The sequence below is a fragment of the Solanum dulcamara genome, chromosome 5 (assembly GCF_947179165.1).
Source record: "Solanum dulcamara chromosome 5, daSolDulc1.2, whole genome shotgun sequence".
NCBI classification, from domain to species: Eukaryota; Viridiplantae; Streptophyta; class Magnoliopsida; order Solanales; family Solanaceae; genus Solanum; species Solanum dulcamara.
Window position 1 is genome coordinate 4550414 of NC_077241.1, and position 144179 is coordinate 4694592.

The window sequence follows — 144179 nt, forward strand, 5'->3', positions numbered from 1 at the left end:
TCAAAAAAGAAATCAATATGTATAAAGTAATAGCGGAAAAATCAACCATAGCACTTAACAGGTGGCAACCAACAAGATCAAGATCAAGTGACAACAAAATGAACAATTACATAACCCGTCAACAATATCAAGATCATACATGAGGACTTAGGCCTCCACATCACGCTCTTTTGGGAAATAAGTTTTTGGAAATTGGGTAGTATTAAGTTATTTTAATTTGTTTTCCTTTAATAATATTGTGCCGGAACGTGACACTTGATCCAAATATATCGTACCGGAACTTGACACCCGCTCCAAATATACCGTGTCGTCTCGTGACACTCAATCCAAATATACAATGTCGGCTCGTGACACCCGATTCAAATATAATTAATTTATCATTCTTTATTATTACATTCCACTTCATTAACAATATTTCATCTAGCATTCTTTATTCAAGGCACCATTTTTTATAGGCAAGTTCAAGATTATGGATTTCACAATCTTGGGATTTCAGACCAATCACAACAACTTATTAATCATCCAAACCACAATAATTAAATGTATAGTAAACTTCACACGTTACTCAATGACTATCAATCGCTATTAAGAGTCTATCTATGATATAGAATAAACCATAATCTACCTCAATCGAAGCCAAGCAAGCTAATCCACCAATGTCTTCCCTTTTTTCGATGTCTCAGAACGTTTTCAATCTATCAAATATATAATATTCATAAATACACGAGTCTATAGACACTCATATTGATATGTATTTAGCCTAGACTCAATAACTCATTCAAATCTATAATCAAATTCCTAAATTTTGATAACAACTAATATCTCAAGTCTCGTATTCCTAAATCTTAAGTAAGGGTTAAGTCTCAATTTCCTTCAAATGTCATAAATTTAATGTTATTCATATAATACAATAGACCTAATATTTAATTATCAATCTCAATAGATCAAAACATGAATTATAATGTGATAATTATAAAAATAAATTAATACGAAAATAAGAAGTGAACAAACTACAGAACCATTCACAAACCAATTTTCCTATCTCTAATGATTAGCTCATAATTAAATCATTATTACTTATTAAAATCTTGAACCATAAAAATCAAATTTGCCAATAATTCTACCATTTAGCCTACCAAGTTTGCAGCAGTATCCATTCTTTTCTACGCCAAAATAAGCTTCTCCAAAAATTAAGCTTTACCAATGCCATATAATGATTACCCATCACCATCCAATCTATCCAATCATTAATAATTATTAATTTATTCAACCTAGTGACACCGAAACTAGCACATTAATTGATCCCTGATAAATTACTATCACATTAACAATCCTCACAATATCACTATATTACTAGTTAAATGTACCAACTAAATCACTAACCTGAGATTTCCACTTCAAAGTTAAAGGATGATGTCTTGCATGTCCGACAGTTCCTCGTTCTTCTTTCGAGGGTTTGAACCGCAGTTATTTGTGGTATCACCAAAAATTATATCAATCCTAATAATTTATTGTAATAAATAAAGTGATATAGGGTATTAAGTAATTTATAAATTTAGTCCACCAATTAAATTAATTATCTAAAATCACCTCTCAACTAACTAACCATAGTTACTGAATAGTCCAAAATATACATTAAAAATTTACGGAATGAGTCTTTTATGAAATAAAAAAAAAAACCTAATACTCAAAATGACCTAATGGATCATTACATCTAAGTAGTAATATTCATTGTTCGTTTTTTTGTCTAAATCAAAACTAAACAAATTATATCGGTTTTGTTAAACTTTGACCAAATCAAATAGAGTGGTTTTAATTGTTTTGATTTTTGCAGTTTTTTTCTTTTCCCATGAAATTCAAGTTCATCTAATGCAATTTACTAGAGTTAAAATCATAATTTTTAATCTTAAATATCGAACCAAATCAAATAAAAAAATAGATCGTTCTTTTAGGCCAATTTTGTCCGGTACGATTTCTGTTGTGTACCCCTAGTTATGAGTATCCCTTTATTTTAATTTGTTTGTTTATAAATATTATTTAACCAGCTTTTCACAACCATAGTTTTATTTTTCCTTGTGAATCTGACAATCATTTTTGGGATAGAAAAATATAAAGTAATTTTCAGTACATAAGTACACTTTTTTAGATGTGTATTCTTAAAATTGAGATATTTACAAGACTAATTTAAATCATGTTAAGGTGTCTAAATGTATATTTTAAAAGTTGGAGTGTTTAATTATCAATTGAGACTAAGTTAAGATGAATATTAATTATCGATTGAGGCTAAATTAAGGTGATATTTATGTATTCTAACAATTAATAATGAGGCATATAGCACCCTACAAGTGTGATTTAATGATCAATGAAGTGAGTTGAAAACCATGTGGTCTCGAATTTATATCCCACCAGAGACAAAAAAAACCACGGAGTCGTTTGGGGTGAGATATAAGGTATAATAATAACGAGATAAAATGCAGAATTATTTTATCTTGCATTTGGTTGGAGATATTAGATAATCTTTGAATTATTTATCCCACAATTTATACCTTAGTAATGAGATAAGTTATCCCATATACATGGTGAAATAACTTATCCTGAGATAACTTATCCTGAAATAAGTAATCTCGAAATAACTTCTTTCCAACCAAACTATCGATAAGTGAATTCTTCCGATTTGTCTTAGTCTTGATGAATAAAATTTACCCAGTACATGTTGCTGAGGGAAGTGGCAAGTATCTCATGCAATTAATCAAAGTGCGTGCAAACTAATCCACACACCATGATCATAAAAAAAAAAAAATAATAATAATAATGAGGCGAACAATCTGAATGTTTTACAATACACCATTAAATTTGATTAAATTACAAACAATTCACTCTTCTACAAAGCTCAAAAGTCAAATCCTTTTTATCCACAACTAATATAGCTCAATGAGAACATGAACTATGTATCATCAAGCCTACATATCTATCTAGCTGTGACTTTCTACAATTTGGAACTTTCCTATTTCTATGTAAGCCAAACTCTTAATTTCCCAAAATATTTTTGAATCAAACCTAATTCTTCTGCTATAAACCAGCAAACAGAATAAACAAAGAATCATCTCAAGGATGATTTTCACCGATGAGTTTGTTCAGAAGTGTTGTCAACAGAGCATCCCTCTTTTCAGCTCGGCTCTCCTCTCTCGTTCTCCTTTGCTCCTCCCTCTCCCTCCAAGACTGTTCAATCATCATCCTATCCCTTTCGAGCTTCTCCATTGACAACCGCCATTCCTGCTCGAATACTTCTCTTTCACGAGCACGCTTCTCCGTTGTCTCCCTCCATTGCATCTCAATCCTCAGCTGCTGCTGGAAGAATTCTTTAAGCATTTCTTGAATATTATCAACAGCTCTACCAGTGCTGTTGCTCCCTAAGCTGGCTTGTCTGGAAGATTTTTCTGCATTGCTTGTTCTTGGTCGCTTTTCTTTTTCGATTTTCTTTTTGGGAGCAACATCGCTTCTGGCTAATTTTACTTCATCACTCTCATAGGCATAACCTTCTTCATCTTCTGAAATTTCCTCTGAAGATCGATCTCTACTTGTTCTCCGAGGCCTCTTCCTTGCCTGTTGGGAACCAGCCTCAGATTCAAGCTGTACTCGTTGTACGTCCTTTGTATTTGATGAAAAGAGTGCATGCAGCTCATCAAAATATGGAAATTGTCCGCCATTATCTAGATCAGATGTTTCCTTACCCTGTAAAAGTTGACAGACTCCATCAAAACAAAATCGACAGAATTCTAAAGAAGAACTGACATAATGAAGGGCTTAATAATGGCTGTGAAGGAGTTATATGTTTCGACTTGTACTAATAGGACCAATTTACATACATGACCAAGAGTCGGGTTTTCTGTGTGAGTTACCAAAACCATGGCATTCTAGATGTGATAAAGACACCCAGTGTGGGAGTACCTTTCAGCCAAAACGGAATAAGATGACACTGGATCTTACCAATAACCTGACTTAGAAGAAAGCAGCTAAAAAGAGGACTTCGATATTCATGAAGGCTGCAACTTAAATAAAACCAACTTAATAGTTTATACATTAGCTTTTATCCTGGCTCTTCTCTTCCTTGAGCCTCTTACAGCACAGTAGTAAGCATCCAAATAGATGGAATATAGTCAAATTGTATCACTGCCCATTGTTAACTTAACTTGATTCAATCCATTTGCCTGCTGAAGTATGCGTCGCAGGCAGGCCAACTGTGGCTAAGATGTCATAAGAAGGCCATGTAGCAGATACTATTTTTCGATATGCTAACTGTTCTAAAATCCTAACCTAGTAATACTGGTGTTGTTGTGGTAATTCTAGACGTAAACTAGAGGTATTTGCCCCAACTTATCTTTTGTATAATATTTTGCCAACTTATATTTCCAATTCTGAGAAACATATCTTTTAGCCTGCACCGCAAATTAAGCCAAGACATGTACATCTCTCTACCCAGGCAGGGTAATTGTGTTATATAGACAATACTACATCAGAGTTCTCCTCAGGATGCATTTCATTTCTTGTAAAATTAGGTTACAAGAATGAGGTTCTAGTGGAAGTACAAACTATGACTTCCATATCATAATATACACCCCCTTTCCTCACTCCCAAAACCAGCCAGAAAACTAGAAATTTTGCTAAGGGTATTCAAAATTTGAAGTATACAAAGAAAGAATATTGTCGATGGGTGCACCAACATTTTTTATCAAACAACATAATATTTAGCTAAATCATACAAATACTTGTAATAGAACCAGCAATTCTATAAATCAAAACTAACATAAAGAAGTCAATAAAAAGAAATTTGACTAGCAAATTCAAATATGTCATTAAAATAGTAATCTACAAGGTCTCATATGTTTTTATAATAAATAATAAACATTTTTCTTTCTACATAAGGTAATAAGGAACGAAGGACGAAGCTACTGTGGCTAAAGGGTGGTTAGTTAAATATCCAATTGCTTTTATGCAAATATATTAAATCTTGAATAACCTTGACACAATTGAGAGAGGCAACCCAATAACAAAGGATGTTCAAAATGATTTGAAGTCAAATTGACCAACCTTGTAATTTTGCTACGTTAACTACTTTAGAAAAAACATATCAAAATGACATCATTTGGCCAATTTGATTTTTTTTAAAATTAAATATAAGGCAATAAGCAAATCCCTAAGAGTCAAAAAAATTTAAAAATACCGATCAATCGGAAATACCATCACAGCCTTCTCAAAGTCATGAAATTGATTCAATTGCTTTAAAGGTTGGTCAAGATAAATGTACTTCAATTTTGGAATATCATCCAAACCATCGTGATGAAATAACGAAGGCCTACATTCAAAATGGTCCTAGCTAACCTCAAAATCATCGTTGATTGGTTGGAGCATAGTGTAAGTACGGATACAACATATTGTTTGCCTTGTTATTAACTTAACGGCGAAAATATTCATCAAGGTAGAGGTGATGTATTTTCATGTAGAGTTTTTAAGAATTAGCGTAGAAAAGATAGGTTTGAAAAACATTTTGATGGGCAAATATCATTAATCAAGCAAAAAGGACTTATGAAGATCTAATGAATAAGAATAGTCGATATATGTTGCACTTTTGACACATAATCTAATTAAATTAAGCATGAATAGTGGTTTCACTTAAATACGTTAATTGATGTGGTAAGACTTATTCTAAATAAAAGGATTGGACTTTCGTGGTCACGGTGAAAGTGAATCGTCATTGAACAAGGATAAGTTTTTCATAGTATAGATGTTATAAGATCAAAAACTATTGTGTTGAAAATGCTCCAAAAAATAATAAGATGACTTCTCCATAAATTCAAAAAGAAATTTTGACCTCAAATAAGACAGAAACAATTAAGGCTACAATAGAGTATTCTAAATGGTGATTACTATGTTGAGCTGCTCTATTAGTTGATGAATCTTCAGATGTGTTGTGCAAAGAGCAAAAGGTTATTGTTTTACAACATGTTGATAAAAGGGGATTTATGATAAGAGGGATTTATGGAAATTGTTCATTTTCAAGATACTATTTTAGTTTCTAAAGAAAATAATTTTTGATGTACTTGTTAATCATTCTTTAAGTATTTCCTTATGTACGTGCACAATGTTATGATGGTGCAAGCAATATGCAAGGTGATACCAGGAGTCTTAAATTGTTGATTAGACAAGCAAGTAGATCAGCTCATTCTATTCATTGTTATCTTCATCAACTTCAAACAACTTTTGTTGCAATTTCTAAAAGAATGTGCTCCATTGGGAGAACGTGTATTATTGGTTTCTAATATTTTGAGATGTGTTGGAAGATTCTTTTAAACATGTGGATAAACTTTGAAAATCTCAAAAAGGAAAACTCCAAGAGGCATTGATATAGGTGAGCTAGAAACGGATAGAGAATTGAATCAAGAACTTGGTCTTGTTAGAGCCAATGATACCATTGAGGATATTATTACAAGTCATTCAAAAACATTATTCTTAACTTTGGTTGTTTTGTCAATGTATTTATACTCTAGTTGAAGATACAAATACTTCATATGAAAGAGCTAAGACAAACAACAGTTTATCTTTTGTAGTTTTCAATTTGTTGCTTCTGAGACATCTCGATACTTTAGCACCTTTATATAAAAAACTTAGATCTACAACAAAAATATTAAGTACATTAACAATAAATCCCACAGGAAAAACGTTTTCAAACGACTTGTAGTGAGATCCCTAATGAGTATAACCGACTTTAACAAGACCGAATTCTTGATTCCAACACCTATGATGTCTAGCTAACTTACATTTAATGTCTTTTGGTTTTTGTTTTTTTTTGAGATTCTCGAAATTCATCCACACAATTTAAAGAAACCCAACACATCCAAAGTATCAATAAGTTGCTCCACTTGAACACACTTCTTAGAATCCACAACAAGAGTTAGTTGGTTGATGAGCAAACAATGAATAGAATAGGTCGATCTACTATGTTATCTAATCAATATTCTAAGATCACAGATATCACTTGTCATATTGTTAGCGCCATCACTAACAATATCCACGTACATAAGAAAAACTTACATAATGATAAGCAAGTACATTAACAATTGCTTTATTTAGACATAAAATACTAGTATCATGGACATGAACAACTCTATCTCAAATCCCTTTTTATTTGCATATCATAAAACTATAGTCATTTGCTCTTTGCAACACACATCGAAAGATTTATCAACTAATAGATTTAATTCTTTTAATCTCATATACGAACATAATTTCTTTTTGAAAATCTATAGAAGTTATTTTATTGTTTTTTGAAGCACTTTTCAATATATAAAATTCAACCTTGTCATTTCTAGCCCCATACCATGAAAGAATTTCAATAAAATTACCCTTGTTCAATGACAAACCTTTGGTTCAAGAGAAGTCTTATCACATCAACCGAAACATTTAAGCGAAGTCAGTATTCATGATTAACTTGATCAAATTATATGTCAATTGCAACATGAATCAACTATTGTAGTTGCACTTGCATTAGATTTTCACAAATTCTTTTTGCTTGGTATTGAAGTTATTTGACACACCAATATGTTTTTTAAGTTGTCCTTCTATGTTAATTCTTGAACCTTCCACTCGAAAATATATCACCTCCACCTTGATAGATGTTGCTTTTAAATAAATATCAAAACAAATAATATGTTCTATACTTAAAATATACTTCAACTATTAACAATAATCATCAAACCATTTAGGAATAAAACGTTTTAATTCAAAAGCCAAATTGAGGGAAGTCATAATTTCGAGGTTGGTAAGGACCATTTTGTATGTATATCGTTCTTATTTCATTATGGTGATTTGGATGATAATAAATTATTCGAGTTCTTTCAATTGGATCAACATTTAGAGCATTTAAATCAATTTCTTGATAACAATTGAGACATTTCTGATTGGTGAACATTTTCTTCTCGGTAAGGTGAATTTTGAGATACCGAATTTGCTTTTTGTATTTTATGGGAATATTTATCCATTGTAACTTCAAAATGAATTGAAAAGTATTGTAATAAGAAGAATAGTCACACAACACAAAAATCATAACCCAAACAAAAGGTAAAAGCAAGCACAGATGTCCAAAGCTTATTGAAATTTCATAACCCTAACAAAAGGTAAAAGCAAGCACAGATGTCCAAAGCTTATTGAAATTTCATAACCCTAACAAAAGGTAAAAGCAAGCACAGATGTCCAAAGCTTATTGAAATTTCATCTCAAAATCATAATCCAAATGGTAATAGGCACCACAAATCAGTTTTATTGGAATCAAATAAAAGATGAAAAAAAAAAGAGAAAGAAGAAAATTGAACCTGCTTCAGCATAGACAAAAGGGTCTTTAGACTTGAGAGAGGTTTGCTTCTTCCAGTTTCTACGCATTTGCGACGAGAGGGTTTTTAAAAATGACTTTTACGAATGTGTTAATACCCAATTTTTATATTTTTAAGGAAAGGCAAACAAACCAAACGATGTTGCTTTGTTTTGTTTTGTTTCTTTCAAAGTAGGTCAATGCAGCAAAATAACTGTTGTAGGACACAAAGATCAATCCTGCGACTTTCAAGTCATTTTAAATACCCTCTCATCGTTGGGCTACCTCTCTCAATTGGTCCAAGGCCCAAGGGTGTTCAAGTTTTAATATATATGTATAAAAGTAGTAATACTGGACCTACATAAACTATAATCTTCCAATGAAGAATGTCCAACTGACCACCCTTCGACAACTATAACTTTGCTCTTGTCCCAATCCCGCCTTTTTCTCTCTTTTAATAAGAAGAAGAATGAAAACTTTCTTTCCTTCTCTCCCCCCCCCCTTCTTTTTTTTTTTTGGGGGGGGGGGGGGGGATTAAGAAGCATATTGATCTTTCGTGTACTTCTAATACGCGAATACATATTGCAACTCCACCAAACAAATCATTCGTACTATTTCTAGAGTTGTTTCCTCCAAGTTGTAGGAAATGTCTGGAAAACGCATTTGTCAAGTTAATTGAATCGAAGGACAAGAAAGAACAATGATTTTTTGAAGGTGTAGTGTTTGACTTTCTTCTTCAAAGGAGGATCAAACTGTATAATCCTACAGCAGCAATGAAGGATTAAATCAAAGGAGTAGACGTAAACATATCACTATTAGATCCCAGGCAACCAACCTTTCTTTTTACTAGATAAAATTAAGTTTATCCTATTGGATCTCATGCAATATAGCTTGCCCTAAGAAGGACAGAGTAAGATGTTGATATTTCCCTTGTTTGGTTAGAAAGTACAAGGGAAGAAAATACTATCCCTCAACATTAGCATTCTCAATGCCTGCAAAGTTGGAAAGGAAGGAGCAAGTGAATGTTTTTTTCCCTATCCTTCCAGCTTTATGGAACAACTTGAAGGGTAGGGTAAATATTTCTCACAGGAGAAGCAAATCAATGAGTTCTCTCCCCCTCTTTGAACAAAAGTGGTGTCAAATCTGACTTTTGCAAAATGAAAAGAAGGACAAGATACAGTTACCTCCTTTCTGACCATTTAAAATAATAATTTAACAGAAGATCACTCAATCTTCACAACCAATTCAGAAAAGAATGAGATTTTTTGAACAGGGAAAAAAATCTCCTTCTGTCATTCTTTGCTGCCACCCCCACCCCCAAAACACATACTTCATAAGTAGCATGAAAATATAGCTGTTAGAAAAGTATCAGATAGATGTGAAGTAGACTGTTAAAGGATCTAAACCAAAACGACAACTAATTCAACAACAAGGCAAAATCACCGGAGAACGATAGGCAAAGCATAACCAGAAAATCCAGTTTTTATTTCTTATTTCCTTTTTTTTTGAGGGGGGGGAGGCAGGTAAAGAACAGAAAAGCGATTTTTTATGCATAATTTTCAAAATGAAAAAATAATATTTTTTTGACAACAAAATATGGAAAACCAAAAGCACGCACAAGTAAAAGAGAAGAAGAACAAAAAGCTTGTTCACACTAAGAAAAGTTTAAACATCAAATTTCTGGTAGTACCTTTCAGTGAGCGATAATGTCACTAGAAGACTCATATGCAGACCCACACACGTAAAAACAACTAAGATATGTGCTTGGACTGAGTTTCTTCTGGATCTCCATAATCTACTTATAGTTTCCCTTGCCATTATCTTTGTGCTTACTTCACTAAATTAGGTATTATTATAATTCCTCTCTTTTTTCCAAAGTTCATTCACCATTGCCCCTTCTCTTCTCCCAAAGGAGCAGTCTTGACACACATGAATCTAAACCTCATTGGAAATTACAAAGTCAATAGATGGTCTTGGACACACAAAAATGCAAGAATAATACATTCATCAACTTCCTTATCCTTTGGCTATTCCAAATGACATGCTAGAAAATCCACAATATGTGAACATAATGATAAGACTTCTTTATTGGGTAAAATATCTCTCAGGTGGTATATCCTACCAAGGAAAGGTAACAATCGACCAAAAATGAACAAATAAACTAAGAAATTCTGACTCCATTTGCAATTATAGATACCCTCTCTGTTCCAATTTGTCAGCCGCAACTACTATTTTGAGGAATCACACAGTTTTCTCTTCAACTAGAACTTTGTAATAACACTTTTTAGATATTTTTAACTATAAAAGAATTAATTTTTGGTACTTTTGACATAATCCATTACAATTTCTATAGGCTCTTACCACTGTATCCTTGATTACTAAGGAGACAGGAAACTAAGTCTGGTGGATGAATGTGACCATTAGACCAGACCCATGATCTTTTGGGTCATGGCGCCGTAGATGATCGTTCTCAGCTCCTATCATAGTTCCTGGGATGGTCTAATGGCTGTCTGACAGACTCTTCAAAAAATAATGCCTTTTTACTATTTTGGCAAGGCATTAATTCTAACTTTTATAACTTTGCATGTGACATGTTTATGTGACATGTTTAAGAGTACAAGATTACAGGACATATTGCTACACTCTACCTACCGTTAATTTAACACGACTAGGTTCAAAATTCTTCATTACTTTCTTAAACTCCTTCCGTGTCAAGTCAAAATCAGACAAACCAATCAAATTACTTTCTTAAACTCGGGGTCTGAGTCAAAATCAGATAAACAAATGAAAACGGATCGAATAACTTCCTAAATTTATTAGGCATTGAGAGAATATAATACCTTGTAACGATTAATCAAAGTCTTCCATTTGCTTTTACATTGTTCAGCACTTCTCCTGTATCCTCTCTCATTTATCCTAGCAGCTACAATCTCCCATAGATTCTTCAAATTTCTCCGCTTCGCCGAAGAAAATTCCATCTCAAGCTCACCTCTAATAGCTATGAAATCCCTAGTCTCCTGATTACTCCACGGCGGAACACGCTCGTCCCGCTTAGGAAACTCATCATCTCCGCCCAAACAGCTGCCGGATGAACCACCGGCGGCGGAGATTGAACCACCGGGAAGGAGGTGGAGGGGGTGCTGCGGAAGCATCAAACGATGGGTAAATGAACCGAGGTTTTCATTGTTTCCACCAAACATTTGAGTTTTTTTTTTCTTTGCTAAGATTTTTGGAGTGGAAAAAGGTAAAGGGGTTTGGTTTATTTAAGTGGAAAAAAAGGGGTTTTCTTATTAAAGTCATATTTTTTGACATTTTTTTTTTCCTTAATAGACAAGTAAAGTATAATGTACCAACCAACGGGATATTTAAGTTTTATTTGTTTGCATTTAAGATAATTATACTTATTGTTCTTACGTGTTGTAGTGTGATGAATATTCTATCGACATATGTAATATTTGTTAATGTCCTGCTTGTGGGAGTGTTAATAAGATCGATAAAATTAGTAGAAATTTCTTATAGGGTGATACAAATGAGCAAAAAGAAAAAAACTTTGGCAATTCAAATACTAATTGTAAGAGTAGAAGAAAAGATGATTTAGGGATTATAAAATATTGAATGAAAACCAACCTTGTGATCCTTGCAAAATATGAATTCAAATTTGTAGTCAAATGAACTTTAGTGCCATCAGGATTTATATTTTTGGATCGTGATAAAGTAGGGACAACATTTTCCTAAATTTTCTCTCAACCTCATTACCCTCACTCCTACCACCACCACCTAATCCATCCATACGCCCCTGCCCCCTAGCCCTTCAATGCTACCACATCGTAATGCGACTCACCCCACCCTCAACTAACTCGAAGTTCAACTTAGGATTGGTCGGTTCGATAACCACTCCGACTCCGACCTTGAACCCTAAGTCAACCCTCATCCCCAAATTGACTCGGGGTCTAACCTCGAATTGACACAGCATCAAAAATTCAACCTCAAATTTAATCTTGATCCAGACTAAACCAAGTAATTGGATGGCGTCAGATCTCGGAGTAAGGATTGGATCTTGAGATAAGTTTGGTCTTAGGATAGGGGTCTAGTCTCAAGATCGGATTTCTAGATCAGGTCGAGTCTCTCAATCAAGTTGGGATCAGAGTTGGATCTCAAGATTGATGGTCAAGGATTTATAATTTTTTTGAGCAATTTGTTATCTTTCCTAATCTAGCAAAAAAGAAAGATTGTGGAAGCAAAATTAGGATCAAATTAGAACATGGACCACTAATGCATCAAAACTTTTGTCATTGGACCCAATAAACACACACAAAAAAGGAAAAATTACTTAATTGAGTGCTTTTTAAAAATTAATTACTGATTTTAGCGATATTTTTTATTTATTACAATTTATAGCAATACATAGCAATATTATGATAAATCTACACTTGTATTAAAAGTGAATTATGCATACAATATAAATGTATTATAAGTGTTTTAAAATATATATTATGTTTGTGTAGTAAGAAACTGACATAATGTATTATAAGTCTATTAAAGTATGTGATAAATGTATTATCCATCTATAAAACTTGTATTATATATGTTTTATAAATAGTTCTCTGCAATATGTATTAAAACTATATTATAAATATATTATAAGTATTCAGTAAAAAAAATTATTATTATAAATGATAAATATTTTTTTAATATCGTATATTTATGGAAGTTTCTCAAAAAAAAAAACATAGGAATATAACTACACACATAAAGCCCATAAATATCCTAAACTATCCATTCTCTACCATCATCCTCAAATTCTAGGGTTTCTCTTCTTCCTTCCTTCCTCTCTCTCTCTATTCCTTCAACCCCAAACCAAATCAAACACGAAAACTGCCTATATCAACACATATGCAACCTCCAAATCTATTCCAAATTCATCGAGGATTCATATAATAGCCCGTTTTTTCTATTCAAAAAACAGCTATTATATTTTGTTGTTTTGTGGTTTCTTGAATTGATAATGATAATCTCTGTATTCCTTCGTTTCACTTCATCTTGTGTGTTCAATAAGCTTACAAATCTTCGTGTTTTTGGTCCTGGATTGAACCCTTTTGGTCCTTACAACTTGGCTAATCATTCCTCTCGCTAAAGCCCTAAATTTTTTTCTTGATTGTTTTCCCCTTGATCATGTAAAATTGAAGGTTGTTCAAGAAGATTATCAGTTGTTTTGGGTCTTGTCTATTGAAGACTTTTCTGGGTTTTTATCGTAGTCGGAAGACAGATCAATCTTGTTGTTGGTCAAAAAAGTTGGTTTTTTCTTGTGGTTTAGGTCTAATTATGTAAAGGGTCTTGTTTTGTGACTGATATACAAGTAGTGTCTCTGGACTTGATGTTGGTTAGTTTTTTCGAAATTTCTCTTAGGAGGATTGGTGAAAGAAGATTCAACAAGAAAGAATAGAATTGGATTGGGTATTTGTTTCAGTTTGTTGCGATAAGGATTGGATTTTGGAGTTTGGTTTGATAAGAAAGTGGAAAAAAGAAAAATGGAGGAGGATCAGATTGGTTCAACTCGGCGGTCAAGGAGAATGCGTATGACTGCAGGTGATATGGATGATCGTGGTTGGACTCCACTTCACATTGTTGCTCGGAAAGGTGACCTGAAACAGGTATTTTTTAAAATTCATTTCATATGTACTTACTGCTATTTAATAGTTACATATGTCTATTGATTATGATTTGCTATTGGCAATTGATTATAATTAGTATGTAGATATTTTGCCAAATAGACATTATATGAAATTTGGTTGATATTAACAGGAACAGAAGGATTTGTGTATTTTCATTGTGTTCGTCCTATTTAGTTTAGATAGTTGCACTCTTAACTAGAAATAACAAAGCATTCTTATTGTATGGTTAGGGAAGACCTAGTAGTGTTCTGGCAATGTATTGTCAGGGGAACGCAATGGAAAAGAAAAATGAATACAAATTCTAACCTACCAAAGTCATATCTATGTATGTTTATATGGATGCGGGATGAAGTAAATGTTATCATGAATGGAGCGAACGAAGAATTAATCCCAAAAAGATAAGGGAGGGAAGTCAGTTTATTAATCTAACCTCCTGTTAAGTATATGAACCCATCTTAGGCAGCACTGGATTTCTATTATGCTAAACCTGATTCTCAACACCAAATATTAATAGGAGCATTTCTAAGGACAGGTAAGAAAGCTACTGCTTTTACTTTACTAAAAAAAAAAGAAGAAAAACACTGATTTACTGCACAACTTTAGATTAGTGAAGTTAACTGGCATAGCGCTATACTATGTTTTCTTTCCGGAGGAAACTTGGTTGCACAGTTTCATTAGGTTGTCCAGTTTTTTTTTTCCCAATATTCCTTTTGACAAGTTTCCTATGCTATATAAGCTTTGTTTGCACTGTGTTGTTACAGAATTCATCTGTCTACTATGGAGAGATACATACCTTTGAATGCATTCTCTCCTCCTCAATCCTTGTATTGGTCTAGACTTCACATTTATTCTGATTGTATTTATTCTTTTCATTGGGACCAGGTCAGAAGGCTTCTTAATGAAGGCATGGATGCAAATATGATGGCAGGGGGCCCTAAATCATTTGGCATGACCCCACTCCATCTTGCTGCTAAGGGAGGTCACTTGAGAGTTATGGATGAATTGCTTGAGAGAGGTGCTGATATTGATGCTCGAGCCAAGGGTGCCTGTGCATGTAAGTGCATGAATTATTCTTAATAATAATATAGCATAAGGCTACGCTCTTCCTTCGTTTCATAGTCCTTAGTGCTATCTTTATATTGTTTTCTTTGTTTCAGGGACTCCTCTCCATCATGCTGCTAAAGAGAGAAAGAAAAAAGCAATCAAATTCTTGATTAGAAATGGTGCATTTCTGCCAGATGACATCTCTGACACCAGGTTCAATCCACCACTCCATTATTGTCCTGGTCTTGAATGGGCTTATGAGGAGATGAAGCTGCTTCAGCTAGAGAGTTCATCATTTGGCGAGGCCTCCTACAGCTCAGAAAACTGAGGTGGAATTGAATGTTCCAAGTGCTGGTGTGTAGAGTTCAGGACGGACTCCTCTCAATGTAGTCTACTAGATATTAAGTATTGTGCTCGATCAACTCTAGTGTGGCATTTGGATTGTGAGCTTTGGATTTTATGTTTTATATCTTTGTGGTTTGCGTGTTTGGTGTTTTACCAAGTAGTTGTACTGTGACTCGTGTCACTAAACAATCTCTCTGCGGTCACCATCTTTTGTACTGTGTGACATGTCGTCCAGAAAACATTTCATATGTTTAACTATATATGATTGTGGGTCTTGTGAATAATAAATAATTTTGCCTTGGAGCTGTTGTTATAGTTTAAAGTGATCTGCAGTTTATCTTCCGCTTCACTGAATGGATGCTGAGAACTAGTTTTTCTTGAAAAATGACTTGCATATGCTTTTACCCCTTCTTTGGAAAGAGCATTGAACTGCATATGCATTCATCCTTTTAGAAATGATCTTGTAGATGTTTTTTTTACTGGACTAATAAGTCTATGGTCCTTCATGCTCGTAGCTCCCTCCTGTTCAGGGATGATGACAATGAACGGAACATTCATACAATTTTTCAAATCCATCTCTATCTTGGACAATGGATGAAGTATTCATACTTTAATTGAGCCGATGTTCTATTGAAAATAGTCTCTCTGTCTATTTCAGGTAGGGATAAGGTCTGTGTACACATCACTTGATCTAGATCCTACTTTGATCTAGATCCTACTTGTGAAATTACACTTGTATACTTGTATATTGTTGATGCAATCACTTTTGAAACACCTTTTTGCGAATTGGGGACATACAAATCAAGCAGTTAAAGTTCACACTAACACCAAGCCTTATAATGGGACGAACAAAGACTTGACTAAAAAAATGAAGGCGACATAGTTTAGTTTATTCCACAAACTAACCCATTAGGAGTATCATCACGGATGAACGTACGACAGATCTCTGTCTTTGAATAAGTATTGCGGTTAAGTCACTTAGCAAGATGGATAGTCATAAAATTGAAATAAGAAATGTCAAGGGATTCTTGAATGCTTCTATCCAAAGGAAAAAGAAATTGTTTCTGAGCCGATAAATAAAAGAACAAGTGTAAAGCACTACAAAAGCCAGTGATGCAAAACCTTAGCTACTCAGGATGAAGCTAGAAATAAATGATAGTATTTAATAACTAATATGCTATGATAGGTTAAATTACAAAATTCGTTACACAGAGTTTTCTTGTCTTACCTAGAGCAATCAAAAACAACAAGGCATAAGTGGAACCTAAAACTAGGTAAAAGGACTTGTCATCCCAACTTAAGTATTCAAACTGAATCACAAATAGTTCAAAAAAAAAGTTATCTATTGGTCTACATTCATGTAGTGGTTTACACCCTTTCTAACTCCATGATGTGTTTATCTAGTTGGTCCTTTAAGTTCTTTCTCCATCCTTGGATCAATCTCTCTTGTTTAGCTATGAGCTCAGTTTTTGTTTCCAACTCTTCTTCCATCTTCTCTATCTCCAATATGTAAGAAAGTAAGTAAAAATCATTAGCAATGGTACAAAGGGGAGGGCTAGAAATTATATCAATCGGACACTTTCCCTTGTAATTGAAAAATAGTCACACTCCCGAAGTTTCAAATTCCACAAGTGAATCTCCAGGATAATGTCTTAGTGTTTCACTTGTAGATGTTGAAACTCCTGGACAATGTCTACTTTTCTATACACAGTGGGCGTTAATTCTAACAATGGAAGAGTTTCCCAACAAATTACCTTCCGAAGCATCTCTGGCCTTGTGAGAAGATCTTCACGTTGCAACCCAATCAAATTAAGTTGAAGCTTTTTTGCAGCTTCCATGAAATCTCTGGCATGTCTCTCAACATCGACTATGGAACAAAAAAGGAATTTGAATCTCGACAGAATCAAAGTAAATGAAATCATAACCTAATAACCCAACACGTACACTGTAAATTTTTAACAAACACAAACGAAAAAGGAAAAGATACAAACTGTGAAGCATAAAAATTTATCTCAATGTTGCCATTTCCAATAACATCACACGGAAAACGTAGTGCTATGAAAACTCAGCTGCTTTCTGCTAATCAGTGGTTGGGTACTCGTACTATCTAGATACAGAAAGGAATCTTGAATCAGAAAAGAGATTGCACTTCATCAATGTAGAGAAGCCTGGATGATTTCCATCAAAAAAATACACCCTACACTGGCGTTTTGACCAAAATGTGCAATATTTGGTACATTGAAGAGACAGAAACAATTGATGACTAGTTGTAGTCATCTAGTCATCGAACAAAAGAGAATGATTGATGACTAGTTGTAGTCATCTACCCAAACAACAACAGTAACTACGCTTCAATCTAAAACATTGTATTTGTATGTTATCTACTCATCCAAGGAAAAAGAATGACTTATTACTAGTTGTAGATTAGATAGGTTTGAACAAATATAGTACAAATTTTCGACGAAATGGGTTCAATACCCTTATTATTTCCAAACCTGACCAGATTCATATTGCACTCAAGGGTGTGGCCTAGCGTTAAATGATGCTGGAAATGAAAATGGAACACCATACTTCAAATCTTACCGAAGGAATTTTTTTAAAAAAAAAATAGATGATTGTGGACAAAATTACTCAATATCTGCACAAAATAGATGAAGTAGAGTTTCAAAAATAACACTGATAGAGGAGATTCTAAAGAAAAACATAAGTTTTGAACACATAGGATGTAAGTATAATATTTCCGTAGTATTGATTTCTTCTGATTTATCACTATGCTTATCCTTCAGAGACTCATCTGACAATGCTAGACACAACATTTGCACCTATTCAAGCAAATTGGTAAGAGTTGCACCAAAGGCAGATCCAGGATTTAAAATTTGTGAGTTCCTACAGTCACCTCAGGTTAATACTAAAATAATAATTGGGTTCACAGTCAAATATTTATTAGATTTAGAGTGTCTGGACAAAAGCTACTGGGGTCACGTTAACTTGTAACTGAGCTTCTAGATACATAGAGCTATAAGCCTGAAACTACTCACTCTGATGATATGGATGAGCTGAACGGTCTATTGCCTGGAGTTCACGTGCCGGCAAACAGGGAAGTAAAGCAGCTTCTAATGCAATCACATAGGCAGTCATGTCATCCCTTGAAGCAGGAGAATTTATCTGTGCTTCAGTATTTTGCTGTTGATCAACCGAATGTCTGTCAGCCATGTATCTCAAACAAATGCAGAATTGCAACACTTGAAAGGCCAATTGGAGAGGCTAAGGCCCTTAAGAACAAAAAATGAGTAAATGAATCAACATGCTAGCAAACTAAGTAAGAAAAAACAAATACGAAGGAAGCAGGGCGGATCCACAGTTACAATACCCGCGCATCTGAACACAATATTTTCGACATAACATAAATTTATGTTTAAAATCCACTAGAACTCTAACAAATGTATGAGCCCACAACTTTAAAGCATAAAATGGGTTCAAAGCTAAGAACTTTAAAAGATTAAACGCATAAAGTTCAAATCCTAGATTGGCCTCTAGTATATTTAAATAAGAAGTAAAAGTAAGGGCAAAAACAGCTTCAATGACCACCCACCATCCCCCCCCCCCCCCCACACAAAACCCCCAAACAAAAGAAAAGGAGCTTCCACTTATTGATATTTACTATCTCATTTTCTTGCTCAAGATCATGTGTTCTTTCCACAAAAGAAGAATTATATTATATCATCAAAGGGTGACTTCCCTGATTAAACAGTAACAAAGGACTATATGCTTCAAAACTAAGAAAGACGTCAGATAGTAAAGATTCTTCGGCTGAATATGTCTCAAGCTCAAAGACTTTTTTTTCATTTTTATAACCGAGAAATCCTCGAGCACCAGGGACACATGGTTCGAAACTCGATGGATAATGGATCCATCCTTTATCCTTATCCATTTAAATACCAAGCTTTTGTCTGTGGCTCTGCGCATGGTTTGATTTCATGACGTGCGCCTAACCCACACATCACAAGTTGCACACTCTTACACTAGACCAAAATCCTGGGGGCAACCTCACAGATTTGCTTGCCTAACTTAAAATAGAAGAGGGTGTTTCACTTTCAACCAGTCTACTAAACTTTCATGGTCAATGGATCTTCCATCAGCAAGTAAAGACACTATTAGTAAGGATGCAATCATATAGCATCCTGCAGGAGAACTGATTTAGATGTCTGTAAATTCATGTACGTTCTAAAGATAATACCAAGTTACCTTTAAAGATACACTGTCAGCAAACTTCGGACACACAAAGTCACAAAACATTAGTATTTGCTTTCATGCATTTGAAATGGGGTTGTCAGAAATTGTACACAGATATAATATTGAGGAGACACTCATTCCCATAGAAGCACTTACGCGATATACATATTTGATAAATGAGAGATACAAAAAAACAATAAAAACCAGTGAAACTGGAAAATAACAGCAGGTGAAACAAACAGGAAAAATACAGGCAATTTATCAGAGATGTGTCTCGAACATTACAGGTGCATGCCACAGGACATGCAATCATATTCTTTTGGTAGAAATTCAATTAAACATAAAATGTGTGCACATGAACAGTTGGTGTTTGTAGAGGGCTTAAGGGCGTAGCCCATGCACGAAGTGTTCCTGGCTAGTGCAGAGTGCGCATATTATCATAAACAGATGTTTCCTAGCATTTTTCCAAAGCGGTTGTGGGAGTTAGTAAAAATATGAATTTGGCATATGTTCGCGAACCATTTGGGGAAGAATGGTGTATGCCAGAAAGAACAAAAAAATTGCTTCTTTGCTGGTACAAGAAAGATCTAAACAGAGACCCGAAACACTTTGGAATACTATCCTTTCAACTATGTAATTTGGAAGGAAAGAAACCAATGGCTTTTTGAAGGAAGAAATGAAAGGTTGTGGAACATCAAATACAAATGAATCTTTACAAAGCACACTGGTGTAAGATGACAAATGTATATTGAAGTTGATACTCTGATAGAAGTCCTCAACTCCTTGCATCCTTGCCTTTTGTATGACACCCCTCAATGTACCTACTAGGTGCAGTTTTAATAATACACACCTTACCTTATCCCCCCAAAAAGAAGTTATTAGTAAAAGCATGAATTGTTTATACCAATTTGACTTGTTTCATGCCTTTTGATGATTGAGAAATGAGCCAAATTTTACAGAATCAAAACTATGTAGCTGTATGAATGGTCATTCAAGAAACAGAATCAGCAGTGGCAGCTAGAAGTAACAGAAACCAAGCCATTCATCATGCAACTTCTTATCTGGATATAAAGAGTAAGTTGACAACTAGATATTCAAGAGAATAACCAAGGAAACTAGGAAATAAAGTAGGTGAAAACAACAAAATTAACATAGGAAATTATCTGAAGCATCTCAAACTATGAGGATTCATAGAGCCATCTTCAGCAAGCTAATATTGAGGCATCGTAGTTCTTGTTGTGTCTCAAATTTTCAGGTGCATACCACTTAAGGTCCCTCCATCCTTATCTAGAGATCTCAAGTTCAAGCCTAGGGACTACGTTTGCCTTTTGATAGAGAGCATCTTACCCCAAATTGGGATTTCCCGGTGCTAATCCAGAATAGACGACCCCAAAACGAATATCATACAGTGGAAAAGAACTATCAGGTGGATACCGTAGGAAATCCATTTTGGTATAAATACAATAAAAATCAAACAGATGCACACAAACAGTAGGAGTTCATGAAAACAAAAGCTGGTTTTATCAATCTGATTTATTTGGTAGCTTTCATTCAGAGACAAAATGCATCAAATCTACTCTGATCAAACCTAGAATCATCTGCTAGAAGTACTACAACAACAGCAACAACAAAAAACTCAGTATAATCCCACAAGTAGGGTCTGAGGAGGGTAGAATGTACGCAAACCTTACTCCTACCTCGTAGAGAAGAATAGACCCTCCGCTTAAAATAAAGCATATCCAAGCAGTTAGGAAAACAAAATGCAGAAATGAGAGCAATAGAAACAACGTAATAACGTGAAATGAAAAGCAATACACAACATACAAAGTAAAAAACAATTTTGACAACAAAATACTGTGATAATCGAAGCATACACATGCACCAAGCACAGGTGATAACCGAAATCAAAGAACAAGAAACTATGTGGATGGTGCTAATACCACATCTTCTAGTAGTAATCAGGGCACATATATCATTTCTTTGTAGTTATTAACAAGATCCCATTTTATTCTTGATCCTCTTAACCTAAAGATGATCATTTCTAGGTCTTTTCCTCTTCTTAGTTTCTGTTGGGGGTTAGACAAAGGGAAAATGGGGAAGAGAATTACAACATGCGGAATCTAACCCTCACCATCACCAATAAGGTGAAAGTTTCAGATAACCAACCAATTGAGCTACTAAAGATTACCCCGTTTCTAAGTTTTAAAACTGCCATCACTAGGAAATGAAAGTTCAACACCCAAAACCCCGTATTCACTTTTTTCTTTAAATTTACTCTAAAAATTTTATTTTTTATAAAGTAACGCCATTTAAATTACATTTCATCTTTTTTAAAAAACAGTACATTCAAATTCTAAATATTTACCGCAAAAGATATATGGTCAAACACAAATCCAAATCCAACTCCAACTTTAAAAATTTCAAACAAAATGTTTGCTTTTTTTGCTTTCATGGTCAAACCCCACTTAGCAATCAAAGACACAAAAATATGCAATTTCAATCGATAGTCTCTTTGCACAAATAAATTCCTTTATGCATAAAAAACAAATGGAAAAAATCAGAACTAAAGATTACATCTTTGAAAAAATAAAGTATATATGTAGTTACCTTTGAGCTATGGCGTGCAATTTTGCAGGACTGGAATCAGCAAAAGTGAAGAGAGGAATTTGAACTGTGGTTTATATATTTGATGGGTCGGACCCAAAATTACCCCTTTATGTGCCCAAAATTGAAAGCCCTTTTGAAGTAATCATAAGCAACATCATTCCCCTTGTCTTGTTTGAAATGCAAAAGAAATATAAGGGAACAAGTCATTTTAGTCCCCTTTGTCTGAGAGTAAGCGACTACATTTGTCCCTAGTTGAGGTGGGAATAAGATCAAGATATAAGCCTCATTGGATTAGGACATATATAAAAAAAACTATTTTATGCTTTCACTTAAACTTTATTTTATCTAAATTACTATTGTTACATGCTTTATTTTTAAGACACTGGTTTTCTGGGCTTTATTTTTATATGCATCTTTATCATTTGGATTTTCCTAGTCTATTTTTCACTTAAGTTGCTATATTAATATATATTATTATACATGAATATTATATTAATGCATATTATTATTTTCTTATGTTTTCGTTATTCTTGATTTTGTTATACATGTTATTATGTTTGGTTCACAATATACATTTTTCAAAGGCTAATGAAATACACTTATTTTCTAATCGAAATATTTGCCTGTCATCAGATTCAGATGTTGAACTAGGTAGGTATTAGAGATGTAGGATTTGGACACCCTAAAATTTCTGAAGTGCCTTTTAACAAATTATTTACTCTATTACTTGAAATTGAAACATGCATCTTGGATCACATATTATATTGGCCAATCTTCAGTTATCTTAGGGTGTCACTATATACAATGTCTTGTTTTTGATTTGTGGGGTCATTTTCTTGTTGTGGTTGCCAGTTTTATGTCTTGCCTTTTCTTTCTGTTTTATTTCTTTTGGGTGAAACTATGTTTAAAACGTGGTTTTGTTGTGTAATGTCAGATAATGAACCTTATTTTTCTAACTATTAAATACTTCTTTTAGTATCTTCTTGTCTGATAGCTTAAGAAAAAATGGTACCCGGATGTCTGATGTCAAATGTTGAAGCTTACTTTTCTTATTAATAAAATCTTTTTTTAGTGTATCATCAGCCATCAGGCTTTGCCCTATTTTTTGAACTTGTTGAATGGTAGTCACAAGAAGAGTATTAAGAAGGAAGCTTGCTAGACAATTTCAAACATCACAGCTGGCAACCGGGAGCAAATTCAGGTAGTGCTGGGCATGTATTCTGATTTCATGGCAAGTTTGTATTAATATTGCTCCCCTATTGTCAACCTCCCTCCGTCTTCCCAAGAAAAAGTAAAGAATGAAAAAGAACTGCTAAAAAAAGAATTCACCTTTCTCATGACTCTTTTTTCTCAAGGATGTTTATTTATTGTTTTCACTTGTGTTTCATTGTTATGTTAATCTTTCTATGCTGCAGTCTATGGTTGAGGCTGGTATTATAGGTCTCCTTGTTAATTTGCTACAAAATGCGGGGTTTGAAATAAAAAAGGAGGCTGCATGGGCAATCTCAATGCCACATCTGGTGGTTCGCATGAGCAAATCAAGTAAGATTTTGATATTCTGGTTGGTGTGCACCATGATCTGTCGGCATACTCTGAGATATATGTTGTGTTTGTCATTACCTGCAGGTACCTCGTTAGTTAAGGTTGTATCAAACCATTGTGTGATCTCCTAATTTGTCCTGACCCAAGGATTGTCACAGTTTGTCTTGAAGGGCTTGAAAATATTTTGAAGGTTGGGGAAGCTGAGAAGAATTTGAGCCGAACATCAGATATAAATCTTTATGCTCAGTTGATTGATGATGCTGAAGGTTTAGAAAAAATTGAGAATCTTCAAAGCCATGACAATCAAGAGATTTATGAAAAGATAGTTAAGATTCTTGAGGCGTACTGGTTGGAAGAAGATGACGAGACGATGCCACCTGGTGATGCACCCCAACGGGGTTTTCAGTTTGGAGGTGGCGAGGTCTCTGTGCCCTCCGGGGGATTCATCTTCAACTAAAGGTCTGCATCTTTTTTGTTCTCCTCATGTTTCTACAAATTTTTTTGCCCAAGTGGTTTCTTTGGGCATGAATTGATGTATCTTAGCTGGCTTATCAAATTTTAATTGCAGATTCACTTGGTGATGCAGTATGTGTAATGGAAAGCTAGCTTCATTAGTCCCAATTTGAGAGTTGTAAAAGTTGCAAGATTGACTTTTTGGGGATGGTGGGAAGTAATGCCAGTGAGAATAGTACTTCGTCTTTTTCACTTGTTGCAGTTAGCCTGAATTGTGAATTTGCTCAAGAGATTTTTAGTTCTATTTTATTCCTGTCTGTTTTCCCCCTTTGCTTTAGCTGGTTGTAGTTTGTTATTGTTTCACTTTTATCTTCTGCTGGGAATTTTGACGTTCCTAAAAACCTCTTTTGTGTGCGGCTTAAAATGAAGACTAAAGCAATTCACCTTTTCTTGGTGCTGAAATATTGATGTCTTGAATCTTTAACAATTTTTCCTTGTCACTTGGGATTGATGATAAAAGTTTGTTGTATTTGAGTATAATTTACCGACGATCCTGTTTTATAATAATTCTGGGATCATGTTCCCCATTAAATATTATTGTATTTACTCTAGGTAGTTGCTTTCCTCTTGATGTTCCTTTTTCACATAATCTAACTTGACTGCGTAACGTTTTTCAGGCGCGATGGGTTTTCTTTTTAATCGATATTGTTATTTGATATGAATAATAGTCTCCACAGCGATATGAAAAGCTCCCTTTGACAGATTGGAGACGTTCGTTCCTATGTAGAATATCTCAGTTCATCTAGAGCTCTCTGATAATGATAGATTCATCTTTTAATCTGGATATAGTATGTGTTGCAATTCGGCTATTTCTATTACCAAAATTTTAGCCAAATTTTCGATGGCCAAAACTTCTTCTCCCATCCCACTTCACCATTAATGGCTTTCTAATCATCCTCATGAATTATATATCAAAAACTCAAAACATCAAAAGGATTTCATATTTAAAATTTGGGATTGTTTAGAGGTGATTTTGAGTTGATCGAGATTGAATAGTCAATATATACTTCATGTATAGTTAAGCTATATATTTAATTTTTTTTAGTTTATCATGATGTATAGTCAATGTATAGCTCATATATAGGTACATAATGTATCATGAATTTACGGCACTATCGACGCCCAAAACAATGAATTATCCCGAGTTTTGAGCATATTTATATAGATATGATGTGTTTTTGTGCAAATATGCAGAGAAATAAAGGCAAGGAACTTGGAGAGAAAAATATGAAGAAATAAAGTTGAGGGGTAGTCCACGAGACCCTTACGGACCGTTTAAGTCTGTATGGTTTGCAGACTTTCCCGTGAAAAGAGTATTGAGAAGTTTAAGAAAAAGGCCAAGGCTGACACGAAATCTTATACGGTTCATAAAAGGAAGCGTAGGAAACATGAAGGGATCTATACGAGACCCTTCACGGGTCATGAAGATCTATACGACGCGTAAAGGTTCCCGTGGAGAGGAAAGGCCAAAACTAGCTGTGAAGCTAAGTCAGAAGTTACAGGCACCTAAACGGGTCGTGAACCTCAGGATCAGCCGTGAAAGTTAAGAGTGTACCAGTGCCGACATAAGTTTTCCTATTTTGTTTAGGATTCATTTTATGTCTATAAATATTCCATGTTAGGGTTTAATTTTTTACTCACTCTGAACTCTGAATTTGAGCTATGTAAATGATGTTTTTAGGGTTTGTGATGCGATCAATATTATTACTCTCTTCTTAATTCGTTGTTCTTGCATTATTTCAGGATTGATTGCCTACTTATCGTAAGTATTTGTTACATAAATTACACAAATTCGGGATATTGTTCTTGCGATCATGAGCGACTAAACTCCACAGCTAAGATTGTGGAAACCATGACGGTATAATAATGTAGGCCAAGTATGAGGGTTTCTCGATCAATGTATTAGCATGCATTGTTGTTATCCTCATTTTGATTATTTTTATCAAGTCCACGCATTAGAACTCGCCTGAATTCAATACTTGCTCGGGATAGGGGTAGTGATTAGGAAAAGACAACTACAACATAAATTCGTCCAAGGACTTGAGCCCAGGAGGGGATAATCTTCTAAGGTCAAAAGCAAGGGCTAGTTAGTCATACACTTTGAGACTAAAAGGCGAAGAGTGAAATTCATCTAATAGATCCAAAAGACGTTTAGGTATCATTAACTTGCTAGATTTTGCATGTTACACATTGAGAAAGGATTACTGATACGATATGCCTACTAAGTTAAATGTCATGGGAAACACAGTCCTACCTACTTTCACATATTATTTACAACTCTAAGTCTGTTTTACTGAACTATTGCGAACATGATTACTAATTACTAAATTAAATCAAAATCCCCAGTTTACTTTATGCACTTTTACTCTCAGAAAATATTAACTACAACTGAACATAAGTGGTAGTAGACTTATTTCTTCTGTATTCCATGTGGGATTGATCCTAACTTAGTTGGATTCTATATTTGACAGTGACTGCTTAATACTTCTTAATTGAGGTGTAAATTTGGGTGTACCAAATTTTGATGTCGTTGCCGGAGAATACGACTTTGAAATATTCTATTAGTAGTTATTTCAGTTTGTAGTTCTATTTCCTATTTTATTTTATTTTTTTGAAGGGTACAGGTTAGTGCATGCCAAATACCCGAAGTAAGGGTAATCACTGATCCCTTACGATCTCGAGCTTCAAAGGTCGATTCGCAAAATGAATGCTCAAGAGAAGAATCACTGAGGCTGAAAGAACTTGCTGAGGCTCAGGCCAGGGCTAACAATGGTAATAATGAAAATTTGGGAGATGAATAGGAATACATAGAAGATGGGTTAGATCCTCAACATTTGCAGCGAGCGTCGAGGGGTAGAGGGCAACTGCCCATTGATTTTGCTTTGGATGATGATGATAGAAATATGGATGGAGTCAGAACCATCGGGGTTACAATTCTTCCACTGTTACCACCAGTCGTTAAGTTCACCATAACGACTACCATTCTTCAGCTTCTGAACTTGAAAGGATTGTTTAAACGAGTAGCTGGAGATGATCCAAATCATCATCTAGTGAACTTTGTAGCTACATGCAAGTCTTTTGAGATATTCGAGGTCAACCAAATAATAATTCGACTAAGATTGTTCCCATTATCTCTGTCTAGGGAGGCAAAGTGGTTGAAAGAGCTACCACACAATTCCATCACCACTTGGAGGGAGCTGAGAGAAGCATTTTTGGAAAGGTTCTTCTCGCCCTCATAGAAATTGCAATTGAATGATGAGATTAACGGCTATAAGCAGTTATCGACTGAAGCATTGCATGATTCTTGGTTGAAATTTATCCAAAAGCTGAGGCAGTTCCCAAACCACAAGTTAACAGAGGATCACCAGATGGAGATGTAATACCTCAAAAGTTGGAAAGTCAAACAAAAGAGGAATCTTAGAAAAATCTACTGGTATAGAACTTGATGGACCCTTGTACGGACCGTACAAGTTTATACGGTCTGTAGAAGGCTATCATGAAGTGGTCTGGAAAAAGGAAAATGGAAAGTGACTTTATACGAACTATCATTTGATTCGTACAAGGTCCTACACACCATAGACCCATCCATAGGAAAGGCCACTGGAAGACTTCAGAAGGAGAGGGTATGTGGACCCTCATACGGACCGTGAAAGAAACCACGACCCGTATAGGGTCCCATGGAAGTGACTAGGAAAATGGAAAGGGAAAGGCAAGTCCATGAGCAGGACCACAACCCGTGATCCTCAAGATGGTTCGTAACGACACCCGTAGAAATCAATGGCTCTCTAGGTCTACAAGCCATTTTCACGGATCGTGAAGGGTTACATGGTCCGTGGGAGCGTCCGTAGAAGGGGTCATCCGATATAATTTTAAGGGCAATATGGACTTTTTCCCACTCTATTATAATCAAGCTTGGATGTTTTGGGGGTTATTTCCTATACAAATAACTACCCACAACCCTCATTAACTTCTCATTCTCTCAACTACAATCCCAACCAAAATCTTCTCTCTAAAGAATTCTCTCCAAGGTTTACTTAAAGTTCAAGCTAGGGTTTCCAGTATCAAGGTAGTTCAAACTCCATTTTCGCTAGGGATTTGATTTTCATGTATGTGGGAATTCACTAATGGATTCCTTTCATCTATTGGGCCCCAAAGGAACTTAATTTTCCTAATTCAATTTCACCCAATTTTAAAGGGTTTCAAGTCACTTCTTCATGGGTCTTCCTTACATTGATTCAATTGATATTGTTTCACGTGATTATGCATGAATTCAAATTACTACATGATTTTAAATTGAATTGTTGAAAGGTGTCACGACCCAAACTAGGGCCTAGATGTGATACAACGATTAAGATTCCCGAAGAAACCCCAACCAAGCCTCTTAGCATATTATAAGTATACATAAGGTAACAAATAAGCGGAAACTCATAAAAGTCCAAGAAGACATAGCATCAGTGAATCAAGACAACATAGAGTCAGTAAACATATGTCCACCATGCCTCTACATGGCTACATATGCGAGGACTAGGAAATGTTTCTAGCTCACCCTCAAATAAAGTAATGACATGACATAGAATAATCCTTAAAAATCATCATAGTCTAAAAATGACAATAAGATGAAAGAATGACTCGATTTGCCCTCGAAGCATGAGGACTCACCACAAAATCTTCAAATAGATCAACAACTAGCCACAAGAATAGGATGGAGCATCCATCCCTATATTATGATATAATGTAGGCAATGAAGTATGTGTTAGTACGTTTGAATGTACTAAGTATGTAAGTAATGCAGTGCATAATTAAATCATGTTATGCAAATGACTATTTTAGGTAGCATGATAATAGAAGTAGTGAAATCATAAGTAGGCATAAGAAGGATTAATGCTCAATAATCCATAAGAGTATCATATAAAAGTAAAGGATAGGAGTAGTCTTGTAAAACATCATAAGGACCATACGTATGTGGGAGATAACCGTATCAGACAATAAGACCATGCAAGCTATTACATGGAATCCGATGATCTCCACATCGAGAAGGAGAAGGCTACTTGCCAAGGTAGACTTCGTATAACATGAACATGTGCTATATGTGGATCCACTAACTAGGCCATATTGGCAAACTTATGGTGGCAACATAGTTTAAGGAACTAGAGGTTGCTACTAAGGCATAGGTCAATCCCCCACCTCAAAGTCCTCTCGGTGCTAAGTCAACATTCCATGGAATATATATCATATCATAAATCATACTTGTCATAAATCATAAACTTTCCATAATCATACTTCATAAAACTTGTTCATAAGAATAACTCAATATCATTTGATTCATGTAACGTGGGTGTAGGCCTTCCATCATTACAAATCATTTTCATAGAAACATCATTAGGGTCTTAAGTCACCCTCTTTCATAAACTTGCTTGAATACTTGAAATTCATAATCATGACTTATACTTGAAACTAAGGTAGAAACATGAATACATGAATAATTGAATTGGAAATCATGAAATTGGATTGAAAACATGCATGATCATATACTTTATATCAAACCATACATAATTCATGAAAATAACATCAATTAGAAGTATAATTGAAAATACCCATAATCCATACCATGAAATCTAAAGATCAATGTAGGAAAATTTATAGAGAAACTTCTCAATTCCATGGAATAATCATCAAGTTATATTAAAATAGATTAATAATCATAATTAGAATCATAATTCATGTAATTAAAATAGAGATCATGAACCCATAAGAATACATACTTGAATTTATCAAAAAATGAGAAATTAGTTGGGCTCCATGGTTGAAAGTACCCTAGGATGAAACACCCATGTACCTTGAATGAGAAGACCAAAGAAATTTGAAGAAACTTGGACTTTTGATGGAGAGCTTGAGAGAATTCCTTGAAGATCTTCTATGGAGTTTTAGAGAGCTTTTGTAGAGAGAGAATTATTTGAATAGGTGAATTGTGGTAAAATGAATGAAATTAGGGGTTTAGGTTAGTTTATAGGGTTGAATTACGTCCTAAAAACATCCAGGTTCATTAACTAATAGTTAGGGAAATGTCCAAAGTGTCCCACTTAAAGACTAAATTCGAACGGAAAAACATACCCAGGTCCACGACGCGAACTTGTTTCCTGATAGGCCAATTTTTAGCGAATGAGAATTTGGCCAGATTTTGACTTAGGGATAAATTGCACGGTGGTGGAGCAGGTCCGTGATGCAGACATATCGCCACCCTACTAAAAGTGCAATTTCTTGGAAAAATTTATCTCAAAATATGTGTCCTAAAAATCTATCGAGGCTATTTTTGCAATGCTTAACCTTATTATTCCATATTCCAACTTTCAAACGCTTGGGATATTACAAAAGGCTATGACATGAGTATGTTGTACCATTTGAGATCTTCACAGTTATCTTGTTTAGTACACAATAGTCGATGCACAGTCTCAATTATCAAATAAAATATGGTTGTCAATACTATTAATAGGTTGTTCATTAATAATGTTGCCCACATTGAGAATAAAAAGGAGTTAGTTTGTGATGTTAATAGACTAGATCGTTTAGGTATTCGCTTGGTTGATTCCAAGGGTGGTGGTGTTATGGTGTATAATGGTTCTGAATTATCCCTTGTGTTAGATGTGAAGGCAAATCAAGATAATGATCCGACTTTGGTTGAGTTGAAGAAAGTGGTTGCCGAAAAATCCATTAAGGCTTTCTCCCAAGGGGGAGATGGTGTGCTTAGATATCAAGGTTGATTATGTGTTCCAATGTTAATAGCTTGAGGGAAATAATTTTGGCCAAAACTAATAGTTTGTGATATTCTATTCATCCAGGATCCATAATGATGTATCGAGATTTGAGAGAAGTGTATTAGTAGAAAGACACGAAGAAGGATATTGTAGAGTTTGTGGCTAAATATCCAATTATCAACAAGTAAAGGTTGAGCATCGAAAATTGGGAGGTTTAGCTGAAGACATTGATATTTCTACTTGGAAGTGGGAAGGTTTGAATATGAACTTTTTTACAGGTTCGCCTCGTTCTCAAAGGCAACATGATTCGATTTTTATTATGGTTGATCGGTTGACCAAGTATATGCATTTTGTTCCCATAAATACTTCGTATTCAGTTAAGGATTATGCTAAAATTTACATTCGAGAGTTGGTTAAGCTTTATAGTGACTCTTCACCTATCATTTCATACCGAGGTACTTGATTTGCATCTCAGTTTTGGAGGTCATTCCAAAGTGGTCTTGATATCCAAGTTAAGCTTAATACAACTTTTCACCTTACGACCAAAGGTCGAGCCGAACGGACTGTTCTGACTTTGGAGGATGTGTTGAGGGCTTGTGTAATTGACTTCAAAGGGAATTTGGATGATCACTTGCGATTGATTGAGTTTGCCTATAACAACATTTATCATCCGAGTATCCAAATGACTCCATTTGAGGCTTTATATGGTAGAAGGTGTAGATCTCCAATTGGATGGTTTAAGGTTGGTGAGGTTACTTTTATAGGACCCAATTTGGTTTTTCAAGCTATGAAAAAAGTTAGACTCATTAGAGAAAGGTTAAAGACTGCCCAAAGCCGACAAAAGTCCTATTCGGATGTGAGGAGAAAAGAGCTTGAATTTGAGGTTGATGATTGGGTTTACTTGAAAATCTCACTTATGAAGGGTGTGATGTGTTATGGTAAGAAAGGGAAGCTTAGTCCCTATTATGTAGGCCCATATCATATTTTGAGGCCTTTTGGCAAGGGAGCAAAGCATATAAGTTGAATTTGCCTTCGGAGTTGGCATCGGTGCATCCAGAGTTTCATATTTCATTATTGAAGAAGTGCATTGGTGATTCTACCTCCATTTTACCATTAGATAGCGTTGGTGTGAAATAGAATCTATCTTATGAAGAGATTTCGATTGAGATTTTAGATCATCAAGTATGAAAGTTGAGAAACAAAAAAGTTGCATCCGTGAAGGTTCTTTAGAGGAACTAACTAGTTGAGGGTGCTACATGGGAGGCCAAAGACGATATGATGTCTCGTTATCCTCATCTTTTTCTTTCTTTTCCAACTTGAGGTAGTAATTCCCTTCATGTTTACTCCTTTGAATTCATGCGTTTCAGTCAGTCTCATGTTTTAGTATGCATGCATATTCATGAAATGAGTTTTAAAGTCATGTTTTAGCTTGTGGATGATTACTCATTGGTTTTATGCATTATTATTTGTCATTGCATTCATTATGTGTTTTTAGATCTCTTTCCCTACTCTATTTATGCTAATTGAGTCCTATTCGAGGACGAATGTTTCAAAGGGGGGAGATATTATAATACCCTAAAAGTTAAAAAGTCAAACAAAAGAGAAATCTTAGAAAAAGCTGCTACTGCAGACTTGACGGAGCCTTGTATGAACCGTGCAAGCTTATACAGTCCATAAAAGGCTTTCGTGAAGTGGTCTGGAAAAGGTAAAATGGAAAGTGACTTTATACAGATAGTTAGGGGTGGGCATAAAATACTGGAAACCGAATTACCGAACCGAACCGACGATTTCAGTATTTCGGTATTCGGTACTTCGGTTCGGTATTCGGTATCGAAATTTAATATTTCGGTATTTCAGTTTCAGTTTCGGTATTTATAATTTTCCCGTTTGGTATTCGGTATTTACCGAATACCGAAATTATTTCTGTTGGGCCTCCTAAAAGATGACTTTTAAACATAAAGGGCTATAGGCCCATTCCTATAATTTAACTTGAAGTCCAGCCCAGTCCTTAATAGCCCAATTAAGTATGTTTTTCATTCACTACATCCAGCCCAATTGAACAAGGGTTCCTAACTTCCTATGCTTCTCTACAACAATAGAAATGGCAGAAACTGCTGCATCTCTTTTCTCCTGGAGCCTCTGAAGTGAAGCATGCTCTTTAGCAATAACAGTTGCTTGACGCTTCTCCAACATCTCTGTAGATTGAACAATTTTTGTCTCAAACTCCTTCTCTTGGTCTTCCAATTCAGTGAAACGCCTCTTCAAGGACTTCTGAAGCCCATGAAAGTGTTCTTCAAGTTGCTTCCATTGCAAGTTGAGAGTAACAACACGATGACTTTCCAACTCAGCCCTTCAGTTTCACCTTCACCGCTTCACGCCGCCATCCGCTTCACTTGAAGGTAAGTTCTCTTTGCTTCTTCTCTTCCTCTTCCTCTTCCAGTCTTCCTTCACATTCTGTCTCTATTTTCCCCCCAAATAATATGCGTACCCTAAATTCCATTTCAAATAGATTATGAATTTTTTGTCCTTTTTTGAGTTTAGTTGAAAAAAGTGGACAAATATATCTATACACCACGATTTCTGACTTGTGTGTTCTGAAATCTGAACCCATATACGAATTGCTTCTCACTCAGCAAAATACCACACTGACTTGTGTGTTCTGAACCAAGACTCACATATTTGTTGTATTGATATTTTCTGAACCAAGACTCACATATTTGTTGTATTGACATTTTCTGAACCAAGACTCACACAAGACACAACACTTGCCTCCTAACTGTAAGTCATCCCATCCCTCCTTCTAATAACTACTCTTAATTTTTGTATATGGGAATGTGAATTTTTTATTTTATTTTTATGATTCTGCATATTTTTTGTGTGTTTTGAATGATTGTTAATTTATGTCTTAAGATTGAGAAGGTTTCATTTTCTATATACTATAAGTGAAGTTTGTGATTTGAAATGAATTGGAAAAAGTAGTAACCAGCTCACTGTATCAACTCTTAGTAACTCAGTTTGGTTCTCGTTGGTAAGTAATTTGTTGATTCATTTTTTTGTGTAATTTCAGGATTTCTAACCAGTTTAATTTGTTAAATTTGAACTTCTAATTCAGTTAGAACTTAAAAATCATGGGCTTTTTGCTTTTGGGCGTAGTTGAAGTGAGAAAAAGTATGTGGTTCTAGACTTCTAGTTACTTGATAGATTGTTTAAGTATAGGGAAATTTTGGACTGTGTTCTGACTTCTGATAGCATTTGTTGATAGAAACTTGACTTTTAAAAGAGTTTTCTTTCTGCATTTTTCATGTTCTGTGTTCACAAGGAGAAGAAGCTAAGTGGTGTAATTATAAGTTAATGGAAAAATCATATAGCAACATTCTTGGTTCTCTATTTTTCAGTTTGTTACTTTAATGTATTGAATACTGCATTTTCCAGTGTATGTATTGTGCTATGATAGATTTCGAGTAAAAGAAAGAAAGAAAAGACTAGGAAGAATGAGATTGAATCTACATTACCTGTTCAAAGTATCCTTCTTTGTTGCTTTGTTTCTTACTTCCTTTCTTTCAAATGAAAATGATTGTTAATTTATGTCTTATAACATTTGTAATCTCTTTTATGTTTAGATGGAAGACGAAACAAGTCGAACAACCAATGTCATTGGAAGCGCATCTTTGGCTCTTTAACGAGTCTCTTGATTCAACACCGGAAGTTGAACAACATCCAGTGACGGTGTTGGCAATTCCAATTTCTAGTGTGGCATCGGAATGTGCCTTTAGCATCGGGGGCCGTATTCTTGATCCATTTAGGAGTTCTTTGACTCCGAAATTGGTGCAAGCTATTATTTGTCTTCAAGATTGGCGTCGAAATGAGCCTTATCCCATAAATGTTGAAGAAGATTTTAATGATCTTATGAAACTTGAACTTGGTATGTTTTTCAGTTTTGGTATTTTATTTTTATATTTTTTTACTTTGTTTAATTGTTGACACATTTTAAATTCTTTTTAGCTATGGATGATATTGACTGCATTGTTCAAGCTGAAAAATAGTAAAAGCAGATTTTGGACTCTATTTCCTCTGCTGCTACTGTTTCTGACTTCTGAGGCTCAGGTTTGATTCTAAATTGTAATGTGTTATAAGATTAATTCTAAATTGTAATGTGTTGCAGCTTATGTTGTTTGTTGTTGTTGTTGTGTGTTGCAGCTGAAGCATTTTGTTGTTGTTATTGCATGTTGTATGCTGTTGCAGGTGTTATTGTTGTGTTGCTCCTGCCAATTTTGTGCTGCTGCAAGTATTGCCATATTGTTGTTGCAGGTTGTTGCTGTTTTGGTGGCTGTTGTAGGAAGCTGCTGCAGGTGGTGGTGGTGTTGTGTGTAGTGTGCTGTTGCTGCAGCAGGTGTAGTGTTGCATCTTATGTTTGTTGTTGTTGTGTGTTGCAGCTGAAGCACTTTGTTGCTGTTGTTACCTTTTAGTTTTAGGTTTTATTTTAAGATGGTTTGTAGCTACTTATTTGTAAAAAAAAGTGCTTGCATTTGTGTTGATCTTATAAGATGTAGAAATTTGGGTATTACCGAATACCGTACTGAACTGAATTTTTATTTACCGATTACCGAATTACCGAACCGAAGTTTGAAAGTTCGGTATTTGGTATATACTTTGAATTACCGATTACCGAATTATCGAATCTAAATTTTGAAAATACCGAACCGAATACCGAAGGCCCAGCCCTATAGATAGTTATATGGTCCGTACAAGGTCCTACGGACTGTAGAATCATCCATGTCACGCCCAACCCTAGGGTCTAGATGTGACACGGTGAATGAGACACCCGGAGGTACCTCACCCAAGCCTCTTAGCATTCATTAAGCATTTTATTGATAATGATAAGCAAATCAAGCGGAAACATAAAGGATATAAGGGCTAAGGGACTTCATGTTAATAAGAGTCAAAGCAACATAACATCTTTTACTATGTCCAACAATACCTTCTACTTTAATACTTGGCGGAGGCTAAGACATATCCGTCGCTCACCCTCAAGATTGAGTCAAAACTACTAAACTTAATTTAAATCTCTAAACATAACTTAAGCTAGATAAGATAGGAGTGTCATTTTTGGAACTCACCAAAGTGGTAGCCTTCAACGCTCAATTTAGCCACGGGGAAGAGAGTGTGGAGCGTCAATGGTCCCTACGTGGTGATATCATGTAGGCAAAAGTATGCATTAGTACTTTGAATGTACTAAGTATGTAGGCATGCAACATGATAAAAACATTAAGACATTCATAAGGTAAAATACATGAGTGAATGCATGCATGAGTAATCAAGTAGATAGCATTTAAATCATACATATGTGGAAAGATGACTAGAACCAACTTTTTAAGACCATGCGAGCTATTACATGGAATCCAACATAACCCCCTACATTGGCACGGGGAGACTACTTGCCGGGTAGAACTCCGTTCAGATTACATTCATTTATTTAACATTTGATGGCTACAAAGGCCTAGCCTATAAGGGCTCTTATGGTGGCACATAGTTAATGCAACATCAGATTTTACTTAAGGACCACTTCGGTCGAGTCCCCATCTACATGCTACATTCAGTGCTAAGTTAAATCCCACGGAATAGTATAATACTTCAAATAGTCATATCATATAGCTTGAGAATTCAAACATCACATTCAGTAAATAGCTTATTAAAACCTTTGGTTTATAATATCATTATGGATGTCATGCCCTATTTACCATCCTACTAATAAACCTTGATTTATAAAAAAATTAGGTCTACAATCAGTGATGGTATTTCGGGTACCATGCTAATCGGACCTGCCCTTTGGGAAAAAAGTGTTCAAAAGCATTGACAGCATATAGAGATGTCATACATGTCATATCATAACATTAAACATTTCATTTGATTCAATGTGAGGATTTTCCTTTCACGTTGAAACCTTACTTTGGCTAAGAAGCCCTTTCATCAATCAATCATTTCATAAAGACTCCTCTTCATACGTATTTACTTCATAATATTCATTGGAGTCAAACTTTATTTCAACTTTACTTCATCATAAGAAACTAGGTGGGTTCATTTCGTAAAAACCATTCAATGCCTTTAAAGAATTCTTGCATGCATGAGAGTAATGGAAATGCATAAAATACACATTCTTAAAGCAACCCACCATATATGTCTTAAAATTCTTTTCAAGCCTTCATGTAGGCACTTTAATAACATCATAACTTCATGAAATTAAGCGTCAATATCCATCAATATATGTAAAAAACTTCAAATATATCATAATCTATGCATTAAAAGTCATCATGTAAAAGCCCATAAGATTTCATCATTTCGAATTGAAATACTAGATTGAGAAAACATTTGGGCTCCATGGGTGGAAGGACCCATGGATGAAAACCCATATACCTTGCTTGAATTCACTAGAAATTGAAGAAGAACCTTGAAGAAGTTGGAAACCCTAGCTTGAATTTGGAGAGAAATCTTAAGGGAACTTGTGAGTTCTTGCCTTGAAAGTTTTTGAGAGAATAAAATGAATAGAAGGGGAGGGGGGTCTTGAAGAGAAGAGTGTTTTCAGAATTTGAACTTGGCCATAAAAGTGTCTAGGTTCATTGAACCAAACTTTTGAAAAGACGCAATTGCCCTTACAAACAAAGATCAAAAGACTCTTCAAAGACTGAAAAGTCATCCATAAAAATCTCTACAAACTCTTCCACCATATCATGAAATATTGCAATCATTCACCTCTGAAAAGTGGCAGAAGCATTACAAAGACCAAATGGTATATGCTTAAATACATATGTCCTATACGAGCATGTGAATGTTGTCTTTTCCTGGTCTTCCAATGCAATGGGTATCTGGTTGTAACCCGAATACCCATCTAAGAAACAATAGTACTCTTGGCCTGCTAACCTGTGAAGCATTTGGTCAATAAAAGGTACAGGTTAGTGATCCTTCCTTGTGGCATCATTTAACTTTCTGTAGTCCATGCATATACGCCAATCAGTTACTATTCTTTTGGGGATTAACTGATTCTTCTCATTAGTCACTACAGTCATTCCCCCTTTCTTTGGTACACACTGAACTGGGCTTACCCGCTTACCATCAGAGATTGGGTATATTATTCCTGCATCTATCCACTTAATTATTTCTTTCTTTACCACCTCTTTCATGATAGGATTTAACCGCCGTTGTGCTTGCCCATTAGCTTTATGTCCTTCTTCCATGAAAATCCTATACATGCACAAAGCAGGGCTGATACCATGAAGATCAGCCATTTGCCATCCAATTGACTTCTTGTTCCTTTTTAATACCTCAAGTGTTACTGTGACCTGCTTCTTAAACAAAGCAGATGAAAGAATTACGAGTAAGGTATTATTCACTCCGAGAAAAGCATACCTGAGATGTGCTGGCAATTGCTTCAACTCCAAGGTAGGAGCTTCTTCTAGAGACGGCTTGGGTGAAGGACCCAATTCTCTGTTTAAAGGTTCCACACTCTTTTTCCACATGCTGATATTTGGAAGATCAAGCATACTAGCTAACTCTTTAGCTTTTATGTCCTCTTCAATATCTTGACCCATCACGACTCTTTCCAAAGGATCTTTTGCTATAGTGCATTGATCTAAGACTTTCTCATCGATGATAGTTATAACAGACAACTCTTCATAGACTGCAGGTAACTTTAGTGCCTGATATACATCGAACACCTCCACTTTGTCATGTGCTCTTATAGTCAATGTACCTGCAGCTACGTCAATAAGTGCACCACCTGTTGCCAAGAACAGATGCCCTAAGATAAAAGGAACATCTGGGTCAGGCTCAAAATCTAATACAACAAAATTAACAGGAAAGAGGAGGGATCCCACTTGAACTAACAAATCCTAAAAAATACGATCAGGTCTAGCTACAGAACGATCAACTAACTATAACAAAATGATGGTTGCTTTAAGTTCTCCCAAACCTAATTTCTTAAGCATAGATCTAGGCATCAAGTTTATACTAGCACCTAGATCACAGAGACCTCTTGCAGTACTATACTTACCAATAGTTACCTTTACCGTGAAACTACCTGGATCTTTTTGTTTAGTTGGAAGCTTAACTTTGTTCAAGATTCTTGAGCTACACTCTTTAGTGAGTGCCACTATTTCAAATTCAGCTAACTTGCTTTTGTTGGCCACAATATCTTTGACAAACTTGACATATTTTGGAATGCCCTGCAACACATCAATCAAAGGTAAGTTAATTTGTACCTATTTAAGCATGTTTATGAATTTTTCAAAATATTCCTACTATTTCTTCTTTTTAAATTTTTGTGGGAATGGGGGAGGTGGTTTTATTTTCTGGTCTTGCTATGTTTTTGGTCAGCTAGATTCACTAGCTTCACTCTCCACAGCTTTACCTTTTCCTTCACTACCTTTGCTTTGTGGCGCTAGCTCAACTAATTCTCGTCCACTTCGTGTGCTCATAGTATTTACTTGCTTGGGGTTGGGATCAGTGTTACCTGGTAAACCAGATTTGCAGGCGTGAATTATGAGCACTTGCTAGCTGTCCTACCTGTTTCTCTAAATTTTTAGTAGTGATTAGGTATTGACGAATGTCTGCAACTAGCTTAGCTTGTTCATTCATGAGTTTTTTAAGCATGTCTTCCACACTCATGTTTCCTGCACTGCTTGATTGTTGGTTACTCTGGTCTTGCTGGTTATAGTGCTGACCTCCTCCTTATGGTCTATATGGACTATGGCCAAGATCATTGTACTGCTGCCTACTTCCTTGTGGTCTGAATTGTGTCTACCCTTGATGTTGGTTTTACTGATTTCCAACCCATGAGAAGTTAGGGTGGTTTCTCCAATTTGGATTGTAAGCATTTCCATAGTTCTGATTATCTCCACCCTTAGGTGCATTACCCACGAAATTCACTAACTCAGGATTAGCTCCTTAGTATTCTGCCACATGTTCACTACTGCCACACACCTCGCACCAAATGTGTTGTTGCTTGACCATATTCACCGAAGCTTGTTGCTGTCCTTTTACTAGAGTGTTGAAATACATTGTCATCATATTTTATATTGTTGCAATCTGTGCAGTCAATATTGTCACTGCATCAACTTCCAACATGCCTGCTCATTTTTGAACCATAGATCTAGAGTTTCCTCTGTTCCACTCAGAATTTCCCTAAGATATGCGATTAATCAATATATAGAGTTCATCATATGTTTTCTCTAGTGCCTGTCCACCTACTGTAGAGTCAAGAAGAATTTTGGTGTTGGGTTCCAACCCATCTATAAAGGTGTGGACCAATACCTCATTAGATTAATGATGGTAAGGACAACTAATGAGTAAAGATTTAAACCTGTCCCAAGATTGGTACAAATTTTCTCCAAATTTTTGTTTAAAGCTTAAAATTTCTGCCCTCAACTTAGCTGTCTTCCCTGAAGGGAAGAACCTAATAAGAAACTTGCGAGCCAAATCATTCCATGAAGTGATTGAATTTAGTGGTTCCGACTTAAACCACCTCTTAACTTTCCCCAATAAAGAAAAGGGAAACAATGTTAACCTCACATAGTCAGGAGATACCCCATTAGGCGTATAAGTGTCGCTAATCTCCAAGAAGTTCTGGATATGGACTTAGGGATCTTCATGAGGCAAACCTGTAAATTGACCATTAGAGTGCAACAATTGCACCATGTTCTGTTTCAGTTCACATCCTCCTCCAGCTGACAGTTTTTGAATGCTGGAGGTGACATTTTCTATGAGTGGGACATCTACATCACGTACTGTCCTGGCTGCCATCTCCACAGGGACCTCTACAGGCACTTCGTTAGTATCACCAAGATATACTTGTGGTATGGAATATAGAGCAGTTGCTCTCCTTCTTTGCTGATATAAAAATCATTTAAGCTCAGCTAGCAGCTCTATAATGTTCCCACTTTTGTCTAGTGTGCCTTTGTGAGTTCTCTTACCGGAAATAACAGCTAAGATCAAGTTGTTAACAAAAACAAAAATAATAACGAAATTCACAAAGAAAATTATTGCCAAATTAAATAATTTTTCCGGCAACTGCGCCAAATATTTGTTGGGTCCAAACATACACACAAGTATACGCGGTCTCAAAAGTAATAGAGTGACCCCTTTTAAGAGCCGGATATCGAACCCACAGGAAAATTTAATTAGGCGTTAGTTAGCTTTTCAATGAATCAAATTATTCATGTGTGTTTTCAAAGAGTTGATTTCATTTATATCTACAAAATATTTATACCAAAAACAATATGAAAATCTGATTTAACGCTATTAGAGAAATTTTATCAATTTAAAGTAGAGTCCCAGAGTTGTAGCACTCATAGATTTCCAGTCTAACCTCCTTTACTTTAGTATCCAATGGTTTTTTCGATTATTGATTTACAGGGTTGATTTTACAATTATGATATTCTGACCTCTAATTGCCTATTCTTGTTGACAGCTTAGCTAAATCATTGAGCGGGTATAAGCATGAACCAACAAAAATGCATTAATCATATCATCCTGTTTAGCAACCAAACATGGTGTATAAATATGCATTACGATCATTCTATACACGAATTAGTCTAGACAATTCTAGGATAAACATGCTCCTTATATTCTAGTGATCTATTCCTTTTCCGTCTTCCAAGTTCCAAGTGGACAACAAATTTGTTCTAATGGTGATCAAGCATTAAGACAATCAAAACAAGAATATAAGAGTAATCACATACAAAAACTCATTTTCAACCAAAGAAATAAGATTTAAACTTGCATCTTGTGGCTACAACCCAAGAACAAGGGGATTTAGCCACTCATTGTTTGTAACATAATTACATAAATCATTACTAACATAAAAACTTGAATTACAATGAAAGAAAAGAAGAAAATATCACCAAAAGTAGTTCTTCCTTAGTCTTCTTCAATCCTTTCCCGACAATCTGATCTACTTTTTAATAAAATATGTAAAGTTGCTATTTATAGAACTAAAAACACGGAATTAAAGTAGGCTCACTGAAGTCCGCGATGAGGACTTGGTGGATTTCAGTGCAATTTTTTAATTTATGTGTTGGAAGAAATTAGTTCTATCCAGAACTAGGTCCGCGATGTGTACCTGGCACGCACCACACTGTTGAGTCGAATAAATTCTAAGTTTTGGAATTTAATCACTGAAGCTCAAGTTCGCGATGCGGACATACTTTTTATAGTGCATTTTCTTCACATTTTTTCCCCAACTTCTCCTTTGATTTCCACTTTTAATCTTATCAAGCTTTGAATGTCCATTCTTTCTCAATTAGTCCTGAAAGTGTCTAATCATGTTGGTTGGTTCCAACAATACACAAATATACAAAAACATGAATTAAACTCTAGGAATTTGCTCTCAACTTGATTAATGAATCATAGTTTTTATTTTCTATTGAACACATAAATGTACCCAAGATCAGTCATCATCGCATAAAATACATATCTTTATCACAAATCATACTTGTCATAAATCGTAGTTCATACTTGTATTAAAACATAAACTTATCATGTCAAAAAGCAATCAAACTGCCAATTCAATTCATAAAACTTGTTCATAGGATAATTCATTATCATGTGATTCATGTAATGTGTGAGTAGGTCTTCCATCATTATGAATCTTATATCATAAGAGTATCATTAGAATCTTAATACGCCTTTTTTCATAAATCTTGCTTGATGTAAGACCTCAAAAGTTGGAAAGTTGGGACCAAGAAGAAATTCTAAATTTTTGGACTGACCTCATGTTTATGAGTCACTCTACAACTCGTAGAGCTTTCTACAACTCGTAAGAGTGAGTCGTAGAGTGAGCCTCAGAGCCTGTTTAGGACCACGCTTACGAGTAGTCCTACGACTCAACAGGATGAGTTGTCATCCTATCGATGAGTTGTAAGGATAACTCATTGCAAAACTTCAGAGGCTCGAATATGCAAGTTCTGAGAACCTGTAGGACGAAAGGTGATTACAAGTCGTAGACTTGAAAACAAGTCGTAGATACGACTCGTACAAAAACTTCAGACTCAAATTTAGGAGTTTTCTTCTAACCTGCAGAACGAGTCATGTTGATGACTCTCACAACTCCTACAACTCGTACAGTCAATCCGTAGGAATCAAATTCAGGTTTTAATAAAGGGTAATTCCGCATTTTCTCAAAGTTCGGTTCAATGAACCTAGATATTTTTATGGCCAAATTCAAAGTCTATATATATTGAACTCTTCAAAATTCCCTCAATACAAAATTATTCTTCAAATTCCCCTAAGGCAAGACTAATCAAATTCTCTCAAGATGTCCTTCAAATTCCAAGCTAGGGGTTCAATTTCACCAAGGTTCTTTTTCAATTCAAGGTATGTAGAGATTGATCCATGGGTGGAGTCCCAAGGTTTTCATTCAAAATCTCATGAATTTCAATTAGGTTTGTAACCCTAATTTTGATGAATTGCATTGTGTTGTTTCAATTATGTTTTTAACCATTATAGATAATCATTATAAGTATATTCCTATATGGATTACTTGATTTTAAGTTGAATTATGATTTTCCATGCATAAAGATATTTTCAATGATGATATCATGAAGTATGATTATGAATTCAATGATTTCAAAGTATTATCATAGTTTTTCATTCAAATTGACTATGTACATGAGTTTTACTCTAAATTCAAGTATGAATTATAATTATGAATTACAATTATGTTCAAGATATGAATTTCATGCAAGTTATGAAGAAAGGTGACTTATGGCCCTATGTGGTGACCTAGGAACCTCATGATATGAATTATATAAGTATGAATTGTAATGTAGAAGGACAATACTCACATTGCAATTATGTTATGAAATGATCTACTCTATGAATTATGAAGTTTATGAACAAACTTGGTATATGCTAAGTATGGTTGCTATGTTATGCATTTCATGGGATTTGCCTTAACAACGAGCGAACTTTGAGGTAGGGGCTCTACCAAAAGCCTTAGTAGCCGCCTCAAGTCCCTTAAACTACGTGCCACTGTAGGTTGCCTTCATGGCTTAACTTGTGGATCCACACATAGCGTATGTACATGACTCGTATAGTAGGGTAGAGTCTACCTTGACAAGAAGATTCCCCTTTCTTCCATTGTATGGGGAGACATCAGGATTCCATGTCACAGCTCGCATGGTCTTATTGTCAGTTATGGCTCTATCCCACATATGTTTGTTCTCTTATGATATTCCATGATTTCAAATGTGCTTTTAAAATTCTTTGATCACTATGGTTTTCTCATGGCTTTACTTAAACCTTTTATCATGTAAGTGATTTAATCATTGTATCCTATAATTTACATTGCATGTAATGCCCTCATACTTAGTACATTAAAAAATACTAACGCATATTGTTGCCCACATCATCTCATAATATAGGGTTTGAGGATCACATTCTTTCACGTGGCTATTTGAGCTTTCTTATCGACGGAGCTGTGGTGAGTCCTCATCTATCGAGAGCTAGTTATGAGTTGTTGTTTCTTAGTTCAAAGGAATTTGTTATTTTTGATTGAAGAAATGATAAATTCTGAAGAATTTATACAATTAAATAATTTCGAAGAAGTTGAATCTGACGATACAATCTTCATATTAACAGATACTGATTATTACTTCTCTTCAGAAGAAGACAACCAAGATGAATAATGAAATAGAAACAGTTCAAGATATAATAGAAAAAACGATAGAACAAACTGGAAAATATAAACAAGATATACTTATAGATAAAAGAAAATTAAAACAAATACAAAAAGAAAAATTTTCTTTAACTAATTATTCAAGATTTAATGTAAATATACTCGAAAGATTCGAATTAAGAAAAAGACAACATCATTTATTCTATGAATTAAATATCCAAGAAAGAGCTTTAGAAGTTTTCGTTACTTCAAATAAAGTAATGATACCGTTATTATCCAAAAAAGATATTCACGATAAATTACGAAAAATAAAAACTGAAGTAAGAAATACTCTAGGATAGATACATATAGAAGCAATACAGATAATAATAAAATCCACATTTAGAGAAGAATTAGATACCCCGATAGATTTAGACATTATAGATAACAGAATGATAAACCGAAAAGAATTAGGGATATTACGAGGAAATTTACAATAAGAAAAAATTAAATTTAACATACATTCAAGAATTTCATACCATCTCCTCGATAAAGACTTTGATAAAACACTAAGCTTAATACAAGATTTTAAAAGAAAAGATTTCTTTCATAAATACAATAGACCCTATTCGATAACTTATGTGATTTCATATGCTATTTCAAATACCCATCATTCAGATTGTTTTGCTATAAAAAATATAATAGATTATCCCCAATTATTTGAGGAAGTCAGTCAGATACAAATGCCTAGTATATCACAAATACAAAAAGTAGAAGATACACCATTAGATTTAGATTTACAACTCAAACATTTATACAATCAACAAAATTCAACATCTCGATTGTCTTTTTACGAAACTCGAGTTATAAACCCTATTGAGTTAATAAGAAAAACGCAATCAGAAAGATTTATACGATCCATCTTAGAAGCAAAAAATAATGAAATAAAAAATTATAAGATAAAAGAAGAATATTTTAATGGCATAAGATTCGTTCCCATTGACATCTTACTAGATACAGGAGCTAGTGGAAATTACATTAGCCTTAAGCTATGTAATCAACTCCAACAATAAAAATTAAAAGATAAACACCTCTATAATGATTTTAATGGAAAAAGACATGAAATCACAAACATGATAGAAACTATTTTAAAATTCGAAGATGAAATTATACCGATAAGATTATTAGTTGAACTAGAACAAAATAATGATTCTTTAGAAATCTTATTAGAAACTACTTTCCTAAATAGTGTAAAATCATATGATATAATAGATCAAGGTATTAAGATTATTTATAATGATAAGATAATATTTATATCAAAATGACAAGCCAGTATAGTATATATATACCTATTGGAATAACATATAAAGATTATAAAGCAGAATATTTTGCTGCTTATATAGATAATGGATCGGGAAGATGTTATTGTAGACCAGAAATATTTCCCAAAGAATATCATCAAGAATTATCTATTGCCAAAGGAAAAGATATATCAAATAATATTGTAGCAATGTCTCGAGGCATTGCTCAACCGATTATATTATTATGATATTTTTAATAAAATGTCCTCCATTTTATTTTTATAATACCGGACAAGATGTCCTACTAGCAAATAACTTCCTAGAAATGTTTCCTAGAGTATTATACGATAGAGTTCTATTCCACATACGGTTTAACACTCCTTGTCAACACACGATAGTTGTAAAATGTTTCAAAACCGCTTATTCCAAAAGATTACCTATTCACTTCAAACCTTGCACAGCCCAGTGTGGTGATATAGGATACCAAAAAAACAATTTTTCCAAAAAGCACTCCCTTGCTACAATATGATATTGATTGGACAACCCTGAGTGGGATAACCCACAGGTAATAAACCAACACTACCCTTTGCTAGAATATCAGATAACCTTCAATAAATTAGAAGACAACATAGATATGATTAAACAAAAATTAGAACAATGTTTCTCTGAAAATTAGAAGACAACAATGTTTCTTTGAAAATTTCGAGAAACTTTAGAGAAGTAAGATAAATTGAATTAACTGCTCCAAAATCATACTAATATCTAATTTCTTGTGGTGAAGAATCTTGTAAATAATTGATTCGGGGATATATTCCCATAAAATCAATATATCTATTAGGGGTAATTTTGAGAGAAAAAATAAATCTCTCATAATCTGCTCTTGGTCTCCTGTTGGAGTGATTAACTTATCTAATTTTTCTTTCATAGATCCCAGGGTGATTTCCTTGTGAGGTATTTGGGGTCTGAAAGATAGTTTTTCATATTTATCTTGTATCTCCGTGGTTGATGAAGTGATATCATCTTTTTGAGCTTTTGTTAAACTATCAATAATATCGTATGAATCATTGCATTGTCTAATTTTGAACGTTATTTGGGCACATATGCTGATTAATTTATCAGCAATCTGTTGTTCACAATCGAAATTAGCAATTTCGATAATATTTGACACTGATATTTGAATATCTTTAAATCCTTTATCAATATCTTGAAGATGATCCTTAATTCTTTCCATCTCTGATGAGAAAATCTGTTGCAATATTTTTGTTAGTTCGAATAATTTCAATATCAAAAGAATATTCGTACAATAACATTTGTCATCTAATAAATCGTTTATATTCCGATTTAGACGGAAGATTATTATGAACAAAAGCTTTTTTCTGAGTATTATCTGTTCTGAGAGTAAATCGTTTAAGTAGTAAAAAGTAATAAAACTTTTGACAACTCTTTACTACTATTAATAATTCTTTTTCATTAATATGATATCTTGTTTGTTTATCTGAAAAGGTTCTGGAACAATATCTACATAAACTTTCTCCAATCTCGTTTTTATTCGAATCATAGTCTATCTTTTTTAATACGTCACTCCAACAGTGTTCAGAGGCATCAGTTTCTAAGATTAAATCATCACTATCTTTTGGTAACTGTAGTTTTGGTAGATTTTTGCAAATTGGTTTTAAATCTTTTACTTTTTTCATTAAAACTTCATTAAACTCAAAACTTTTATCTTTCTTTAATAATTCTTGAAATGGCTTTCTTAATTTAGCCAAATTCTGAATATAATCTGAAGCATAGTTAATAATTTCTAAAAAGCTTTGTACTTGCTTTTTATCAACTAATTTATCTGGAAAAACATAATAAGGACTTTCACATCCAATCATTATTGACATTTTTGGATTATCACAGCAAATGTTTATTTTCTTTCTTAAACCTTTAGTTGCTTTGGCTAATATGGCGTCTACACTTCTCATGTTAAGTTTATCTTTTAAATGAGTTATTCTTTTTCCTAAAGTATCTGTTGTTCCGGTATTATAAGTATCTATTAATTTCTTGCCAAGGGTCTGGTATCTTAGTAAAATACATTGGTAAATATATTTTTGTATTTTTTACTCTATTATAAACATAGTAATAATAATCTTAAAAAACACAAATATATTTATCTATTTCACATATCACATAATTGTAATCATAATAAAGCAATTTCATATTTTTTAATCGTTGCTGGATCTTTTAAGAAATTACCTTCTCCGGCAAATTCTAATCTTATAGCTTCTGTAGCTCTTGTAATTAGATTAGCAATATTATCATCGGTACTAAAAATATCATTTTTTGTGACTTCGTTTAAGTTTTGCCAAAATCTTAATACACTATTTAATAGACTACGTTCTATAAAATGTTTGGTTGTATCATAATCCATTTTGTTTACCGTAACTGCTATTCTTAAAGAGGTTTTCCATTTATCTATAGCTTCTTCAATGTTATTAATACAATCTAAATATAAATATATTCCGAATGGATTTGTCGCTTCACTTTTCATTGATCCTATAGGAGTATGACTATCTTTTGTTCTTAATGCGGCGTTTACACCTGCATAAGTCCTAGTGGATTTATTAAAACTTGTTTGACTAGTTTCAGCCTTAATAGGAAGTTCTGTGATATTAGGATTAAAATCTATATCTTCTGGTTTGTTAACATCCAATTTTTAGATTTATCATGTCACCTTCGTCTTTTAACTTGGTGCCTTTTATATTTATTATGAGATCATTTATTTTAGAATTTTCTGAATCTGAGCTTACCATTTTAAATTATTTTCTCCGTATCCTTCGGATATTTTTATGTTCGCAATATGTGACCCTATAGTTCCTATGGTTTTAACTACATGTTCTTCATTGATTTTTATTTCCTTTTGGATTAACATATCTTTTAAATTCTGAATTTCTTTAATTATTAGGTTTCCTAAATAAATTATCATTCTTTGTATTTCGTACAGATCTTGTTCTATCTTTAAAGGGTCTTCTTCATTGAGTAATTTATAATGAGATTTATTATCCATTTTATCCTAAACTAGCTATCTACTGTTTGAAATAATAATTTTTGAGCAATTTTATATTATATCTTCATTATTAGCAAGTATTTTTTTTGTATTCTTTTTATCTGTTCAGGCATGGTAGAATCTAGTCTTTTTAAATATCTCTTATAAGCTTCATCTTTTATCTTACCAATTTTTAAATTTCTTTGAGAGGTCCAATATAAACGATTATCTACTCTTATTTTTGAAAAAGATGGTAATCGTTTCACTAAGTCTTAGAAACCGCTTCCTTAATACAATTAGCTGTCTTATTCCATATGTTGGTCACATCTCCACTACTACTTCAAGCCTCCATACTAATCAACTTCTCTCCCATTTTTCGAGAAAGGGCAGGGGTCAAATCTGCCCATTTGATCCTCAGTCGGTCATATAAGGTCTTCCTCGTATGCCTCTTAATCTCTAAGAGCCCTTTTGGATGGGCTTTAAGTTGGTCAAAACCAATTTAAAGCCCCTTTTTAGCTTTTGGACGTGTTTGCCTAATGCTAACTTTAAGCCATCAAGTTCTTAAAGTCAGTCAAAAATAAAAAGTTAGGATTCCTAACTTTTTTTTCTAAGTGCTTAAAGTCATTTTCTTTGACCATAGAAATTACTTTTATATTCCTTATATTTTAACTAAATTCCCAAACTACCATTTTTATTCTTTTAATCCTAAAATTCACATTATTTTCTTCATTTAAGCACTTTTATCCAAACACTGAACTTCTTATTTATAAAAATAACTTTCAGCACTTCAAAGTTCTAAAAATACTTCATACATGAAAATTACTTTTTTTAAATCTATCCAAACGGGCTCTAAGTCTATCACTAATAACTTGTGTTGGATTAGTAAAATTCTCACTCGAAATGACTCATATAATTCTTACAAAGATGTTTATCACCTTTTCTGCGAAATAAGCAATCTATGTGAATCTTAGCTATCTTGCTATGCTATGAAAGGTAAGTAGGTAAACCAGTCAAAGGAAGGAGGAAAAAAAAAAGAATGTTTTAGTGCGAAATAATCAAGGCTGTCAAAGACGAATGAACCATTATCGATATAGTAAACCGGCTTCAGACGAGGTTTCTCTCTTCTGTGATCTGCTGTATTTTTCCAAATATCTCTCTCAGATTTTCCACTAGCAAAACTTGTGGATTAATAGTGATTTCACATCATTGTTTTCTGATCCTTCGGAATTCGCTAATTGGGGTTTTGTAGTTTATTCATATATATATATATTTTGTAATTGACGAGCGATAGGGTTTTCTGCAGAGAGTAAGGTGGTCCGGTTTGAATTCAAGATTGGAATTTTGTTCTTTGTTCTGTATGTCTTGAATTGGAAGCACATAGCTGTAATTTTTGGTAATTGTCATGAAAGTTTGGGTTTTGATCGCTGCGGGTTTGATAAAGTAAAACAAACTTTGAAGTTATTGACTTGAAGGCTGGGTGCCAATCAGTCTTGGCAGAGACCGTCATCGGCTGGGCCGGCCGGTGGTTCGGGAATATGGTTTCTCCTGCGCCATAGTCCACCACAGCCTTACTCTCTCCAATACCTCCCTCAAATGGATTTTGTCAGCCGCCACGCGTCTGACCACCATAACCAGCAAACACCTTCTGAATCCACATCCTCCTATTCTGCTCCACCCTCTCATGGCGGCTCTGAAGAGCCCGAGTACTTGGCCCGTTACATGGTTGTTAAACACTCATGGCGAGGTCGATACAAAAGGATTTTTTGCATATCAAATTTCACTTTGATTACGCTGGATCCAGCAACATTATCAGTGACTAACTCCTACGATGTTGGGAGTGATTATGATGGTGCCGCCCCTATTATTGGGAGGGGTGACAATTCAAATGAGTTTACCATAAGTGTGAGGACTGATGGTCGTGGGAAGTTCAAGGCTATGAAGTTTTCTTCCAAGTATAGAGCCAGCATTTTGACAGAGTTGCATAGAATAAGGTGGAATAAGCTTGAAGTGGTGGGAGAGTTCCCTGTTTTGCATCTAAAGAGGAGGACTTCAGAGTGGGTTCCTTTTGTAAGTGTTTTTCCTCGTGTGATTTTAATAGCTAGTAGTCTTATGGTATTAGCTGTAGATAATTCTTTCTATGATAGATGCTTTGACCTGAGCCTGTTCCCTTAATTTTTTCATGACCTTCAGGTGACTTATGTGAAACAATACTCGTTCTATTGGTGCTTGGTAAAACTATTTTTATCTTATAGTGAGAATTCATACAGGGAACAATCAGATTAGTTAAAACAAAGTGTTCCCTATCAGAATGTACTTACCCGGAAAAAAGGTAGTGGAATGTTGTTGAAACACCAATTTTGCCTTGATAGAGGAACAATGAGATTGGTTAAGTGAGGAAATGATGATGCAATGCTTCTGTAGGATCTTTCACTACCCCCTATATCTTAAGTGGTCATTTCTTGTTAGCTATTGGCTTTTTAAGTTGTTTTTGACCTTTCCATTCAGTGTATCTTTTGTAATATTTGGCTGCAAGTGTATATTATTAAGGTGGGAAGTCCTGTGGAGTACATGTGGACAGCTTATGTGCTTCAGGGTAACTTGACTAGTTCTAGTATATTTCTTAAAAATTATGCAACAAATAATTGATTTTACTGTTTTTGCAACAATATCTGATGAAATGATGTTCTAGTATTTCTTAAAAATTATGCAACAAATAATTGATTTTACTGTTTTGTGACAATATCTGATGAAATGATGTCTCTCTAATAGTGCTTATATGTTGGACTGAACCAGGAAGGTAGACTGAGGTGCTTGGATTTAGTTGAGAACACTGGCTTGAAATGATTATGATGCATAGTTGAGCTTAAGAAATTGTAAACCTGTCTTAATAGAGGCTTATTTCAATCCACTAGCATCTATCAACCTGGGCAATTATTACTAGCAACCAAGGGTACAGCCTAATGATCAATGAAGTGGGTTGAGAATCATGAGATCTCAATTCTATTCCCAGCAGAGGCAAAAAACACTAGGTGATTTCTCCCCAAATGTTCAAGCCTTAGTGGACAGAGTTACCCGGTTAGGTACTTTTGGATTAGTTGTGATGCTCACATGCCGGATTAGACACCATGGTTATTCAAAAAAAAGTATTACTTCTACTATAAGGGGGATTTGAGTGGGTAACTTATGATGAGATGGGCTAAGTTTGGGTGCAACCAAAATATCCTAGGATGCAAGCACCAATTTACTTTCGTGTATAAAGAAGATATCTTGCTTCAAGCTTACAGATCAAGCCACTTTCTATAATTGATTGTAGTCTTCGAAAATTTGCTCTTTGCGTCTCTTTTCCTTCTCTTTTTTTTTCGTTTCTTTTGGTTGTTGCAAGATCCACCGATTATTGGAACACTTATTGTTCAGTATATGAAACATCTTCTAGTGACGTTATATTATGTCCCATTTCCTTTAATATTGTTTCAAGTCAAAATGGCGATTGGAGTTTCATTAGCCCATCTGCAACATTTTAATTATTTTTTGTTATAGACAATAGTTAATTATTATTACAATTGAATACTGTTCAGATCTTTGCCCTGCTATTGTCTCTAGATTTTCACGTCTGAAATGGTATAAAAAATATGGTTGTAGAGAGCTTTAACTCAATTAAGTTTCAAATATGTGTAGTTGTCTATTCTGGCATTGTTCCGTCACTGTTCCGGCAGATCTCACTCTACTTTTCTCTTCTTCTTCCTCTCTCTTTCTTTCTCTTTTTCTTTCTTCTTTATTTTTCGATTTTTCCACTCGGCAATTCAGATCTGTTCCAGCCACAACTCCGACTAGATCTAGAAGGCATAGATCTGTCTGGAGAGGATCAGATCTGACTGAAAAGGCTCCCTCGGCGACTTTTCGGCAAAGCTTTTGGTCTCCCCTTGCATTTTCTGGCGGCTACAAGCAAATTCCGGCAATGTCCAACTTTTCTGGCGACGTTAAGGATTCCGGTGAGAATCTTTGTCACATTCTCTCTGGGCCAGATCTGGGTATGTTGTTGTTGTTGCCATCCCAGTTGGTGACACATCCTAAGCAGTTATTTTGGATTTACTTGAGGTCTCAGTCTCTCAGGTGTCTGGTACCTGAATGTGTAACACACTTATATCTTCTAATGAGTAGGGGGAGTTAGTCCTCTGCTTATAACCATTGTTGGCTGTATGTTATAATGTTCTTTAATTGAATTACAAAATGCTTTGAAGTTGTACTTGAGGAAATTATTTAGTGAATTGCCTAGAATTTCAAAGGCTTATCCATTGACGAAGTGTAAAAGATAATCTTTAATTTCCTTTTTGTTTTGATGTTTCAAGAATTGGCTCATCTCCAAAAAATCCATGTTTTTTGAGGCATTAGTGGCAGAATATATGCTATTAGCTTTCTCTTTCACCATGTTCTAAGGAATTAGTGGCAGATGGTTATGTGCTTTCGTTTTCAACAGTATTTTGAGTCCTGCTCTCTGCTCTCTGCTGCTAATAGCCTAATCTTGATATATAAACCTACAGAGAGGATTAAAAAAAGAGAGGATTAGGGTTTTTCGACTGTTGCTGCTTAATTCTCTCTATGCTTTGGGAGTATTGATTTTGATGATTGCTTTCCTACTGTCTATTGCTTTCTCTGTGTCAACTTGATGAGTTAAGTAATGCGTACACTAATATTGGAATCTTTGTATGATGGCGACTGCACTGGTTGTATTTCTCTTCGTTCTCCTCTTTTCCTTCCAAACCCCTGCCCCGGTACAGAAAGTAAACAATGATAATTTTCCTTTTCCTCTTCTGGGGTGCAGAAGTTGAAAATTACTTATATAGGAGTTGAGCTTATTGAATTAAAATCTGGAGAACTTCGTTGGTGCTTGGACTTCAGAGATATGGACTCTCCTGCAATTATCCTACTATCTGACCCTTATGGCAAGAAAAATACAGATCACGGAGGTTTTGTTCTTTGCTCTCTCTATGGAAGAAAATCTAAAGCTTTCCAAGCTACTTCGGGAACTACAATTGCTGCCATCATATCAAATTTGGTAATAAAGATGTCCTTGCATTGCTCTCAAACTAATTAACTTTTGGTTCTGGATCAGGATGATTCTCATCCAATGAAACTTTACTTTCTGAAGCGTGAGTCATTTTCATGCTCTACTCAATACTTTTATGATGTTTAATTTGCTAAATATTTTGATCAGACTAAAACCGCGACATCCATGGTGGGTGTGGGATTAACTGTTGACAGTTCTCATGCTCTGGCTGTATCTGAGTACATAAATAGGAGAGGTATCTCTCGAGAGAATAACTATATATTTACTCTCACTTTCTTGTGAAATCCTTGGTACTCACAGAATGTCATCCTATTTGTTTGACTACATCAATGTCAAATTCAGCTAAGGAGGCTGTTGGGGCAGATGAAACTCCTTGTGGAGCTTGGTTAGTAACAAGATTGCGCTCTGCTGCTCGGGGAACTCTGAATACTCCAGGATTAAGTTTGTCTATTGGCCCAAAAGGGGGCCTTGGAGAACATGGTGATGTGGTATCTCGTCAACTCATTCTCACAAAGGTCTCACTTGTGGAAAGACGACCCGAGAACTATGAAGTAAGCTGGATATTCTTTTGTTTTTTTTTCCAGGAATTTTATGTTTGAGACTCTTCTTCTTTTCTCATACAAATCTTTATTCTTAATCCCCTCAGCTCGTCCCCTCCTAGCAAAAGAAAAAGATTTTATCTATCATTTAAAAAGTTTGTACCTTTCGTGGTCCAGTAGCATACTTAGAGAAGGAGAGACAACTGGCATATCAATCAACTGCTATCAATTCCGTACTTGGTTTTAGCTATATCAATCCACTGTGCCTATTTTTCTTTGTTTATATCCATTTTATTTGAGTACTAAATAATGTCTTTTAAGGTAAGATTTGGAGTTTTCTAAAGTTAGAGGTTCTTCTCTAAATGTAAACTTATCCAAACACAGGACATACAAGTTACTTAGTAGAATAAAAGACTGCTGAAAAACCAAATATAAGTATTAATCATAGTTAGTTGGTGTCATCTGTGAGATTACACTGGTATGTTGTTGTTGTTGCTATCATTGTACTATGTTTTAAACTAAATTTGCATTAATTTTAAGCGAAGTGTTTTAGAGACAACTTTCATCCATCTGATTTAAGTTTTCATTGTCCCCTTTTTTCATCTTCAATATTACATTGATGCACCTATGAATCGGTGTATTTGGACTATGTAGGGCTTTGCTAAACCAGATTTGTATTTGTGTCACGATTCAATTTAGCGAAGTGTGATAACCAAATAATTAAAACAATGTTTACATTGCCAATTAAAGTTAATAGGAGTGTATCAGGGAAAATAGATAATGAAAATCATTATCTGATACAAGTGCGGAAGTCTATTAATCATTATCTGTGGTTTAAATTATGATGGCATGGCAAAGGAGGATAGGGGCAAGTTTCACAAAGCTCTTTCCGAATGAAAGTAAAAATCATCAGTTGGAACGTGCGGGGGCTTAATGAAGAAGCTAAGTTCAGGGAGATCTTTAATGGGTAAATGGAAAGCAGACATTATTTGCCTGCATGAGGCAAAAATAGTAGATTGGTCGTCACAAATAATTCAACAGATGTGGGGCAATAGATGGGCTGGCTGGACTGAGCTCAAAGCAAGTGGTAATGGGTGGGATAATAATACTTTGGGATAAAGGCTGTGGAATTGCATCGATATACTTCAAGGTTCATACACTTTCTCGTGTATGCTAGAAAGTTCTCAAGAAGAATTCTGATGGTGTTTCACAGGTGTTTATTGCCCTCATTCTAATCCAGAAAGGGAGAAACTATGGCTTGAACTTGCAGTTATTAGAGGTATCTGGAACAAGCAGTGGGTCATTGGTGGTGATTTCGATGTATGCAAATTTGAAAGTCAAAGAATAACTACATCCGAAGATCAAAGGACATGAAAAGCTTCTAAGATTCCATTCAAGATCTAAACTTAATTGACCTCCCTTGGTAACACAAGCATGGTATCAACATCTACGATTTGGGTCAAAATCGTTTCCTCTTCGAGTTCCCCAACAAAACAGCTGCAGACCATATTGTAAGAGGGAAGTGGTTTTGGAAATCCCACAAATTCAACATGCAGTGGTGGTGGCCGACATCTACCTCTTTCCACGATAGGATGGACTAGTTCTGGATCAGAGTAGTAGGCTTGCCCCTTCAACTTTGGGCCCAGAAAGTTTCCCGTGAGATCGTAAACTTATGTGGTGGCTGGATCAGAACTGAAGAAGAAACACAACTGCAAAACCACCTTAAATAGGCTAGGATGAAGGTGAGAGAGACGACGACTCAGTTCCGAAGTCAATCGAACTGGTCCATAAAGGGTTAACAGAGTTCCAATCTGGGTTGAGATGCCGGCAAGGGTGGTCGCTGATGAGCGAAGCAAAGTACTGACAAAGACCCAGCTATCTGATGAAGGAGCTGGTGGACTATAAGATGAAAGCCTTTTAGGCTTTATAGAGGTGTCAGGGCACGTGGGCTCTACCTACGATCCTGGCATTTTGAATTGGCCAGCTGTCTCAGCATGTAATAAGGCACACGTGGCTAAGGATCCACTTTCCACCATGGTAAAAAAGAACAGAAATGCAGTGAAAAAGAAAATTTTGGGCTCGGATCTGCTGGCCCAATCGTCTCAATTGGGCTAATAAATGAGCCCTCCTCTCATTTAATTGACCTAATCTCAGCTGAACTTGAAGCTAATATTTCCAAGTCCATCATAGTGCTGAACTATGGAGAAGGAAAAGAAGTAGAACACGAACGGGAGGAAATCGAAGAACATACGGTAGAAAAGAGTAAAGAAGAGGAAGTAAGAGTAACTGAAATCCCTTAAACCCTAGAAGAGAGTGGCATGCAAGATGTTGCTATTTTGAAAAGTGAAGAACATCTCCGGTTTGACGACAATCGCAGATGTAGTACCTTTAAATCAACATAGCCCAAGGAGGGGAAGATCCAGATTTCGATATCCCTATATGGATTCATCTGAACATCATCAAATTCGCCAAAGAATTTGGTATAGATATCAAGGGGTGCAAAGAGGAAGCGACAATGCTATTCATGAAGATAGAAAGCAGCATGACACAAAAAAATATGAATGAGGAAGAGAAGAACAGGAAAATGACTTCGACAGTAAAGGGATCCAGAGAATTGAAGAGCCTCGAGTGTGGAAGTAATTTCAGAAGCAATAGCACAAGAAGCTGGGGGGTTACAATATTAATTGTGATCAATGACAGTCTGAATACTATCATGGAACGTGAGAGGCTTGAATCAGGCAAGCAAGATGTGTATCATTAAAAAATTAATTCATGGATGGAAAGCTGATGTTTATTTTTTTCAAGAGACAAATTCAAGGAGATATCAAGAATTTGGTTAAAGAATTGTGGGATAACGGAGACCCTTCAGGGTGGTCCAGTGGTTTGGGCTTGGAACTTCCATGTTGGAGGTCTCAAGTTCGAAACCCCTTGCCAGCGAAGGCAAGGTGTTTGCCTTCTGGGTTGAGCTCGTCTCACCGGGCTTGCCTAGTGCGGGTTACCTCTACCCCATACACGTAGTATATCAAAAGCAGGTTTAATTTGGGAAAATTTCCTCATTGAGGTGAACTTACTTTGATCCAAGCGAATATAGCTTTTCCATGCCAGGAATCCTCCAAATGGCTCAACTATATTCAAAATAATATTTTTTTGACATAGTAGTCAAAATAATACTTAATGGCATCGAACAATGTCATTGGGCTCAATTCCATAATTTAATATGTTGTCTAAGTCGAAGTCAACTAAAAGTTAACCAAAAGTTAACCCCGAGCCCACATGGTCAAACCCCAAAACAAAATTCATATTTGGGTTACCCATAGCCCTACGAGTTCAAATCTATCCTTAGATTTTCATTTTGAGTTTATTTAAGTGTGCAAAATTAATCAAATTAGTGATTCTAGGGTTTATTCCGTGAATACCCAATTTCACCCATCAAATTCCCGGTTTATATGTTAAATCTTAAGGAGAATCCATGATTTAAACTCAAAGTTATGTTTAAACTTGCCCCAAACTTGTAGATGAAGTCCTTGCTTAAACCTCTCAAAATCGAGCTCCCCAAGTCTCAAAATGGTGAAGAATGAAATGGAATCACGCAACTCAGCCTCTTATATCAAATAGGAAATTTAGCAGTGCTGGACGCCATTGTCTGCTGCACTTTGAAAGTGCCTTCAGCGTTGCTGGCCGCAGTTGAGAAGTACTACAGCACCGCTTGCCGAAATAAGGACTGCTACAGTGATTCCTACTACATCCACCTTTGTACCAATGGTGCCAAAACCCACCCAAGCCTCTCGGGCCCATCCCAACCATGCCAACAATTCCCAAATCATAATACCAACCTATCAAAAGTCTTAAAACACAAAGCGAGGGGTAATTACTCAATCAAGTTGTTACAGTTTGCTACTTGCACCTGTTGTTGGATGTGATTATTCTAATCTGGTTCAATCTTATGTGTTAATATATTCGTTTTGTTTATCCGTATTTGCCACATTCATCTTCTGAATATGCCCCACATTAACTGCATATAGCATCTTGGGTTTTACGGTCGTTCCATAGGCCTTCAGTTTTGTTAGTTATGTTCCTAGCATAACCATTCCGTGTTGTTCCGTCAAGTCATCCATTTTAGTTTAATTATATGTGCTGCATCTTTCATCTATCACACTATTATACCGAAGATTGAGTCTGGATATATGAAGTGCTTGCATTTATTGCAACGATCTTGTTTAATCTCATTTTACCTTCTCATCTTGTGGGGAAACTTGATGTGCATATATTCTGTTTACTTCTCCTTTCGACCTCTGCTCTCTAGATTTAGTTGATTCCCATGCTATTCTCGCCTGTTAAAATAAATCATTTTTTTGCAAATAGCATGCACTATGAAAACCTCGTCCTATTATTGGCTAGCTCATTAGATCATTCGTAAAATAGGGTATACATAGGACATAGAAGATTAAGAATATATCTGTGGTTCAATCTTTACCAATTTCAAAAAAAATATGTATATGTGGTTAACTCATTCTGTATATTTGTTAAAATTTTAAGATATAATTTCTGTTCCCTCTAATCATCTGGCTGAAAAGCAAAAAAAAACATAATTATTTTTCGAAGTTACTATGTAATGAACAGTACTACGCTAAGTACAGTAGACAGTATTGGAAGGCAATTCCTACTTGCATTTTCTGGAACATATGGCAGGAGAGAAACAATAGAGGTCTTAATGATAGGAAAGACATTATCTTACATGTCAAATCTAGATGTTTGAAGTGCCCTTATTTATGGTGTAGAACTAGCATTTAATCTGTATCTTGACTCTCTTGTTTGATCTCCTGTACTCCTTTAACCTTTACATGAAAATTTCTTCCTCTCTTGTATTTTTTGGTACTCATTAATAAAACCATTACCATAGAAATTTTTAAAGTTATTATGGTATGAACAGTACTCCCATAAGTATAGTAGACAGTATTGGAAGGCAATTCCTACTTGCATTTTCTGGAACATATGGCAGAAGAGAAACAACAGAGGTCCTATTGATAGTAGAGGCACTATCTTACATGTCAAATCTAGATGTTTGAAGAGCCTTTATTTATGTGAGCCAAGGGTCTTTCGGAGACAACCTCTCTACCTCCATGAGGTGTGGTAAGGTCTGCGTACATTCTACCCTCCCCAGACCCCACTTGTGGGATTTCACTGGGTATGTTGTTGTTGAAGAGCCTTTATTTATGGCATAGAGCAAGCATTCTTATTGGATCTTGACTCTATGTTTTATGTCCCGTACTCCTTTAACCTTTAGATGGAAATTTCTTCCTCTCTTGTACACTTTTTACTTTCCCATCATAAGATTTTTTTTTTTTAAAGTTCAACTTTAGCAGTACATATACACATTAAGTGATCTCATAATATCCACTGCCGAATTATTTATAATTTTGTGGGTTGTCTAAGAGGTGTGTGTTGTCCATGGAAATGATGACCTAAAGTACTGAGCAATATGGGCAATAGCTTTCTAGCTATTACTGCAGACTTGCCACTTAGTTACAGTTACCTTGTTCCCCAACCTAGCGCTAGGTAGATGGGACAAATCTATGTCTTGCTTGTTCTCCTACTTTACGAATCTGTTATGATGCTTTTTTCGTTTGATTTTATAGAAAAGTTATTAATACTGTCTAACAAATGCTTGCAGGCAGTTGTTGTGCGTCCTCTATCTGCCGTTGGTGCCCTTGTTCGATTTGCTGAGGAGCCCCAAATGTTTGCTATTGAATTTAATGATGGATGCCCAATTCATGTGTGTCTTTGTGGCTCTGCCAGATGTCAATTTTGTTTATTCACTTGTGTTGATTAGATTTTTAGCCTTATGTCCCTTTTTTCTTCAGGTATATGCTAGCACGTCTCGTGATAACTTACTTGCAGCAGTTCGTGATGTTTTGCAAACAGAAGTAAGACATCATTTGTTTGCACTTAATGAAGTTCTTAATCTTAATAATTCAGACCTTAGTCATTAAGTTTGTTTGTTTTCAAGATTTGAATTTTAATTATTCAGATCTTAATCATTAAGTTTATTTGTTTGTCTTGTTTTACAACTACTTAATGAGTCTAAATAAGTCTGAATGATTAAGATTTATAACAAAGTCTTAATATCATTAAGATGTCTATTTAATAATTTGTACAAAGATGACAGGTCATCGCTACTCCATCTACTTTTACCCACCTCCCATAACCACCATTTCAGCCATAACTACAACCACCATCAATCACCACCACCTGCCATCCGCAACCACCAACCTTAACCCAACCACAACCACAACCACTACTGCAATCACCAAAATCAACTGTCATCACCATTAGCCATCATTTGCAGTCATTAGTCATCACCACCAACCATTATTATATCTACGACTCACTACCGATAATTATCACCATTAGTCAACATTATATATCGCTAATAGCCAGAATTATTCACCACTATCAGTAGCTATCAATATGATCTCACTACTATTATCAACCATCATCACCAATAACCACGGTTAATCACTACCACTATACCATAAGATACTACCCGCAACCACCATCATCAGTCAAACCATCCCAAATCGACACACACATTATCACTGGGTTGTTGTTGTTGTTATTGTTGTATTTTATTGATATAATAGTAGATCAATTTAGTATTTATTTAAATTTTATATTTATTATTATTTAAACAATGACAAATTTTATACATTTAAATGTTGAGAAAACTAACCATCTTAACAATTAGTATTCAAATCTTAATGCAACATCTTCATTATCAGGTTTGTATTCAGATTTAGATCTCATTTTCTGAATCTTAATAGACATCTTAATATATTCAGATGTGCATTCAAATTCATACGTCTTAATCTTAATGAAAACAAATGAGGCCTAAGTGGACATGCTCTTCTTGGACATGAATAGTTTTTTAGCCTTTCCAAGGGGTTGGATTGAATGAATTCTCACACGTTTAGACATCATTGAATACATGGATTTTCTTAAGTCATATCGTCTTACACATCTTGTTTATATAGAGGTTTGTTTTGTGTAGCGCCAGTGTCCTGTCCCGGTGCTCCCAAGGCTAACAATGCCTGGTCATCGAATTGATCCACCATGTGGCAGATTCCATTTTAAATTTTCTGCTTCACAACAACCTGTTGCTGACTTGGAAACTGCAACTTTGCATTTAAAACACTTGGCAGCAGCCGCCAAAGATGCTGTGGCCGAGGGAGGATCTATTCCTGGATCAAGAGCAAAACTATGGCGCCGGATACGAGAATTTAATGCATGTATTCCATATGGTGGAGTACCTTCTGGCATTGAAGTACCTGAGGTGACACTAATGGCTTTGATTACAATGCTTCCAGCTGCTCCCAATCTCCCACCAGAGTCACCATCACTGCCTCCACCCTCTCCTAAAGCCGCTGCTACAGTGATGGGTTTCATTGCTTGTTTGCGTAGGCTGCTTTCATCAAGAAGTGCTGCTTCTCATGTGATGTCTTTTCCTGCTGCTGTTGGTCGTATAATGGGTCTACTTAGAAATGGGTCTGAAGGGGTAGCTGGTGAAACTGCAGGCCTTGTGGCAGTACTTATTGGTGGTGGTCCAGGGGAAACTAACATGCATACAGATTCAAAAGGGGAATGGCATGCAACAATAATGCATACCAAGTCTGTGCTGTTTTCTCAACAAAGTAATCTTATAATTCTGGTAAATCGGTTAAGGCCTGTATCAGTGTCACCACTATTGTCAATGTCTATTGTTGAGGTTCTTGAGGCAATGGTCTGTGAACCACATGGAGAAACAACCCAGTATACAGTGTTTGTGGAGTTACTACGTCTAGTAGCTGGCTTGCGCCGCCAGCTGTTTGCATTGTTTGGACATCCTGCCGAAAGTGTGCGAGAAACAGTAGCTGTCATTATGCGAACAATTGCTGAAGAAGATGCAGTTGCAGCAGAGTCAATGCGTGACGCTGCTTTGCGAGATGGTGCACTACTGCGGCATTTGTTGCATGCACTCTATCTTCCTGCTGGTGAGAGACGTGAAGTTAGCAGGCAACTTGTGGCTCTTTGGGCCGACTCTTATCAACCTGCTCTTGATCTGTTATCTAGAGTTCTGCCTCCAGGACTTGTTGCTTATTTGAACACTAGATCCAATGGGGTTCCAGTTGAAGGTGTATCTGAGCAGGAAAAATCATTGCTTAGTAGGAGACGCAGACGGTTACTTCAGCAAAGGAGGATTCATCCTGGGAAAGGGATCACATCTCAAGGGCAATCTATGCCTTCTGCTACTAACTATGAATTTAGTGAGCAATCTGCTGTAAGTTCTGTCCCTTTCAGAACTTCTGATGGTTATCAAAGAGCTACTGTTGATTCAATCTCTGGACAGGTGCCAGCCATGCACTCTTCTGCGGGCAATGCAGGTGAATGTTTCAAAGGTGAGCTGTCTGCTGCTGCTGCTCAAACTGATCAGTCGTCAACCATTCCTGCTCCTGACGGTCCTTCAACAAGTACACATTACTTGGTTGAATCAAACGTTGCAAATGCTGTGGATTCTGATGTTACTGCAATTTCCCAGGATACAGGCCTTCCAGCTCCTGCACAGGTAGTGGTCGAAGATGCACCTGTGGGGTGTGGAAGGTTGTTACTGAATTGGCCAGAATTCTGGCGAGCTTTCAGTCTTGACCATAACCGCGCTGACTTAATTTGGAATGAGCGGACCAGGCAGGAATTGCGAGAGTCATTACAGGCTGAGGTTCATAATCTAGATGTTGAAAAAGAACGCTCTGAAGATATTGCTCCTGGAGGTGCAAATATAGACTCAATAACCGACCAAGATAGTGCGCCTCAAATATCGTGGAACTACAGAGAGTTTTCTGTTAGATATCCTAGCTTATCAAAAGAAGTTTGTGTAGGTCAATACTATTTGCGTTTACTTCTTGAAAGTGGTACAAGTGGGAGGGCACAAGATTTTCCTCTGCGTGACCCTGTTGCTTTTTTCAGAGCACTGTATCACCGGTTTCTATGTGATGCTGACACTGGGCTTACTGTGGATGGTGCTATTCCTGATGAATTGGGTGCTTCTGATGATTGGTGTGATATGGGAAGATTAGATGGATTTGGAGGAGGGGGAGGCTCCTCCGTCAGGGAGCTCTGTGCACGGGCCATGGCAATTGTTTATGAACAACACTACAACACAGTTGGCTCATTTGAAGGGACAGCACACATTACAGTTCTCTTGGACCGGACTGATGATAGAGCTTTACGGCACCGTCTTCTTCTTCTTCTAAAGGTGCATCTCATTTATTTTATTATTGTATTTCTATTTAATGATCGTCTTTAAATAACACCACATGTCCAGAAAAAGGAAAAGATCATTGGTTCATCTAAGTTTAAGGTGTACAAAAAACAGCAAATGCTGTTTGTTGATCTTTAACTAACACCACCTGTCCACGGAAAAGAAATAAGTTGCTTCTTCCAAGTATAAGGAGTAAAAAGGAAAAAAGAAAACTAGGTTTGTTGGTCTAATTATGGGTTCTAGTGACAAAAGATTTAAAGAATCTTCAAGATCCATTTTAATGGGAGAACTTTTGTTGGATACCTTAATTCACTCGAATGATGAAGATTTACGTTCTTGTTACATGATTTAGTGTCTTTTTTCGGAAAATTTGGTCAAGTTGAAAAAATGACTATTGAAGTTGAAGTTGAAAAAGAGTATTTGGAAGCTGAAATTGTGTCTGGACATGAATTTCACTTGAAAAAGAAGCTGAGGTTTTGTAAGTGGAAACCATTATTCATTTGAAACACTCCTCAAACAAGTTATATAGTTTCAAATTCTCTATTTCAAGTTGGAGTTTTAAATAATGGTCAAAATTGTAAAAAAAATTGTTTATGGTTCTTTCAATTCCGCATCCGGGGAAACACGGCGATCATTATAAATCACGAATCCGTTGCAACCGATCCTGCATACCAATCATCCGCTGCTTTCAAATATTATATTTATATACACACACACATGCGCGCGCGCGCACCAAATATGCCTACGTGATATCTCTCGTTGGTGCATGATGCGTGCATTTGCTTCCTATCTATCTCAGTTAGGAGTCTTTCATCTGCTGTTCCTCTTATGCTTTGGCATTTGCCAATTCCCATGACTTTTTCTGCTTTTTATTTGAAAATAGACATGTTGGTTTTGGAACCATTCCTTGTCACTTTGATGTTCTAGTAACTGTCCTGCTAAAGTATGGCTTATATCTCAGAATGAGAAGCTTGCTTGTAAGAAGGCCCATTAGATGCGTTATGATGGCATCCTAAATTTCAGTTTTGGTTCTAATCTCTATTCGTTGATATCTCAATTCTCAGGTTTAAGATCTTTAGTGTCTGGAAACAAGTTCATTCTATTTTCTGCTTTGTTTTGGTGCTTTCTCATATTGGTGGTTGCCAATAGTTGTGTTCTGCATTGTCGATAAGATGAGGTGCAAGTAATGAATACTATTGTTGTTTTGATGAATGAAACCCTGAAATCTAGTCTGGCAACGAATTGTTTTCCTTGAACATGTTACTTCAGAGGTGGTGCTCTAAAATTGCTGCTATGCCTCCTTTACTTGACCATTTTCTTGCTTTGATGAGTAAAAGATGGCTTATCATTTTAGCTTTTAGGGGTTGTTTGGTTTCATTGTAAGAGAAAATAATCTCTATATATTACTCATCATTAGTCCGGTGCTTGGTTACCTTTTTTGTTTCTCATGTGAATGATACTTGCAAAAAATGATACTTGCAAAACATATATGTGATAATCTATCTATTAATTATATAAGATGGAGTGGCGGATATGATTTGTATATTAACAAATATCTTGACAAGAGCAACTAAATTGAAAGAAATATTGAAGTGATGTGCCTTACTTTCATAAAACTTTTTGTAATAAAAATAAATTCATGATAGTATTATTGTAAGAATCTCTTAAGTTTTTTGGCATATAGACCTCTTTTACTTGTATATTAGTTATTAAAGGTAGTTTTTGGTTTTGGTGTTGCGTGAGTTTTGTATTTGGAACCCATAAAAGTTAGAAGAACAAGTGTATTTTATTTGTAGAAAAAAAGAAAATGCGGTAAATTTTGTTTATGAAGTAAATAAAATCTGTAATTGCAATTGATGTATACAAGTGTATAATCTAATACAGATGTATAAGGCGATCCAATTGAAATACTTATTCACTATGTAAGTAACAAATTCGTCAGTAGCACTTCTGAAATTCATCATCTCTGGATATAAAAGGAAACACTTCTTCTGTGGGAGAACAAAGCACAATCACTTTCTACACTAATTTCTGATGCTGAAGAATATAATTTGTGTTCATCTGATCTCATTTAACAGCTATTCCTCAAATACGCTTTATATTTGAAAATGGATTTAATGCAATTGACAGCTAATGGTACATGGTGAACAAACAAATGTAAGCTATCTTAGCTGTTATCAAAGGATATGTGTAGTGAAAAATGGGGCCATCTTTATATATTGGGAGTAATTTTTTGGAAAGGTTACCATGCTACAGGAATTATAATGAATTGAATCTTGAGTTGTTACTTGAAAAATCCATTTAGTTGTGCAGAGAGTCTATATGGTTCTATCAATTACACAAGCACTAGTTAATTTTTCACCTTCAATGTCTGATCAAAAAATTATTTGGCAAGAGTATAACTTTGAGAGTGTTATATATTTTTTCAATATTTCCCAACTTGCGCAGGTTTTGATGAAGGTTTTGACTAATGTAGAGGCATGTGTCTTGGTTGGAGGCTGTGTACTGGCTGTTGATCTACTAACAGTAGTTCATGAAGCTTCAGAAAGAACAGCTATACCTCTGCAGTCGAATTTGATTGCTGCTACTGCATTTATGGAACCATTAAAGGAGTGGATGTTTCTTGACAAGGATGGTGTGCAAACTGGACCAGTGGAGAAGGATTCTATTAGGAGACTCTGGTCAAAAAAGGAAATAGATTGGACCACCAGATGTTGGGCTACTGGGATGCCAGATTGGAAGAAGTTGCGAGATATTCGTGAGCTTAGATGGGCATTGGCTGTCCGAGTTCCTGTTCTCACTCCAACCCAGGTATCACAATACTTTCATTTTTATACAGTTAAAACCTTGATTTTCAATTTCCCATGTCCCATTTTAATGGTTAATAGATTTGAAAAGAACTTGGAAATTTTATAACACTTGAACTGAGTGGTCTTGAAGTTGATAACAGATTCTTTTTAATTTGATATCTTTTCTTGTATTGAATTTAGTAGATGTTAACTTCTTACTGTAATATTAATTAAGATTGTGAAGTTTCATTGAGTTATTTTGTTGAAAAGAACTTTAATTAAAAAAGAAAAAAGAAAAAAACTGTCTGTCAAAAAATTCTCCAAGGCACGGTTACCAATACAAGATTATAGAGGTCCCTTCTGGGCCCTAGAAGCTCCTTTTCCAGCGATCTTCTATTGCCGGAACTCCCTTCCACCTCCTTCTTTCAAACCCTTCTCTTCTTTCAGAACCTATTCCATGGGAGACGATACCATCTATTTCGCGGTGGGTTTTAAATCTTACGACATCATCAGGGTGGTCTCCAAAGAAGAAACCTTGTACGACTGGGTAGTGAGAGGGCGTAATATGATGACAAGAATATCAGCCAGAAGACAATGAAATGACTGGTTTATGCCCTCAAGGAAGCCTCGAAAGGCCAAGGGAACTCCGTTCGTAGATGGAAGCTTTGGGATCACTCCACATAGTTTTTCTGCTCAAAGAATTTCAACAAATATGGACAATAATTTAGCTTCATTAAAACACAAGGAAAGAGGAGAGCCGTCATCATTATTCCAGAGTGGCCTCTAAACTCTGGTTGGATGGACATGTCAACTAAAATAACCAACTTCATTAATGCGAAAACCCACAAGGGAGTTAAGGTTGTTCACAGGAAAATAGAGGAAGCAACTATGCTTTTCATGAAGATTAATAGTATGAGATAGATCAACAGTGATAAGGGGAAGAAAATTGGTAAATCGACTCCAGCAATCAAAGGGGCAAAAGAATTGAAGAACTGGAATGTGGCAGCAGCTTCAGAAGTAATGGGACATGAAGCAAGGGGGTATACACCATTGCAGAGATCAATGATAGTTAATATCATATCATGGAGCGTGAGGGGTTTCAACCAGGCAAACAAGAGGTGTATAATTAAGAACTTGGTTCATAGTTGGAAAGCTGATATTTATTGCTTTCAAGAGACAAAAATCAAAGGGGAGATTGGGAATTTTGTGAAAGACTTATGGGCCAACAAATGGGTTAAGTATTGCCAACTGGAAGCTAGTGGAGCCAGAGGTGGTATATTATGGGAGAGTGTGGACAAGGGAAGTAAGCAACCTAGGAGCTAACTCCATCTCTTGTAAGTTCACTGAGATAAACCAAGATGTCACTTGGTTCCTCACAGGCATTTATGCTCCAAATAATAGGGAAGAAAGAGAGGAAGTCCGGTGGGAAGTTGGTTTAGCCAGAGGTTATTTGATGGTCCTTGGGGGGTTTGTGGAGATTTCAACATAGTTAGATTTTCTTCCGAAAAGAAGAACTGCTCTAGGATATTTCGAGCAATGATAGATTTGTCCGACTTTATTGAAGACATGGGCTTATTCTTACGCTCACCTAGTAGGGGGCAAGTACACTTGGAGGAGGGGGGACAGACATGATTCAACAACCAGGCTAGATAGATTTCTTCTATCTGATGAATGGGATGAGAATTCAGAAATATTAAACAGAGAGTAATGCAAATGGTTACCTCTGATCATACTCCCATAATGCTTCAAAGTGGGAACTGGGAACCTATGAGGTCCTATTTCAAGTTTTAAAATTGGTGGCTACTGACAGCGGGTATTCTGGAAAGAGTGAAGGAATGGTGGAGCTCTTTAGTCTGTGAAGGGAGGCCAAATTTTATCTTAGCTATTAAATTGAAAGCTCTCAAGGATAAATTGAGGGAATGGAGCAAAACATCTCAAGGAAACTTAGCTTTTCAGAAAAAGAGTGTGCTTAGTCAAACTGCAGAATTAGATGAAGCCCAAGACCAAAGAGTTCTCAATGAAGATGAGATTCAATTGAGGGCTGGACTCCTTATTGAGTTTGAAAATTTAGCAAAGTTTGAGAAGATAGCTTGGAGACAAAGATCAAGGGTAAACTGGTTGAAGCAGGGGGATAAGAATACAAAATTCTTTCACAGAACTGCAAACTCTCATAGGAGATACAATAACATTGATGAATTGGATGTGGATGGAGAAGCAATCAAAAATCCAAACTCAATAAAGGAAGAAATCATAGATTTTGATCAAAGAGTATATTCTGGAACTGAGTCATGGAGACCTTCCGGTGGATGCGGGGAAGGGCAAAAAATCTCAGATGAAGACAATCGAATGCTACAGGGGGAATTTGAGAACCAAGAGATATGGGAGTGTGTAAAACTTTATGCTGGAGACAAAGCTCCTGGACCGGGTGGATACACCATGTCCTTCTATGCCCACTGTTGGGAGGTCATTGGGGAGGAGGTAATTGCTGCAGTAAAAAATTTCCATGACAAGTGCTTTTTTTGAGAAAAGTTTTAAGTCCACCTATGTGGCTTTGATCCCAAAAAGATGGATGCAAAGAAACTCACAGATTTTAGACCAATTAGCTTAATTGGTAGTGTGCAATTGAGAGGCTTAAAAAGGTTATGCACAAGCTAGTGGACACACAACAACTTGCTTTCATTAAAGGTAGACAGATAATGGATGCTATCCTGATGGCCAATGAATGTGTGGATTCAAGGGTTAGAAGTAATGTGCCAGGCATCCTATGCAAACTGGACATTCAGAAAGTATATGACCACCTCCATTGGAATTTTTTGCTGGAGACCCTTTCCAAAAGAGGCTTTGATGAAGGATGGTTAAGATGGATAAAGTTCTGTATCAGTATTGTGAAGTATTCTGTTCTCATCAATGGTTCTCCTACATGGTTCTTCTCATCACATAGAGGTTTAAGACAAGGCGACCTCTTGTCTCCGTTCTTATTCATTATTGCTATGGAGGGACTCAATGAAATGTTTAAAATTTCCCAAGAGAACCAATGGCTAAGAGGGTTCAGAGTTTCAAACAGAGTGGGATTTGACATGGAGATCACACACTTACAATATGCTGATGACATCGATCTTTTGTGATGCCAATAGAAACCAGCTGATGATACTCAATAGTAATATTTGTGCTATTTGAAGCCATCTTAGGCCTACATATAAATTGGGAAAATAGCTTCCTATACCCTGTCAATGAGGTTAACAATCTAACCTCACTGGCTAGGACACTTGGGGGGGAGAACTGGTGAGCTACCATCAGTATATTTGGGTATGTCACTGGAAAAGTCAATAACTATCTATAGGTGGAAGACTTACACTCATTAATAGTGTCTTGGATTCCATGCCTACCTACATGATGTCCATTTTTTCTATTCTAGATGGGGTTATGGATAGTAGGGCTGGGCGTTCGGTATTCGGTTCGGTATTTTTAAACTTTGGATTTGATAATTCGATACTCCATAATTCAAAGTATATACCAAATACCGAACTTTCAAAGTTCGGTTCGGTAATTCGGTAATCGGTAAATCAAAATTCGGTTCGATACGGTATTCGGTAATACCATAATGAAGTCGAAGTATACACGAAATATGTTAGTACATCATATTCACAATAGCAACAATAAAGATGTGAAGATTTTTAATAACAAACTAAACATTTAAACAATGCTGCTGCCTAAACATCTAACATGCCTTCTTCAAAAGCTGGAGGCTCCAAGAATCCAAGCCTTCAAGACACAGAAAGGGTAACAATAAGAAAAATAAAAATGAAGAATACAATAGCTCACACAAGAGGGAATAGAAGCCAACTACTTCCTACAATACTTTGATCCCAAGCCATACAGTTGCTCGATCCAACTCAACCCTAGGCCTTAGATTCGGTGTAGACAATGGCAAAACATCTGCTGCCAAATAAGAAATGTACTTCTTCAGCAAAGGCTGCAAATGAAATCAGTCCATTCAACAAAAATGATATAAAACAAACGTATAACAGTGAAAAATTATTACCGAAGAAGATAGAATGGAAGTGATGGGGCAGATTTGCTTCGTTGAGACTTAGCTAGATCTGGGTGGTGATTTTCACCATTTTGGCGGAGTTGTGGAGCTGTTTTAGTTGTAGTTTGTTATTGGGACTCGACGGAGAGTAGATCTGTCTCATAAGCTTAAGCCCGTTGTTGAGGAAAGAGAAAATAGTGAACTGATCCATGAGAGATTTCTCATTTTTTCTTGAGCTTGGAGGTTCGTTGGTTACTGGTGGAGCTCATGGTGGAGTTGTTGTGGTGGTTGTTTGGCCGTTTTCATGGCCGAGGTGACTAAAAGACATGGTGGAACTAAGAAGTTTGTTTTGGTGGTGATTTGGGTGATGGAGAAGGAGAGGTAAGCAAAGAGTCAGGTGTGGCAACTAGGTAGAAAAATGGAGAGAAAAATGTTTAGGGTTTTTCCTTTAGAAATCTTCCCCTCATAATATGTTTACTTAGGATATTTGGGCTGGACAATTTAGGAATTTGGGCTGGACATTTTACTAATATGTTTATGGGCCTTTACTCCTTTAGGCCCTACAGAATTGAAAATACAATGGGCTGGACCGGTTGGTCATTTATTTATTTACCGAATACCGAACGATATATTTGTAAATACCGAATACCGAAATCGAAATATAAAATTTGGTACCGAATACCGAATTGAATTACTGAATTACCGAAATAGCCGGTTCGTTTCGGTAATTCGGTTTTCGGTATTTTATGCCCAGCCCTAGTGGACAGACTTGATGCAATCAGAAGGATTTTTCTCTGGGAAGGAAATAGTGAAACTAAAAAATTCCACTTGGTTAAGTAGGATGCACTGATTGGAAGCAAACAAAAAAGGAGGTCTGTGGGTAAGGAATCTAAAGACCCAAAACCAAAGTCTTATGATTAAATAGCTATAGAGATTGGCTTCTAGTGGGCAGACACTATGGAAAGAACTGATCAAGCAGAAGTATGAAATGGAGGGTCATTGGACTACCAAAATGGGCACTAGCACTTATGGAACTAGCCTCTGGAGGACCATAAGAAATCCTTGGCCAAAGCTAAAAGAAAATTGCAGCATTAGAACAGGAAATGACATGAAGGTCTCTTTTTTTTGGGGGGGGGGGGGGGACAATTGGTTTGAACGAAGCTCCTTAAAAGCTCTTTTCCAGACATCTTCATTCTGAACCAATAACAAAGGCACACTGTGGCTGAAGTATGGTCAAATCAAGGATGGAATCTGAGTTTTACAAGGCCCCTAAATGATTGAGAGATCCAAAGACTAGTAGAGTTCTTTAGAATTCTAGACCAATTCAAAGGAACTTCTACCTCTCAAGATGGATTGATTTGGCATCACAACAGCCTAGGAGTTTTCAGTGTCAAGGAAGCTTACAAGAAGTCCAACTCTTTCTCCTATCAGGTAGCTGGTTAGCCATGGAGACTTACCTGGAAAGTTAAAATACCTATTAAAGTATCATGCTTCACTTGGCTACGAGCTAAGCAGGTTGTTTTGACTCAGGAAAATCTCATGAAAAAGGGTATCAATTTTATTAGGTGTTTCGTGTGTGGAGAAGCGACTGAAACAGTGAACCACCTTTTCCTTCACTATAGGATCACTAATATTTTGTGGACTATCGTCACCAATCTTTAGGGCCTATGTTGGGTGATGCCAAGAAATATTGTTCAGACCCTGAAGATATGGAGTAGTTTTGCTAATATGTCTGGCCATAAAGAAAGATGGAAGATCATTCCCACTAGTGTCTTGTGGTCTATGTTGAAAGAGAGGAATCTCAAATGCTTTCAGAACAAGGGCAACAACATCCAGAAATGAAGATGAATTGTTTGGTTTTGTTTCATTTTTGGTGTAAACAGGAGTATATGGAAGATCTAGAAGCAATAATGAATGCTTTAAGCACCTTGTAATTTTTGCTTTTAGGATTGAACATCTTCCTGATACTTTCCTATATTTGTAATTAGTAAACCTGTAACATGTTGTGGCAGGTTTGATTTTTTTGGAATAGAATACAAGCTGTTACCTTCTCAAAAATAAATAAATTAAGATTGTGATGTATATTTTAGGATGGTTTGGAGGTCACAGATAAGGGTAGAAGATTAGTTGGTAGTTAAAGAGTTGTCATATTACTAGCCTATTCATGTATTTGGCTTGGTGGTAGTATAGAGCACCGTGTCGGTTGTAGTATTAGCCTATTCATATATTTTTTGGCTCTTTGTATCCGACATCACCTATTCATGTGTTTTGGTGATCGCAACTTGCTGTTGTTGTTACAATTCCTTGCTGTGTTTTTGTGAGTGCATATATGTTCCACACTACTTTGTTTTGTATTAGCCGTATTATTGTAGTTCTTGCTTTGATATCTAGCATCGTCAGTTGTTTACTGTGTTCCCCATTATCACACTATTTTGTTGGTCTTGTTCCTTTCTACATTGTTTTCTTCTTCTTTGTACTTGGATTTGCTGCACTTGAGCCTAGCTTTCGGAAACAGTCTCTCTACCTCCACGAGGTAGTGTGAGGTCTATGTATACTCTGCCCTTCCCAGACCTCACTTGTGGGAGTACACAGGGTATGTTGTTGTTGTTGTACTTTAGTGGAACCGTTACCTGAGAAACTGGTGACCTTTTTGTAATAACCTGAAAATGGAGGTATCTCACTTTGGGTTTGGAAGAACTTTCCGTTCTGCGAAAGTGAATAAGTTATATTATGGACTGGAAATGGATGAGGAATATCAGTTTGGGGCTCGTAGAATTAATTCTTCGCTCAAATTTGTGCTAGATTTTCAGTAAAACAAGCTAAGGTGTATATTCTGTTGGCTATGTTATCTTTTATTCAAATGATGTACTATGATCTTCTCGGATTTGACATTTTTGATTTATGCCTAATCACAGAGGAAACAGTCAGAGCCTTTTTTTGCATGTATAAAAGTATGTCTAACAGTTTGTCACATCCCTCTAATTCCACTACCTATATGATCGTTCAAAATGGCTATGCCATTCCAGGTAGGAGAAGTAGCATTGAGCATATTACACAGCATGGTTGCGGCACACTCAGATATAGATGATGCTGGAGAGATTGTTACACCAACACCTAGGGTCAAGCGAATCTTATCAAGTCCACGTTGCCTTCCGCATATTGCTCAGGTTAAAATATTTGACTTGTTTTGGTGCACTTTTCTATAAGGAGTCCTTGGTTATCATTGCGGTTATATTTGACCAAAATTTTGAAGTTTCATCTTATTGTGTGGATTTGGAAGAACAACAAGTACGCCTCAGTCTTAAACAAGTTGGATTAGGAACAACTGGCCTCTAAAATATATTCTGAAAGCATTGATGGCGTAGCTGTTGATTTTCTAGTTCATTTATCAATCCCTCCCTTCTCTTTTTATTCAATATTAGTTACTGTGTGTGAATTGGTATTTATTTTAATCAAGATTCTATTATTCTGTTTAAACATGACTTCTTCTAGTGGAAGCATGAAAAAGTTTCTAAAGTTGTGGAGAAGGTTTGTTTAGGTACAGGTGCTACTATTTCTTTAAGATTTTTCAACTTGATAGATAAGATAATGGATAACTTGATTTTTTTTTTTTTGAAATAAAGAAACTTAGGTTGCAGATTCTGAATATTTATTGAAATGATCAAACGTCATGTGTATGTGTAAACAAACAATTTGAACAGCTTTATCTCTGTTTACATAACAAGTATGACACTAGCATTCAATATTTCTTAATGCCCTCTTGATACTCCATGCTGCTCTGTTGAATTGTTTTTTTCCTTCTTTCCAGTATCCCTATGATCAATATAAAGATTTTGCAGAGACGTGTGATATTTAATCATATTCTTCTATCCAAGTTGGAATACCACAGTGAAATAACTGACCGGGTCTTGCGTTTTCAGAATAAGGGTTGGCACATAAGATCGAACAGTCTAGGCTCCAGATTTAATGCTCCTCTAATCACTTGAAAATAGTGCTTGAAATGGGAGTGGGGAAAGAAATAATTGAGAATTAGCTGTTTTTTAAATGTTGGATTCTAGTAGAGAAGCTTGATGCATGAAAATCTCCGGAGAGAGAGGCAAGCTGTGACTGTCAGACTTCAGAGGATTTCTGACACTTGCAGGAATAAGGTGGAGGAAATGATCCTTCTAGAACTCTGTGTTCTGACAGGTCCTGATTTTCTCGTTGGATTAAGTAAATTTTGGAAATGCAAAATTCTTTAGGTTCATCCTCAATGGAAGAGTTGGTTCGTGCAGCATATACAGACTAAGTTAGGAAAGAGAACATAATTAACTAATTGAAAGAATTTAGTGCCTGAACTACTGCTATTCAATGTGAAAATTATCTTTTTAATAATGGAAATAAGGGCTTTAAGCTTCACTTATGCTATCTCATATTCATTTCCGATAGTTTTCTTAAGTCTCAAGTTCAGATCACACTTTTATAGAGTGACATGGGATGTTCTCTAAGTTCCTCTCATTTGATTCTTCTTTCGTAACGGTGATTTATAGGCTATGCTCTCTGGAGAACCTAGTGTTGTAGAAGGTGCTGCTGCTTTGTTGAAGGCCATTGTTACTAGGAATCCCAAGGCAATGATAAAATTATATAGCACTGGAGCCTTTTACTTTGCTCTAGCTTATCCTGGATCAAATCTCCTCTCAATTGCTCAGCTGTTCTCAGTGACACATGTTCATCAAGCATTTCATGGAGGGGAAGAAGCCGCTGTCTCCTCTTCTTTGCCTTTGGCAAAACGCAGTGTTTTGGGTGGGCTTTTACCTGAGTCCTTGCTCTATGTTCTGGAACGTAGCAGTTCTGCTGCATTTGCAGCAGCAATGGTTTCTGATTCTGACACTCCTGAGATTATCTGGACACACAAGATGAGAGCTGAAAATCTTATCCATCAGGTTGTTCAGATCGACAGGATTTTTCTGTACCTTCCCAAGATTGTGAGTTGCTGCTAAACTTTACCTCTATCTCTGCAGGTCCTTCAGCATCTTGGTGATTTTACACAGAAGTTGTCACAACATTGTCATTCTTTGTATGAATATGCTCCTATGCCACCTGTGACATATCCAGAGCTGAGGGATGAGATGTGGTGCCACCGTTATTACCTTCGTAATTTGTGTGATGAAGTTCGCTTTCCTAATTGGCCAATTGTTGAACACATCGAATTCTTGCAATCACTGCTGGTTATGTGGCGAGAAGAGTTAACTCGGAGACCCATGGATCTTTCTGAAGAAGAGGCTTGCAAAATATTGGAGATTTCCTTGGATGAGATGTCAAGAGATGATGCTCCCAAAAGACAATCAGAGGAGACAGTTAATATATCTAAGCAGATTGAGAACATTGATGAAGAAAAGCTCAAGCGACAATATCGAAAACTTGCAATGAAGTATCATCCAGACAAAAATCCCGAGGGGAGGGAAAAGTTTCTGGCAGTGCAGAAAGCTTACGAACGGCTGCAGGTAGTTTTCTGCTCCTAATTTAGTATTTAGACTAATATTTTCTATTTTACCAAATTTTCCATTTGAAACCTAAAATTTTGAAATCAGGAGAGTGAGGTTGTGGGACCGGCCAGGAATTGTTGGATATGTTATAGTTTCAATCTCCAATTCCATTTTTTCTATAAGCTGTCCTTTTATTATCCGACCAGTAACACATTTTAAATAGGCTCAGTGTTTAAATGCAATTGTGAGTATGGTTTGTCACTTGTAAGCTAGATCTAGGAGTTGAAGCTTCATGACTTTTGCCTTCTAATATTCTGACATCATGTTTAATCTTGAAGTGTTAACAGTGAATGTACATACAATTGGTAGAAACAGTGATACCTATACTACCCTACCCCCTATGGTTATGTGAATTTTAGAGGTGAGAAGGGCCTTAAATATCTTATATAACATAAAAACTCTATGTTGATCACTTTAGCGGATTTGGTTTCCAGAAGGACTTCCTTTAGACAGTGGGTAAGTCTGGTAAAGCACACTGCTTAATTGTGGTTAATCTATTTTATGAACTGTTTTTTGAGAATGGTAACTTGAGTATTAAAGAAAAACGCACTAGGATTGTGCCAAAGCCATAAATACAGGGAGATAGGACAGCATATCCAACTATGAAATCCCAACAGTTACAGAGAACCTGTCAGATCTACTAAGGATACTGCCTCTTAAACAAAACGATTTTTACACCAAAAATGAAAAAGAAGAAAGCACTTCATCTTAAAATTATGTAAAGAGCTACCTCTTCCTTCCAAAAATCTTAAATTTCTTTCTTTCCAAATTGTCCACCATATACAAGCAGGAACCAATCTCCACCATTTCTTCTGTCTGACTACACCTCCGTTGCAATTCCAACTCCATATCAGGTCATTGGTGTTCGAAGGCATACACCATTGGAGGCCAAAAATGTTGAGAAAAAGTTGCCACAGAAGACCAGTGAGAACAATGAAGAAACAGATGGCTATTAGATACTGTTTTCAAACCACAAATAGGACATCTAGAGCATAATTGGAATCCCCTTCTCCTTAAATTCTCTCGAGTCAGGCAAGCTTCTCTTGCCTCTAACCAGGAGAAGCACGAAACTTTTGTAGGAACCTTAATTTTCCAAAAATATCTTCAGGCCACTGTGGTATTTGCCGATCCAAATTACACAGTATGATAATCAGACTTTATTGAAAAAATACTATCTTTGCCCGGTATCCAGTAAAGCTTTTTTTTTTTTGAAATTGGTGACATGTTAAATACGTCAGAACCCTATAAAGGGCCTGGTATATCCAGTAAACTCTTATTACAAGACTCTGTTAACCCTTTGAGTTCTTCTAGAGTCTTAAGCAATTCCACAACTCCTTTTAATTCCCAGTCATTTAGAGCCCTTCTAAAAGTAATATTCTACCCTTGAAGATCCCAGATTGCATCTAATCTTACTTCAGGCTGGGAAGCAATGTTGTTAAGGACTGGGAATAAATCTTTTAGAGTACAATGGCCTAGCCAATTCTCATTCCAGAACAAAGTTTTTCTACCATTTCCCACTTTGATATTGGAATTGGCTGCAATAACTCCCGAATGTGTTCTGATAGACTTCCATACTCCAATCCCATAGCGACAACTGACACTCTTTGAACACCACATCTCATCTTGCTTCTGATTACCCTTCTCCATAGAGCAGTTTCCTCCAGATTATATCTCCATAATCACTATAGCAATAGACTGATGTTTTGAGCCTTCAGATTTTGAATGCCTGAAACCCCGTCTCTCCTTGCTAGTAATAAAGGGTTTCCATTTTGCTAAGTGGATAGCTTGATTCTCTTTGTTGCCTTGCCATATGAAATTCCTTCTCAGCACATCAATTTTCTCCCTTACTGTTACGACTCCAAAAATCGAGGTCATGATGACACACATCCCAAATCCCATCCCGATGTGTAAGTCTAAAAAAATAAAACCATACGAGACTCCCAAAGGAAAGTCAGGCCACTGTTAAACACAATAAACAGACAACAATGAAATTATCCCAAAACCTGGTGTCATAAGTATAAAGAGCATCTAATACAAGGTTCGAGTCTGAAGATACAATATTAGTGTCTAAATAATACAAAAGACTGAGAAATACAGATAGACTAGTGACAATTCGAATCCCGAGACCTCACCACTAATCTGAGAATACATAATCCTCTAGAATGTCAGTTGCCACGTGAGGTACCGTGGCTAGTATCTGCATCAAAAAGGGACACAGAAGTAGGGGTGAGTACAATCCACATGTACTCAGTAGGTTTAGCCGACTGAGTATAAGGAATTAATTAAACCTATGAAATAAACTAAGGAACGCTTTCACCTGCATACAGAAAAGTCCCACTTCGGCATCGGTGCCGCCAATTTATATATAATGGCGCGAGTAAAGTAAACTCATAATATCAACTCATTATCACAATTAACCAAATAAGTCAAATAGTATAGATATCGATGCAATGCAATGCAATATGATGATGCAATGATGTGGTGGTACGGTGGAATCAAGACTGTCGCACAACCTGTCGTATACACCTACTGAGCTGTGCTACCAAGCAGGACCCATGGGGGTCTCGCAGACCATATACCTCAATCACAATATCTCATTATCCTTGCCACCTCCTTGTGGTCAAGGGATCACTATGTATCCACTACCCAACCGTAAAATTGCCTTGGTCAGGGACTCAAGATACAAGAATTTTCATATTTCTCAACTTTCCATGTTTCATGATATGATGAATGAGGATGAATACGTTAAAACATATGGCATGGAAACAATATTCAACTCAACATGTAGTACAAGGTTCAAAGTTCTCAAAACTTAACCTACACATGATACTCACCCTCAATAAATAGCAATAGGAAGAAAATATTTCAATATAAGTGTTAATCCCTTTCTCAACAATATTTCAATACTCAGGCATGCTCAAAACCCCCAACTCAACCCTTCAGGCGGGCATCACAAGTCAAATAATATCATCAAGCCTCTTTCACAGGCAAATCATGAATCACATGCTCTCAAAGCAAATAAGATTACAAATAAGGCCCCCACACGGGCTATGTAATTAAATAAGCCCCCACACGGGCATCACAATATATATAACATTCTCAACTCATACTACAACCCCATCCCAAAGTCTATAACATATGAATGATTAATTACCCCATCTCAGTCTCAAAGAGGGATATCCAAACCTACCTCAATTGCCGAAATCGCACTCGAACACCCAGTGTTGTGAAAAAGCGCCGAAGCGCTCGCTTTAAGCGTGAAGCGAAGCGAGGCGAGGCACTAGCGCTTCAACACCGTGAAGCGAAGCGATTTCAAAAAAGCGTGCGCTTCATGGGAGAAGCGAGAAGCACGCTTCATCTAGAAGCGAGAAAAAAACTCGCTTTTTTTGAAAAAGCGGCACTAGGTTTTTTTTTTTAAAAAAATCTGTAAAACTTATAATTAATTGTTCCAAGCTGCTGCGACTTCTTCTTCAACTTCGACAGTTCAACCAGGTTAGTTTTTCTTCTTCTCCTCTTCTCTTCTTCTGTTCTTCTCTTTCTATTTCTATTTTTATTTCCATTCAGCAGTTCTGCCGTCTGCGCAATTGCTACGATGTTCTTCTCTTCATCTCTTCTTCTCTTTTTCTTTTTCTATTTCTGCGCAATTGTCGTCTGCGAAGAATTATTTTTTTCAAGTTTTATTCAGCAGTTTGGCCATTTTTTTTTGAAGATAAAGCATATGCTCTGTTTTTTTTCCACATAGTCTGGCTGCTTTATTATTTTTTTTTAATTTTTCTGCAGCTGTTCTTTTAATTTTTCTGCAGCTGCTCTTTTAATTTTGCTGCAGCTGCTCTGTTATTGTTTTGACAATTTGACTTGTGTGATTGAATTATTATTCTATTTTTTTCTTTGTAGTAAGTTGTATTATCCAAGGTCACGGGTTCAAGCCTTGGAAACAGCCTCTGGCAGAAATGCAAGGCAAGGCTGCGTACAATAGACCCTTGTGGTCAGGCCCTTCTCCGGACCCCGCGCATAGCGGGAGCTTTAGTGCACCGGGCTGCCCTTTTTTTTAAGTTGTATTTTCTTAATGGCACAAAAAAGGAATCCAGCTTGGGCATATGGAACTGCCATGGGAAGTAACACAAAAATCAAATATGTTTTTTGTGATATGACATATAATGGCGGAATATTTCGTCACAAGAAGCATCTTATTGGTGGTTATAAGATGTTAAAGTGTGTCCAAAGGTCCCGAATAGTGTGAAGGAAGAAATAAAAGAGTATTTTACGAAAAAAATAAATTTAAAACTCAAATAAATCCTGAAGCATCCATGGTTAATCTTGTTGATGATGATGAAATGGATGATGAAGTTGAAGTGAATATGCCAATGGGGCATATTTTATTATCTATGCATATTTTATATTTTATATTTTTATACTAAATAGCGCTTTTTCTGAAAAAAGCATGCGCTTCGCTTTACGCTTCTCGCTTCTGTGAAGCGAGCCCCTGTCGCTTTTTTCCGCTTCTTGCTTCTCAAAACACTGCGAACACCTCCACCGGACAAGCAACTCTCGAAGTCAACGCCCGAAACGACAAACCACTGTCAAAAATGAAACATACACATCACAAGGAGTCCAATGACACCCATATTGATAGGTTTCAGAATTGGGGGTAAAATGATCCAAAAATTAATTATTTTCGTAAAGGTTCAAATCTGGAATTTTATTTGAAAATTATGTTCTATACATCGAGTAGAGTTCGTGGATGAAAGATCTATTAAAATCGAGCAAGAATCGAGTTCCAAATCATGAAAATACAATTTTCTAACTTGGAAGAAAACCCCATAACCCACCTTTGAAATCTTGATTTAAAGATGTTTTGAAAGATAATAAATAATTGCAGAAATTAGTAAAGGAGAATCTCACCATGATGTTCCTTGTGGAAAAACTCACAATTTGGACCCAAAAATCATTAAAAACAGAGCTAAGATGACCAAGAAACAATCCTCCTAAATCCATTAAAATTTCAACTCGAAAATAATAAAGGCAGCGGCTAGATTTGCGAATTTACCTCAGACGAAGCTCCTAATCAAGTTTCTGAGATCACCACTGGATTCCTACGGAAAAACTACACAATTTAGAGCTTTGAATTACTGAATTCGGTTCTAAGATGGCCAAGAAATCATCTTTCAAAGTTTACAAAAATCTGAATCCGATAATGGTCGAGGCAGCATCTAAAACATCAAATCTTACCTCCAATGAAACCTCTAATCAAGATTCCGAGCTCACCAATGGACTCCCCGTGAAATTCTCTTGAAGATAGCCTCTTTAATCGCCAAATTTGGACTTGAAAAACTCAAGAAATTGGGGTTCAAAGTTGAGAGAAAAGCTGAAAAAAATCTGCACTATGCACCAGATTTTCAGCTTTTATTATATTTTAAAGTCTCCGAACAGACCCTCGGAATTCGTTCAGAACCCGATAAAAATAAACCATGTATGCTACCCACTAAATTCGACATTCCAGACTCAATGGCGCATTCGAAATTCCCATACAAGGTCATTTTAATGAAAAGTGGGTACCACACCCAAGTGTCATTTTAAGTCAAATTCCACAATGGGCCTCGGGATTAGACCGGAAACTTCGAAAAGCAAACGAAGGGTTGTTCTAAACCAAACTCGACATTCCGAAACTAACCGCGATTTTAGAATTTTCCTCCAAATGTATTTTCCAAGAATGTTAACCAAAGTTAACCATAGGCTAACTTTCAAAGTCAAAAGCGCCAAATGACCCCAAACTCGTATCGATTGCCTCGATAGTCATGCCGTCAATGCTACTAGTCTAATTTGGCCATTCCGGAGCGATGGAACCATCATAATTCAAATTCGAGGTCTCCTTGATCCGAAACTCGAAAAGTCGCAACTAAACCAACTTAGGCCTTCAAAATTCCAAAATGGGCTCGGGACCTTTAAAAATTCAGTCAGCACTTCATCTAGACCAAAAACCATCCCCCGAATCCAACAAAGTCGTCGGAATTCCATTCCGAATATTGAAACTCCGAAAGTTGACCAAAGTCAAACCTTGTCCTAAAATTCCTCAAATTCCCATATCAAGACCTCAAATCTTCGTTACAACTCCAAAACTAATTCCATAAACTCTCCTAGACCAATTTCCACATTCCGGAGCTGCTGGAATCGACGAAATTCTGTTCCGAGACCCGTAGCTTCGGTTGGTACCGAAAATCACCTTTTCACCTCTTAACTCTATAAAACTCAAGAATTTACACAATTTACAACGCATTAAGATTTTGACACTTTTAACTACGCAAACCGATCAAATAATACTCGAGGGCAATAACGATAGGGGTAAAATTGTAATTTCACACAAATTTTTTAAAAAAGGACCCTCAAGGTCATTACACTTACCTTTCTAGGTAGAGGGAACAAGGACATCACATAAGTGGGTAAAGTATCTAGAGCATTGTTGACCAAAAACTCTACCACCCAGTGATAGGTATTGACTTTTCCAGCTTGACAGTCTCTTCTTGCACCTCTCTACCACCCCATTCCATAATTCCAGAGCAGTATTTTTAGAACCCAAAGATAAACCCAAATAGACAGTAGGTAGAGAGCTTACTGCACATCCCAAAATGGCTGCCTAGGTTTGAATATCCTTCACTTCTTTAATTGGATAAATCATACTCTTCTTCCGATTCACATGAAGCCCGGAGACTGCCTCAAACATGACTAGAATTAACCCAAGATACCTCAACAGTTCTGCCTTTGCCTCACAAAAAATCAAAGAAACATCCGCATAAAGATGTGTGATCTCCATGTTTTCCCCTTCCTTGTTAGAAGCATTGAAGCCTTTTGAACCAGCCATTGCAGCTTGCATTCTTTCGCATTTGAGTCAAACCTTCCCTGACAAAGAGGAATAGAAAGGTGATAAAGGATCACCTTGTCTCAAACCCATCTAAGAAGAGAAAAAGCCTTCAGGGGAGCCATTCACCAAAATAGAAAATCTAACTGTCTTGATACAAAAAGCTATCAGCTGATCCACTCCTGCCAAAACCCATATCTTCAAGCACCTTGAAAAGGAAACTCTAGTTAACATGATCATAGGCTTTCTCAGTATCAAGCTTACAAAGAATACCAGATTCTTACCCTCTTTACTCTGGTATCCGCACATTCGTTGGCAATCAAAGAAGCATCCATGATCTGTCTGCCTCTTAGAAAAGCCAACTGATACCCATTCACCAACTTATATGCCACCTTCTTCAACATCTCTGTCACTTGTTTTGAAATAATCTTGTACACACTTCCTATTAAACTAATAGGTCTGAAGTCCTTGAGTTCCTTAGCACCACTTTTTTTGGGGATGAGAGCGATAAAAGAAGCATTAAAACTCTTCTCAAAGTACTCATTGCAATGAAAGGTCCTGATGGCATTCATGACATCTTCTTTCAGAATCTCCCAGTACTTATGAAAGAAGCCCATAGAGAATCCATCTGGGCCAGGTGCCTTATCTGCTGCAAAAAGTCTCAAGCTCTTCACCGCCTCCTGTTCTGCAAATTCACGCTGCAGGAGTTCTTTTTCTTCTTCTGAAATTCTAGGGCCACCTTGAAAGGTGAATTGAGATCTCCAGCTTTCTGAAATTCATGACATCTTCTTTCGAACAGAAATTGAAGCTTTTTAATTATTCCGGTCCTTTATTGATGATCATTGTGCTTTACGTTCTGTCCTCTTTTTCTACTTCCTTGCCCCACCTTATGCACTGGTTTATTAGACACCCTGTCTCCCAACAAGCATGACTAGATCAAGTCCTCTCTCTTATAAGATGGAGGAGAAGTTTGAGAAAAGTATCAACTAACGAGCAACTAATTCTAACTGATGTTATTTGTGATTACAGCTGGAATTGGGAAATCCTGTGGGAGTGGTGGTTTGTGGATTAGTCACTGGACTTGTGCTTACTGTGCTATAGAAGGAGATGTAAATACTAGGGGTGGTGGTCTTCTGTAGATTACTTCATGATCTTGTGATTGGTAAACACCAATAATCTATCAAGTCAATTTTGAGTGGAATCTTCTCCTCTTGGACCATGTGAAGTTTTCCCCTGTTAATTGAAGACCAATAAGACAATGATTGTCAATAAACTCTGAGAATTCTTCCATTTTCCTGGACACCATTCTATACCGTACCCTTTCCTTAGGGAATTTTATTGTATAAAAATTCCCTCCTAAAACTCAGGGTGCCTGCCACTTTGTCATTAATGTAGCAGTCATCTCTACCCAAAAACTCTTCCTTTGATTCCTCCTACACGGTTCATACACTCTCACAAAACCCCACTTCCCCCCTACGTGTTTTACACGAACTACTATCATAAAATCCTCCTTACTTGCCTCCATGACCTCCATTTTCCCTTTATCGCATAACATTATAATACCCCCTGCATTCTCTAATGCCAGCAACGAAATCATATTTTACCCATTGCTTCCATACACATCTGACAACTTCATCTGTCATAACTTCCATTAGTCTCTTGGAGACACAAAAGATCTGGTCCCCATTCTTTAACCCCCAATTTTATGATGGCCCTCTTATTTGGGTCATTCATCCCCTCACATTCCATGTAATGATTTGAACTTTCGTGGACAATATCTTACCCTCACCCCCATTCCTCTTCTCCTCCATAACATCACTCCTTTCTCTACTTCTAAATCTCCTCCCAAACACTATTATTTTCCTACTTCATTTTCCTTTCACAATCTCCTTTCCTCCCTCCCTGCAATCACCTTACTCCTTTTCTCTAAACCCTTTTCTCATTTTCAATGTCTCTAAGTAATTCGAACACCCTATCCACTTTTATGAGAGTTGAGACGTACTAGAAAGGTAAGGAAACAGTTAGCTTATTCATGTCCTTCACCATAGATCACGCGGACTTAAAAATAGGATAGATTATTCATGATGTGTGTCGTCGGCAGTCTGTTTCTCCAATTCTTTGGAGACCAAATGTTGGATAAGCTTAACCTGGAGGCTGCTGATACCTGAAAACTATTTGTACTCGCAGAAAAAGCTCTGCATTACGGAGACCTCTGTTGCGGTCAGCCTAAAAATAACAAAGAATTCTTGTAGCAAGAATTGAGTGAGGTAATTTTGCCCTCATGGAGACCATTCTAAATCATCTATTCGAGGGTGTTTGATTATCTCACATCGGTTGAGGGAATGAGTTGTTGTCTTCTTATATAATCTTTGTTAATCCTCTCATCATCAACTAACTTTTGGGGTTGAGTTAGACTCGAAGATCCATTTTCTTTACATAATTTTAAAGTCAGGTTCCAATGTTGGGACCTGCGGGTTATGGCCCCACCTTACTTCTGTGAGTATAATCACTGGGAATGTTCAAAGAAAAGCACTACCACTGAGAATTTTTTTTAATATGTTTGAGATCTCTAAAACTTCCGTGAGTATTGTGCATAAACTAATACCATTAGAAGGATCAGAACCTTGTGAGAAAAATCCCATCAGAGCTTCCACACACCACTCAGTTAACTCCTTTCCGAAAAAAATATCAAAATATCTCTGGTATATCAAGGGTCAGTCCATATCAAAATCTCATTGGTTGATTTCCAGAATTTTCTAGCGACCTACGTTGTTCTTACCATATCCTCGCAAGTTTTCTAATAGCTTTCTGGATAACAATTTTTAGTTTGTTCTCTTGATAACTTGTGTTGATTCTCTCGCCCAACTTTGAGATTATTCTTTCGTTTTCTTGATATTTGTTGTTGGAATTCTTTTCAACCCAATAACATTTCATAAGGATTTGGGAAGTTTGGCTGCAAGAAAATGGAATTCGAAAGTTTCTCAAAAAAGAAAATGGAATCCAAACGATGAATGGTTGGATGGTTTCTTTACTTGATCATGTTTAGTTTCTTCAGTACAAGACGTTTAAACTGACATCTTCTGAGATAGCTTCTGTTGTTCTAACATGTAAGAGTGTAGATTTTCCCATATCAGTTGAGCGAATAAGTAGTTGTCTCCTTGTATGTTCTTGGACATTTATCACCTCATGGGCTAACTTTTTAGGTTGAGTAATACCCCATACCTATTTTTCTCAACACAGGTTTTGTTATACGGTGAATAATAATATATTGATTGTTATGTAGGGATGGCCTGATTTGAAGGTGTTTTATGACTAGTTTCATATATTGCAGTAGACTTTTAATCACCAGCCTTGATTTTGTAAAAATATACCTATAATTAATGAGATGGAGATCATGTATATTTAAGCTGAGGACATTCTGTCAAGTGTTATTTGAGCTCGAATATCTGCACATAGCTTATGCATGAAACCCAGATTAGAAGTCCCTTAATATAATCCTTCTTCAGTAGTCATACCTTTTATTACGCATTCCTACATAGTGATCAATAAATCATCTCGTCGCCGTACCAAGTGTCTGATCAAGTCTTTTAAGTGACAATTCTACTTTAAGTGATATATCTATGAATGTTTGTTCCACCTATTAGCTTTATGGCGACTTCCTTGTGACAGAGTATGTGGAATGAGTCAAGAATTCAAATAGATAATCCATATATAGGAGCTTGATTTTTCATTTTTTCGCTCTATAAATTTTGAGGGAGGATAGGAATATTGCAAAATTTAGTTTTTCCTGTAAAGAAAGATGGAACACCCTTAAGTTACCAGTTTTTTTAAAAAGGTGGAACACCCTTGAGATAACCCAAAGAAGGTATGTGCAGATATTCTATGTTTGGAGGGAGTAAAATATAGCTTGTAGATGAGTTTACTGCCTTCATGATTTGGTTGTTTCTTGCTTCTAGTTTTGACGATATTTTTGTTCTTACCATGTCCCTTAAATCCACATGTATATTTACTTCTACAGATGTATATTTACGTCTATCTTCTTTTCTTTCTTCTCTCTTAAACACTTTGGTCAGGCTACAATGCAAGGACTGCAAGGTCCACAGCTTTGGAGACTATTGCTTCTATTGAAGGGACAATGCATTTTGTACAGACGACATGGAGATGTATTGGACCCATTTAAATACGCTGGTTATCCAATGTTGTTAAATGCAATCACTGTGGATAAAGATGACAACAACTTCCTTTCTTCTGATCGAGCATCTCTTCTTGTTGCCGCATCCGAATTGATATGGCTAACGTGTGATCTCTGGATATAATTGAATTTTTATTTTCTATACTACCCCTTTCAGCTATATGAATTTTTTTTTTTGCTTTTAATGTCTCAGGTGTGCATCTTCTTCACTAAATGGTGAAGAACTTGTAAGGGATGGAGGAATACAACTTCTTGCAAATCTTTTGTCCCGTTGTATGTGTGTAGTTCAACCAACTACTCCTGCAAGTGAACCATCTACTGTCATTGTCACAAATGTGATGAGAACCTTTTCAGTGTTGAGTCAGTTTGAGAGTGCCAGAGCTGACATTCTTGAATTTTCTGGCCTAGTTGATGATATTGTACATTGTACTGAACTTGAGCTTGTACCAGCTGCTGTTGATGCTTCCCTTCAGACAATTGCTCATGTTTCTGTGTCGTCTGAATTTCAAGATAACTTACTTAAGGCTGGTGTTTTGTGGTACGTGAATTTTTTTATTTTCACCCTTCTCAGATGAACTGCATAGATTACCGGAATCACTGATTAGAATAGATGAATCATGGTACTTTCTGGATAGTGTCAAAGCTGTTGTTTGCTATGGCCATTACTTTTTGCCTAATCCTACCACTATTGTAGCTTTTTGTTTCCACTTTCAGGATGAGCTAAACAGGTGATGTGCCTGGATCTGCTTTTGGTTTTACCTTTGTTGTATAAGTTATTTTCTGTTGAACTCAAAAAGGACTTTGACAGCTTTTTTTTAGGAATCACATATTTATAAATGTCGTATGGTACTCAAGCTAACAGAATATTTTTACAATGAGTGATTTCTGTGATGGTTTCTTGCCATTTACAGAACAGGAATCTATTAGCTACTGCTTTATCTTTTAGCTTTGTGCGTTAATGACAGGTTATCAATCATGCTTGCTCGTATCCTATCCTTTTCATGCAGTATGTGCCCATTTTCTGAAATAACACTTTGCTTTATTTATATGCTTCCTAAATATTAATTTGCTAATACCTTATGCAATTAATTCTTTGCTTTAGGATCCCTTTCTTTGTTTTTGAAATGGGAAGTATTATTAATGTCAAAACTATCACTAGGAAAGTGCTGTGATTACATCCAAAACGAGAGAAGAAGAAAAATAAACTATTGGAACCCCAGAAAACTAAGCTATACAAAAGATTCTATGAACTGCAATAGGAGTTTAGCATCATCTATCCATTCCACTTTACACCAAATAGAAATCAAAATACATTCAGATTTGGTCTTCATTATATTGCTGTTATTTTTGCTTCAAAACATCTTCTATTCCCTCTCCCTCCTAATGCATGCAGATAGAATTCCAAGCCTTCTTCAGTTTCTTAGATAAGCCCTTTTTGTACCAGTATAAAAACAGATCAACAGGTGAATTGGGCATTACCCTTTTAAGGTTTCAAAACATTGAAGAACATATGCCAAATCTGAGAAGTAAAAGGACAATGCAAAAAAGATTCTCCTCCACATAGAAAGCATTTGCTGGCTAGTTGTATGCCTCTCTTTTGTAAATTGAAAGTTCTCTTGAGTTACACAAGCTTCTCTGATAACTAGCCATGTAAAGCACATCACTTACACTGGTGCCTTAGAGCTCCAAACCTTCTTCCATGAGCCATAAGTTTCTTGGTTGGCTTCTTTAACTAACATGCAGTAACATGACTTCACTGAATAGGAACCATCTCTTTCCCCCGTCCAAATTAAATTGTCTATACTATTGTTTAAATCTAGAAATGAGGAAGACCAAAGAAATCTGAATTCTGCCCATTTTCCAGTCGTTTAAGTTTCTTCTGAAGATGATGTTCAAAAAGTTGCCTTCTTTACTTTGTGCTACACTGAGATTGATGTCCACTGCTAGATTAAACAGGGATCAGAACTTCTCTTTGAGAGGGGATTGCCCTATCTAGACATCTTGCCAGAAAGCCACCCTTCTTCCATTTCCAATTTCGATACTAATGTTGTGAGGAAAAAGAGGCCATACTGCTCTAATATTTTTCCAGATACCTACTCCTTGTGGAGGTGGTCAAATTAGTGCAGTACTCATTCATCAAACAATATTTCTCTGTTATGATATTTCTCCATAAACCATCGACTTCAACATCAGATCTCCATAGGCATTTCATCAAAAGGCTCCTACTGCATTCTTAGATTCTTGATACCTAGTCCACCATCTTCCTTCTTTGAAATGACAGTACTCCACTTCACCAGGCTAAATGCTTCACATTCTTTATCCATTGCCAAATAAAATGTCTCCTCACTTGTCTAGTTCTTTTTCCAACCATTCTTGGCATTGAGAAAACAGACATGACATATGTTGGCATAAATCCCCCCCCCTCTTGCACCTAAATGGTAAGCCCATAGAGACTGAAGCATCTCTGTCTGGCAGACCCGGAATTGTAGCCATAACTTGCAAATCCAGCACTTAATTAATTGGTAACAAACTTTTCTTAGCCTGGTTAACATGTTGACCTGACACAGCTCCCAAAAACATCTATTAACTCTCCTTGATCACAAAAAATGAGAGTGTTGTCAGCATATGAGAGATGTGAGATCGACAAGGTACTTTGATGTCCACTGTTCACTTTGAATCGCTGAATCCAGTTTTCAGTTACAACATACTTAAGGAGCTTTCTTAGACCTTCCATTACCAACAAATATAAGAAAGGAGATATTTGATCCCCTTTAGTAAGGCCTCTTTGAGTATGGAGGAAGCCCTGTGAAGAGCCAGTGATGAGAACCGAGAATCTGACAGTACTTATTTAATACCATATCCACTTTGCCACTTACTTGCAAAGCCCATATCTCTGAGGAAATCAAGTAGAAAATCCCAATTGACATGATCGTATGTTTTTTTTAATGTCAATCTTCCACATTAATCTTGGTTTTGTCTCCCTTTTCCTGGAATCATTACATTCATGTGCAATAAGAGACGCATCCATAATTTGTCTCCCTTTTAAGAATGCCACTTGTGTGCTGGAAACTAGCTTGGACATTATCTTCTTCAGTCCCTCTGTAAGTAGTTTGGTTTGACCACTATCTTGTAAAAACTTCCAATTACGCCAATAGGTCTGAAGTTCTTCAACTCTCTAGCTGCCTTCTTTTTGGGAATCAAGTAATATATTTATAGGCATTGAAGCTTTTTTTCATATTTTTCCTGTTGGTGGAAATGATTAATAGCCTTCATTAAGTCTTCTTTCCCTCTAGTCCAACACTTTTGGAAGAAACTCTTAGGATGTCCATCAGATCCTGGAGCTTTATCACCAGCACATTGGTTTTATTTATTTATATACCTCTCCTCTCTGAAAGGTCTTTGTAGCCATGCATTTTTCTCGTGAGAAATCTTTGTTGATCACTCGAGAAATCTTTATTGAATCACTCATATTATGCGATGGTTTCCAAAACTTCTAGTTCAGTGTATAGTTTCTCATAGAAATCCATGATTTTATTTTTTTTATCTCTCTGGTACCCGTGGCGTACATTAGGGTGATCAAGGACATGTATGAGGGTGCCAAAACTAGGGTAAGGACAGTAGGAGGGGACTCAGAGCACTTTCCAGTTGTGATGGGGTTGCATCAAGGATCAACTCTTATTCCGTTTTTATTTGCCTTGGTGATGGATGGATTGACGCGACAAATTCAAGGTGAGGTGCCATGGTGTATGCTTTTCACGGATGACATAGTCCTGATCGATGAAACTCGTAGCGGTGTTAACGCTAAGCTGGAGGATTGTAGACATACCTTGGAGTCTAAAGGGTTTAAGCTGAGTAGGACCAAGATAGAGTACTTAGAGTGCAAGGTCAGTGGAACACCCCAAGAGGTTGGCGTGGAAGTTAGGCTTGGTACCCAGGCCATCCAAAAGAGAAGTAGTTTCAAGTATCTTGGGTCTATCATGCAATGCAACAGGGAGATTGACGACGATGTCACACATCGTATTAGGGCAGGGTGGACGAAATGGAGACTCGCTTCCGGAGTGCTATGTGACAAGAAGGTGCCACCACAACTTAAGGGCAAGTTCTACAGAGTGGTTGTTAGACCGGCTATGTTGTATGGGGCGGAGTGCTGGCCAGTTAAGACCTCTCACGTTTAAAAGATGAAAATTGCCGAGATGAGAATGTTGAGATAGATGTGTGGGCACACCAGGAGCGACATGATTAGAAATGAGGCTATTCGGAACAAGGTGGGAGTGACCTCGGTGGAAGACAAGATGCGGGAAATGCGACTGAGATGGTTTGGGCATGTGAAGAAGAGAGACACAAGTGCCCCAGTGCGGAGGTGTGAGAGGTTGGCCATGGATGGTTTCAGAAGAGGTAGGGGTAGGCTGAAGAAGTATTGGGGAGAGGTGATTAGACAGGACATGACACAGTTACAGGTTACAGAGGACATGACCTTAGATAGGAGGGTGTGGAGGACACACATTAGGGTAGAAGGCTAGTACATAGTCTCGTTATTTTTCCCTACTCGTAGGCGTACTAGTGCATTACGATTTCTTGTGCTCTGATTTCTGTTATTTCTGTTATTATATAATACTTTCTATACTTTGATTACTCTATTTTATCTGTGACACTTTCGTTATTTGTTATCCCATAGAGCTTTGAATTTCTTAACCGTATCTGACCTCTTTTTATGCTTTTATTGAGCCGAGGGTCTCCCGGAAACAGCCGTCCTACCTTGGTAGGAGTAAGGTCTGCGTACACTCTACCCTCCCCAGACCCCACGTCTGGGTTGTTGTTGTTGTATCTCTCTGGTTCCTCCAAGGTTGTCCTTTCCACTACTATGTTGTCAATGTGATTGTATCTTCTATGGGCATTGGCCATTTTCTGATACAATTGGTGTTTTTGTCCCCTTGCTTCAGCCATAAAACTCTGGATATCTGTCTCCTCCGCTTTGAACATGTCCTCCATTTCCATTAGAATGCTATCTTTTTCTAATATTTCTTCTTCAGCAACTCCTTATCTTCTTTTCTTTTCTTTTCTTTTATTTTTAAAAAACTCCCTATCTTCCACAATTCTATCCATGTTTTCAATCTTTTCCTGTAGATCCTTTTTCCTGGTTTCATAATTCTCAGCTGCCTCTTTAGACCACTCTTTCAATTTCAGTTTCAATATCTTCAGCTTTTTAGCAAGAATGAAGTCCAGACTAACTTCTACAATAATGGAGGACCACCAACTCTCCACCATATCCACAAATCCATTTTGTTCAAGCAACCAGTTATCAAATTTAAAATACTTGGTATTCTTTGCTTTATGATGGTTTTGTGTATCAGAAAATAGCAACTATTTTGTACACATTGCATTTCTAGTTATCTAAAATATATTACTCCAATCCATTTTTATGTGGATTACTCAACTGGTGAGGTATTGCTGTTTTTATAAAATCTAAATTGGATTAATTGTCTGGAAAAATAAAACATGAAAAATTTAAGTACTTTATTTAAAAGTCTGTCTATCACGATGCTTAGATTTATTAATTTACTTACCTAATAGATCAGAGAATCATATTTATAGAAATAGATATAAAATTAAATAAAATATCATAGTCAAAACCATGAAGGGGGATCAGAATTGAGACAGAGGTTGCGACTCTACCCTCCAATCTATCAAAAGCCTCTCCTTCTATCTTCCTCTCTTACCCTTCAATCTATCAAAAGCCTCTCCTTCTATCTTCCTCTCTTTCTCTTCAAGGGCCCTCTCAAACCAAGAAATTTGACCTCTAAGGTCCAACTTGTCACATAGGATGGATGCAGTAAAATCTAATGCCTGGTTTCTTGAGTTGGATTATTTATACTTTTCTTTTTAACTCATTGATATTTAATTTCTTATGCTTGTTGGCTTTAGGTACCTGTTGCCACTGTTGTTTCAGTATGATTCTACTGCAGAAGAGGCGGAAAAATCTGAAGCTCATGGTGTTGGTGTTAGTGTTCAAATTGCAAAGAATATGCATGCTGTACGGTCAGCTCAGGCTTTGGCAAGACTCAGTGGTTTGGGTACTGATGAGAATCAGACACCATATAATATGGTTGCAGCTGATGCGCTTAGAGCATTGCTGACACCAAAGCTTGCAAGTATGCTGAAAGATAAATCTCTCAAAGACTTGTTATCCAAACTAAATTCAAACTTGGAGATCCCAGAGGTGATTGCTGCAGATCTTTAAGTTTACTTGGTGTATCTTTCTATTGCATATGCAGAACTGAGCTTTTTTCTTTTACAGCTTTCCTGAGGTTAAGGGTAACTTTTTTAAATGAGGGTTGCCTCCATTTTATTATTATTTCTCATTTGTCTAGTGCTGCAGGAGATTCATTTTCTCCTGCGGGGAGTAACAAAAACATGGTTCACCACAAAATGCACCCAATTACTCCATACTGAGGCAGATTGTGAGAGTTAGTCCTAATTTGAACAAGAGTATTTTCTACCTCTTAAAGGCTCTTGAGCGTTTTTCCTTTTCTTGTTTTTGTTTGACAAGGCTGTTCTTGAGAAACTCTCTCTGTACATGAATGACATCGTTTAGATGGACTTGAAATGTTGCTTTCCATATTGCATTCATAAACTCTATTGTTGTTGATATATTGTTTGTTTTCCTCCTTCCCTCTCCATTTTATTTTTCTTGTCTGAAAATGCTCATTCTGATTTAAATGGTCCATCTCAATTTGCCATTGCTTCCGAATGCAGATAATTTGGAACACTTCAACCCGCGCAGAACTGTTAAAGTTTGTTGACAAGCAGCGTGATAGCCAGGGTCCTGATGGTTCATTTGACCTGAAAGATTTGCATTCCTTCACATATGAAGCATTGTCGAAAGAACTTTTTGTTGGAAATGTATACTTGAGAGTGTACAATGACCAACCGTATTATGAAACTAGTGAACCTGAGGTATTCTGTGTTGCTCTTGTTGATTTTATATCATGTCTCGTACGGAGTGACGCTGCAGTGGGAACAGATACTCCTTCAAGCACTGGGACATCAGAGTTCGAAAATGATACGATTAATGGACCACATAGTGAAGAGCAGCTATCTAATGATGATTCAACTCCTTCAGATGTGAAACAGATGAAGAAAGAGGAAAATGAATTGGTTAATAAATTTCTCTTTGCTCTAACCGCACTCCAGGTACACATAGGAATCATTTGTCCTGTTGAATGTGGTGATGTGATGTTTGACATATGCTATTCTTTCTTCAGAATCTCCTGACAAGCACCCCAGATTTGGCATCAGTTTTTTCTGTGAAAGAAAAATTATTACCAATTTTTGAATGCTTTGCTGTTCCTGTTACTTCAACAACCAATGTCCCTCAACTGTGTCTGAGTGTCCTGTCACGCTTGACAACACATGCTCCTTGCTTGGATGCAATTGTGTCTGATGGATCCAGTCTGCTCCTTCTATTACAAATGCTTCACTCCTCTCCTAGCTGTCGCGAAGGAGCTCTGCATGTTCTGTATGCTTTAGCTAGCACACCAGAGCTTGCATGGGCAGCTGCAAAACATGGTGGAGTTCTCTACATTCTCGAACTTCTCCTGCCTTTGCAAGGTAATTTGTTTTCCTGGCATTCTCTTCTAGATCAATATCCCAGACGGTCTAAAAATATTGAATAATGTTGTGCAGAAGTTCCTCTGCAGCAAAGAGCAGCTGCTTCGTCATTGTTGGGAAAACTTGTTGGGCAGCCAATGCATGGACCTAGAGTTGCTATAACTCTGGCTAGGTTTCTTCCTGATGGCTTGGTATCTGTCATCAAGGATGGTCCTGGTGAAGCTGTTGTGAGCATTCTTGAACAAACGACAGAGACTCCAGAACTCGTGTGGACTCCAGCAATGGCTGCTTCTCTGTCTGCTCAAATTGCGACCATGGCATCAGAACTATACCGTGAACAGATGAAAGGCAGTGTTGTTGATTGGGATGTACCTGAGCAGGCAACCGGCCAACAGGAAATGAGAGATGAGCCTCAGGTATTGATTGATAAATTGCAACATTTGGCACCATTTTCAATGACTACTCTTTTTTGTTTAATGGAGAATTTTTATTGTGATGTAGGTTGGAGGAATCTATGTTAGATTATTCTTAAAAGATCCAAAGTTTCCTCTTAGAAATCCGAAGCGGTTTTTGGAAGGACTATTGGATCAGTATCTTTCATCAATCGCTGCGACACATTATGATGTCGAATCTGTTGACCCCGAACTTCCTCTGCTTCTATCTGCTGCTCTGGTGTCATTATTGCGTGTGCACCCTGCTCTTGCAGATCATGTTGGATTTTTAGGATATGTGCCAAAACTTGTGTCTGCAGTGGCGTATGAAGGGAGAAGAGAAACAATGGCCATCGGGGAAGTGAAAAATGTCGACTACTCCAAGGAAGATGATAGTAGCTCAAAGCAGCCCCCTTCACCAACTCTACAAGAGCGTGTGCGTCTAAGTTGTTTGCGTGTTCTGCATCAACTTGCAGGAAGTACAACGTGTGCTGAAGCTATGGCAGCTACTAGTGTTGGGACACCCCAGGTATGTGCTTTACCAATGCATAACTTAGAATAAGTTAATTGATTTTTGTTTCTCGGTTTCTGCTGTTTAAAATACTTAAAACAAAATACTTTGCTGCAAGGTCCTGCTTTAACTATCATTTGTGCCTTTGGTGGCTGTTTCAGGTTGTTCCCCTTTTGATGAAAGCTATTGGATGGCAAGGTGGAAGTATTCTAGCTCTTGAAACACTAAAACGTGTAGTCGTTGCTGGAAACCGGGCTAGGGATGCGTTGGTTGCTCAAGGACTCAAGTGAGTACATAATTTAACTATGTCGAAAGTTAATTTTCGTACTTAGATTTGTACAGATTAAAAACTAGTTTTCTATATCTTGGAGTTGCACTAATTGCTTTCCAGAATATAACTGTGATAATTCCTTGTCCCAAATTTCACGTATCAAAAAATAATAATTCTTTTTCACAGATTCTACTTGGTTCTGAAAGTAAGTTGGAGTCTTTTCTCATATAAATCTATAGGCAATGTGTTGGAAATCACCGAGTCATGATCAAGTACTATTTTATGGAAGTGTGCTTTATGATATGTATTCATGTTTTCGTCTGTTAAAATATATCCCCAAAGATTAAGAGCCTGTTTGGATTGACTTATTTTAGGTGGTTGTAAGCTTAAATAGCTTTGAAGTACTTCGTTTGAGAGAGATAAAAAAGTGCTTTTTAGCACTTATTTTAAGCCAAAATAACAAAAATTAAGCCAAAAGCCATAAGTTATAAGCCCATCCAAACATGCTCTAAGTAATGCATAGTCCACCAGGTGCAGCTTTGAACCAATGCTATTGTTAGGTTTAGCCTAAAGAAGATGGAGGAGTGAAAAGTTAATTTTCGTACTTTGGCTTGTACTAATTAAAAATTAGTCTTCTATATCTTGGAGTTGCACTAATTGCTTAATTTTCGTACTTATGCTTGTACAAATTAGGAATTAGTTTTGTATATCGGGGAGTTGCACTAATTGCTTTTCAGAATATAATTATGGTAATTCTTGTCATAAATTTCACCTGTAAAAAAAACGTTGTCACCGATTTTGTTTGGTTCTGAAAGTAAGCTGGACACTTGTTTCTCATAGGAAGCTATAGGCAATGTGTTGGAAATGACCGAGTCTTGATCAAGTACTATTTTATGAAAGTTGGCTTTATAATATGTTGTCGGCATTTTTTCTTTTGTTACAATAGATCCCCAAAGGAGTAAGTGACATAGTCCACTGGGTGAAGCTTTGAACCAATGCTGTTGGCAGGTTTAGCCAGAAGAAGGTAGAGGAGTGAACCTACTTTAAATTGGCTTTCATCATAAGTTTCATCTGCAATGGTGGAAACTGATAGTAGGTTCTATCTTGAAATTCAATAAGGTGAACCAAGCGAGGACCAGGCTAGTATGACTCTCAGTTTATTTATTTTCTCAGAAGGTGTTCAAAGAAGTCGGTGATCATTGCGGTGCCTGGTAGAAACAAAGGAGAGGAGATGGAAGTTAGGAACCATTCATAATGGGCAAGGTTGAAGGTGAGAGGGGATGGAGATTCAGTTCCAGAAGTGGTGAAAGTGGAATTTGAAGAGATTATTTTCTCAATTTAAGTGGTGTAAGCTGCATGTGAGAACCAGTGCTGTAGAAGATGGACCCTTTAGACTGAAGGCTGTTTCAAATGTTAAACTTCTTGAACTCACATGTGACTCATCACGTGAGAATAGGTTTTAACAGTGACCACAATACAGGAAATAGGACTGGCCATTAGTAAGAAGGCACTAGGCCTACATATTTTGGCCCAATGTTTTTCGGAAGATACGACGCTGAAGGAGTTAATAGTAAGGCCTAGACTCGATCGTTTTAATGAAGAGTTAGCGGCTAACTCTTTCTCACCACTTTTGAGAGGACAAGTAACGAGCTATGATGGAGAACCTATTATGAAAAGGGAGAAGGAAATATAAAAGATGAAAAGGAAGGGAAAGACTGAGATTAAGCAAGGTATTTGGAGTGAACTTTCAAGGTTGCGAGAAAGAAGCTTTTGAGAGATTAATGAAAATTGAGATTAAGAGCTTGATACGTAGTTGGAAAGCTGATTATTTTTGCTTTCAAGAGCCTGAATTAGGAGGGGATGTTATGAAGATTGTAAAAGAATTGTCATGAACTAAATTTGGCATCTAGGTCTCGACAGGGCACCCAATAAGCGACTATCCATTAGGTGAACCCTTTAAGCTAAACATGTTGAAAGAGTAGAAGAAGATTCGAAAGAAATGATACTGAACCGTCTAATATAGATAAGTCGCAGAAGCATAACGAAAATATTCGAACAATATCCATAAACCCATTGAAAAGACTAAGAGCCCGTTTGGATTGGCTTATAAGTTGCTGAAAACAACTCAGCTTTTTTGAGTGTTTGGCTGACCAACTTAGCTTATAAGCTAAAAGCAGCTTATAAGCCAAAAAAATAAGTTGGGTTATTTTTTTGGGGCTTATAGGCTGTTTTTAATAAGCTAAGCCAAACAAGAACTAAGTCATGGAGCTACTATATCTGAGTACAAAATAGTTGCAGCTCGAAATACCTAGAAAATTCTTCGTCTGCCGAGGTCTTTAGTTTGGAAATGCTAAAAGAGATGTTGCTTCAAATTAGTGATACCATCTTGATCATTGCCAGTGATAATGATATCGTCAATGTAAACCACTAAATAAATACACAGATTTGGTGTAGAATGCCGATTAAACACTGTTTTCGGTTCCATTACGATTCATGCCAAACTTCTAAATTACTGTGCTGAACTTCCCAAATCAAGCTCAAGAAGACTGTTTCAGATCATAGAATGACTTTTGCAATCGACATACATGGCTACTAGACACCCCTGAGCAACAAAACCAGGTGATTGCTCCATATAGACTTCTTCCTCAAGATCACTGTGAAGAAAAACATTCTTAATCTCCAATTGAAGAGAACAATGGCGAACGACAACCATAGATAGAAGAAGAGCATAGGCTATTTTTAAGCCACGGGATAGAAAGTATCACTGGAATTCAACCCAAGTATATGAGTATACCCTTTGGCAAAGTGAATTTGAAACAAAGAGAAAACACTGTTGGTAAACTCATATCGGTTGGAAACATTGCAGTGGTCACCGGAAAATGCTCGAAATTCAGTATAAAATGTATGGATCATCGTGGAATCAAGTGATGAGTCGGTATTGAACAAGAAAGTCGCTAGAACAGGCACCAATGCGTGGTACTGACGCAGTCGCTGGAACCCTAGATCTAGCACACGTGAGGGATCTTCGATTGGTGACGTTGGTTGGGCTTTGGTCACCGGAGGTTGTTGGACCTTGTGGTGGTGTTGGATTTTGCACAACACCAACGTTAATAGAGAAAGTTGCGAGTAGTCATTGAAATTTGGACAATGACGGTTGATTTCACTGGAGTGATGCACATTGATACTTTTCGAAAAAAGTGGCAAGAAAGAGGCTCACGCGCGCGACGCGTGTTGTAGATTTCGTCAGAAAAGGCTGCTTCTGATTGTACGTGGGGGCACGTGGAAGGTTTTCTACCGATGAGATTTTGTTGGTTATGGTCGCTAGAGGCTGGGGGACCCCGTGGTGGTGTTGGTTTTCGCTATACTGACAGATACAGGGTTGACGCAACACAACCCTAGAAAGTCGTCGTAATTTGATGCACGATGGCTGTTTTGACCTAATTTTCCCATACCTTGTGATAAATATAGGAGAAAAAATGTTATTTAATTATGTATTTACATTATTACACTGAGACCCTATTTATAGACACTATAGTACAATGACGACAATCCTTTTCCAAGTAGAATTCTATATTAATCCTTTTCCAGTTATGATTCTATATACTATTCTTGTTCCTATTCCTGTTCTAGCCGTGCATAAGTGTAATGAATGCAAAACAATACAAGTATAGAAGTAATATATTGGTAAAACAACTGAATCTGAAATCATGAGTACAAATAACAAAGTAAAACATGATTTCGTAACTGCTCACAGGACATGGAATGTCTCTTCTCATGTCTTACTGGTGTTTTGGAAGGCGCGAGGCATCAAAACACGACAAGGGACCGCTTCACTTAGGCAATAGGCGAGCTTTTTGAAGTGAAGCGTCAATTAATACAAAAAACATAAAACATTAAATTTACATGTATAAGTTACCAAAACCTCAATAACAATAACATATTATACGTTTTGGAAGGGGGGGCTACATTGATGTAATATACCTGTGGATATATAGATGAAGAAGTTACCATTTTCAAAAACAGTAACAATAACATATTAGCAAATATTTCAATTGAAAAACTACCACCACCAGATGATGCCATTGAAATTTTCTGTTTAAAGGAAAAAAATGTTTTAATTATTATGCAACAAAAACTGAATTGAAAAGAACAATGAAAAAAAATTTGAACATAAAAAGGAAGAAACAGAGGTTCTGTTCTGCTGGAAAAAGAGAAGAAAAAAGAGGTTCTGCTGGCCCGGAAAAGAGATAGAAAAGAAAGAAGTAGAAAGAAGAAAGAAAGAAAAGAAAGAAGTAGAAAGAAGAAAGAAAGAAAAGAAAGAAGTAGAAGAAAGAAGAACAGAGAATTCCTGAAGGAAGAAGGGCTGGGACTGTAAGGGGGCAAAAGGAACAAGAGCTGTGTGACTGGGTCTGACCAAAAACCCTAAATTAAGTTATGACTTTTAAGTTCTGTTATTTGAAAAGAAAAGCTACACTTCAAGTTGCATCAGCGCCTCATCGCCTCAGGGTTGCCTCATCGCCTTTCTCACCTCAATCCAGAAAAGCGAGAATCTCACGCTTCACCTCGCCTCACGCCTCTCAAAACACTGTGTCGTACCCCGTCTTCAGGAGCACTAGTCTCACGGTTACCGACTTATCGCAGTCTATGGACTACGTATCTTGCCTGGCTCCGTAATTTTTTTTGAAACTGATAAGTCTATAGACTATGTATCTTGCCGGGGTCTCGGTAATTTTTGCACTATTACTGGCTGAGGACATCATCATGCTCAGGCAATGTATGATCTACTGACATAATGATAAGGCATGCTAAAAACTAATCAATAATCACAGAAAGATGCAACATAACTTCTGTGAATTGAATGAATGACAAGACAAGTTAAACAATATCATGGGAAGATTCAATAAACTTAAACTAAAAGAACAATAAATCGTGTGAAACAGCTAAGCAATATCATGTAATAACACTGAATTTGCTAAGAGATTCAAATCGTGTGAGAACTCACCCTAGGACCCTTCACGGTCAACTCTAGATACTTCAAAACTGTCTGATTTAGCTCATGCTTGCCTCACATGAACTAGATGGTTTAAATGCATACAAGCAACACATATAACATGCTTTACAGGAAAAGCAAGCGAACTTAGAATCTAAGTCTAACTTGCCTTGAAAACGCGAATCCTTACTTCACTTGAAATGCTCAAACTGATCTAAACGATCTCCAATGGTCTCCATCTATTCAAAATCACGCTCAGAGTGATCAAAACTTCAGAATAGCCATTTTTGGGGATCCTGGTCGAAGTCAAAGTCTGGTAGATCAGGTCAACCTGCACCGAATCTGCGTAAACAGTCCAACGGGTAGTCCTCACCTAGAGGAGTCCAAGTATATGGCGAATCTTGAAGAGAAACTACCCATATACAGTGGTTTGATTCATTTTTCAATACCAGGTAAAATCACCATCCAATCAACGGACTCAGAATTTGATAAATCCTGCGAAGCCCATGACTAGGATTCCGAATCCATGATCAAAATCTTATTTTGATTGGAAATTGGTTGTCAATTGCATTGTCATAAAGAAAAATTTGATGGTCAATTGAGCGTTTTCCCCAAGGCAAGAGACCTACTACAATCCCATGATTTTGGTATTAGATTCATGATCCAAACATGTTATAATGATCAAAGGATGTCTGAAAATGTAACCTCAATGTTCTTCCTAGGTCTCCAATGTTTGTCACCTTAAACCCCCAAGTTATGCTCTAAAAATCACCTAGTGTGTTTGCCTCTGCTGTGAAACTAAGACCGCATGGCTTTCAAATCACTCCAATTATTAAGTGGTCACACTGTTGGATGCAAGATTAGCAAACTCTGAACTGACCTTAATGAATTTATTCAGTCTGAAAAGGATATTCTTTGTACCTTTCCTTCTCCCTCTTTCTCTTACTTACACTCAAATTGGTTTCTATTAAATAGGGTTGGACTTGTTGAAGTACTCCTGGGCCTTCTTGATTGGAGGGCTGCAGGAAGAAATGGGCTTCACTCCCAGATGCAATGGAATGAGTCTGAAGCATCCATTGGCAAGGTGCTTGCAGTTGAGGTCAGCGTATCTTATTACTCTTACTTGATTTGCATGATTTGCAGTCTACTTTTTCTTGTTTTAAGTATCTGGGAGTAATTCCTGTGTCATCTCATAACAGGCAATTTCCTGTGCTTTAAGATTCTGTCCCTTTAGGTTCATGCTTTGTAAACCTGTAAAAGTCAATTGATGATATGATCACTGTGGAATGAAATTCTTAGTTGGTTTTCCTAAATAAAGTTCTTGCATTTGAGGGTGAAATCTCCCTTCTGAATATTGTAAATTTCTTTGTGGTGATGATATTCTATTTTGTAGCAGTGCTAGTTATCATTTTTTGGTTATGATCTGATTTGTGCTTATGAGTTTGATCAAATGTTGGCAGATTTTTATGTATTTTGACTGATATGTCCACAAATAAAGTTTGACTCAATTTGAAGCTCAAAAATCGGCTTGTTTGTATAATAAGCAAATTGTGCTGATTTCACAACTTTCAAGCTTGATTATCAATAATGGGCTTAGCTCCGAAAAACTTGGCATGGCTCATATATAGGACATTTAACTTGGGCTAATTACTTTGTGAAAATAAGTTATTTGTTTGATTTAGTGTTTTATGCATCATTTTTACTTTGTAGGCATTTCCATTTGCCATGATATTTAGCATGTAATATGTGTTGTTTGTATAAAAATATTGATTCATCTACGTGTCACCCAAATTAGGCCTAGCTTGATATTAGTTAATTTCTCAATGAGCTCAAGCTCGACCTCATAGACACATGGCTTAGCAGAGTTCACACTTTAACTTGAGCTTGTTTAATGAGGCAAGTTTGAACCAGCAAAGCTCAGTTAGAGCTGCAACTCTAAAGCATGATTAGATTTTTTACGTCAATACACCCTTTTTGAAAGCCTTTCTTAGGACTTTAAACTTTTACTTTTGCAGCGTTTTTGAGAGCGTGAAGCGACAAGGCCCCGCTTTGCTTAAAGCATGAAACGAAGAACTGCTTCCTCGAAGTGAAGTGCAATTTTTCTTTAAAAAAAAACAATTTGCCCAGAGACAATACATGTAAGCAAATATTCAATTTAAAAACTAAAAGATAGACAACACAAAATTCTCCATAGGACAATTAAAATCAAAACAACAACATACCCAGTGAAATCCCACAAGTGGGGTCTGGGAGGGTAAGATGTGCGCAGACCTTACCACTGCCTCATGGAGATAGAGAAGTTGTTTCTGAAAGACCCTCGGGCAATTAAAATCAAAACTAAAACATAAATAGATCAACATTCTTCTACAAGTTTGTCAAAATATCTAATTCCATCATCATCATTATATTTCTCCTCTTTTTTTTTCATCAATTGGGGATAAACTCATAACTACTTCTTTTCTCCTCCTATGTGAGCTTTAACTTGAAGTACTCTCTCTATAACCAAAAACGCTCTCCCCAACTCCACGTGCCTCCGCAACATCACACCTAGTGAAATTAGAATCCCCATCAAATATTTCTTCATCTTCATGATTTTTCAGGGACTCCAATTAGCCATTCATTAGCCTCACTAATATAATCCAACCAAATTGGATCAATTACATTGCGAGCATTGTTACGGCTCCTCAATATTCTATTGTAATAAATGAACACTTGATCATTGAGGCTCTTTAGGGCAAGTCTATTCCTCTTCTTGGTACTACAATTAAGTTGTGGCAAGTAATTAGTAGGAGTTAGAACAATTGCGATAGAATTTAGTTATCAATATACTAAATACAATTGAGATAGAATTTAGTTATCAATATACTAAATCTTTCTTCATACATGTTCAAACACACTCCAATTCGCTCACATCCCTGATCAGCTACAGGGTAGATATCAATCTGTGACGGCAAACTTTTGTAACTCTGGAGTGGAGGAACCATAATCCTTCAACCATTCAATTGTAGAAGTAGAAGTGTAGAAAAAATATTCGAAAGTCAATAAGTAAAAAAAAAATAACTTAAAAGTTAGAGCTATAAAGAAACATAGAAGCACTTTCCCACCTGGTGACCTCATCTTTCTGTCTAATAGCCATTGGACGCCCAAAAAGGCCCTTAGCATTCTTGTAAGTACTAAATTTGATTTGTAATTTTATCTTATTCAGAAGCACTAGGGATCAACTTCTCAATACAATCATATAATTTCTTCCACACTTCTTCATCTAATAAATCCCTCACTTTGTTATCATAAAACAGTTCCTGGTTTAGCACCTAAGGGTGTGGCCTAGGGGTCAATGAAGTGGTTGAGCACCATGAGGTCTTAGGTTCAAATCCCGCCTTAGACAAAAGCACTAGGTGATTTTTTCCCATATGTTCTAGCCTTGATGGATAGAGCTACTTGGTACATATTGCTAGTGGGAGGTGGCAGGTATCCTGTGGAATTAGTCCAGGTGCGCGCAAGACTGATGGACATCAAGGCTATAAAATTATAGTTCCTGGTTTAAAACATTCCTAGCTACATGCAAAGTTGGTGAAGTTGATCAGGCCACCTCTTTATATTTCAGCTCGTCCACAATTTTTTTTTTTTGGGTCTCTTCCCCTTATTTAGCTATAAGTACCTCTAACTTCATGATAAGTGGGGTGGGGGGGGCTTCATTCTTGGACCAAACTGGCCTACAGCCTCAATGAAGGCTCCAAAAGTGTCGGTTTGATAGACACAATTGAAGGGGGGGTTTGCATCATACACTCCATCTTATAAAAGTTGTCACTACACAATCCTTTCAATCTCCTTGGCAACATTTTGGGGATTACCACTTTTCCCTGCCCTATATCCTGGATTTTGTGGACAATAACAATCTATAGGATCTTTAGTCTTACTGGTAGATCCACAACTTGAAGACATTTTTGGCCCCCTTTTTCATTTATTAGGAAGCATCAACTTATTAGCTTCACCATCCTCATCATCAATATTGTGCACTTGTTGATGTTGCATTTGAGTTTTTAACTCAATATGTCTATCCATGAACTCTTTCAAGTCTTCCTTCCCATGTGGCAGGCATTTTGGACAAGCTGTGACGTTTGGGATTACTACCAATGACATGAATTTATTGGTGATAAGTTCCCCCTTTTGAAATCTTGTTACAAAAAAGACATATAACTGAGATCTTCTCAGTCTCACTCACTTCATGTACATATGTCCAAGTTGGGTCTTTCTTTTGATCTTGTGATGCAATTTACAATCTGTGAAGAGCAAAAGAATTAAAGTTTTCAGCTATTTTAATTGAAAAAAATCCACTGAAGATCGACTTTATGAAAGAAATAAAATGCAGCTATATCAATTGCAGTCTGTTAAAACTTTAGAGCAACAAAAGATTAAAACAAAGACGAAGAAGAAGAAAAAGAAAAAAAATAACAAGAGAAGAATAAAAAGAATACCTCGGCAGCTTGAGTATTCTTTTGTTGAGAAAAAAAGCAGCAGCAGCTTGAGGAGTTTTTAGCAGAAAAACAACGAGAAGAAGTGGCTGAAGAAAAAATGGTGCAGCAGCATTTACAGATTAGACAGGTTCACCCTCTGTAAATGTTGCTGGTTCAAAACTGTAGATGCTGCTGTACCATTTTCAGATTGGGCAGGGTTGCTGCACTTCTTGAAGTGAGATCTTGTCGCCTCATGTTGCTTCTCATGTTAAGCGATTAAACTAGTTCTTCCTATAACACTACTCTATTGCATATGGACTTGTTGACTGCACATTATTGGAGAACTTTATCTTTGTGTGATTGTGCACTTACAATTGAACTGTTGTTTCTCAGAAGTATCTTATTGCTGTAAAGACATGTTCAACCATCCCCGCTCTTTGCATGTTTTTTGCCAGTTGTATATTTCTTGATATCCATTACTAACTAGTGTTAAAAATACTTATCCAGGTTTTGCATGCTTTTGCTGCAGAAGGGGCCCATTGTACTAAAGTTCGTGAGATACTAAATGCTTCCAATGTAAGTCCAAACACATAGACAGTTTGTGCTTGTCATTCCAGTTTGTTATTGTTCACAACTTTTTCAAAATTCTGAAGCTTCCCCCCATGTACTGAACTCAATTCTTCAGTTCTGGATGTTACGTCTGGACTTGTTAAGAAAGAATGAATTTATCTAGAATTAGAGAAAAGGAACATAAGTTGACTTGCTGGTATAAGGTGAATTTAGAATCGTTTGGAACATGCTTGTGCAAACCTAATAAATCTTTGACTCACAGTCTTGAAAGTATTTTAGCGAGTCTGGTATGGAGGTTTACCAAGTTATTTATGTAGAGAAAAATGAAGGGAATGCTGAGAAAGGAGAGAAACTGAAAGATAATACTACTTGATTATTCCTTCAAGCTATTGGGTTTAAATAGCTAAGTTGACATGTTCTAAGAATGGGAAGAGAATTAAAAAAAAACATAATTACAGGAAGTAATTGTTCTTATACTACAATAACAAGATTCTAACACTCACTCTCAAGTTGGTGCATACAAATCACATGTGATAAGTTTGTTACATATATAACTTGTTTCTGTGACCGCCAAATGGCTTGTGAATATATGTGCAAGTTGTTAATTCCCACATCGGTGGGATGAGGGAATCTTGGACTCTTTATATGGCTTGAGCAATTCTCCTCCCTTTGAACTAGCCTTTGGGGTTGAGTTAGGCTCAAGATCCATATCTTTACAGGTCCTCTAATGAAACACTGAATTTGATGCAATGTGAAATGCATCTTGATTATCAAGCACAAGTTCCATTTGGCTGATGTTTCTAAGTTTCAATTTTTTGGAAGTTTGATCCATATGAGTTCATATGTAGCTATTGATATACCCTGATATTCTACCCCTGCACTAGATCTTGCAAATACATTTTGTTTCTTTTCCAAACACCATACTTTCCCAACTATAATGCAGTATCCAGAGGTAAATAGTCAGTCTGAGGGTGACACTGCCCAATCTGTATCAGTATATGTAAGCAACAGTTTGCTCATGTTCTTGATTTTTATAAAATAGTCCTCTTCCTCACTGTTGAAAGCATCTTCAACTTTCCTTAGTGTTTTATAGGGTCCAATTCATTTGTACTCGGGTCTTTTCCATACCTCACTACTCCTCCACCCCCCTCATCAGGATATTTTTTCTACTAAACCAAACTACTACACAATGTCGTACACCAAATTGCTTAAGCCGCTTCTAAATTAGGCACACATGTCCCAAAGCTTTGTGCATGAACTCATATATGACTTGTTATAGTAATTGATTTACTATTCTCGATTCTTTGTGAGAATCATTTGCTAAATGTGGATTTCTTCCCACGTTTGAGGGTCCAACACTACACTCCATACAACAATGTCGGTCTAACTACTTATGTATAGAACTTACCTTTAAGTTTTGGTGGTACCTTCCTATCACACAAGACTCTGGAAGCGAGCCTCCATTTCATCCACCTACACCAATACGATGTGTAATATCCTTGTCAATCTCTCGGTTACCTTGGATAATAGACTTGAAACTTCCTCTCTTTTAAATGGCTTGGGTATCGAGCCTCACTTCCACTCAAGCCTCCTATGCCACACCACTAAACTTGCACTCTAAGTATTCTGCCTTGGTGCTGCTCAACCTGAACCCTTTAGACTCTAGGGTTTTCCTCCAACCTCCAGCATAGCATTGACTCCTACTTCAAATCTCGTCGATCAAGACTATGCCATCTGCAAATAGCATACATCATGGCACCTCATGTATATGTTGTGTCGTGTCAATTCATCCATCACTAAGGCAAACAGAAATGGCCTTAGAGTTGATCCTTGGTGTAACCCTATCACTAATGGGAAGTGTTTTGAGTCTTCTCCCACTGTCCTTACTCGGATTTTGGCCCATCGTACATGTCCTTTATCGCCCTAGTGTATACCACATGGGCATCTCTTGCCTCCAAGCATTTCATAAAAGCCTCCCTCGAGACTTAGACATAGGCCTTCTTTAGGTTGATGAACACCATGTGTAAGTCCCTCTTCTTCTCCCCATACTGTTTCATCAGTCTACTTACAAGATGAATGGGTAGTTGAATGCCCTGGAATGAACCCGAACTGGTTTTGAAAATAGACACGCCCTTTCTAACCCTCATCTCTGTCATAATATAGCACCTAGGCCTAGCTCAACCCCAAAAGCTAGCTCATGAGGGGAGGATTGCCCAAGTCCATATAAGCAGACCACTAGTCCATTCTCCAATCAATGTGGGACTTTTTACCCACTCTTACACCCCCTTTCAAACCCAAACCCAACTAGAGCGTGAACTGAGAGTGGGTATGAACCCCGCTCTGATACCATATAAAGTTAGGTCTTTGGCCCAACTTACACCCCAAAAGTTAGCTCATAAGGGGAGGATTGCCCAAGTCCATATAAGCAGACAACCAGTCCATTCCCCAACCAATGTGGCTCTTTTTACCTACTCTAACACCACCTTTCACGCCAGGCCCAACGGAAGCGTGGAACGGAAGCCCAAACGGCGATGAGGCTGACTCTGATATCATATCATAATATGGCATTTAGGCTTAACTCAATCCTAAAAGCTAGCTCATGAGAGGAGGATTGCCCAAGTCCATATAAGCAGACCACCATCTTATTCCCCAACCAATGTGAGACTTTTTACCCAGTCTAACAATTTTCATTACCTTTTTTTTAATCTCCACCACCCTCTTCCAAACCTTCGTGGTTCAACAACTTAATACCCCTATAATTATTGCAATTCTGGATGTCGCTTATGTTCTTGTGCAATGGGATCATCGTACTCCACCTCCATTCCTCAAGCATTTTTCCCTTTGTAAAAATAACATTAAATAACCTAGTCAACCATTCCACCCCTGCCCTACTTCACTCTTCCAAAATTCCACTAGGATCTCGTCTAGCACGGTCTCTTTTCCCCGATACACAGCATTGTCAAAGGTGCGCTTTAAGCGTGCTTAAGCCCTGAAGTGAGGTTCAAAGCGTGTTTAGCGCTTCGCCTCGCTTTATGTGCGCTTCAGTGTGGTCATTAAGGTTCTGAGGCAAACTTTTCCTTGCCAATGAGCCTCTTTTGAAGAATTGACACTAAACAATTGATATTCACTTTATCATACCTTTTTTTCAATTTCTTTAGTCATATATTTGTCATTCATGTTATAATTATTGATCTTGGACTAAACATATATATTTGTTTCTTTTTCTCCCTTTGCACCTTTTTTCATTAAAGACCATACTATATTTGCGCTCTGCGCTTAAAGCCCCAATGGACCTTAGAGCTTTTTTGCACTTTTCGCCTTTGATAACACTGTCGACACATCCTACGAATAGCAATGAATATGTGGCCATATTAGGAGAGATAAGCTCAAAAATAAAGCTATTTGGGATAAGGCATAAGTGGTTTTGATAGAGGATAAATATGGGAGGCAAGACTGAGATAGTTCGAGCATGTAAAGAGGTGCGCGGATGCCCTGGTGCGGAGGTGTGAGAGGTTAGCCATGGATGGTTTCAAGAGAAGTAGAGCTAGACCAAAGAAGAATTGGGGATAAGTAATCAGACAGGACATGACCTAGCTCCAGCTTACCAAGGACATGATTTAGATTGGAAATTGTGGAGGTCGTGGCTCATGGTAGAATGTTAGTGGGTAGTCGAGTGTTGTTTAGCTTATCCTGTCATACTAGTAGTGGTAGTAGTACTCTTGTAGTTTCTTTTATTTGATTATCATTTCTTATTTTGTTGTAGTATTATTCTGTTACTATCTATTGTTTCTTGTACTTTCATTATTTCTTTTTCTATAATTTAGGTTGTTTTTGTTACTATTGTTTTTTCCTTGAGCCGAGGGTCTATTGGAAACAACCTCTCTACCTTGAAGTAGAGGTAAGGTATGCGTAAACTCTACCCTCTCCATACCCACTTTGTGGGACTACATTGGGTTGTTGTAAGCTCCCTTACCCACATCAGGATTATTGAACACTTCTCGAATTGTTTTCCTTGAGATTCATCAACATAGCCTGACTATCATTTCATAAAGATAACCCTGCAACATGTCCTCACCATATCTTCTAAATATTTTCTTAACTAGTCTTGACATCTTCCTTAGGGATCGTTTGGTTGGAAATAAGTTATCCTGGGATTAACCCTGGATAAGTTATCCCACTATGTATATGGGATAACTTATCCCATCACTAAGGTATAAATAGTGAGATAAATAATCTCATGACTACCTAATACTTCCAACTAAACACAGGATAAAATAATGCTACATTTTATCCTGGGATTATAATTCCTTATACCTCACACCAAATGACTCCTTAGAATATTGTCATCACATTCTCATTAAATACATCATTAATGTTTGTCTTCATATTCAACCCCAAAACTATTTCCTCCTGGGCAACATGCACTTCATTCTGCTTTCAACTTCATTCTGGAGTCTCAGTCATTACTATTTGAAACTACATGATTTTTCTATAAGGGTGGTGTCATCATCTAAGCCTTGAGATTTCTGTGTCATTGCTTTCACATTCGATACGACGAAATTCAATAGGAATTGACTGTTACTTGAAGTCTAAGCTCAATCACATGTTCTAGAGTAGAAGGAATAGATAACTTCTTAAAAGTTCGTGTAGCCTCCCAAATATAAATGTGCTCGACTACACACTGATAAGAGGGACTCTACTACACATAGTTCCATAGGCTCCCTAGGACATTTGAAACCTAGTGCTTTGATACCACGTTTATCACACCCCAAACCTTGGTGGGACGGATCAACACCCGATGCCTTAACTTTGACCAAGCAAACCGACATTATGTAACTTATGAAACTGATTCATGCATGAGTGAAATCAATTCAAGGGATACATTTCTAATACAAGGCATTTTACTTTTGAAATCTCATTATACCATAGTCCTTAGATGTTGAAAGTAATAATATATTCTTGCAAAATGAGACATCGATGAAAACACCATGGTATACACTACCCAGTGTGTTTATGGAACATCTATGACAGTACATGAGGATCTATTGGAAATAGCCTCTCTACCTCCCAATAAGGTATGCGTTTACCCAATCCTTTTCAGACCCACTTATGGAATTACGCTGGGTATGTTGTTGTTATGACTGTACATGAGAGAAATATCAGTGACAAGACCTCTACTGTACCAAAAATAATTGCATATTCTAAATACATAAAAAGAATGCCTCAAGTTTAATAGGGCTCACCAAAAGATTGGACGAGGGAGGAACGTAGAGGAATCTATGTTGCTCTGAGAATCAGTACGTGCATCATAAAAATGATGCAGCGCCACGACAAAAAGGGACGTGAGTACATGTGGAGTAGTATTTGCATGTCATTCACATAGAATGGGAGAAGACAGTAGAAGAAACATGACATGCAAAAAAATAATATGCCATTTAAAAATCATAAATAGGTTCATTTCTAAAAAACATCATAACTTAAGGTTTGAGCATACATATAACTTTTTTGGTGGGACTTAATTTTGTTACTGAAAACCACCATATGTGTAACATGGAGTTTGAACTTGGCCCAATCTGCCGAGCCATCTTACCATATTGTCTGTATGGCTCGACATGTCATATTTTGCTAGCAATATGTGCAATACATAATTGATTAAAGGAATGTAATGAATTGCCCGAACCAACAGAACGATCCTTGTCCTACGTCAGCATCCATAGTTTCTGGCATTTGACATTAGGACAAAACACCCTTTCAATTAACTATATATTAATTCCCATTTGACAACTTTGACCCTTTTCATAACCTATGAATGAAACATTTCATTTGTCTCATTGGTCCATAATATACTTTTCAATTCGAAAGAATCTAGCATTGTTGGTAAAGAATGTCATAAAAATATGTTAGAAATACTTTGGAAAACGCAATTGAATAAATCATGGGCATTTGATGCATTGAAATGGTCATAGTCATGATGTCAGGAAAAAACTCAATTCTTGACATTTAGGTAAAGTAATTCAATGTATAGCATATGGCCTCTTATCAACCACAATTATACACCATTATTTGGAAAGCTATATAGATATGTAAACACATTTGGAAGGCGTGAAATTTATGTGATGGAAAACGACCCTATAGAAAAGAGTTTAGACAACATATCTCAATTTTGTTTATTACTACAATGCCTAACCAACTCTACAACACAGTAAACCATTTGGGTCAATACTAGCAAGAGAATCAATGTTTTGAGCAGTGTTATCAAAAACAAGAAGCGCAAAGAAGATCTAAGGTTCGTTGGGGCTTTAAGCGCAAGTGCAAAATAAAGTGTGGGCTTTAATGAAAAAGGCGCCAAGGGAGAAAAAATACAAACATATATGTTTAGTCCAAGACTAACAATTTATAAGCGTGAATGACAAATATATGTATAAAGAAATTGAAAAATAATTACGATAAATTGAAATATATATTGGTCAGTGTCGTCTCTTTAGAAGAGGTTCATTGGCAAGGAAAAGTATGTCTTAGACCCTAGATGATGACACTGGAGCGCACATTAAGCTAGGCAAAGAGCTCAACACGTTTCGAGCCTCGCTTCAGGGCTTAAGCGCGCCTTTGATAACACTGGTTTTTAGTCATTTATGCATTTCATCAAGCACCTAGTGTGCATCATTCCACACCGCCTTCATCAATGGTGTTTCTTTCATCCAACTACCCTTCTATATGCCCATGATGACACTAAAATCATGCTTAGGTACTTAACTTCTTCTTTCAACACATACATGTCCAATAATTAACTCCCAACCAACCTATCCACTATTTAATCACTCCCCAAATGCCTACAACATTCATCAATTCAATCCAAGAACTTATGGTTTCCAATCACCATCACATAAGTATCAACACTTAAATATTAATCATAATATTATTAATTAGTCATGTATGTGAGATTAGGGGTGTAGACTTACCTCTAGGAAGAAATCCTAGCCAAATCCTTCACTTGAGGAATTTTTTTAAAAAAATTATGGGTTCTAGCCATAGGAGGTGTTAATTCTAGTATTGGAATGATAGGTTTCAACACCAAAGTAATGGGGAATTCTTACCTTAAATGTGGGAGGAGTTGGAGGTGTAGAGAGAGGGGAGACAACCTTAATGACGTGGCCAAAACATATGCCCTTTGTCTCTCTTCACAACCGTAAAAATAGGGGCTAGGGGTCAACTGTGGGGGCAACCTATGGCTATGGTTAGGGCTTGTCCTTGAGCCCCAAATTCAACATGCTGGACTTGGTCACGGTGGGGGGCCCTTTGGGAACAGTCGGGGGCCTTTTGGAATGATTGGAACCGTTGGCCATGGTTGGCTCGGACTCAGTTGGCTGTTTTGGTACGTTCCCTTGAAATGATCATAACTCCTTGTAGGAAGTTCCAAATGGAAAACGGTTGGAAACTAAACGCAAAGACCTTTAATTTGATAGGTAATTCACCACATAACACTTTATATTTTGGGAGGTATAAGCTTGTTTGAACTTGGACCTTGTGTGAGGTCATTTGAAATATTAGTCTGTGGCATAGCTTCCAACCCAACATTGTGCTAGAGCTTTCCTTAGACCTTAAATCATTCCAACACACCTTCTACACCTATTGTCATGACCATGTGATATGGTACTAGTCCGTAGCCTCCTTTTACATGCAAAAACATTACTTCTAGTTGTCGTTGCCGTACTTTAAAGTCTTAAATCGTTTCGTGCTTTTATCCGTTGTCCAAAGTACTTCCATGCCCATCCTAGTCCATTTAATTGCTTTTTGGCTTTAAAATCCTTGGGTGTTCCCACACTCCGGTTTTGGTCTGGATTTCGATATTTTCAAGCTTTGCATTTACAGGGTCTTACATTATATAATTTAGTGTTTAGCCCATGTTTTTACTGTTGACCAAAAATAATCAATTTTTTACTTGCAATGAATATTGAAGACCGTTTTGCCCTTTTCACAACAAAAATCCATCGTTCCTTATCTTTTTTTCCATCTATCCACCCCACACAGAAACTCGTTTTCTTTAACACATTCTCTATATAAACACACCTAACCAACCCAAATCCACTGATCATTTTCTCTAGCAAAACTCATCACTACTCCTTCATAGAACCATTTTTTCCATATTACCCTTTTCCCCATCTGGATTGCAAAAGACAGTTGCATTTTCATTCACACCTGCCCATCTGGGTTCGGGGCTACAGAGATAATGTCGAATTTGAAATAATATTGCCATAATTTATGGTATGTCTAACTAATACATGTGGTGGTAATTCGCATAATAATGAATATTGCAGTCCTGAAATTAGAATTCGAAGATTCAAAATTGTTTCCTGAAGGTCGAGGTGCGTGGACACCACGGTTATCAAAAATAATAATAATAATTGTGTCCTGAAGTTAGAATTTCACAGCTCAAAATTCCAGACATAATGTCCTAAAGATTGAAATTCATGGCTCAAAATTTAGGACATGATGTCATGAAGTTCAAACTCATGGTTCAACATTCAAGACATTGTGTCTTGAAGTTTTAAATTCGTGATTCAAAATTCAGGACAATATGTCCTGCAGTGCAAATTTCACAGTTCAAACTTCAGGATATTATAAAGAAGGTTATGACATGAGATCAGTTGAGACCTTTGTAATCCTGGCAATCTACTCTTTTTCCTTTTGTAAAAGTATCTAACAGTTTGAACTGAGTAACCTAAGCCTAAGGTTGACATGTTACAGTCCAAACTTCAGGACAGTGTCCTAAAGTTAACTCGTGAAAATGCAAATTATTTCCAGAAGTTACTATGTTTCAGGACATTTGTGTCCTGAAGTTCATTTGTGACAATGCAAACCATATCCTGAAGTTTGCATGTGGTGGTGTAAATTTCAGAACTTTATTTCCTTCAACTTCTACTCAGGTATTATCCATATACCTTAGTCATTTGCTCATGAGTTCAACCACGTCCAAGAGTCTCTTATTTTATTTCTTTTTACTGATAATCTAATGTGAAGATTGTGTAAAAGGTTCTTGTATGTATATAATTGTTTGATATAAAGAAAAGAAATGCTGAAAGCAAAGAAGAAAAAATACAGAGTGAAGTCTTTTCTTTGGAGAATTTGAATCAGTTGAAGAAATAAATCATTTATCCTAGGTTTAGACATTTATTAGAAGCAGGTAGCTGAAGAAGAGAGTAGGAAGAAAAGCAGCGGTATTGTTTGGAGGGATAACTTTGTTCACATATAATTTACTAACAAAACGTTGAGTCATTTTGTAAATACTTCTTTAAAAACGGCTGAAATTTAAAGAGTGGTGTTAAAAATGGCTGTTTGTGCACTTCACCTGAGTTGTATGTAGTCCGGACCAACTCTTACTATTATAAGAAGTGTTAAGACATTGTTGTAAGTTGGATCTAATGAAGCCAAGTTTGTGATCAAACTTTAACATGCAGGTTTGGACTGCTTATAAAGATCAGAGACATGATCTATTCCTCCCTTCAAATGCCCAATCTGCAGCTGCAGGAGTTGCTGGTTTGATTGAAAATTCTTCATCCAGATTGACGTATGCACTGACAGCTCCTCCAACGCAATCTGGTCTAGCAAAACCTCCTGTCGTGACAACAGCTGAATCAAATGGCAAGCAGGATCAAGGTTCATAAGATGAAAAGTTAGCCATGATACATACATCTGATGAAACGTTTCGGCCATAAAATTATGCTGCTCCTCTTGTTGGCACTTGACAGGCATGCATTGTCCTTCAATAAGTAGAAGGGTTTATTATTACTTTTATCAAAAAAAGCTTCATGATGTGATGCTTCCCCCCCCCCCCCCCCCCCCTTTTTTTTTTTCTGCATCTTGTGTACAGTTTCTTCCCATCCCTTCTTGCTTGCTCTTATTTTGGTGTTGTGTAATTCCGGAAGAGGTCAAATTAAAAGCAGCAGTACATGATTATCCAATGTATAAGACTAGCAAACCATCCTGTAAATTTATAGTACTAGTAGAGTTCATTTTGGTGAGGCTTTGTAGTTCTCAATTGTTTTACTCCTGAGCTCATTCCCAGACCTTTTCAAGTTAAACATAAACATAAAATTTATGCCTTCCGCTGAGTTATCATGGTTGTAAATAACTCCTCCAACTTTATATTTGAGTTTACAATTTTAGTGACATTATTGTGGTTCTGCGTTAAGTATTGATTATCTTTGTGAAAAAACATCTAGCGGAGTCGGATGAATCCAAAACCCGTTGATTAACAACTCTAACGTGGATTGCAGGGTAAATTCTTGGGAATCTAAAAACCCAGACACATTATACTATGTTACTATGTTTGAATTTTAGTCTTTTCTTAGATTTCTCCAAGAATAGGAGTATGGTAAAGTGTGTGCGCGCGCGCGATCTTCATCTATTCCCTTTTTTTACTGTAAATCAGGTCGAGACAACCTCAATTTTTTTTCCCAAAGCATAAAATCTTGACTGTTGTACCGTATGTTACCTTTGTTTCCCACTGGCAATGCTTTATGGATGAACTGACCATACTAAAGAGATAATATTATTTGCTAGTGGTGACATTAGCAGTGGCTAGCTAACATGGGAGATGATGAGAATACCGACTCACAAATCGCATTCCATAGACCATACTGCAAAGAAGCCAACCTCAGGAAGTTTGTGTGTTTTCATTTTATGCCTCCGTACTCAACACTATACATTTGGCACTTCAAAAGCTTACTGATTGATGCCGGGTCTCTAAATTTGGAAAAAGCCTCTGATTGCACTTGCATCTTCTTGTGTGTTTCCCTACTGAAAATGCTCATATACTACTTAATAAGCAATAATTGTGCTACAATATTTGTATATCAATATGGATGTTGGAACTAAAGAAGCATCACAGATATTCTTTTGTACAACTGTAATTAGTCCGAGGCGGTTACTAATAAGCTCTAGTTGTAGTGTGTTTATATGATGGGATACAGAGAAATTCTGAGTGAAGAAAGGAATGAGTACTCTCTTTCAAAATTACATTTGTTCTCTCTAGATTTTTCAGATGGTATAAGAGCTTTGCTCTTTTAAAAGTTTCTCAGATTTGAGTTTTCTCTTATTCTCGATCTCATCTTGTTGATCTAATCTCGACTTCTCTTTCCTGCAATGGCAAAGGTAGATCACCTTCATCCATACTATCTTCATGCTTCGGATTTCCCAATCCTGACGTTGACTTTTCTGGTTTCGAATTTGGGTCCTGGAGGAAATATATGTAAATCTCTTTATCAGCGAAGAATAAACTCGATTTCATTGATGGTTCCCTGTCCAAGCCAAAGGAGAATACTGAGCACTTCAATCTTTGGGTGTGATGCAATGATATCGTGTTTGTGGATGTTGAATTATTTGACCAATGAGATAAGATCCAATGTTATTCACTCGAAATCTGCAATCGATTTATGGAAATAACATGAGAAAAGGTATGGACAATCAAATTGGTCAACTGATGCAGATACTACAAGAAGTTAAAATTGGTCAACAAGGTGATTCTAGTTCTGAGCCAAATGTGATAGCCAACTGTCCCGGTATTAGTTCCTTGGTATTAATTCCTTAATTCTCTCCTACTCCTACAGGCTCTAAAACTCATTTTTGGATCCTTGATTCTGGAGCATCTGAACATATGACATTTGATGAATCCATTTTATTCAACACTCAGCCCTTACCACATCCTATCTATGTCAACCTACTTTATTCATATACGATCCAAGTCACATATGCAAGATATGTGACTATCCATCTAGAATCGACTTTAAACAAAGTTCTTTTTGTCCCTAGTTTCAAATTTAACTTGCTCTCTGTATAAAAGATGTGCTTGCAGTGTAGTACACTTACCTTCACTGCTTATTCTTGCAGGGCCTTTCCTTGAAGAGGCCCGTGGCTCCTGGTAGGGTGAAGAATGGACTATATCTTCTTCAATCTTTCCACCCTGCTGCTGCACCTTCACAAAATAATAGTGTCTCGTCAACTCCTATGAATAATAAAGTCGCATCTGCTTCTATGAACATTTGTAATCAGTCTAGTACTACTTCAGTGCATAGAACTCTTAATCAATCTATTACTACTTTTTTGTCTAGTATTGTTAGTTCTTTTCACAATCTTTGGCATAAAGGACTTGGGCATGTGCACCCTTTTAGTATGAAGCGCATTTCAGTTTTACCTAGTGAAGCATTACATCCCACTTTTGTCCTCTGTTCTATTTGTCCAATGGCAAGGCAACACAAATTACCATTTCCTACTAGCACTACTACTACTCACATTTTTGAACTAATTCATGTTTATACTTGGGGTCCTTATAAATAGTCACTCATGATGGTTTCAAGTATTTTTACACTATTGTTGTTGACTTTAGCAGGGGTACTTGGACCGATCTCTTGAGAAACAAAGGTAATGCTTTCACTATGCTTAAATACGTTATCTCTATGGTTGAAAAATAATTTGATGTGGCAGTAAAAGTAGTTCAATTTGACAATGCCCTAGAATTAGGTTGTAGCACTGCTGCCACCGCCTATTATACTTCAAAAAGCGTCACTCACCAAACTACATGTGTGGCTACACCTCAACAAAATGATGTAGTTGAACGAATATACAAATACTTTCTTGAAACTTCTAGGCCCTACTTGCACTATTAAACATGTTTCGTACCTTTGATCATGATTTATGAAATTCAATCAACTTGTACTATTTAATCAGCTTATCCAATTACATACCAATTGTATACACAAAAAATATTGTATGAGTTTGATATGAAATTTGCATTAATATATTCATATTAGTTACACATTATAATTTTATTTTTATACTAATTGAATACAGATTATACACACAAAATATATTGATATGAGTATGGTATGCATTTTGTATTTTTATATCCACATTAGTTATGCAGTTATAATTTTTGTGTACAAAATCTTTAGTAAACTCCATATATCAATTTGCAATAATATTGGTGTTTAGAAAATGTATAAAAATTGATATTAATTAGTAAATTTAATTTGGTATGTAAAAGAATTTTACTGTGTGAAATAGGTATGATATTTGATGTCGTGATAAATTTGCGGACCATTATATTTTTTATTAGTGTTTAGAAAGTGTATAAAAATTGATATCCATTAGTAAGTATAAGCATTTTACTGTGTATGAAATAGGTATGAAATTTAGTGTTCCAATAAATATGTGAATTATCACTTTTAATAAGTGTTTCGAAAGTGTATAAAAATTGATATCCATTAGTAAGTTCATATAAAGTTAATTTGTTCCTTCCATTTAGTTAATTATTGATGAATTATGTAAAAAGTTTATAGATTTTCTATTTTCATAAGGTATTTCAAGTTCAATTTTTAAATCACTAAAAATTGATGCAATCAAGTTATACACCCTTTTCATACACTAAATAATCACTTTATTTACACATTTCAAATATTTTAATGATCTGTCGTTGAAGTAAATTTGTTATAAAAAAATTGTTAACTTAATGTAGATATATAATTTGGTTTCAATAGTATTAGTTAAAGTTAATCCTAAAAAAACAGATTATATACTTATTACATACCGTAAATAACACTTTTTTTAATATATCACGAGAATTAATACTTAACAAGATATACTCATTTGATTCAGTTATATATAAACTAATAAACTTGATTTATTTTAACGATTTTTCAAAGATTTTTAATTTATAAAATTTGTATATATAAGATGCTAATCGTAAATTATGTAGTATTTTCAAATTGAAATCCGTTGTCAATTTTATGCATATTTATACAAAAAAAAAATTATTCGTCTAAAAAAAAAGATTACAAGAAAATACATATTTCAAAAACACGCAGATTTCAAAAATAAAAATACTTATTTTTTTAAAAAAATGTTTTTCAAACAAAAAAAACTAAAAAATACATTAATTTTTAAGTAGTATTTTTTTCTGTAGAATTCCAACTACCTAATGATTTTTTTAAAAAAAATGACAAATAAAAGGAAGAAGGAAGAACCAAAATAGGAGATTTATACTAATAATTAAAAGATTGACAACAACCAATATAATGACCAACTAATTAAGAGAAAATCATAGGATTGACATATTTAAGGAAAAAATAATGTTACTTAATTGATTAAGATATTAATTTATTATTTATTAGATATTCTTAAAAATCTAATGTTATATATTGAAAACTAGAAAGTCATGTTAGAATTAGTAATATTGACTCATAAATACTTCATTTATTAAATTTTCTCTTTTTAATAAATGGGCATGGCCCAATCTGTTTGGTTAATTAAAAAATTGTCGTGTGTATTCTTTCGGCTAAAGTTTTTTAAAGAAAATAAGGCGAATAACAAAATAAATCATGCACATATTTTTTTTGTTTTGTTTTATTTGTGTGAGCAAGTAAATTAGTGCAAGTTTTCGAATATTAGAAGACGTGGAATTGTGGGATTAATTTTCTTATTCATATGCTAATGGGAGTTTAGGAATTTTTGTAATTACACTTTTTCAAAAAAAAAAAACAAACTAAAACTAACAACCGACGTAAAAAAAAAGAGACCTCACCTGAATAATTTTTTATATCTCAATTCAAAATCACTTTCTTCTTTGTTATTGTTTGAAACCTTTTTTCTTAGATGATATTTTAATTAATTTTTTTCATTTAGTTTTTATGTTTATCAAAATAATGTAATATCTGACACATTAAAATGGACAGCTCGATGGACTAATAGCTGACACATTGTGACATGGAACTCATTTAAAGTATAAATAGAAAAGGTTTTTCTTTATTTTTTCAGTATTATAAATCTTAAGCAACTAAAGTTTCTTCTCCTTTATTTTATATCTAAATTAAATTTAAAATATAAATAGCCTCAAAGTATCTATATATTCAATTTCTCCTTATTTCTTCTTTTTCCTAATATGATATTATTAAGTTTTTTCTAATTTAATTTTTTATCTACAATTGAAATAATGGCATATTATACTGTGATTTGAATTAATCTAATATATATTTATTCTTATACAATATATATAAGTATAGATTACTGTCACTTAAACTTTATTAACTACTGATACATTTCTTAGTTCAAAATATAATTTTTAACTCATATTAAGAATTCTTACATTGTTCAAAATTATCAAATAAGAAATTGAATACACAATATTAACCTGTATTTGAAAAAAATAAAAATTTAATGCAGAACATGCTCATCCCACTATCTATATGGATTTGCTTGGCTCTAATTCTTTAGACACACTTTTTTAAATATCTATCTAATAAAGAAAATGTAACATGTCTAAGCTAATTTTATATTTTTAAATTGCAAGTCGTCAAATTTAAATTAGTTTTTTTTATTAAATAGTTATAAATTAGATATTTAAAAAGATATCTATCAAAATTTAGATTTTTCAAAAAAAGGGACAATTTAGATTTTTCAAAAAAAAGGGGCAAAGTTAAGGTAACTATTAAAATTTGAATATTAAAGCCATAAATTAGATTAAATAATAAATAACCATCACCGTGATTATAAAATTATTGAAAATTGGTACTTCTACAAAAAAAATGTTGAAAATTTTTAAAATACCTATATATATAAAAAAAACGTAGCAAAATAGCAATCTTATAATGTAAAGAAAAAGTAATTATTAAAATCTGAATTTATAAAACAAAAGAAATGATTGTAAAATTTTAAAAGTTAGTTAACTATTACTTATTTTAACTAATTTTTTCAAAAGAATACCACATGTGTCGATCTTAAACTAGATTTTCTTCTTTTTAATTATATATATAGACATAGTTTCTAAGCTTGTGAACAAAAACTACTAGGAGGCAAATTAAATCGTGTAAACGTACACGACAAGTTAATAAATAAAATAGGGTTGAGCCATCAATTGGAGTGGTTTGTGGCAAGGAGTCTCACGCTTTGTCCCTTTTGATATATTCTGAAATTCATTCTCTCTTTTGACTTTTTAGCTTCAAAGTGTGAGCCTTTTGGCTCAAGATTCATGCTTCAATAGCGCTTATGCGCCGCAAGCGGGCTTAAGCAAGGAGGATACAAGGCGTTTTTGGGAGGATTTGGATGAGTTAGTGGGAGGCATACCGCCTACTGAGAAGCTTTTCGTAGGAGGAGATTTCAATGGGCATATTGGGTCTATTCCAGGAAGGTATGATGATGTGCATGAAGGCTTTGGCTTCGGGGACAGAAATAGAGGAGGAGTTTCACTTTTGGATTTCGCAAGAGCTTTTGGGTTGGTGATAGCCAATTCGAGTTTCCCAAAAAAGGAGGACCACTTGGTAACCTTTCGTAGTTCGGTGACTAAGACCCAGATAGATTATCTACTCCTTAAGAAGGATGATAAAGGTTTGTGCAAAGACTGTAAGGTCATCCTAATCGACGACCTTACAACCCGACATAAGCTCTTGGTGATGGATTTAGGGATCAAGATGACGAGGAAGAAGAGGGTAGGGGATGACCGACCTAGGATCAGGTGGGGGAGTTTGGCTACGGCTAGTGCCCTGGAGATGGGAGAGAAATTGAAGGATATGGAGGCTTGGGATAGGAGCGGGGATGCGAATAGTATGTGGGATAGGACGACTAGTTGTATCAGGGTTGTAGCAAGGGAAGTGTTGGGAGTCTCGACATGTAGTTATAGTCGGCATCAAGGGGACTGGTGGTGGAATGGACAAGTGCAAGGGAAGGTGGAAGCAAAGAAGATGGCGTATGCAAAGTTGATAGAAAGCAAGGATGAGGTGGAGAAGTGGACGAATGGGGAACTTTATAAGATAGCGAGGAAGGAGGCGAAGTCGGCGGTGTCGACGGCAAAAATAGCAGCTTTCGAACGCTATGCTGAACTAGAGGAGAAAGGCGGGGATAAGAAATTATTCAGGTTAGCCAAGACGCGGGAGAGAAGGGCACGTTATATAGATAAAGTGAAGTGCATTAAGGACGAGCATGGAGAAGTATTGGTAGACGAGATCCTCATTAAACAAAGATGGCAGTCCTACTTCCATAAACTCTTGAATGAAGAAGGGGACAGAGAGATTGTGTTGGGAGATTTGGAACATACAGTGACGCATCACGATTTTGGGTGTTGTAGAAGTATTATGGTCGAGGAGGTTAAGGATGTTGTTCGTAGGATGCGTCGGGGTAGAGCGAACGGACCCGACGAGGTTCCTGTGGAATTTTGGAAGAGTACGAGCTCGGTAGGTTTGGAGTGGCTGACTAGGCTATTTAATGTCATCCTTAAGACAACAACGATGCCCGAAGAATGGAAGTCGAGCGTAATGATCCCCCTATACAAGAACAAGGGGGATATCCAGAGCTGCGATAACTATAGAGGTATCAAGCTTCTAAGCCATACTATGAAAGTGTGGGAAAGAGTGGTGGAGATGAGGGTGAGGAGAGGAGTTTCTATTTCAGAGAACCAGTTTGGATTTATGTCAGGACTCTCAACTACAGAAGACATCCATCTTATGAAGAGACTGCTGGAGCAGTATAGGGAGAGGAAGAGGGACTTGCATATAGTATTCATTGACCTAGAAAAGACTTACAATAAAGTTCCACGAGAGATACTGTGGAGATGTTTGGAGGCTAAAGATGTATCATTGGCGTACATTAGGGTGATAAAGGACATGTATGAGGGTGACAAAACCAGGGTAGGGACAGTCGGAGGCGATTCAGAGCACTTCCCAGTTGTGATAGGGTTGCATCAAGGATTATCTCTTAGTCCATTTTTATTTGCCTTGGTGATGGATGGATTGACGCGACAAATTCAAGGTGAGGTGCCATGGTGTATGCTTTTCGCAGATGACATAGTCTTGATCGATGAGACTCGTAGCGGAGTTAACACTAAGCTAGAGGATTGGAGAAGGACCTTGGAGTCTAAAGGGTTCAAGCTGAGTAGGACCAAGACGGAGTACTTAGAGTGCAAGTTCAGTGATACACCTCAGGTGGTTGGAACTGAAGTTAGGCTTGGTGACCAGGCCATCCTAAAGAAAAGTAGTTTCAAGTCCTTGGTTCTATTATGCAAGACAGCGGAGAAATTGATGATGATGTCACACATCATATTGGGGTAGGGTGGATGAAATGGAGGCTCACTTCCGGTGTGCTATGTGACAAGAAGGTGCCACCACAACTTAAGGGAAAGTTCTACAAAGTGGTGGTTAAACCGGCTATGTTATATGGGGCAGAGTGTCGGCCATTTAAGGTATCTCACATCCAAAAGATGAAAGTTGCTGAAATGAGCATGTTGAGATGAATGTGTGGGCATACCAGGAGCAACAAGATTAGAAATGAGGTTATTCGGTACAAGGTAGGAGTAGCCTCGGTGGAAGACAAGATGCGGGAAATGCGACTGAGATGGTTTGGGTACGTGAAGAGGAGAGACACAGATGCCCCAGTGCGGAGGTGTGAGAAGTTGGCCAAGAATGGTTTCAGAAGAGGTAGGGGTAGGCCGAAGAAATATTGGGGAGAGGTGATTAGGCAGGACATGACGCAGTTACAACTTACCGAGGAGATGACCTTAGATAGGAGGGTGTGGAGGACCCACATTAGGGTAGAAGACTAGTTCATAGTCTCGTTATTCTCCCTTTTTAATAGGCGTATTAGCGCACTATAATTCTTTGTGGTCTGATTTCTGTTATAATCTATTACTTTCTTTAATTTAATTTGATTGCTCTATTCAATGCTATTTTTATCTGAGTTGCTTGTGTTATTTGCTTAGCTTTGAACTCATTATCCTTATCTGACTTCGCTTGTGATTTTTTTTTCTGGGCCGAGGGTCTTTCGGAAACAACCGTCCTACCTTAATAGGAGTCAAGTCTGCGTACACTTTACCCTCTCCAAACCTCACGTGTGGGATTTCACTGGGTTGTTGTTGTTGTATTCATGCTTCAATGATCTCCACCTATTTTGACTTATTTAAATTCTTGATTACTAATAATGGAAGATACAAACGAAAAGTGAAAGCTTAATAGCTTTTTTATTTGATACACAAATTCATGAGTAAAAATTTAATATACATTGCTACAGGAGTGCACATATAGATTGGACGAAAATAAAAGGAGAGATGTGGGAACGGCGAAGATCCTACAACAACAAATACCTTAAAAGGATATGGCTATCAAATTTTGTCAAATTTCTGGACTATAATGAGGCTCAATCTTTGTACAACACTCACTTTTTGGTACAATTCTTTTTTGAACAAATGGAAACCAAAACCTTTTCTTTCAATTAGCAAATGTACAAGTAGAATAAAATATTCTAATGACTTATTGCTGGGGAAGGTGGATTACCAATTTCAAATTTGCATTAGTCTTTACCTATTTATCCACACATAATTGGGTATGGAAGTAATGCGAGCAAGCAATTCCCTCAGCTCATAAATACAACACATCTGCATTGTTTAAAAGTATTATTGTCTAAACAATGATCGCAATATACTTGGGAGGTGTGTGTTAATTATATATCTAATGGACCAATAATGTACATATGCAAGGCTTTACAAAAAGAACTACTCTGAGACTAATAAACATTAATTTCCATATAATATCACACCCATTTTGGTATGGTCAAGATATTTCAAAAAAAAACAAAAAAAAACAAAATGTGATACTGGATTGGGGGGGGGGGGGGTTAGGGCATTGAAATTGGTGTTTGGTGATAATGATGAGTAGCAAAAGATGTATAAATAAAGCAAACAAGCCATGTTATCTTATTTGTTGTAAAATAAATGCCTGAAATACTTCTCATGAATTCAGATAAGCAAACACTAGGTCAAAAAGAAAAAAAAAATAGTACATCATACCAAATCTCCAGATTTTTTTAGCAAATAGTTGTGTGAACCTCTTCTAGTAAACAACATTTTTAATTTTTTGATATTTATATTAAATATTTTTTCCTGCTTTTCCATGCCTTGTTAAACTTCAAAATTAGCTAATTTATTCTCCTTACCCTTTTTCTTTGCACTCTTGATAGCTTCTACAAAAGTAAGAGCATCAATAGTTTGTTTTATCACTTCCAACAGTGTCTTTATCCTACATTAACTTGTTTTGGGTAATGTACAAGAGAACTTCACATCAATTTAATACAAAATGACTAAAATATCAATCAGAGACTGAAAAGCTCACAATACTTCATTACACAGAATTGTTCTAAGGTTCCAATTTATAGAAATTTCACATTGTATAATGCCCCAATAAAAAATATAGCTTGGACCTTGGCTGACATAAGAAATAGTAACACATCTAAATAAAAATGGACATTATTGGTCGATGGGGGTTTGGTCAAATATATTTATATAACTTTCTGGTGGAGACTTGGTGGAATGTAACCTCAAAGAATGATGGACTATAGGATGCCTCGAATGTCCAAATGGAGAAGAAAATTGGCAACAACTAATACGAATAAGCAACAATCGAGCAATCAACATCAGGGTATTCACGTTTAGCTTTGGGGAGGAGAGACCAGTGTTTGAAACACTACAACAATAGTATGGAAAAATGATATCCAATCTCATAAAATTCAAATGCGTTGGAAGGAGATTTCATCCCGAAACTACCAAAGTGAGATTTTCAACACATTTGAGGTAATATATATATATATATATATATAACTTCTATGTTCATAAGTAAATTCTTCGACAATTTACTTATGAATGGAATACATTTCTATCGGTTCTAGTATTGTCATTTAGTCTTTTATAATTTATCACCATTCTAGCCTTTCCTTTTACTTGTTCACTATGGTTTCTTACCATAAATGTCGCAGACCTATGTTTAGAGGTAGATCTTCTTATTACTTGTAGTTTTAGTAATTCTTTAATCCGTTTACTAAATTCTTATGTATCTTCATTATTTGCCTCTATGGCTGTTGTTTTTATTATGTATTCAGGGTTAATTATGTCTAATTTACACATGATTTTATTACAGTCCCAATGTATTAATGATTTTTCTCCAATTATTTCCATTTCATCTAATATTGCTACTATATTAGGGTTAATTATGTCTAATTTACACATGATGTTATTACAGTCCCAATGTATTAATGGTTTTTCTCCAATTATTTCCATTTCATCTAATATTGCTACTATATTATCTAGGTCTTTGAGATTTTTTTATCATTCCTATCGTATTTATTCCTTTTTGAAAATTATAAAATTCAGCTCTGGCAGAAATGCAAGGTAAGGCTGCGTACAATAGACCCTTGTGGTCGGACCATTCTCCGAACCCTGCGCATAGCGGGAGCTTAAGTGCACCGGGCTGCCCTTTTTTTTAAATATATTTATTAGTGTATAAACTTTCTCTATGTCTTCTAGGTATGATTCTTCTAAGTAATTATCTGTCATGACCCAAGCCTAGGGCCTAGACGTGACATGGCGAATGAGGAACCTGAAAGTACCTCAAACAAACCTCTTAGCATTCTTTTAGCCTTTCATAGGTAATGATGATAAATAAACAAGCGGAAATCATAATAGTAAATCTTCAACTTACATATGTCCAACAATACCTCTAACTGTTAGATTTAACGGGGTTAAGACAAGTCCCTAGCTCACCCTCAATCATAATAGAAGAAATGCCATAGTAAAATAACTCAATATATCATAAGCTAGAAATATAAAAGAGTATTGTTCCCGGAACATGGGAACTTACCAAAAGTAGTCTTCAAACGAAGTCTCAACTAGCCACGTGGAGGAGAACGAGAAGAAGCATCTATCCCTACATGGTGATATCATGTAGGCAAAAGAGTATGCGTTAGTACTTTGAATGTACTAAGTATGTAAGTGTAACACCCCAAAAAAAAAATCTACGCCAAGACCCGAGCCATTCTTCATGTATGTATAGGATTGTACTCGACGACTTTAAAGTATATGCATGAGTTAGGATCAATTACTAAGTAATTTAAGGGTATTAGATGTGATTTAGGGTCATAAGGGATCCCTAAAACCAAGCCAAGTCTAAAGAACTCGTCTTGGCTAATTTTTCGAACGAGTTCGTATAAGGGTCAACTTTAAACGATCATATCTCCTGTAATATAGAGAATTGAGTGGACCATGACCTATCAAATTAAAGGTCTTTGAGTCTTATTTCCAATGCCACCAAGATTTGCAATTTTTGGAGTTCGGAGTCAAAAGTTATGGCCATTTTACTACAGACTAGTACTGCAGGAATTTCAGGCCTAGGCGACCACTGCAGGAATTTCAGGCATGGCGCTCCAGTGGCGCGACGCGCCACTATAGCACCAGAAAATAACCTTAGTAGTTTGGTCCTTGGCGCGACATGCCACTATTAGATGTGCAGGGTTTTAAGCCTATTTTGGCTTGGCGCTGCAGTGGCGCGACGCGCCACTATAGCGCCAACAGGAATTTTGCCCAATTTCCAGAATTTTGATGAAGGGCAGTTTGGGCATTTTTCCTAAACATATATACACTAACATAGGACGTTTTAGACTCATTATTTTCAGTCTTTCCCCTCTCTAAAGAACCCTAAACTTCATTCTCTTCTCTCTCAAATCATCCTCTCCAATTTTTCTATCAAACTCAAGGATTCAACCTTCCCTTTGAAGACCTAACACCAAGACTTCTTCAATTCTTCTTCAAGTTCCTCCCTAAGGTATGTGGGTTTTCATCCATGGGTTCTTTCACCCATGGAGCCCAAAAGTTTTCTCAATCTAGTATTTCCATTTTAAATGATGAAATCTTATGTTATCTTATATAACGGTTCCAAATGCATAGATTATGGTATATTTAAGTTTATTTACTCCTATTGATATATACGTGTATTGACTCTTAATTTCAAGTGATGAGAAAATTTTAGGGATTTTCATACTACGATTTCAAATGTATAGATTCTTGAATATTTGAAGTTTGTTTGTCTATGTTGACCTATGGTGATCCTTATTTACATGAAATGGATGATTTATCAAGGCCCCTCTATGAAGGCTTGAAAGTAGTTTTAGAGTATATTGGTGGGTTGTTTTAAGATGTTTTAAATGATAATTTTTTTCACTCTCATACTTGCTAGCATTGATTTAAATGACTTGAAGGTTGATTTATTTGAACCCACCTAGTTTCTTATGATAAAGCAAAATTGAAATGAATGTTTGATAATGTCTACAAATGAGTTTAAAAGTGCTCTTTGCAAATAAGTCTTGTGAACGATGAGTCTATAATATTCAAGTAAGTTAATGATAGGGTGAGTTAAGGCCCTAAAGATATTTTTATGGATAAAGATATGTGATGAAGGAATGTCTACACTCACATCACATGAGACAAAGTTAATGAGCTATTCTATGATTTTGTTCTTATGAAGAATGGACGGGTAGTAGATATGACCCCTCCCACACGATGATTGACTTTATATTTTATGGTTTGTCTATTTTGTTGAGAGTTTACCTAACACCGAGTTGGACTAGAGGCGAATACCCATGTCCCAGAACTACGTGTCACCGTAGGTATAAAGGAGATAGAGGCGAATACCCAATCTATAAGAGGCGAGTACCCGAAATATCAAGGCTTAGTGGTGAGTACCCAAGTCTAAAAACTAGAGGTGAGTACCCACTTTATACAATAGCTTAGTGGATCCACTTAGGCATATAGGAGTCTACCTTGGCAAGTAGTCTCCCCCTTTTCTCCGATGTAGGGGTAACATCGCCCCCCCCATGTTATAGCTCACATGGTTTATATCGGTTAATGATCGCTCTCACAAAGGTACAAGGTCCCTCTTCTAATGTTTAAGATATATCATATGATGTCTACTATGTCTATCACAAGGCAAAGTATGTGCTCTCACAAAACTAATAATTTCTTTCAAAAGGTTTATGGATTACTTATTTACTATTCATGGTATTTTGCAAGTATATGGTTTCTTGTAATAAATCATGGTTACCTCTATAATGCTCAAGTTTCTTTTATGAATCATGATGGTTTCTATATTTCATTGACTAAGCTTCATAACTCTAAAGGATGTTTCAAATGATCACAAGATTTTAGCATGGTCCATTGCATCACCTTATGGTATAATGATATATTGCATTGCATACTCACATACTTAGTACATTCAAAGTACTAACGCATACTTTTGCCTACATGATATCACCATGTAGGGACTGATGTCGCTCCCCAACCTCCTCCACGTGGCTAGCTCGAATTAGTTTTGAAGATTGCTTTTGGTGAGTTCCCATAGTTCGGGAACATCCTTTTTATTCTAAGCTTATGTTACGTAGAATAGTAAGACTTTTTTTAAAGGAATTTCTTGACACTTATTTTGAGGGTGAGCTAGGGACATGTCTTAGCCCCCGCCAAGTCTATTAGTAGAGGTATATTTGGACGAAAAATGGAAAATGTTTTAAATTTCCGCTTGTTATTATTTACCATTACCAATGAAATGCTTAATGAATGCTAAGAGGCTTGGGTGAGGTACCTCCAGGTGTCTCATTCGCCGTATCGCGTCTAGGCCTTAGGCTTGGGTCGTGACAATAAGGATGCATGAATATTGAGAAAACATTATAACATTTATATAATATGGAACATAATATAATGCATGCATAATAAATCATATAGATATCCTTTAAAACATTCATTTTGATGGAAAATAGCCATAATCGACATTTAAGACCATGCGAGCTATTACATGGAATCCAACATAACCTCCTACGTTGGCCGGGGAGACTACTTGCCAGGTAGAACTCCGTCAACTTTATTCATTTTTTTAACTTTAACTTTAAGGGCTATTTATGGATCCTTTAGCCTAAGCCTACAAGGGCTCCTATGTTGACACATAGTTAATGAGATAAGGGGTTGCTACTAGGATTCCCTTACCGAATCCCACCTCAATAACCCATTCGGTGCTAAGTCAATCCCACAGAATAGTTTAATACTTCAAAATAGTCATAGCATTTATCTTGAGAATTCAAAACATCATATTCGGTAGAATAGCTCATTAAAACATTTGGTAATTCAAATATGCAAGAATTATCCTTATTGCATAAGGAATCCATCATTCATATCATTTTATCATTCTTTTATTTCATAAGACTCCCTTTTGATCATAGATATTGCTTTCATAAACATTCATTTGGAGTCAAAGCTTTCAAGTCAAACTTTATTGAAAACATAGTAAAACTAGGTGGGTTCAAATCACTTCAACTTGAAAACATGTATGTAAATAAATATACATAAATACTTTGAAATCCATTAATTAAAAATCATGTTTTAAACAACCCACCATGAATTTCAAGAACTTTTAAAGAGATAAATAGAGAAATTACTTGCAAACCATCAATTCATACATATGAAATTATGTTGCATCAAAATAGACCAATAATCATTAGTTTATCCATGATTTATGCTATTAAGTAAAAATAAGAATTACCCATAAAAAATATTATTTGAAATCAAGAGACTTAATTGAAAGAGTTTTTGGACTACATGGGTGGAAGAACCCATTGATAAAAACCCACGTAACTTAGAGTAAAATTTAAAGAAAATAAACATAATTTATCATATAATCAAAATAATTTAGGCATGAGAGTGGAATGAATACTCTCATTGAAGCCTTACATACCTGGAATCTGAAGCTTTAGTCGGAACCGAAGGACTTAATGAACACTCTTGAGTTCTAGGTTTTCTCCTCGCCGGAATATTTTATGTACTATCCGGAGTATATGAATCACCAGAATAGTATTTTTTCACTACTAAGAACTAAAACAATATTTGAGAATGAGTAAAGAAGTGTATAGAGAGAAGAGTTGCTTGAGAAAGCTTGATGAATAAAATGAGAAAATAATGTGGGTATTTATAGGTGTAGAATAGGGACCTAACGATAAATAAAAATAATTACAAAGGATGATCTTGAAAATTCAATTGAGGATTTTGATGTCATAGATGATGTCAAAGAGTTCTAGATCTTTCCATGGTAGGTGAGATGAGTTTTGTTTAACAGAATGCTCTTTTTTGGAGTTGCATTTAAATAAGGTAAATTCCTTATTAGGATTTGGTGTATTCATAAGAATTGTAGATATAGAAGTCTAGTTTCATGTAGTTCAAAAATCAACCAATTTGGAGAATTCTACCGTGAGATATGCTTTTTCTTCTATAAACACTCCATTTCATCACAACATCCTATCTTACAACAATTAATTTATTTGACCTACTTAACCTCCGAAACTTAAAATATGATCCATAAAAATTGTAGGTAATGATATTATTGTTACTCTGAAATTTCAATCACCTAATTTAGACCTTCCTACGAAAAGTTATGCCCAAAATATAGAGACTATATTATTATTTTTGCGAGAATTAAAACATCATATACAATATTTTTAGGGGATGTTACATTATCTTTCTCTTCATATAGGTTTTTTAAAGAGCAGTTTCCATTGTCGCTATAGTTGTCACAACATGGTATTGATTTTTTTACTGATCTGGAAGTTTCTATATCTTTTATTTGGGATCTTCCTTTTGTGTGGAGTTGTATAGTTTGTACTAAAGTATAAGTTGTATTCCTAAATAACATTATTCCATCTCTAGAAAATAAACAACTTCTATTATTTTGTATAAAAAACTGTAATCCTATTACTAAATCAATTTTGATGTCTAAGTCTCATGCTAATATTTTATACATATTGTAAGTTGGTTTGTAGAACTCAATGTATGTATTGATAAAGCTTATTTGCCTTTTCAATATACTGATCATAAATTTTATAGGTTCCATTCATTTGTATTGCTGATACAAGTTCTTTCAGAGCTTTCAGCAGGTCTTATAGCACTATTTTCTTGTTTATGAGACAACTGGTGCCTCCTGTGTCTACTAGGGCTAAAATTTCTATTTCTATATCTTTAATTCTAATTCTAGCTAGTACTTTTATTGTTTCAATTTTTTTATCTTCATTAAATATAAGACTAGTATTATTTTCTTCAATATTCATAAGTTCTGTCTTTAATTGGTCTAAATGTATTGTCCCTTGTGTGGATGTGCCATCTATTTCTATTTTTTCTTTTTCTTTTTTGAGAGAAATTAGTCTTTGTTCTAATTCGTTCATCCGTGTTTCTAATGTTATTAATCTTAGATGAGTTGATGTGTCTTTGATTTGAGTTTGTTCTTGTTGTTTATTGATTTTTATTTTTAATTTATCTTCTATGCAACCTATACATGCTTCCATATAACATTTTTTACATTTAACTCTATTTGTCTTGCTAGGGTACATATATTATACTAATTACTATCTATTCGTTATTGTCTTTCAAAATTATAATTACATTCTTGAACTATATTCACCATAGTACTTATTTGTAAATTTGTAGGTTTAATTCATTTATTTCAAATCTTATTTCATTAATTAGATTATCTTCTTCTGAATCAGATGAATCTGGTGGGTATTTTCTTCTATATCAATACTTATAATAGAATATATGCTTTCGTTGTTTGACATGTATTCATCTACATTTAATAAGATTTCTTGAAGGTCTTCTATTAATTGAGAATTTCTAATTCTACTGTTATTTCTTTTCGGACATATATTTGCTAAATGTTCTATACTTCCACAAGTATAATATTCTAATTTATTTTTATAGTTTCCATCATTTCTATATTTTCTAACATGTCTGTCGTTATTTAAGTATGGTTTTTTGGCTGAAGATTTACGTAAGTAGTATTTCTTACGTTTGTATGGTTTTTGATTGTAAGAGGATCCTCTTTTATACTTCTTTTGCTTGCGTGTCTCTTTATCATAGCTTTGAGTTGTATATATCATTGTTTTACAGAAATGTTTTTGTTTTATTTTAGATGTTTCTGTATCTATATGTTGGTACATTTTTCTTGTAATATTTCCATGATATGCTATATTTTTTGTCCTATAGTCCATAAGTCTACAGGGTTTTGAACTACACCCTCTCTTTTGTACCATCTTTCTTCTATTTCTCATCCTAAAGCTCCTGGTAATTTATGGAATAACTTTTTTCCTAGTTCTTCATCAAAAGTATTTTCACTAATGGTACAATAGTAGAAATAGCCTTTTAGAAAGTTCTTTATATATACCCAATTTGAAATACTTAATTGTTCTATAATTTTATCACTGTACTTCTTTGTAATGCTACTAAATCACTATTTGGATCTTCTCCAGTTAAGAGAACGTGTATTTTATTTGTAAAATTATATGGATTTGGTCCTAAGTCTATTAAGCCTTGAAATTCTTGGGGATAAGTCTCTTTATTTGCTTCCCATACTGCTTTGTAGGATTCTTCTAAGAAAGTTTCTAAATATTTATGCATTGTCTTTGCATCTATTTCATGATTGTTTTTTAGAAAGTCTGCTACTACTATTTCTTTCCATAAATCAATAACTGTATTCCACATTTGTGGGTCATGGGCAACTATATTTAGTATTTTTCCTTTGTTTTCTCCTTTTAGTCTAATGGGTTCTTATATTGACATTCTTCTACCTGTTGGTTTAATATTTTCATTTATTTCTATATCAGGTTTTTTTGTGGTAGATTGCTTATACTATAACTAATAGTTTGGGCTGGAGTAGTTCTTCGGAAAGGGCTAGCACTATTTAAACTAGTTGTGTCCATTAATTCTGTATGACTAATTATTGATAAGATGTCATTGTTTTCTTCATTCTCAGAGGTTGTGTATAGGGATTCTGATTCTCTTGTTCTGTATGCTAAATTATCATCTCTTTCTTTACACATTCTAAAATGTTCTATTATTTCGATTATATCCATTTTGCCCTTTTTTCATCCTTTACATTTAAAAACTAAAAATTATTTTCTTTGTATAATATTTTTGCTTCTTCTCTGCCATTATCTACTTCATAGCCTTCTTGTATAACTTCTATGTTTATAAGTTCTTCTTTTTCTGTTTCTATGGTACTTTCTGTTTTAGTATCATCTAAATCCTTTTGATTTATATAATTATAATGAGTGAGCCTAATTGAAGTTTCTCCTCTAGAACTAATATACTTTAGGTGAGTCTCTGGTTTAAATACCTTTGGTTTTCTTAGTTTGTATAGGTTCCATTCTAGTCCTGCATATTCTTTTGGGTTTATTCTTATATGTTTTATTAATTTTATACCTTTGTTACCCATTATTTCTACGACATCATTTACTTGAAGTTTGAACTTTGTATTACTGCTCAGAGTCATTTTTTCTATGAAACCTATACATATTAGTAAGTTATTTCCATTATTCATTTCTTTGTATCCTTTTATTTGAATTTCTATTTTAATATGTTTTTCGAATTCTTTTTAGATTTATTAGGAAATTTGGGCTAATATAGAATATTTTTCCATTATTAGTCATGTCTACTTCTGTTAATCCTATTATAGATTTCTTTAAGCCTGACCATATGTCATCATATAGTACTATTAAAACTTTGGATCTTAAATTTTTTCTAATTAGTCCCTTTATTCCTATGACTATTAAGCCCATGTACATTAACATTATTCTAAAAAAATTTATTGTCTTTATGAATGCTGGGTTTACTAATGAGAAGTTTTCTCCTATTGCTGATATATGTTCTTCTCTGTAATGTTTGTATAATTGATTATGTCAAGAAAAATACTTTATGTTGTATAGCATTTTTGGATTTAATAGTTTTAATTGATTTTGTTGGAAAATCTGTAAGTCTCTGTCTACATCTACTATTTCATTTAGTTCATGATGTTCTTCCTTAGTGGAGGGTCTTCTTGCTAATATTCTAGAGATAAAGTTATTGCCAATTCTATTGTCTGAGAAACTTACTCTTGGTCAGTCTTCTTCGATGGTCCTTCTTAATCTATTTGAAAGAAAGTCCATTTTGTGGTTTTCTAATTATTTTTTGTTTATCGTGTTGTGGGGTTATCTCAAATCTCTTTAATTGAGTAATTTATTCGCCTATTTCTGTATTTTTGGGAGGTTGGAGTTCAAGTTGTTTTTCCTTTAATAATTTGTCTACCTTTATGTGCAATTTTATTAATAAAGCTATTATTATATGATTTTGTTTGAGTATTACCTTATCTGACTGACTCGACGAAATATGTGCAGAGAATCCTACTGGCTCTGTGTGATTCTTTGTTGTATTTTCTAAGATTTTTCTATAATTTGTGTCTTCTTCACTTATGAAAGTAAAATTTGTTCTAGTCTTTTAATTATTCCTATTAAGTGGCTTATCTCAGTGGTTATTACTTCTACTTGTTCTATAATTTTGTTATTACTTGAGTATTTTTGATTTCTAATTCTTTAGGTTTTTCAATGATTGTCTTGACTAACTTTTCTATTTCTATCTTTGTCGGTATTTTTTCTAGATTAAACTTTGTATTCAAATATTGAATCTTTCTATCTACTTCTAGTTGTTGAGATTTTAAGAAGTCAAAGTTTTGTTCTAGTTTATCTAGTATTTTTCTTTGTTTATTTTGAGTAGATTTTATTGGTTCTAAAAGTCTTACTATGGTTTTATGTTTTAGCTGAACATTATCATAGAAATTTATTATTAAGTCTACTAAAGTGTTATATTATTTATCGTCAGAATGTAATATATGTTCTCCCCTTTCAAAGTTATACTTTATAATATTATTTTCATGTAATAACCTGTATTTCTTTTCAGGATGTATTCTTAGATCTAAGTAGTCAAGATGTTTTAGAGAATCTCTTGTGTTATCTTAAGGAACTTGTAATTTTCCAAATCTTTTTATAATAGTCTATTCTATTAGCACTAAATTAGATATCTTCTTCTACGTTATTAATCTCGTGAAGTAAGTTAGCCTGGTGTCTTATGAGGGATTCTATAAAAGGAGTTGGTATTTGGAGTATTGGTTTTATCAGTTGTTCTCCTATCCAATTCAGGTGTTCCTTTAGCGTTTTGAGAGACTGTCTAACCTCACCTCTATACTGTGTTTCTTCGTTTATCCAGTTTTATCTTAATCGTATTCTATTTATGTATTCTAACAGCATAAATAATATTATCCTAAATGGATCGACTCAAGTATCTTTTCGTATTGTCTTATTCTAATATTTGAATATGTTAAGTTTCATTCAATATTATCTAATTCTCTAAATAAATATCTTGTATGCGTGTCCCTCTTCTATAGAGGCTAGTATTTGTCTAAGTTTATACTCGGTTTTTGTTAATTTTGATTTATGATATTTTTCTTCTTGAAGCCAATGGTATACTCGTCTAAATTTCTGAAATAAAGGTTGATTTTGCATTAATTTATCCTAACTGATAAGTTTTTTGTCTCATACGTTTTCTTATCCAATCTATTCGTCTGTTGCAGTGTTCTTGGTCGGTTTCACAACTCTGTATCTCCCACTTTAACACACTAAGTAATTCTTGGTTATCAACGGTTTCTGCTATTACAAGATATTTTTCTAATTTCTTTTGTAGTTTTTGAGTTGTTCTTTTTTGATTATATTGTTGGCATAATAACTATTATCTTCCTCTTATATCGCGGAACGATGGGGGTTTCTTCATAAACTATATCTTGCTGGTGCTTTAAGCTATATAACAAATTTGTATTCTAATCTAGATATTATATCAATTAACTAGTCTAGTCTTTAACTATCTTCATTTGTATGATTTAATCTTTTATATTCTCAATATAAACTTTGTAATTTGTTTTTAGTTTCTTTAAATTCCTTACTATTTTTTAATGGTCGTCTCATTTAGTGTTCCCAAAAACTTCTCGTTCTGATACCAATTTAAAATGGATTTAGATAAATAAGGTGATTTAGATGTAGATTCGATGTAGTTTATCAACTATATTGTAAATCCTACTCAGTACTCCTTCTCTTTTTTAGTCTTATCATGTTTGTCAGTGATGTATATCCTGAATTTCCTCGTTTTAACCTTTTTTTTAATTCTTTTTAAATTTTTTTATCTTACCCTTTTCATCTCTTCCTCTTAACCTTGTTCTTAACAACTTCTTCTTTAACCACACCCCAATTATATATGTCTGGAAACAAATTTGTCCTTTGTTCATTAAGCGGACTTTCAAGGCCAAAAATCCTAGGAACTTACAGGTTAATCCATGGTCGTTATTAAGAAATTAAGAGGTTAACCATTTACTAAGGGTAAAGTATTAAAACTGTACAACAGTTTACAAATAAAAATAGTAAATGAAAGTAATAACATATTTTTGGGGGAAAATTGGGTATAAAATATCATAAAACTTACATAATTAAACAGAGAAAGGTTTCCCTTTCGGGAACACCCGAAGAACTTGAAAGTAACTCGAGATTTGTTAAACAAACACACTTATTATTATACAAGCTATATTATACAATAGAGGTAGTTGGGTGTTAGAGGGGAGTGATTAACATAGAGGGAATGGAGTTGTTGAAGGTTTTGTTGGCTGATTTTTCTTACTTGGTTCTCTCTACTCTGTCTTTCTTGCACATACTACTATCCGTTATATAGGCTTAAGAGATAATAAAGGAAAGATTCTAAAACAAGCAACGTGGCTTGAGTATAGATGACCGACAAATAAGGATAGGATTCTTGAATAATGCAAGTCGGGTGCTCAGTGGATCCCACCATCACATGCATTATTAATCATCTCTTTGACCTACTGATAGACGCGTGCTTCAACAGTTTTTCCCTCTTTTGGAGGGTAGTGATAAATTGAAAGCACTCACTCATACAGGACAATTGTGGGCATACCCAGATGGCACACTAATATACATTACTTTTTACATAAAAGTCGATGGCATTTCTTTTTCCACATATGTCTTATCTTCGTCTTCTTCTCCTTTGATATTATCTTCTGGTTTAAGTGTCCAAATTATATAAGGTGATAGAATCAAAACTCATTTCGTAGTCATTATCCTCATATGGATCCTGAGCATCTTGATAATTATTGCTTCCATATTCACCTTCTTCTGAACTGGGAATTCTAATTAGACTATTATCTTCTTCGTTTGAATTAGGAACTAATCTATCATTACTTGGACTTGGACTGTCTTTGCTAATAATATGTTTATCTTGTCCTTGGTTTTTGAAGAATTGTTCAAGAGTTTGTTTAATTATGGCTTCTATTTTATCAATTTTTTTCTTTTTAGAAATTATATTTTTTGTAGTAATTTCTTTTTGAAAGGATTTAGGTAGTCTTCTTCATGAGGAAGAACACCCCTCATCTTCACTTTTTGGAAAAATGATAGCCATTAATGAGTTTGATGAGTCTTTACCGGCTACCATTTGAACCAAACTACCAGTATCTTTATCAGATACAGTGGATTTTGTAGCATTCAGAGGGGAATGCACACCTTTCTCATCCATTTTTAAGTGAGATAGAGAACTCATTTCTAGGATTTGAGTACTTGTATCAGTCTGAGGAATAAATTTGCTGTTGAATGTCTCCATTTGCTTCATGAGTCTCATATTATTTTGAACGAGGACTTCATTCTTTACATTAAGTCTTTTGAAGGCCTTAATCATGAAAGAACAATGGTCACACAAGATCATTTTGTCTGATTCTTTTTGGATACTGTATTTAGGAGTTTGGTTTGGGCTTTGTCCTAGGGCTGGAGAAATATAGTAGTTTGGCCCAAATATTCCTCTGGCATAGTCTAAAGCTTCGGTAAAATTATTGAAACCTTTAAAAAGTGGATTACTGATTCCATTTATTGAGTCTACTACTTCGATCCAAGTTTGAAAAACACCATTTGTCTTTCCATGTATAAAAACAAAATATTTAAATTTATTTTCTCTACTTTTATCCAAAAAATATTGACATAGAGCAATAGAAGTAGCAATACAATGTTTAGTATCTTTCTTGTTATAGGCTATCCATAAATTGTCTACTAAACACTTCTGGGGTTTATCTAAGGTACAATCTGACATTATTCTAAATGATAGGTTACAGTGAGGATAGGAAATTAAATTGAACTTACAAAAGTAAATTCTTTTCATCATCTCTGTGGAACCTTGAGGTTTAAAATTTATCTTACCTAATAGAGTTTGAGCGTATGAGTCTGGTGGGGATATTCCCTTGCCTTTGTCTGCTGGCGGTTGGCTAGTTGGTCTCATATTGAAATAACATTGAATTAGTTACTTTTAAGTTGTAAGCTAATTAATTTACCAGCAAAATTGTTATCCTTGCGTTTAATATATTCAAACACAATATTATTATATATTGATATTATATCCACAAAGTTAAGCCATCTTCTCTTACTACTAGCTTTACTATTTATTGTCTGATAAAATTTAACTATGGCTTCACAGTCTGTCCTTACTAATACTTTCTCTTTACTTAAGATATATAATTTAAAGCTATTAAGTCTATATATTATTGCTAGTACTTCAATGTCTATACTACTCATATTTCCTTTTTCTTTATATTAACCACTTTGATATGCACATATTCATTCTTCATTTTTATTACTATATTTATTATGTCTGGCTTTTAGAGTGGCTCCCCATCCTAACTTACTTCCATCTGTTTGGATGATTAATAATCAGATTCTAAGGGTATTTTTAAATCTGGTATATTTTCAACTTTTTTTTTAATTTAATATACTAGTTTAATATCTTATATATTAAAATATTTTTGACCCTTACTCCTTGTCTTTGCGTATAAGGGTCCTGCTATTTTTCCTAAGTCTTGAATAAAATTTCTAGCATAATTTATAAGGCCTAAAAGTTCTTATAAGGACTTTGTATTATCTAATTTGTCTGGCATGTCTAGTACTTTTTTTGCGATGTGTGGTTGTAATTTTATTTTTCCGTTTCCAAGAGTTACTCCTAAGAAGTTTATATGTGTCTTACATAAATCCATTTTCTTTTCACTAATTATAATTTCATATTTTACGAATAGTCTAAAAACTGTCTGTAGATGTCCTAAATGTTCTTGGATATCTTTATTAAATCCTAAAATCATCTACATAAACTAATACAAAGTTCTTATAATCTCTGAATATATCGTCCATTTTTTTTTGAAAAATAGGCGGTGCTGTTTTTAAAGCAATAAGCATAGCTAACCATTCTAAATGTCCTTCAGGGCAGGTGAATGATGTTCATTCTATGCTTTTTGGATGCATTTTAACCTATCAGTATCCGGTTTTACAATCGAATTTGCAAAATAATTGTTTACCTTTCATTCTATTGATTAATTCATTTTCATCTGGTAACTTATATGCATCTATTCTAGTGTTGTCATTTAGTCTTTTATAATTTATCACCATTCTAGCCTTTTCTTTTACTTGTTCACTATGGTTTCTTACCATAAATGCCGCAGACCTATGTTTAGACGTAGATCTTCTTATTACTTGTAGTTTTAGTAATTCTTTAATTCGTTTACTAAATTCTTCTGTATCTTCATTATTTGCCTCTATGGCTGCTGGTTTTATTATGTATTCAGGGTTAATTATGTCTAATTTATACATGATTTTATTACAGTCCCAATGTATTAATGGTTTTTCACCAATTATTTCCATGTCATCTAATATTGCTACTATATTATCTAGGTCTTTGAGATTTTTTATCATTCCTATTGTATTTATTCCTTTTTGAAAATTATAAAATTAAGTTTCTATATTTATTAGTGTATAATCTTTCTCTATGTCTTCTAGGTATGATTCTTCTAAGTAATTATCTTTCTCTTCATATAGGTTTTCTAAAGAGCAATTTCTCTTGTCTCCATAGTCGTCACAATATGGTATTAAATTTTTTACAGATCTGGAAGTTTCTATATCTTTTATCTGGGATCTTCATTTTGTGTGGAGTTGTATAGTTTGTTCTGGAGTATAGGTTGTATTCCTAAATAACATTATTCCATCTCTAGAAAATAAACAACTTCCATTATTTTGTATGAGAAACTATAATCCTATTACTAAATCCGTTTTGATGTCTAAGTCTCGTGCTAATATTTTATACATATTGTAAGTTGGTTTGTAGAACTCATTACATGTATTGATAAAGCTTATTTTTGCCTTTTCAATATACTGATCATACATGTTACAAGTTCCATCCATTTGCATTACTGATACAGGTTCTTTTAGATCTTTCAACAGGTCTTGTGGCACTATTTTCTTGTTTATGAGACAACTGGTGCATCCTATGTCTAATAGGGATAAAGTTTCTATTTCTATATCTTTAATTATAATTCTAGCTAGTACTTTTATTGTTCTAATTTTTTTTATCTTCATTACATATAAGACTAGTATTATTTTCTTCAATATTTATAAGTTCTGTCTATAATTGGTCTAGATGTATTGTGCCTTGTGTGGATGTGCCATCTATTTCAATTTTTTCTTTTCCTTTTTCTAGAGAAATTATTCTTTGTTCTAATTCGTTCATCCGTGTTTCTAATGTTATTAATCTTAGAAGAGTTGTCGTGTCTTTGTTCTTTTTGTTTATTAATTTTTATTTTTAATTTATCTTCTATGCAACTAATACATGCTTCCATATAACATTTTTGACATTTAGCTTTATTTGTCTTGCTAGGGTACCATTTACATATATTACACTAATTACTATCTATTCCTTTGTCTTTCAAAATTATGATTACATTCTTGAACTATATTCCTTATAGTACTTATTTGTAAACATTCTAGGTTTAATTCATTTATTTCTAATCCTATTTCATTAATTAGATTGTCTTCTTCTAAATCAGATGAATCTAATTGGGTCTTTTCTTCTACTTCAATACTTATAATAGAATATATGTTTTCGTCGTCTGACATGTATTCATCTACATTTAATAAGCTTTCTTGAAGGTCTTCTATTAATTGAGAATTTCTAGTTCACTAAGGTATGTAAGGCTATTCAAAACATGGGTTGAGTCCACCCATGTGCCCTATTCTTGCTTTGAGGTTAGATGTTCATGAAAATGGAGTTTCTTGGTATGGTCTAAGTTTAAATGAGTTTTGTCCCCTATTTATTTGATTCTATATGTATTGATGTTGTTGAGTTAAGAAGTTCCCAAAATGAGCCTCTATGTGAGTATGAGTTGATGAAAATGAGTTATTAAATATGTTCTATTGATCTTCTTGACTATGTAGATTTTGATAAAGGATGTTATTTTTCTTTAAAATGTTGCTTATTATAAAAATGTAAATTTAAAGTCTTGAAATTGTGATGAGTCTCAAAGATTTCTCATATGGATGGAGGAAATGATTGATTATATCTAGATGTTGCTATATATGTGCATTTAAATTTCTTTTGAAGATATGATTGAGATTAATCGGATAGTATGATTAGAAGAGATTTAATTGTGATAAAGTTGATGAGTTGACAAGGTTGTAATAAGACTTGTCGATGTGATTTGATTGAGTTGATTGGATGGAGTTTTATGAGCATTGAGTCTTGGGAGGAGTATCGAGCACCGAATTGGGCAAGAGTATAGTCCATACTCGAACCCAATAACTGCGTCGCCAAACGTAGGGGGGGTGGAACCGTTAAAGTCGGATGCTTCCCCGAGAGATCTGTCCTGACATTATAGGACCTAGTTGGATTGGATCCATGATTTGTTGATTCGTTCATACCCTGGCAAAGTATGAACGGACGCGGCAACAACGTCGGTTTGTTGTACTTTCACTGGCTCATAAGTGATGATTGTCGGTTAAGAGAAACTCCCAAATAGGTCTTGATAGTACTCTGAGTCAGATTGAGTTGAATTGTATGTGATTGGTCCCGTCTAAATCATATTCTTGTTTAGACTTAGGACATTTGATTGAGTTGTTATTCCTCTTGAGTTGAGCTCCCGAGTTGATAAATTCTTCCTTGATGTTCGTTATATCCAGCCATTTTACATACTCGTACATTCCATGTACTGACGCCATTTGGCCTGCATTGTTTCATGATGCAGAGATAGGTACTAAAGATCATCAACCGGCGCTCCGTTGAAGATCCACATACGCTCCCAGCTAGTTGGTGAGTCCTCCTAGTTCCTGAAGGATGTCGAGTCTTCTTGTATAGTTTTGTTGTCATTTCCTTTATTTTGATTATTGGTAGCCATGGACTTGTCATTGGCACCTCTTGGACTTAGATAGAGGCTTCATAGACTAGAGTGTGGGGAAGTTGAACGGTTATT

General features: G+C 35.7%; 5 protein-coding genes and 1 non-coding gene across 9 annotated transcripts; 4 read left to right on the plus strand and 2 right to left on the minus strand.

Moving 5' to 3' along the window:
- Positions 1-2787: 2787 nt before the first annotated feature.
- Positions 2788-11614, minus strand: LOC129888839 (trihelix transcription factor GT-3b-like). The gene is made up of 2 exons (XM_055963874.1): positions 11203-11614; positions 2788-3732 (listed from the first exon to the last, which is right to left on the minus strand). Exons 1-2 carry the CDS (start codon positions 11560-11562, stop codon positions 3106-3108), a joined length of 987 nt encoding a protein of 328 aa, XP_055819849.1. The 5' UTR covers positions 11563-11614; the 3' UTR covers positions 2788-3105.
- On the plus strand, positions 10667-10882 carry LOC129890910 (small nucleolar RNA U3). Its single transcript, XR_008767094.1, has one exon. It is a non-coding gene; the product is annotated as a small nucleolar RNA U3 (small nucleolar RNA).
- Positions 11615-13132: 1518 nt separating the features above from the next.
- On the plus strand, positions 13133-15726 carry LOC129888840 (phytochrome-interacting ankyrin-repeat protein 2-like). Its single transcript, XM_055963875.1, has 3 exons — positions 13133-14013; positions 14917-15088; positions 15192-15726. Exons 1-3 carry the CDS (start codon positions 13891-13893, stop codon positions 15404-15406), a joined length of 510 nt encoding a protein of 169 aa, XP_055819850.1. The 5' UTR covers positions 13133-13890; the 3' UTR covers positions 15407-15726.
- Positions 15727-16584: 858 nt separating this feature from the next.
- LOC129888842 (mediator of RNA polymerase II transcription subunit 28-like) lies at positions 16585-22527 on the minus strand. The gene is made up of 4 exons (XM_055963876.1): positions 22264-22527; positions 18462-18695; positions 17178-17290; positions 16585-16923 (listed from the first exon to the last, which is right to left on the minus strand). The coding sequence occupies exons 2-4, from the start codon at positions 18634-18636 to the stop codon at positions 16792-16794; spliced, it is 420 nt and encodes a 139-aa protein (XP_055819851.1). The 5' UTR covers positions 18637-18695; positions 22264-22527; the 3' UTR covers positions 16585-16791.
- Positions 22528-23632: 1105 nt separating this feature from the next.
- On the plus strand, positions 23633-24262 carry LOC129890119 (importin subunit alpha-1). Its single transcript, XM_055965664.1, is given in 3 exon segments — positions 23633-23766; positions 23769-23805; positions 23890-24262. Coding segments are annotated over 3 exon segments (507 nt in total). The 5' UTR covers positions 23633-23669.
- A 25713-nt stretch (positions 24263-49975) lies between these two features.
- LOC129888843 (dnaJ homolog subfamily C GRV2) lies at positions 49976-116208 on the plus strand. Of its 4 annotated transcripts, none has more exons than XM_055963881.1 (23): positions 49977-51111; positions 53864-54097; positions 54257-54344; positions 54452-54660; positions 60320-60421; positions 60510-60572; positions 61697-62962; positions 63032-63934; positions 66389-66751; positions 73786-73926; positions 75289-75681; positions 75760-76242; positions 87211-87434; positions 87523-87867; positions 93252-93546; positions 94083-94520; positions 94592-94937; positions 95013-95353; positions 95439-95897; positions 96041-96165; positions 102116-102239; positions 106102-106170; positions 115620-116208. In XM_055963881.1, exons 1-23 carry the CDS (start codon positions 50638-50640, stop codon positions 115824-115826), a joined length of 7692 nt encoding a protein of 2563 aa, XP_055819856.1. In that variant the 5' UTR covers positions 49977-50637; the 3' UTR covers positions 115827-116208. The 4 variants fall into 4 exon arrangements, with proteins under 4 accessions (XP_055819855.1, XP_055819856.1, XP_055819853.1 ...); XM_055963878.1 differs by having other exon boundaries at positions 49977-50157; positions 50348-51111; positions 61697-63934; XM_055963880.1 differs by having other exon boundaries at positions 49976-51111; positions 61697-63934; positions 95016-95353.
- Positions 116209-144179: the final 27971 nt, after the last annotated feature.

What these genes read in the sequence shown, in the direction of transcription:
- LOC129888839 (XM_055963874.1), bottom strand. Translation starts at nt 11,562, where the DNA reads ATGTTTGGTGGAAACAATGAAAACCTCGGTTCATTTACCCATCGTTTG. An exon ending in CTTTGATTAATCGTTACAAG is followed by an intron (nt 3,733 to 11,202) that starts GTATTATATTCT and finishes CAACTTTTACAG; the next exon opens with GGTAAGGAAACATCTGATCT.
- LOC129888840 (XM_055963875.1), top strand. Translation starts at nt 13,891, where the DNA reads ATGGAGGAGGATCAGATTGGTTCAACTCGGCGGTCAAGGAGAATGCGT. An exon ending in GGAAAGGTGACCTGAAACAG is followed by an intron (nt 14,014 to 14,916) that starts GTATTTTTTAAA and finishes CATTGGGACCAG; the next exon opens with GTCAGAAGGCTTCTTAATGA. An exon ending in AGCCAAGGGTGCCTGTGCAT is followed by an intron (nt 15,089 to 15,191) that starts GTAAGTGCATGA and finishes TCTTTGTTTCAG; the next exon opens with GGACTCCTCTCCATCATGCT.
- LOC129888843 (XM_055963877.1), top strand. Translation starts at nt 50,638, where the DNA reads ATGGATTTTGTCAGCCGCCACGCGTCTGACCACCATAACCAGCAAACA. An exon ending in AAATGAGAGATGAGCCTCAG is followed by an intron (nt 95,354 to 95,438) that starts GTATTGATTGAT and finishes ATTGTGATGTAG; the next exon opens with GTTGGAGGAATCTATGTTAG. An exon ending in AGATACTAAATGCTTCCAAT is followed by an intron (nt 106,171 to 115,619) that starts GTAAGTCCAAAC and finishes TTTAACATGCAG; the next exon opens with GTTTGGACTGCTTATAAAGA.
- LOC129888842 (XM_055963876.1), bottom strand. Translation starts at nt 18,636, where the DNA reads ATGGCTGACAGACATTCGGTTGATCAACAGCAAAATACTGAAGCACAG. An exon ending in AGCTCATCCATATCATCAGA is followed by an intron (nt 17,291 to 18,461) that starts GTGAGTAGTTTC and finishes TTTGTTCCATAG; the next exon opens with TCGATGTTGAGAGACATGCC. An exon ending in GGCCAGAGATGCTTCGGAAG is followed by an intron (nt 16,924 to 17,177) that starts GTAATTTGTTGG and finishes TACATATTGGAG; the next exon opens with ATAGAGAAGATGGAAGAAGA.